General features: G+C 43.4%; 1 protein-coding gene and 3 long non-coding RNA genes across 4 annotated transcripts in view; 3 read left to right on the top strand and 1 right to left on the bottom strand.

Moving 5' to 3' along the window:
* Window positions 1-15,116, top strand: part of LOC107076891 (uncharacterized) — a 26,802-nt gene extending 11,686 nt beyond the window's left edge. The window contains exon 3 of the long non-coding RNA XR_001478022.2: window positions 12,779-15,116. This is a non-coding gene — a long non-coding RNA (uncharacterized lncRNA). The remainder of the gene's footprint in view (window positions 1-12,778) is intronic.
* A 26,620-nt stretch (window positions 15,117-41,736) lies between these two features.
* Window positions 41,737-44,706, top strand: LOC107076893 (uncharacterized). The gene is made up of 3 exons (XR_001478024.2): window positions 41,737-42,543; window positions 42,797-42,992; window positions 43,744-44,706. It is a non-coding gene; the product is annotated as an uncharacterized lncRNA (long non-coding RNA).
* Window positions 44,707-67,743: 23,037 nt separating this feature from the next.
* Window positions 67,744-121,258, bottom strand: uacab (uveal autoantigen with coiled-coil domains and ankyrin repeats b). Its single transcript, XM_069190592.1, is given in 20 exon segments — window positions 67,744-70,670; window positions 70,673-70,706; window positions 71,256-71,321; window positions 73,118-73,270; window positions 74,515-77,229; window positions 77,520-77,569; window positions 77,661-77,691; window positions 77,930-78,022; window positions 78,741-78,773; window positions 79,322-79,429; window positions 80,018-80,074; window positions 81,693-81,730; window positions 82,967-83,148; window positions 84,555-84,661; window positions 84,998-85,068; window positions 87,354-87,411; window positions 88,660-88,724; window positions 90,044-90,132; window positions 96,331-96,461; window positions 121,052-121,258. Coding segments are annotated over 20 exon segments (4,263 nt in total). The 5' UTR covers window positions 121,100-121,258; the 3' UTR covers window positions 67,744-70,536.
* A 5,587-nt stretch (window positions 121,259-126,845) lies between these two features.
* Window positions 126,846-130,181, top strand: LOC138239154 (uncharacterized). Its single transcript, XR_011189580.1, has 3 exons — window positions 126,846-126,969; window positions 128,322-128,445; window positions 129,152-130,181. It is a non-coding gene; the product is annotated as an uncharacterized lncRNA (long non-coding RNA).
* Window positions 130,182-134,414: the final 4,233 nt, after the last annotated feature.

Raw genomic sequence — 134,414 nt, forward strand, 5'->3', positions numbered from 1 at the left:
TCAGAAAAAGTACCAAGAGTGCTTTTTAAATCGCGTTCTTGAGTTACAAGTAAAAGAAGACCGGATTGTATTAGCAAAGCGTTTACCATTTTAATATATATGTGTTAATGATAAGTTCTGTCATTATCATTAAGATGAGAATTGAGCTGGCGGGCAGTCTATATGGCAGCAGCCTGTTTTGGAAAGTGCAATGCATTTGATCTTGTCATTAGCAATCTGCCAAGCAGAAATGACTTTTTGTGCACCTGGGACCTCTGCAGTTTCAAATCAATGCCTCTGGCAGGGGGCTTTAATCAATGAGTGTGTTGTAACTCAGGGCTCATCTGTGAAGAAGCCTCCAGAGAGAGAGAGAGAGACTCATACACTGATGATGACCCTGATAATCACATCGTCCTATAGGGCAAATCCAAATGCACTTTGCCTGAAATAATTGCTCATTAGAAAGCAGGTGAATCTCATCATGCAGGTTTTTTTTTTTGTAGTGAATTATTGTACCCACTAAGGCCTCCCTCTTACGGTTCATGACTTCTCTCTTCTTCCAAACCCACGGTCCTGTGGCACGGGCTGGGTGTTTTATTAATGGTGCAATTGCTCTGCGGTAACTTTGGGGTGAACATTTACGTGGATGTAGGGGGGGTGGGGGTTTTAACCCTGGTACACTATTAACATCCCGCGGAGCAGGGCTGGTGGCGGGGCGAGCCCTGGACGCAGGCGTATTTATCCTTGTAATGATCGCCATCTCAGATGAAGTGGGAGCCCCGGTGGTGGTGACAGTGATGTAGCGCGGTCTGCAGGGAGCGGACAGCCGGAGGTCCCCGTGGTACTCATTAAAGATCCACAGACCGCGCATCTCGCCCCCCACCCCACCCCGCCGCCTTTTATTCACTCAGCAAACACATCGAGGGAGTCGGATGATCGCTGGAACGGGGATATGGCCTCTCCCTCTCCGTCTCGCCCGTGTCCGTTTGTCCTTGAGCGGCCCAGACCGGACCGAGGCGTTGTGAACTGTGAAGAGCCCCTACACCCCCCCCCCCCGGCGTGGGGAACGGGAACGGCCAGCACCAGCCGGCCCTCGTCCCCCCCCCGCCGCCGCCGCCGCCGCCAGACCCGCGAGAGTAAACGCCTCGTTCGGCCCGCAGCCGGGCGCGGGGCCTGCGCGGCTGCCCTTATCGAGGCCGCGCAGGCGGGCTCCCCCGGGGCCCGGAGGAGGGGGGGAGAGGGAGCCTCGCGCTCGCGCCGATTTCACTGAGAACAGAGAAGCGCGCCGGGACGAGGCCCGATATGGATTGCTTTCGATTGAATTAAAAACATTAGCCCCCGGGATGATCGAATGAGTCATGATGGCGGTACCAGGGGAAAATGGAGAAAATGCGTTTTGCTGGAAGGGCCCTGAAAGCCAGGGCTAATGGATTGGAGAGAAAAAAAAAACGGGGAGGGAGGGAGAGACGGAAGCAGAGACCGAGGAAAGGGAGAGCAGAGCGAGCGGGGAGAGAGAGAGAAAATGGATGGAAGGGGGCCAGAAAGCCTCAAATTAAGCATCATTAGAGCTAGCTCTATAAATATTATCCCTGCGGCCAGGAGCGGGAGGAGATGAGGCTTATTTGGGAGAAGGAGAGTAGCGCGCAGGTCAACGGTAAATAACAGCTGCACTCCCGCTGCCAAAAGGGAGCTGAACTGAGCGCAGTTCTAATCCAGGGCTCCCCAGGCCTCCCCAGACCCCATCGCGGGGGCGCCCTCTGCCCCACACGGCAGCCGGGCAGCGCAGTGTGTGTTCTGACCCCTTCTCCTGGAGGGGGGGTCTGCGTCTCGGGGGGCTCAGCTGAGGCTGCGTGCTTCTAACCGTTAGTAGACGGCAAGAGCAGCGCCCGTCTTGCCTTTTGATCTGACACTTTATCTCAGTGTTGAAACGCACAGCGTTCAGCATCGCCTCTTTCGCTGTCTGTGGGGACTGAAGCGCCCCCAACGTTAGATCTTGGCAGAGTCGCTAGTACCCCCAAGCTACCCCAAAGCAAGGACAGCCATCATCGGCCCAGCAGAGAGCACAGGAGAGTCTAGCACAGGTGACAATCGTCCAGGAATCCTTCCTGCACGGACGTGCTGCAAGTTTTTCCAGTTCCAGCAATACTCTGCTCCCGGGATATTTGTGCCGGCACTGGCCAACCCCCGCGCGACTGACTGAAGGAGCGGTCAGGCTGGGAGGGATGGTCCCACCCAGCGTCCGTGGCGAGGAGGCTGACCAAAGTCACACCGGGCACGAGGCGTGGAGTCCCCGGCCGTCTTTAATCTCTTCCGAGACAAGGAAAACCAAAACACCCGGAAAAGACCAAGGTGAATTGCGTGTAATCTAGCGTCAGCAATTAGAATCCTCACGTGGTTACGGCGTCCTCCAAATGAGTAATAACTGGAGGTATGATATTCTTTTTTCAGAACAACGGCCAAAAAAAAAGAAGAAAAAAAACGGAAACGAAACCTCCCCGGTTTTGGATAAACACTTATAATTAGGACCTCGCTGCCGGGATGACAGGAGCTGGAGTTGTGGGTTAGGCTGCGTGCTGGAGCACAATGGCAGCCTGTCAGTGGGACTGCTCTCAGTGTGGAGATGTAGTCAGGTGGCAGTGAGCCCCGTCGGCCTCCTGCTGTGTGTGCAGGCTGCGATCACACAGATAGTCACATCTTTTCGGGCTTGACTGGTCAAGCATTAAGAATGGAAGAAAACAGCAGCGGTTGCTAATAGGACACAACAGCACTGCGAGCGAATGCCGCTTCCTAATGCTTGTCAATGATTATAATGATTTATTATAATTGGCCTTTTTATCCGTATAGGACGTTATTGAACGCGTTCAGAGCAATCACAGTTATTTTTTATGAATATGAATCGGGGAAAGCAGGGTGTAATTAGTGTGACAGCACTGCTCCTGCCTTTCGTTAGGAGCTGGATTCGTTAAGGAAGCCCGCGCTGTTTCTACTCTCTTTTTTAAAAAAATTCTGCAGTCAGGATTTTTTGAAGACTTATTCAGTGTAAGAAAAAAAAAACCTGTTACACGAACCGAAACTAATTAAAGCTGTTTGTGGCAGTAACGTTTTCTTTTACTAGTGCAAGAAGAAATCTTGAATCAGCTGAGCAAATAAATCTCATTTATTTGCACTGACTTAGTGACAAGCGTGGCAGTGCCAAAGCCGTGAGACGCGCAGGAAATGAAAATAAAAATAAATTGCAAACGGCGACGGCCGTGGATTCGCGTCGAGTCTGTTACCCCCCTCCACAAAATTGTTACCCTGCTTCGTTCCGGTTGTTTCTCCTGGATAGTGATGGTTTAAAAAAAAAAAACCTCGCTCAGAAGCTTCATTTGAAAAACAAAAAAGGTTTGATTCTGCTTTTGAAAACTGTCAACCCCGGCACCTGATAATACATCCCCCAGAGCCCTGAAGCATAGCTAATGAAAGATCTCAATCCAACAAGCTGCGATTTGCATAGAAAGTTGGCTCGCAAGTGGCACCGGCCTTGTCAGTTACCTGCTCGATCTGACGCTCACATGCAGTCAGCGATGGAGGGCAAGTGAAAGTCCCCTGCTTGGCTTGCCGTTGTATTTGTGATCGCACTGATGGGGGAGGGGGGGGAGAGAGAGAGAGAGAGAGGGCGACCCGCAGGAAACCAATTACTGTTATATACAGCCCCGAGCGCTCCCGGAGGTGGTGGTGGTGGTGGTGGGGGTTACGCATTCAAATCAGAAAGACGCCGAAAGGAACACCTGGTGCAATCTGTTAAAGAAAGGAGGAGAAAAAAAACCACAAACACCGATCGCCACAAAAGTGTCACGGGATGCGCCAACTGCAGATTCGGTTCTGTTCTGCGGAGCTGTGACGCAGGCCGCGCTCTGGAGACCAGGGCCGAGCAGACGCGCCACTGGAGACTGGCGTGGGCCTTCCTGCTCATCCGACTCTTAATGACCTCCGCCCTCAGCCCTCAGCCGAGGCTCTGCCAGAGTGCCGGCAGTGATCCAGCACCAGAACGATCCCTTCTACGAATCTGAGCTTTTTAATACAAGCTGCTTGCGGTCGCCTTCTGGTCATTGATGACAGCTGTTATAGTAATAATAATACTAATATAGGGTCTATAAGCTCAGCTGGTGCTTGCCGGCGCCAAACCTGAAAGGAACAAGATGAAGTGGAAATTTCAGAAGCTCATTGCTATGCCCCCGAAACAGGTTATCTGCCATTTTCTGTTGTGCGCTCTCGCGTCGGGGGCGGCGGCCGGAGGTCCGGCTGAGGGCTGTGTGTGACGCGGAGGAGTGAGGTCACCGAGGCGGCAGCCGGCCGAAGCCGACCCCGGGGGTTCTCGCGGCGGGGAGGCCGTGACGAGTCATGCGCAGCCCCCGCAGGGGAGGGAGTCTCTCGGCATTTAAAAGAAAAAAAGGCCAGAACGAGAGAGAAAGGTGCTCTTCAGTGAGAAGACTGAGCCCAAGCGTGAGGGAGAGATGCAGCAGCGGGGGCTGGAGTTCATGTGCTGCCCCACTGCACATCAATCTGTTTAATTTTAGCTCGCAGATTGCCACTGTCTCTTTCTGCATGGCCAGCGTGAGGCGCACATCCGTCATCAAGAAGCACGCTCAGAATTAGACAGAGCTGTTAGTACATGGCGGTCGAGCAGATGGTTGGCGCTCCGAAGTGTTGCAGGAGCTTCATTTCTGTTCTACATGAGCGCCTCGCGCTGCAGGCTGGGGCTGATATGGTCATTAAACACACGAAGGCACGCCGCACCGCCTCCACGTCTCAGCTGGCAGACGCGCTGCCTCAGCGCAGGAGGGGAGACAGGCCAGGTCATCAGAGCCAGCCCCCCTGCGCTGGGCCAGACAGACAGACAGGGAACTGGGACCAAGGAGGGGGGTCCGCTTGCAATTTTGGAGTTTCTGGGCCTCCTGTCTCAGCTCGCTGGTGATGGCGTGCCGGGTTTCAACCCGAGATTTCCCTGAAACTCTTAAAACTCCAGCCTCCACAGGCCTCTCCCTCTCCTGCCTGGTCATTCACTCTCGCTCCCTCCCTCCCTTCCTGTCCGTGTTCGTTTCGTGCAGAGGAGGAGCTGTAAATGCGTCTTGCCCACCTGTCTTGACGTCAGCTGTTGAAAATCAGACGTGTTTGCAGAAAATGCTGATAGGGATCAAATGTGGCTGAAATAAATCAGAAGCCCCCCCTCCCGTACGTGTAGGTTTTGTCAAGAGATTTGAATTAAGAAGACCCCACAGATTTTCTCAGAACACACTGAGGGGACAGGTCTGCAGGTGTTGTGCTGCATGCGTGCGTGTTTTTCAAGTGCAGGGGGGACATTGTTGTAGGCGTGGTTTACTCTGGAAAAGAAAGGCGTGAAGTCGCGGGGAACACCCGGCTTGTCCTTCAGGCAGCATGCCTCTCCTCAGCTCAGAGATGACAGCACGCTCCGCTGACAGGCTGAGCTCTCTGACAGGACTGTGGGGGAATGAGGGGGCTCTAAACTAGAGTGGCTGCAAAGCTGTTAGCACCATCTACTGCCTGCTCGCTGCTGCAGCCTCGGCAGCGGCACGGTCCCCTGCAGAACTGGGACACGGAGAGAAAGGAGAGGGCTCTTCATTTACGTGTATATTTGCTTCCTCCCTCTAAAGCTGTGTGGGGTGTTCAGCCAGCTATGCTCGTTATGCAATGCAGAGATCTCTGCTTCACAGTAAAGGAAATGACATTTTTGCAGTGCATTCAAGACTGTATTATAACAGAACCTTCATAATATGGAGATTCTAGTGTCTCAGGCCCTTAAAAATAAATAGAAGTAAACATCTTCCCCTGAAAGTATTTCTCATCCATAGACAGCGACTGTTAACAGTCCCTCGTAATTTGCATTCGAGGACATCTGTGGATCTAATTTCTCCTCTAGCTGGGACCATCCTGAGCTGGAATGTGCCTAGAGTCGTGCCAGTGTAAGGTCTTTCCCATTAACCCCAACTCTGACCACTTGCTTTCTGGCATGAATAGTCTCTGAGGAGGCTTCCATGACTAATAAAGATGAAAGACTAGCACATGGCCAACTAACTTTTAATCCCTCCTGCTGGTTACGGAGGTAGAAACAAGCTCTTTCAAGTGCAGATTCTGCCAGTGGCTTTGTTAGCTCAGCACCGAATTGTGTTTTTGCCGTGAAAGGCTCCTGCGATGGCAGAAATAAACCAAGTTCGTAAAGAGCTGCCTTTCTTCTTCTGCTCCCATGCGTGCAAATCCGTCATTAAGAGGGGGTGTTCTAATTACATTTCAGAGCAACGCGCCCGGGCTACAAGCAGCGGCAGACAGCAGTGAAAGCCATTTGTTTCTGCTTAACGACTGTCTCACTTTTCTGTGGTGCTAATCAGGGGCTGGGCTGTTCTGCTCTGTGCTGTCACAGAAAAAGAGGACTCATTTTGAATCCAGAGATAGCTTATTCCTCATGCTCGAATTGGTTAGGAATTGCTCTCTCCTTTTAGCCTACCAAAAAAAGAAGCACATTACCTGACATTTACTGTACCATTGGCTTGAATTACATCATAGCACACTGTCTTTCGCTGACTGCCCTGAGAACAGTGATTTATTGCATCCAAATGTGCAGCATGTGTCCTATTCATATTGCTCATGTTGAACACTCCTGCCATTCATATGTAGATCTCAAAGATAGACTTTGGCCCAAGCACTGTGTGCTTATAGTACACTGGGTGTATGTTTGTGTGCCTGAAGGCTATTGCCTGATCGATTGCAAAAAAATAATATAAGGTACATGTGAAAATATGTAAATTGCCAAATTGCTGTGATCACCATTTTTATATAAAGAAGTAGAGATTTAATTTGAAAGTTTATTGTGGTGTTTACTGTAATAGGATGTTAGCCTGTGTTCTAGAGATTTTTGCTTCTGATACAAAACCATTTAGTGATCACAGTTCACCAATATACAGAAGAGAATGAAGACTGGTTGTAGCACTGGATGCAGCCAGTTATAAAGGGATATTCAACAGCATTGTTGCTGTAGGCTAGCAGACTGTAATTTGGAAAGGTCACCTACAGTGTAGAGTGTGCGCTGTCCGTGGTACCTCTGCACACTCATTTTGTAACAAGGCTTTGGGGACACAAGTACAAGAAGAACAAATGTTTAAGTGCAGCCTGTTTTATGCACTCTGAAAAGAACAGATTAATGAAGCCTGCAAGTGTTATTTAAAGCTTTATAATTTATCATACCTGTTTATGGTTTTGCTGCTTTTATTACTCATTTTTTAAGTGCATCTTCCAGATCCCTTGTTAATACTTAAAATCAAACTCTCTCTGTGAGGATAGCACAAAGGGTTTTAAAATTGGGGAATATTAAGAGCTGATGTTCACTGAGAGGCTGTCTCATTTGACTCAGCTGAGACTGCTGGGGTTGAGCCCTGTCTTGCAGTTCTGTACTGCCTGTTCTATTGGGCAGGACCACTGCATCTGAGTTTCTCTTCTCATCAAGCATGTGCTGAAGTCACACCCCAGTAGAATTTATTTATAGCGTGTCAAAATACAACATTTTAAAATGATTACCTTAATATACCATTCTATGTCTCTGTCATTTTTGCATAATAGCTTTAATTCTTTTTTTTGCTTGTGGCTTATACAGAACATCATCAGCTGTGAGGCAGATTTGAAATGAGAATAATACATATTATATTATCTCTGAGGGGGTTCATACGGACAGAGTACAGACAGAAAAATTAGGTTCAGTCCTATCCAAGAGCATAGCCTCTCTTTCCTAGATTTTCCGAGATCTGGAGTAATTCTGGATGGGAATCCACTGATTAAAACCACCACAACAAGTACAGGCACACACAAACCTGCCCTTTCCAGTGGGAAGCAAGCAGAATAAATACAAATCTAAATAGCCCTGGTGCAGCTCATAAACTATCCTTTTTTAAAGAGCATTAATAAGCACAAGCAATTTAGAAAAGCTACCTACAAATACAGTAAATTGATAAAGCGTGAACCTAATGAAATTATACAACAATACGATGGCAGAAAGGTTGTATTTATCTTATGCCTCGCTTCTGCCAGACTAACAAACAGGCAGATTTACCTAATTGCTTGGAGTGCAAGGTTAGTACTTGATTCATTATTCCCTGCGCTAGAATAATTTACAAACCGGCTAAGCCCAGCCTGCTTCAAGCAATTAAAAAAAACACAAAACGCTAGGCCTCAGAAGTAATTGAATCCTGGGATTAAAAAGCTATAATTTGCTGACTTCTTATCTTATAGTACGATCCACACATATATTCACAAAACTAAAAACGGAGAAGTTAAAGCTGCAGATCTTTGTTTTAAAAATAGCTGCGGTAATTTGTTTTAGAAAAAGCTGTGGGTGTACCTTATATCCATTATATGGACGAGCGGAATGGCGACTAGATTTGAAGATTAAACTAATGAGCTCCAGTTTCAGCAGGTACAGATGCTATAGCTGACGTGTCTACAGTTGCAGACATCAAATAATAAATACTTGCGAGCGGTTTTATAAAGAATTTGTGAAAATGGAATTGAGAATAGAAGGCTGTGATTTAGCAGGTTGTAGATAGCATTGCACTGTTTTTCTCCCCTCCCACCATACAACACAAAAAAATCCATATATTTCTTTCTGTCCGGCGGGGTTTTTTTTATTTTTCTATCCTGTGTGCTGAGGTGTGAAATTTGGAAGGATGTGAACAGAGAGGCAGCAAGGTGCCTGTGAAACCGCAGTGCCAGTGTCTGCCTGTGACGTCGTGCAGTCTGCAGGATGCTGGACTGACAGTAAATTGCACTTAGTGAAGGAGGGGAGATGGGGTTCATCACCAGGACAGTAATAACCTCTGAGCAAATAGATGTATGGAAGCCAAAGGTAAACAGAGAAAATGACAGAGGGTGACACTTCCCATACAGTTCAGAGACTTCATCCTTTAATTACTTGCCCAGCCTGACACACAGAATTAAAACAGCTTATGTAAAAAAGGCATAGCTCTGAGGGCTGTAAGGAGCCTCCTGTCTCATAACGACAGGCTCAGTCGTACACGACTCATTTCCTAATTATTTCTACTTTCAGAGTATCCAAATTGCCTGGCTTAATATTATATGTTGATCATTGCTTAATGACAGACTAGTGGCTGTTAGATGCAAATAAGCAGCGTGCTTCTGAAGCGTTCATTTCCCTGACACGCATCTCCTTGATTTCGTTTCCAGACCCAGAGATTTGTTGGTCCTGGAAAATTGTGCGATTGCGCCCGGAGACGGTGTGAATGCATCAGGCCAGCGTGACAGTTATTTGAGCTGCATCCATTTGGTGGCAGAGCTTTTGTGCATGCCCCTGTATTTCCTGTAGTGAGAAATCAGAGATTCTAGCAGTGTGATCTGGTGGAGGAGGAGGGGAGGCAGATTGTGTGAATCTGTATGGATGCAATCGGTGTGTGTGTGTGTGGAGAGGGGGGAGAGTTAGAGTCAGTGGCAGGGGCTATTAGAATAAATTATAAATAAATTATTGCACGTCTTTTGGAGACGAGAGGCTTTTAATCATATTTCAGTTGCGGAGCATTTTAATTCAGTCTGTCATTAAGGTGGATGTGGTTTCAATCACTTTCCTGGGAGGTGGCGGGAGAGAGCTGCTCAGCGGTTCTCCAGGGCTCTTCAGCGAGCTCTTCAGCTGGCCTCCCGTCTGAACCAGACGCACACAGCTGAGCGAGGGAGAGGAGGGGGACAACCAGAAAGAGGGTAGAAGTTAGAGGACGGGTGGGGGAAAGGAAGGGGCAAAAAGGGATGCTTAGGTGAGGAAAAGGAGGGAGGGAGCAAGTAAAAGTAATGGACCACAGGAATGTGAGTCCTGGGAAAAGAAGAGCAAGTCATGAGATCCTGTATGTCCGCAGCCTCTCGAGCTTGAAATATCTCTTGAACATTCCTTTTCAAAATAATAGAGAAAAATTAATTAAACTAGCAATGCAGCACCTTGAGATGTGACTTTAATCATATACATATAATAATTAGAGAAATTAATAGCTGTTATGCAGTCTACCATACACGGTCTCCTCAGAGCTTAGACTAATACCTGTTGTTGAATCATCAAAATGAGTTTAAATATATCTGATAATAATTATATTTCCTACTTTTGTAATTTTAATTGCTCAGTAAATGAAAGGATAAGTTCCGTGTTTGATGGATTTTTCAAGGTGTAAAATGTACGGACTAACTGGGTGCAGAATCAGTTTTCAATTTCTCTCTTTCTCTGTATACTGTCTGTATGGTACTTCTTCCCTTGCTTTGAGCTAAACCTAACATTTACATGTTATTACGGTTGTTTAATCTTCCCCTTATAAATTCATTTAATTTGGTGTGGTTAATCTGTCTCGTTAATCTGATTTCATCTTGAATGCGTCTTGTGATGTTGCTGGTGGACTCATTCTGATCAGATGATTTAAGTATATAACAGAGCATTTTATGAGCAGAACAGGGCATCCAGTCGATGGAATTTCACCATTTGCCTGCACAACAAGTGATTCAAGTCTCTTTCTTGAGCTGAATTTTAAAACTCTAATTATTTCACCCACAGTCTCTGCATAAAATGAGAATGAATAATTCTTTAAGTAAAAAAAAAAACGCTTTCTAGTAATGGTGCAGAATCTACTCTGCATTCTACTTGCTGATTAACAGCTGGGGCCCGGCTTGTTTATTCCCATTAAAATTTAAAAGCCTTCAGCAATTTGAACAAATGGTAGCAGGCAGTCTCGTGCTGGTGTCCCTCAGCTCTTTACCCGAGCCCCAGCTCTGCCTCCCTGAGCTGAGCTTTTCTTACGGCACAGCCTCTCTCTGTCAGAAAGGGAAAGAGCTGCAGTCGGTCCCTGGAGGGGAAGACAACCCTTTGGAAAGAGGCACACCCTCCTGCTCTTCCCCTCCAAGGCCAGGCGACCTGGCGTCGCAGCCCGGGACATGGCTCAGGATCGAGGCTCAGGCTCTGAAGATGATGCTATCCTGGAGCTCGTCCTCTTGGGCAGTTGAACTGGACTCCCCCAGAGCCTTTGTCAGCCATGGATGCATGATCACTGAGATTTTGAACAAATTACCATACAGTAGCATATATATATACATAAACAAAACCATGATGCCCATGTACATGATACTTATGACCAAATATGCATATTAGAGATGTGCACAACTAGAAAGCCGCTTAGCCAACAATTCTGAAAAATTGAAATTTCACCTGGATGGAAGTTGCTGATTTTGCCACGGAGATACAATTCCTTACCTCCATCTGTTTGTTTGTTTTAAATACAACATAAAACAGGGAGAAAATAAAGGGCTAATTTATTCTGGGAGGATCCCTTACAACAGTTATCACACAAACACACACATGCACTCCTCTCTCACTTTCAGCCTTGAACAATAATCCCTCAGATTAAAGTGTTTAACTGTTGCCACACGCTCTTTCTTAATTGCTCGTAAATCCTTCTCTGTTCTGTTCTTCGATCCGCTCTCTCCTGTGTCTGCCCAGATCTGTTACGTCCTGCCTGTGCACATGTGACTTGGTCATATGACAAGCCAGCTCTCACCAGATGTCCCGGGTATAGGCCAGATGAGATGTTGCTGTTCGTCCATGGAGAGACATTTCGCAAAACGTTTTGAGAAATGAAATTCCTCAGTTCTGCATCATTTCTAGAGAACACACGGGGAGCCTTTGCCCCATACTGTATTCTGGGGAGTGTTCGTTTTGACGCGACAGATCTCCACACTCTAAAATCAATAATGTTATTATTAAGAACTCCTCTTAATCTGGCAGGACTGCAGCCCCCAGCGAATCTAAGTCTTAACAGTGTTGAAGCGGGACGCTGATATTAGGTCCCCTGCTGCTAATGAGGCTGTTTAGCCAAAGATCGCCAGGCATGGCTGGAAACCTCTTAACGAGTTTGCTGTTAAATGGCATTTATTGTACGAGCATCTCATTTTCACACTTGAGGCTAACATGACCCTCGTGTGCAGGCCTGCCAGCTGCTTTTAAGTTTGACGGACACAGGCAGATTTCTGGGAAGCAGGATCCAGGGACTGGCCCGGCACCAGCCGGTTATTCTCACGGCTGTCGAGGGGTGAAGAGCAGACAGTGATGGATGGGGCCGGGGGTCCTCGGTGTTGAGAAGTAGTCCGTCCACAGGCTTAGAAGGAAGCAGAGCCCCAACTGCATCTATGCAAGCTCTCCAAATATGCTTACATTCACACGGAGTCTGCAATTAAAGGAATGCTAATTAATATGCTGCGCCTTCCAAGTAAATGCGGGTCCCTTCCAGGCAGCGTAACCCAATCCTATATTTTAATCCGGCTCAGCGTCGGGTTATTAATGGGCTGGAACCTTATCCAGACGGCACTTTCTGCTGATGTCTCACATGAACCTGTGATGGGGAGAATGTCAAAACGCCGCTAACACGGGGCCCAGTATCACGTACTGTCAACAGATTTCTGGAAGTGAACGGCTGACATAAAAAAAAAATGTCATGGTCTGTGCGTGTCATGTGCAAAGAGAAAATAGGCATGTTTAGAAGGAAGCAGAATCCTAGGCCAGTTTTCTTCCCAGAGTCCATTCTTTGCAGTTATGCACTAGTTTTAGCAGTTATTTTGCACCGTGGTTCCTTAAATGGCTGACCCTGTGCTCTGACCCCAAGCTTCTCTACCTCTCTGTGTGTCTTATGGAGAGCAAGTTGGGGTATGCGAAAAGACAAATTCCAAATGCAAGAAATTGTATATGGCTAATAAAGTGATCTTATCTTATCTTCTTTAGAGATGATCACCCCATGCTGTCCTGGGACAGGCTGAGCCTGGGGGGTGTACTGTATGACAGTGTGGAGACTAGCATCAGGCCCAGCAGGACAGAGGGGTGGTGGTTGAGCCTGGGATGGTCGTACTCCAGGCCCCGTTCATCGACACCAGCATGAGCTTGTCCTCGCCTCCCTCACAGGACAGAGCTGAGGAGCTGCGGTTGGTGACACCTGTCATCGCGGTGGTCTGGTGTCTGCGGGGACTGTGCTATCTGCTCAGCCCCTCTCCACGCAGCCTGAGGACTGAGTCCAGTTCTGCTGTCCCCCTCCCTGGCTTCCCTTGCCTTTCCAGCACTATGACAGTTACAGATCACAAAAAAACCCCACCAACTCTTCTACTGCCTGACAGCCATTAAACATAGTATGCATTCATGGCCCTGAACAAACATGACAGATCTTGCCCTGCTGATTGCTCAGGGATCCTTCGGAAAATAAGCCTGATGATGATCCTTCCTGCACATAATAAGCAATCATTGGCGCTTCATTTGTAGGGTATTAACAGACTAACTTGCTACTGTATGTGTTGCAACAGTTTTCCGAAACACACGAGGTTAAAGAAAGTCAGTTCGGGCAGTGAGGAAAAGCTGAAAGCCTCTTTCTGATTTAAATCTAAATTTAAAACGCTCGGCTCTGCCCCCGCGCTGAACCAGGGAGGCCGTGGGGACACGAAGACCCATGAGGTTAACACCCTGTCCAGCCAGTCGGTGTCTGGTGTCGAGCTGAATTAAAGCAATGTCAACACATTCATTCTGACGGGATCCATTTCAGTCTCTGACTGTCGGCCTCTGCCAAACCAGGGTCAGCCAGGCTCTGAGCGGTAGCCAGCAGCACAGGCCTGGCACGGACACAGCACTCCAACCTCCAGGAAAAGCGACACAGAGACTGGGACTCAAGTCAGATGTAATGCCAAGGCCTTTTGCTCCAATACAAACTGTAGGTCGAGGGTCTCCAGCTCCAGATAAAATCAAGCTAGCTTTCTACAGTCATTTTGATAAATAGTCGTATAAATGCATTTCATTTCCCAGTCCCGGAACTGCTACCTCTTAACGCCATTTGCAACTTTAAACAGATTGTAGCTGCTTTTGGATCATGAAGAGCATATTTCCCTCAGGAGCAAGAAAGCTTTGGAAATCCATGTGCATGTCGGGGACGTGTGAGCCGTCCTGCGTCGGACACACATCTGTCTGGAGTGAGCAAACACGGAGAATGGGTTGCATTGTTCGGGAACACTTGTAATATAAAGCAAAGAACTGGAAACAGCTAAAATGACGCTAGCTGAGTACACAGCTGAAATGTTCCAGGTTTGTACTCCGTGTTTTACCCCAGATATGAACACGACCTGAATAGCATTACTTTCCCATGACTTCACCTAAGAAAGTTCAACCTTTGTTCATCAAAAGCTCTTCATGTCAAAGCAAATGATTGAAAATGTCAGAAAACAATGTTTGCTGGCAGTGCCGGGTGGCCCGAGGTGCTTTTCTGTGAGTGTTCATTGTTGGTGCAGGTCTTTGTCATGACTTCTCAAAACTTTTTGAGATTTTGAGAGAAGGATTGTGTCTTAACGCTTTATTTTCATAAAATAACCTCTGCAGAAAGTGTAGACGCGCACTAATTTGGCGATATGCATTAGCATGGCAAGCAGGAAAAAAAAGAACAATGTTGATTTTGTCTTGTTTTGTGTTGGTGGTTTGTTGTCTTTTTGTTTCCCCATGAAAAGCACTTTGCAGCTTGTTAGTTCGCAGCAGGAGGTGCAGCACTGAGCCCTAGGGCAGCAGAGCGAAGGTGACATCTATCACTTAGCGATGTGGGTGTGCTATAAATATGATTGTCAGACCCCCCCCTCCGCCCCCGTCTGAGCTCTCCCAGTGACAGCTCTGAGAGGAAACAGCTGAGCTGCAGAGCTTCACTCTGCCACATGCCTGCTATTTCTGCTGTCACTTCCAAAGGAGATCTTAATTATACTGGTGTGGCTGCTCGCTCCTGCCGAAACAACCCTACGCTGTAGCACAGGGCCGCTACATTGATATGCAGGCTGCTGCTGCAAGTGGGTCACATACACATGCAGTCTCACACTGTGTCACTTCCAGTGCTGCTGACACCAGAAGCTAGTTGGCAGCATACCCTGTAAGACACAAGTGTAGAAAGCCCATAGGATAAATGCACTTATAGCTCCAGAAATATGCACATAAGATCCTGTCATTTTAAGAAAAGAGTCAACCTAACAACATTTGGTTTCAGGGTGAGCATCTGCATCAGGCCCTGTGTGAGGGCTGTATGATAAATGAGAATTCTGTAGTTGTAATGGGACCTATGGTAACAAGATGTCTTTGTTTTTCTTTGGTTTAATAAAAGTGCTTTTTTCTGATACAGTATTATGTACATGACTCAACATTGAACACAATACCTCTCGTCGTGTGGGCTTCCAGAAAAGGGACAGTTGTGCTCTTCAGGAGGAGCTGTGTCTGGAACCAAGTCGACCCCTTGTGACATTAACCATAAAAGCAGATAGTGTTCAAGTTTCGCCAACGCCAAGCCTATCGACATTGGCCACTCTTGCTGCTTCAGGACATCATATGGTAACATCTGGTGTTTCTGCTGCGACGTGAAAGTACTGGATCGTCTTCCACATAGCTTGTCAGTCATCCCTCCTCACACCAGTCTGGAGCCTGGAGTAATGGTGTATCTGTGTTTGAGGAGGCAAAACTAAGGAGCCAGTATTTGCACTTTGAGTTTTTTTATCTCCAACCATATAGAAATTAACAGCTTTGACTGTAGAGATAATATACAGCAGTGTCTGGTAGCTTAGCATTGCTTACAATGGCCTGATGTAGGTTGCAGACAGCCTCACAGCCTGTTCAGTCATCACCTCTCAGGTATTGAACCACATAACCCCTTCCAGTGTAATCCTTTGCTTCAAAAGACTGGTCTCCTGCTACACAGTGCTTCAGTCCTGTTCATCATGCTACGAGACCTGTCACAACAGTCTTGCAGAAAGCCAGTAATTATACCAAGCATATGGGACTGTGAGAAAACTGGGCAGTTCCGCTATGCATGGAAATGCTTATCTGAGTGCAGCAGGGCCCTGTGCTTCTCAAATGGTGCAAATGAACCCCTGTGCCGTGAATGACGGCGATCAGCTCCTTCAGCAGGTGCAGCCAGTGAAGCTCTGATGGCTTCTCACATAGTGGTGACATTATTAGGACTCTAATTCCAGGTCTTACATTACAGTAGCGGTCAGGCTAATGTTAGTTCTGGCTGTCAATGTTCACTGTAAAAGCTGAGACAGCTGGCTATCAGATCAGCATTAAACTGTTTCTAGGACACATATACACAGAACATGGCAGTGTTGCCTGTTTTATTTTAGTGACTATATCAAGCCAAGACTAGTATTTTGGTGATGACGTTGAAACTGGACTAAGTTATAAAGGGACTTACAGAACATTAAAAATACTGCCGTCATTGCGAAATGCTTCAAGACTATAAATGAAATTGAGCGACTCATATTGAATGTGAAATCACTTATATGAACATAGAAACTCATGCATATCGTATAAGCCCGAAGTGGCCTGTTTGTGTGATGTTTAATGTCACAATGGTGCTCGAATCCTGCATCTCATCTACCTGTGCAGTTCACACAGTGTGAAGGCACGTCACTGTGCTGCTGACAGACCGAGAAAGAATGCAGGAGTTTTGGCTGACGTGACTTTGTCATGATAACAAGCCTCACTTTAATCCAGTCTGCCTGCCTCGGAAACCACAACGACATGCATTAACAGTCTCGCTAGGAGCTCAGAGGCTGCGGCTAGAAAACATTTATCTGCTGGCAGAAGGTTTCAGGAAAGATCAGATCTTGATACGGATCGCCAAGTGCCCTCAGTGGGCGGCCCACTCCATCTGTGCCTCCTGCTAATGTGGGAAGTCTTTTGTTTGATCAGTTTGCTGTGTTTTTCTACCTGAAGGAGTGCTAATGCTTCTTGTGGTCAGGAGCCTGATGGTTAAGCAGTGCAACAGGAAAGTGCACCGAACGCGCAGTGATTTGCCCTGACAACCTTTGAAAGTCAAGCACCGGGGGAAAATGGTGTACAGTATTTACGTTTTTGCAGAAAAAGCGCATGGGGAAATTAAATTCTTTTTTTTGCGTCGATTAAAAGTCCAAGTTCAACGAATTAACCTTAAAAACGGAGTTGCGTCTTTCCTTCCTGATGGACAACTTCCTCTGAGATTATTATGCTGTATACATCATTCAAAAACCAGTCCACTCCCAGAAACTCAAACAAGCGTGGTCCCCCTGGTCTGCAGGCATGAGGATCACAGCTCACAGCAGGGGCATTGTCTCCGTCACGGGAAGAAAACCACAGAAATTGAGTGACGCTTTATGTCTGAGAGCGTGAAAGGTGGTGTCAGTGCAGCAGAGTCTATAACTCCATCTCTGTAAAGCTATTAGGCACCTTGTTGTTCTCTGGATTTCCCATTAGCTCTGTGCTTTTGAAGTCTGCAGCACTTGCTGGAGGAGATAATGCTGGGTTTTATGGCATTGTGCCTCTCAGTCACCCCTTATCCATCTGTTAACAGGCTGGTTTAAAAAAAAAAGTGTTTTGTTCGGTATGTGCGAACATGCGGATGGCAATTACAGGAAAGAATTCAAGACTGAGCCTTTGTGTTGTCATGATGCTGTAAATCCTTCAGTGGTCTTTTTCTTAGAAAGAGGTGTCTGTTACCTGACCGCAAATACTCGGCACGCCTGAAAATTGAAAGGCTGTGCATGGTTTGGAGTGTCTGAGAGCCTGATGAGTTGTTTCCTGTTCAGCATAATTTTTCACACGCTAGGGGAGGAACCAGGCTTGAGGGGGCTGATGGTGATTCTTACACACGGAAGGGGGGGGGGGGGGGGGTGCATTTTTAAAGAGAACAACAGGGCTCAGTCAGAGACTTTCCCCACAGCAGATTCACCAAATACCATGCTCACTGTCAATAAACCTTCAAAAAAACTTCAAAAAATATTGGAGGGGTTTACAATAGGCAACAAATATGGTCTGGTGTTTTTGCTTCAAGAAATGTTTACAGCAAAATATGGTGTCTTCAGTTGTATTTATTAAATGTTGTCATGATATAGATCTATGCTTTTTTTCATGGGATTTTGCATGATTTTGTTTTGAGTGGTAATTAGCAAAGCAATTAGCAAAGATCTTAACAGCGGAAGAGATGCAGCATCAAAAAGAATTAAGGTTATCAGAAAAGGCAATGAGCAGATATCTTTTTAGTGCATAGAGTTAGATCCCAGCAAAACACTGACGTAGTATTGTTTGAGAGTTGCAGCGAGAGTTTAAAATAGCTGTTTAAATGCATTTACACCCATCCCCCACCATCCTGTGCATCAGCATTTAAAAACATCAAGAGGGTCTTGGTCTCATTATAGCTCAGAAAACAGCGGTTATCAAAGGTAGGCTTTTCTTTTGGTTATTTATGCAGCTCACCAGTAATTGCTGTTGTGGCATTTCGTTGCCATTAGTTGCTATGGCAATTAATAAGTTCTTTTCAAAGACTGTTGTAAGCAAACATTTGAAATAAGTGAAGCCTCAGGGTCTGCACTCTTCACCTCTGCTTCACAAGGGTGGTAAAATAGTAAGAGCACAGGACTAAATCCAGATTAGCCATGCATTTCGAATTATTTTAAGGGGGCATTTGGCACGGCTGTTAGGAGCTTTCTTTAAAAGTTTTGGGATTTTTTTCATTCAATTATGGATTATCACATGGTAATGAATTCAATTTTCTTTCATTATAATGTCTTATGATCACATCGATGAATTCATTGCAACAGAAGGGTCACAAAAATGGAGTTTTGTAACCCACATGAAAGCATCTGTCTTGTTTTAAGAAGGAGGAAGATTTATTAATGCAGTAAATCCCCCTTTGGATGCAGTCCCATTGAGACACTTCAGACAGTGTTTACCAATGGATATTGTATTTTTTGTCTGCTGCATTTTGTTTGAGGTACCACCCACAAGATAGGGCAAACAATGTTGTAGAGAAGTAGTTGTTGTCATGACATTTCTGCCAAAAAAAAAAGAAAGAGAGAACAAAGCACTAGGAATATGACTAACAAAGCACAGCTGACAAAAAAGAAGAGAAAAACAGGCAAACTTTAATTTATGGTTTTGTTTTTCTGTTTTTCTTCACCACAGTGGGTTCTGCTGTAGTCACACCTCAGAACATGCTAGAGCTGTGTGTATGTGGAGACGGGGAGTCTCTGCTGTCAAAGTAAAAGGGGTTAGAATGGGGTCAGAGTGAGACAACCTGCTGTCCCCACTCACACAGCAACTCCTCATTCAAGCAAAAAGCTCACATTTTGTGACTAAACCATCTGACAGTAACTCCAGAGCTGGTCACAAGAGTCATAAGAATAGACAAGACGCAAAAAATAAAGTGCAAATCCTGGGACTATTGACTGAAGTGTCTATTGACTCCTGTGCAAGGAAAATTGCTTACGAAAGAAGCAGACAAAACACACAAAGAACACAGACACATACAGTACTTTTCCAGTGAATTCCCCACTACCCACTAACATTTTTAATGACCAAAGGTATGATACAAACCTGGCTGTGATACAGGTGATACAGCAGGTAACACCAATCAGACAAAGACAGAGATTGTGTGCTACCGTGTGAGTGCCAGGATAAAAACACCAAGCTCCACCCCCAGCCCCTCTTGATAAAGGTAAATCTCTTGATGAGGTAAATCTCTTGATGAGGTAAATCTGTACTGAAACCAGAGGTGAGTCAGGGTCCGTAACCCCACACAGAACGGAGCAGACGGGGGACAGGGACAACACTGGATCCACATCAGGTAGTACACAAACATGATAACCACAATAACACCTAGTACACGAATGAGAATGACAATATTGGCAATAATAATAATAATAATAATAATAATAATAATAATAATAATAATATCCACCTGGATGATGATGCAATGGCAGCCATAGTGTGCACCGTAAACTCATCATATATCAGATATCAGTCAGGAGGAGAACAGAGTAGTAGTAGTAATAATAATCTCCTATGGTTTGTGAATGGTTCGTGATCCCCCCAATGTGCAGCATCCATCTGGATGATGTGACGGCAGCCATAGTGCACCAGAATGCGCTATGTGATATATGAATAAAAATCACAAAAGATCTCTTAAGAGGTCATATGATGAGGGCTTGCAGAAGGCCTTCCTCACACAAACAAACATAGTTTTACAGTTAATGCCCTAACAGTCTGTGTGCTGCTTGCATTGGCCCTTATGTGCACCGAGCCCGGTAATCCAGTGTGTGCGCAGGGAACGTTTATCAGGATCACGGTGCATCATGCTGTCAGTCATGTTACCTGTCTGTCTTGGATTCATGTGTTATTTGGTCAAGGGTTGGGTAGAAGGGAAAGCTGAGGCTGGCCTGAGAGCTGAGGGAGAGCTAGGCAGTTCCAGGACTGTGCCACAGAGGCTGGCAGTGAGTTCAAGAGGATATGGGAACCCCGCAGGTAGAGGCCCAAGGGTCAGGGCACAGCAGGGGGACCCACTGAGAAAAGAGAAGTAATTGAGGGGGAAGAGCCTGGTAAGATAGGAAAGGAGCATGAAAGCTTGTGAAAGAAAACATGTGCTTTTGCTGGTGTCCTTCCCTTTCCATTTTGAATGGTTTTCATTTAGAGTTGCACACATTAGCTACAAGTTCTTTGATATTGATGTCCATCATGTAACTATTACTTGAAGCCCTCGTCTTTGCGACAGTTTGAGTTAATGGAGGTCACAGGCACAAATCTGCAAAACCTTTTTCTGAAGCTAGAATAAGCATCACCTTGCTTGTTTGGAGAACGTGTGGAGCCCAACTTCTGAGACACAGGCAATTTAGGTCTGGGAGTCTGGGAAGATCTGAAATTACAGGCAGATAGTTTCTGTCTATTCCATATGCAAAGTTCCACTAGCTTCACACTCTTGCCTGAACAGAAATCACTCTGTGTGCTTCCTCTATAGGTCCATGACTGCAACACATCTGCAGATCAGGGTGGTTTGTACACCACGAAAAGCAATATACGGTGAAGTTTAATGTTAAGTAAGCAAGGATTCCAGTTTTTGTACAATGGACTCTGTGCTGCCATCTGGTTTTGTGGAAAACATCCGTTTTTTTTTTCTAAAAGCAAACATCCATGTTGGGAACTTGGCCCTGTCAGCACATGGTTCACAAATCCCCCCAGCTTCCACCGCGGTCAGGAGGGAGAGATCGTAATGAGGGAGCTGGTGGAGAGCTTTTTCAATCATCCATCTGGTCCTCAGTCTGCACTGAGAAAGTTAAACACTCAAAGCACACAAACATTGACATTCTGCCTTGAGTTCAGAGGAATGTTTATGATCTTACCCACTGCACGGAGATTTCAAATTGACTTTCAGACCAAAAATAACGACACATATATTTCCAATTATGCACACATACAGAGCAGTAGTTTAAGGCTCAGAGCAGTACCCTGGGCTCTAATGATACAAGCTGCTCTGAGGGTGAATTCCTGGCTAACTCAGAGGTTTATCCCTGCTGTTTTTCTTAGCTGCAAAAATGCAAGGATGCCACCACAGCTCAGAAGCGTGCTCTCTCTCTTTTTCTTCTTTTTTTAAGTTGAAAGCCAAACCCATCATGTTTCTTCAAAAGCTCCGAGACAAACCTGTACCTACATCAGTTTTACACAAGTATACTGCTTCTGGTTCATCCCTAAAGAGCAATAGAATGGAGTAAAGAAAATCTAAAGTAAATATAGGAATAGTTGTAAAAATAGTGAGAGGAAGCACACTAATTTGCAAAATTCAGGCATAGGCTCATGCCATTGAAACTCAGCACCCTGACATACGGATTGTTTTAAGGTCATTGTGCTTCAATTGCTGGAATTAGTGATTACGTGCAGAATATTCAGGGGGACTTTTTAATCTACGGTTTCTTTTATTCCTACTTATCTGACATCTTGGCCTTTCTTAATTAATTTTTGCACACGTGGACGACATTGCAGCGCATTTCAGCATTTAAGGAAATGCAAATGATTCTTCTGTTGGGAGTGTTTTATTATTCTGGTTTCTACTGCACCTACTTTGTATTCCCTATCAGTGCAGGCCAATTTATCTCGCAGCATATCCATTCAGTGTTAAACTGATTAAATGCATAAAAATGATATATTCAGAAGCAGCGCGGGGAGAGTACCTCCAAATAGACGCCTTCTGAGAGCGTGTGCATGTGGGTGTGCAGGCGTGGAAAGACGACTCCTATTGCAAAGCAGTTTGATCCATTTCAGGACTTAAGAGCAGCAGGCTTAAGAGCCAAATTTAGTTCGTGATCAGGTCAAAAAGCAAATCTACAGTCTGTAACTACAATCTGACATTTAAACTAATATTTTAATTCCACACAAATGCTCAGATTAAGTTAAAATCATTGGTCTTCCAGCACCCTGATTGGATATGCTTCAAGCATACTGTGTAATGTTTTTCACTGGGGCTTTTCGACACTGTACTCTGACGATTTCATGGTTTTCTACTGTAAACCTCCAAAAAGAAAAAAACAGGTCTTGGGTACAGTGACACCAGCAGTTCAGAAATAAAGCGCTTTGCAGGCCAGAGCTCTTTCCTCCAGCAGAGGGGCTGGACAAGAGGGAGTGAGTGAATGAATGCAGTGTTCAGCCTTTCCACTTATTTATAGACGTGATAGTCTTTCAAGTTCTCAGTGATTAAACGGTGCATTACACAGTTCCCTGGAAAATGCACTTAGGCTACTCCGCAGCTTAAAGGAGAAACCATTGATTTGCCTTTTTTTTCCCAGAAGCAATTTGCTGTTAAAAAGGCCGCATTAGCTGCCTGCCTGGGCTGTGACGGGAAACAAATCAAAGCCAATGATTTGTACAGTGATCAGATAACAGTCCAGGGCTGCTCTCGTGGTGTCTGAGGTGAATGCAGAGATGAGATGTCAGCAGTGTAAGTCGGGTCCTTTTTCTTGCCATCGGATGATTTCTAAGCAGAGGGATGTGCAGACCCACCATCACCTGTAGCCCCCAGAGCTGGGCAGGAGCTGAGATAGCATCAGGGAGGCGGTGCTTTAGGGAGTGGGCAAGCCCTCCTGTCCCTCCACAGAGATGGAGCAGATGAGCAAGAGGAGCTGGAGGAACGTGTGTCTTGTGGTTATGTGTCTATTCCTTTTTTCGCTTGCTGTTTGAAATATCAGAGGTCTACAATCTTGTCAATAATGCTGTGCATTCTGACACCAGCAGGGTGCACATCCGGCAGAAGAGATAGCTTAGATTGCTCACAGTACACTTCTTGCAGTTCCACACAACATGCAGAATATCAACTGAAATGTCACACCATCTACAAGAACTATTGATTCAACTGCTCCAGTGACCACAGGACTTAGAATAAGACAGCAGTCTAGTCGGGGAGATGCAGCCTGATGGGGGAAAGATGAGCTGGTCTGTTGCTCTGGAGTCTGGGCTGCTAGGGGGATATATGTATAGTAAACACTATTCAAGGTCAGGTTAGACAGAATGTTTTTTCTGTACTCTGCTACTTTCTATTAACCTGTGTTGAAAGCTGAGATATGGTGTGTCGGTTTTACAGAGGAATTGCTGCTATGTGGGCCAAATGCTACGCTGTGCACAGACACCACCAGAGTCTGCAGGGCCAGCACTGGCAGGAGCACAGCGATCCTGAGCCCAGGTGGGCATTGCGGTGGGGCTGGATTGCCCCAAGCTCTTGTCTACCGCCCGCAGTCCTGGCCGGCCATCTAGCCCATGCTGGGCACAGCATGCCAAGGTCACTGCATGGGCATGCTGCCATTACCGATTTCCGAGGGGGTCTTCCCTTAACACATAACTCATTTGTATTTTTTCTGAACTTTCAAAACTGTGGGTGAACCTTCAGGTTTTTTAATAGTTAAGCCTGTCTGAAAAACAGACTGAACTTGTTGATAATAAGTTCCTGTTTTGATATTATTCGGGAAGCGAGAGGTTTCTAGCTGTAGCTCTTGGTGTCTCATCATAGAGAAACAGACAGAAAGAGTGAACTGTGCATCTGGCTCAGATCCTGATTCCCTCCCACAGACCACACTGATAAAATGCATTTGATCAGCTTTTTGACCCTCCTGCCCCAGTCTTATTGTCCTTTAATGCGAAACCCTTACAGAAGGTTTTTCCTGTATGCTCTTCCAGCAGAGCAGAACCCCAACAGGGTCTGTCCCTCTCCCTTTTCGGTACATCTCACGGCCATGCTTCCATGTGCGTGTGTGCAGGTCATAAAACACCAGACTCTGATCAGGTTATCAGCAGAGGACAGCTGTCAAGAGGCTGAGTGCTTCCTTGTGTTCCACATAGGGTGACCCCTGATTTTCTGCCTTCAGCACAGGCTGCTCACCAGCTCAGCTGTTGCATTGACTCCTCTGTCCTGTGTATGTTGTGCACTTTGTAAACTGCTACACGTTTCACTGCATAACTCATTTAGATTCCTCAGCTCCACAGAATCAAACATCCACATGTAAAGCATCTGTATTGATAAGTATGCATCCTCATAAGTCTACCTGAATAAAAATGATGGTCAATAATCTTAACAACAGTAATAACAGTAATCATTCCAACATTCTTATCATACCAGGGTTGACCATGTGAGCTGTGCCTGAGGAGAAGAACTGAGGAATCTGGGAGATCCCAGTAACTATGGACCGTCCTGTACAGAAGGAACATTAACCTTAGCTGGAAGAATTTCAGGCCATGCTTTGTACAGACGCAGGGTAAGCCTGAGCTCACATGCACAGGGACTAGAACTGCCGAGTGCTGTAATGACTCTCAAGGTGACTACAGCCCCTGCAGCGATGCCTGCAGATCAACAGCCTGGCCCTGTTGATGTGCGTCATGATTGATGGAGCATGAGACTGGCAGATGACAGGTTTGAAATCCTGAGATGCCCATTATATTGTGCAGATAAGACTGGGCATGATGCGTATGCTCACTTGAAATTGAAAAGAACTACTCCACTGTTTTTAATTCTTGTTTTGATGGAAGAAGGTGGAAAAAGCAGTCAGATGGTATCGCTTTCCTAATTTAAAGCAAAGTTAACAGTGTGGCTTATTTATGTTACTTAAGCAGGGATTCCAATTGTTATGATAAAATAGGAAATTGAAGCGATCTTAACTTAAATTACTTCATATGACACTCAAGAAAGTAATTTTCTTTTTGTAGGTTGCATCTATGCTTCAGGGATCAAACTAGAAGCAAAAGATTGTGTTAGGACTGGGGCTATGTTTGAGGTCCATGTTTCTAAGATCATATTCATATATTTTTCTTACATAGAGGTTTTTTGGATGATCTTTCTTCAGGTCTACAAACCCCGCGTCCGCACACAGGAGAGATTGAGGTCCTTCACTCTCAAGCGATTTGTCTCTTCACACATCTCAGGCAGTACAGCCCCCTGCTGGAGGTTCAGCGCCGATTGGGGGAGAGGTGTGTCTTGCTCCAACAGCACTACAATGACAGCAGGCTCCTGGGAGCTCATCTCGCCCTCCCCTTGGCAGTGCTCAGTGACAAGGCGAGCACTTTCACTAGTTGAGCCAATCAGGAGAACATGTCTGGCTCTGCTGGTGCAGGTTTCCTTAAGCAATAGGGTTGGGACTACTGTGTGGCTGAGGGGAAGGGTTGGATCTTGGGATAAGGGCAATGCTAAGGCAGAGGCTAGGATAGGGTCAGACATATATTAGGGGTTGGGCTGAAGCTCTGGTATTTAGAGGAGAGATGTTGGTGTGCTGCTGGAATAAGACAGTCCCTTCTCAGTGTTCTTGTGGTAGCATCCATGCATCCATCTGTTTTCTGACCGCTTTATCCAATTCAGGGTGGCAGTGGAGCCAGGGCCTATCATGGCAAAGCAAAGGGTATGAGGCGGGGTACGCCCTGAATGGCACACTAGTCGATCGGAGGGCACAAAGGCACAGATTTGCACACACTCACACCAGGACTTATTTTTCTAGAAATCAGTTAACCTACCAGCATGTATTTGTGAGAGCAAACGCAGGCAAACATGCAGATAGCACCCCAGGAATTGAACTAATGGCCCCAGTGCTGAGAGGCAGCGATTGTGGTGGCATGTTTCTGCACATGTGTACCACGGAAATAAGCCTCTGATGCTGTACGAAGCTCTATCACAGTGATCAGCCGCAGGCCCTAGACATGGCCCCGCCACCAATTAGCTCCTACCGGCTCTCACATTCTCCGCAAGCCCTCATGTGGAACAGTGTTTAAAAAAGGAAAAAGAAAATAGAGTAGCAGCTGGCTGTCAGACATGAAAGGGGAGCTGCTCTGTAAATCTCTCTTTTACACAAACATTTCCTAAACGGCTTCCTCCACACAGCCCGGCCTGCTGTGGCTCTAATCGCTCGTCACTGACTCGACTGAGTGAGCTCAGACCAAACTCCCCGGCTTCTCTGGGGACTCTGGGAGGTGGGGGGGGGCAGTTTTCCCCCTGCTGGTGTCTCCTCTGTCTCTCTCGGAGAGTGTGGGCTGCTGTCAGTGGTGGAGAGGCAGCACGCGATCGGGAGCCGTTTGAAGAGCTGCACGACAGCTGAAGGAGAAGCAGGATGCCAGCTTTCACTCCTCTGGGCACTGTTCTGTTTCATCCTTCTGTGCGTGTGCGTGTTCGTGTTCGTGTGTGGTTTGTGCCGCTTTCTGAATGCTCCAAAAATCCTCTCTCCTTCCTGGTGTTTCACATGGCCCATTGTGTGCATGTGTGATCTTGGGAGGGAGGTGACCTATAAGCAGGACATTCTGCTTGCCATCTGGCTGGAAGCTCACCATGGTGGTGTAGCCAAGACAGGTGTCCCACACCCACACACCCCACCCTCTCTTCGACACGCCTCCACCCACACCTCAGGGCTGTGTGATCTTTGGCCATCGGGCTCCGCGAGATGCTGTTGTAAGCCATCTATTTGGTACTTGGAGTTGAGTAATATCTATAATCCACTCCCGTCAAGCCTTTTATACATGATAAAAACACACACAATGTAGAGAGACATTTTCCTCCGAAAAGATCCTCTTCTTTTGCCATCTTCAAAATGAAGGAAGTTATGTGTGAGAAAATTCCTCATTGCGTGTTCAGACTCCCACACAGATGCATAACAAAGATGTTGAATCATTTATTTTCCTGTTTCCGGGGCTGTTTTTTTCCCTGCGGTTTCCAGTTTCAAGGAATAAGATCTGCGCAGCATGTGTGAGAGTTGTGTCCTCACAGGTCAATATGCGGCAAGTGTCTTCAAGCACACTTTTCCTGTGTCATGTTCAGTGCATAATGTGTTCAGTTTTTCCCCTGCGCCATTCTTGGCAATTCACAACAGTTACCTACAGATAAGGTAGATCACATATTCTATGAGATGATTTGGAAAGGAAGACATTGTTCCTGTGTATCACACTGGAACATGTTGAGCCATTTATCACAGGAAATTGATAGGGTTATTTTTATTTTGTTGGTGACTAAAATAGATAGGACAGAATGTGTGTATTTTCCTGCCTGTAATAAGCAACCAAGAGTGAACCGGTTTCGTGGTGTTTCCTGTGGACTTTAGAACTGCAGAAACAGGGGCCTCAGCCTCATGCTTGTGATAGAGAGTAGCCCATTCTGCCAAGCAAGATTCAGGCAGCATACAGTGTGATTTCACTGTGACTGAGCTACGGATGGCTACAGATCAGCCAAGCTTGCAGGAGGCTGGGGTGGTTGGTGTGCTCTCAAGAGGGCACAGCGCTTACAGCTATTGGCAGGGCTTGTGAGAGAATCTCTAATTCTGGAACAGCAGCAATTCAAAGAGCCCACCAGATTTACAATTCAAAAAAGACTGAGGTGTCTTGGGGTGTAAAGTTGGAGTTCTCCTTTTTGTTATTTCTTTTTATTATAGTTTTCAAAGCATGATCGCATAAACAGAACTTATGATGGAAAATTCACAGAATATGTTAAGCATAGTTCCTGTGTCCCCATCTCTTAGATTTTTTTGTCCTCAGCAAAATAATGATTCAGAAAGTATGTATGCATTTAAAACTGCTGGTTACACTTCTTCCTGTTTGTTTCAGACCACAGATACTTCAGAGTCAATAGATCTCGGATTTCAGGAGAAGCTTTAGAGCCTCAGTTGACTTTTTACAAGTGTTACACATCAGACTGATCATGATAAACCAGAGATATACAAGTCTGAAATGCAACTGCTGTGACAGCTTTTTCCCCCCACTATTAAGTGATCTCTTATCCAAGTGGATTATCTGTGAGGGGTTTAGTTTAGTTTTCTCCACGCTGTCAAGAGATCAAGAGATTTGCGTGTCTGGGGACAAAAAAAAAGCCCCAAGTTATCTCGGCTGACGAGTGATGCGCATTCCGGGCTCTCTGAGAATTTAGTCTGTGTTCCCTGTCACCTGAGAGCCCGTGTGCGTCTGCCTGCTTGCAGTCGGGTTATTCCGAGGCTCAATGGGGATAATTCTGGACCTACAGCAATGACAGCAATGTGCGCCCGACAAACAGTTCCCCCTGCCCATAGCACTGCTCTTCCTTCTGGCAACACTCAGGCTGGAGAGGAAGACTTTACAGAGGGCTAGGCAACTCTTTGTTTCTATGCATTGTCATATTCTTTTTTCAGACTTCAAAAGCTTTAGTGAATGAATCCCTCTGATGCACGTCAGAGTATTAATTTACTCATGCTGTGCTGTTGCCTGGTCTGTTGCCTGACGTCTTGTACCACTCTGCATCATTACTTCCATGACCCACTGGTCTCGTGACCCAGGCTCTGGCACTTCGAAGCACGTCTTGCCATTCCTTTACATCCCTCCCCGGAGCTCACAATCACAGGCTGTGCTGTGGCCATTCCATAATGGTGCAAGTTATTCCAGAAGAGGAAATGCTATGTAGACGTGCATCCAGGGCCAAACAGTAGCTGTAGCTCTTCAACATGTGTGTCATTGTGAGCCGACATGAGCAAAGGAGAGCAGAGGGCAAAAGTGTGTTGGCACAGTGAGAGGTTCAGTGACCCTGTCCCAGTTCCAGAGATAGCAGGCTGGCATAGAGCTGCTGCTGTGATCCTTTCAAAGGCCTTTCTGACAAACTGATGTACTCTTGGTATTTATAATAATTGCCTTTTCTTCATGGGGAATAGTTCCATGAAGATGTTTACTACAGTACACTGTCCTGTGTACTGTATTTATTTGAAACATGATAAAATATCTGTGCCATTAAAGGTTAATGTCTTTCATTTCAGTTATTTCACTTAAAAAGCAGTTGACTGCGAAGGACAATTTGCACAGAAGATCATGCAAACAGACAAAAATGATTCTCTGCTTCATATGTTAAGATCCCGTACAGCTGTCTGTAAAGATTTTCACAGGAATCTTTTGCAAGACTTATTTTTCCCAGCAGGATCTGCCCCACATCCCATAACGTAGAATGTGGGGATCAGTCTCCATGAGTGTGTCACCCTGCGTGTGTGTGTGTGTGTGTGTGTGTGTGTGTGTGTGAGTGAGTGTGAGTGAGTGTGTGTGTTTCCACTCCCTCTCTGCAAAGCCCTCTCTGTCTCTGATAACTGCTGTTTTGGCAGCTGACTCTCTGTAATGGAAGCTTCGGCTGTCAGGCAAATTTGTAGCTTGTCTGCTTTGCAGAGGTTCTTCATTCCAATCAGCAACTGTCAGCTCTGCCTGTCTGGTTATTAATGATAGGCTCTAACTGCCCAGCACATTCTCCACATACATTGGGAGCCAGCAGAAAAAAAAAAGGTGATGCTCTCTCTCTCTTACCGCAGAGCTGCAGACTAATAGTGATATTTCTAAATCAGAAAGGGGGACAAAATCTGCCACGGCTTATCTAGGAGAATATCTTAATGCAGGACGCCAGAACTGTCCTTTCCCCTGCCAGATTTAAATTAGACCTCAAGTGAATGCACTGTTCTGTAACAGTCAGCAGCAGAATAAGGCAGGTCACAGCCTGTATTATGCTTGAATACAATATGCAGATTTTATATCCTCAGAGAGAATGCATGTGTATGGGAGAGACTGTCATAAAATATTCATTGGGGGTGTCAGCATAAAAAATCTCTGTGATAGAAAAAGCAACAGGCATGTGTCTTTGCCATCAAGGCCGAATATTTTTAAAACACCCCTCCTTCCTCCACCTAACCCCCGCTGCTCACAGATGCAGACACACACACACAGCTTGAGAATTCATTCACCTTTTAAAAACTCCAGCACAGTGTGAACAGAAAACCATCGCTGGGTTAAGACCATGGTAACAAATATTCACACTCACGTTGGGCTGCACTCCATTAGTCTCTGCAGGAAGGGAGCACTGGCAGGACAGGAGCGCTGAGTCAGCACACACTGACAGAGTCAGCACACCCCTGATGGGGCGCCCCCTGTGGCATGTGGAAGAGACATCAATCTTTCCTCTGCTGTCTTCTTGCCTCCCTAGGCAAGGTTTTAGCTCAAGCCATCATTTTTAAATTGCTGTAAACTCTCAGAATCATAATCCCATCCGCAGTTCATCCAATTCCAATCATTACTGAGTGCCCTGCCTGTTCCCAGACCCTTAATTCTTCTGTCGATTTCTTTTAATTATTTGGTAATTCGTATTTCTGTGTGCTCCAGGTCTTTCAGAGTGAATTATACGTATTACAGTGAAATTAAGAATCATGCCCACAGCCATTCAGCTGGCTCATAAAACAAGAACATTCCTTTTGTTTGACAGGCAGTTATTATCCACTTTAGAAGTGTAATAAGTGATGCTCTTTAAGTAGAGCTCCAGCACAGTTGGGTCTCCAGCTCGGAATACCTCAGGGGACGAAACGGGAGCTCTCTGCAGGGCTGGGGAGCATCCCCAATGAGAGGTCATCGGGTCATCCGGCACTATTGGAAAAGCCAAGTATTCCCTTGAACCCCTCCCTGTTTGTATCGTGTAGCGTTCTCCCTGGTCCTGTTTGTGTCCGTGGTGGGGAGTAGCTTCGTGCAGCTGTGTGGGCTGCTGAACAAAGACATTGTTTTTCTGAAACATTCTCTTGGCTTTGGTGAAGATGCCGGTAGCTGTTGACAGAATTGTGTGTTGCTTTCTCTCGCTTCATTAAATTGACTCTGTAGGAGGGTGTTTGTGCTGTAGATCAGCGGCTTCTGTCTGTAAATCATTTTCAGCCTCAACAGAAAATGGATAAGAAAAGAGCACTCTGTTTTTCCTAAAAAGAAATGTTGCTCTTAGTCCGACGGAGGGGCATCCAGTTTGGAGGCACACTCAGCACAAGAGTGTCACGATCTGCTGCCTCTTCTAGTCCTGTTTTGCATGATGGGAAACAGGAGAGATTGTTGTGCAATGCAAGCTTTTTTCCACAACGTTAGTTGTGTGGTAAGTGCTCTAAATTCATCATGTATGGTGATCATCCTCTATCCATGGCATTGTGGCTCCAATAGGGAAGCCTATTTACTTCATGTGCTATATTTACAAGGACAACTGCAGTAAATCCGCCATTCCTCAGACACAGTGTTCAAACCTGAGGTTTTCACTTCGCCAACGCACCTCTACAGTGCAGGAATTCACACCCCTGGCTGCAAGAGAATTGGCACGCTGCCCAGCAGCTAACGTAACGTGTTCCAGTTTGTGAAACATATGGCAGGGGCACCTGTTGCTGAATTCTGCCATGTCAAAATAACGGACTCCAGGGCTCGTTCTTCCTTCACCTTGCTCTCCCACGGCTTCCCTTCTTTAACTGCGTCGTTGCTGGAGTTTCATCTGTTATTGTCCCACCTGGCAACATCCATGGGAACTCAGCCCTGCACAAGACTACTTCTTAAATATCTCATTGCATTGTGGACAAGAGAACAGATCCTCTGTAGCTTGGAATAGAAATTGATGCCTCTGACACATGCTGCTGGCTGGGCGCTATCAGGTCATTGCTCTCATCACCAGCCGCGGAGTATGTGTTGAATATTTGGGCTTTCTCATGTGCATCACGATCACTTGCCAGGTCCTAATGCATCTTTGTTCTCCACTCAAAGCCTTTCATTTTTGTTGAAACTGTCATTGTTACTTGTGCCTTCGTTTGGTTCTCTTTCATAATATTGTGCTTGTATGGTAAGCAATGAGTGTCTTTCTCCAGAACAGCAAATGTCTGAAAATTATAGTTGTGCAACTATCACAAACAGCTTCTGCAGTAAAATATGCATGTATGTAAATACCGTATGTGGTTGGAAACCTCAGTTTTTGACCTATTAATACTCTCTAGCTGATTGCCAGCAACTGTTCAGGTTAAAGTATTAGATTGTGCATTTCTTATAAAATTGGAAACTACAAAAATTGCATATAAAATGTGTACTAATGTTATAATCACATTAAAAAATGTGAGATCTATTATGCATTTGAATTTACATTGAGACTGTGAAACAAAATTTGAGATCCGTGATATTTTTGTAAATATATTATTACTGCAGTGGCTGTGGCCATTGATCCTAAAGGCATTTCTTCTTAATCTTTTTCTTTAAAGCACAATGCCAATAAAACCTAATTGCATAATGTGTTCTACTGTTGTCGCTGAAAATTGCATTTAAAGTGTGGACAGGGTCATTATATTGCATAATGATATTTCCAATATATGCTCTATGGTATTTAAATAACTGCATTAGGCATAATGTAGTATATTTGTACCTCAAGAATCTTTGCATATACACAAGTAAGGGGTTAGTTACTTGCATCTAAATCTACCAGAATTACATTTTTCTTTAATTAAAATGTCAGAGGAAATTGATGCTCCATCTCATATTACTGTAAGCTTTAGAGGGGCCAAAGCTCTAGAGGGGCTGTGTTGGGCCTCCAGGCTGTGAGTTTGAGAGTCATACTCTGGATGTAATTCAAAAAGCTGCATTAACGACATGGAGACAATGCAGAGCTCTGCCCATAACCTGGAAGGCCCGGAATCTCACTCCTGTGTGAAATTTATGCTGACAATATTTCTGTAGTTTGTAAAGATCAATAAAGAAATATCATTAGATTTTCCCTGCGGAGTTAGTTGCATGCTGACAAAAGGATGTTGAAACTTCCTGTGGTATCAGTTCTGTTATTGATTGGTCCGTAGATAGGCAAAACTGCAAGTCACTCTTTGCCTTTTACATACTGTACATAACTCAGGATGTCTCTGTCATGAACAAATGCAAGGGTATTAAGACACGGAAGACAAGAGACATCCACGTGTTATCCATGTTGCTAGATTGGCTACAGAAAACAGTGCCCCTTTGTGTGTGGACATAAACACAAAATACCTGTTTCAGAAACTTCATCAGGAATTCCTGGGGTCACGGTCCTTATCACTACAAACATCCTCAGCCACTGAAATGTTTATACCAACACCAGTCTGACATGGAATGTCTCAGGGTCTCAGTGAAAGACCTTATGGGAGAATGCGTGGGCTGGCCCTTGCACTGGGCCAACTGATCAGATGAAAGATAGCAGGGATCTGTTTTGGCAACAGCTAGCGTACCTGCCGAAAACAAACTCTCCCCTAAAGGAAGAGTAAATAAGCAAAAGGAGTGCAGATGACAATCTGGTGTGTGCTGGAGCACAAGGTGCATTTCAGATCCTCTCTGAACATGAAAAGGTTCTTTGTTTCCATCGTACCGAGTCTATCAACAGCTGCCCACATACCAGCACGCTTTGTGGTTACGTTTATTTTTGAGAAGGAATAAGTGATTTTTATAAGAGCAAAAATAATCTCCAGGAGAGAAATATGAAAGGTGGGACATCACACAATGGACAAAAAGGGGACAAATGAAGGGTGTAGAAAGTAAAAGGTTTCTATCCATGCTGTCACAGTTCTTGGGTTGACCTGAACTCAACCCATCAGCAACCTCCATCAACTAGCATGCAAACACACACGATTTTCTGCATAGACTGAACGGTTGCCTTTAACTCCTGCACAAAATTTCACCGAGCTCAGACTTACTTGATCTTAGCCTAGTCTGTACCGGTTTCAAATGCATAGAGATGTGACCAGAATTCTTGTGAAACAACCTGCTTGGAGATAAAGTGTACACAAATCCTGTCCTTGGGCACCACCCAAAATATTTTGTTTTGATCTTAGTGCAAGCACCCCACAGAGGCATTTAGCATATTCTTAGCAGAGCTGCCTTGTCATGTGTGTTAAGATTTATTCCCCGACACTGAAGTTTTTAAATTTTAAATTTACATTGTGTAGAGTGGTTAAGATTGGTTACCTTTTCTGCGTTAATGTACTGGAACTTACATTTTTATTTTCCTTCCAAACCTTTTGTTTTGTAGGTTTGTAGTTTGTAACAGTGAGATCCACTTTGTTTGTTTAAATTTTGTAGTTAAGAATACCAGAAAAAAAAAACATTTTTTAAGTTTACCTTCAAATACCTAGGTTTGATGAAACAAAGCAGTTGTACTTATGTGCCTTGGTTTACTTTCTAAAAGAACCTGGCATGTCTCACACATCCCCCCCCCCAGAAAGGGCACCTTGCACCCCAGGTTAAAAACAACTGGACTACTCTGGAGACATAAGTCTGTGGAGGAGAGTCATGGAGAGCTTCCCATGCCAGAGTGTCTTTTATATTCAGTTGGATGGGTTTCTGCCAGACAGATTGCTGATAAAACTGGAAGTGCCCACAAAAACAAGAGTCGGCGCTCACACACAAACAGGCACATGCCTTCAGATAATGGCTGAGGGCAAGATCAGTGCAGAGTCGAACCTCCAGCTGTAGTTCAAATCAGGGAATTCAATCCTTATCTTCTCTCCCGTCCTTGTACGGGAAATGTAGCACTCTATTTGCAGGTGTTGTTTTGCTTGCAGTCTTTAATTGCTGTTAATCCCAGCACAGCTACTTATCCTTATAAGGAAATTGAAAGTAAATCAAAGCTTTTGAAAACTCATGCCAAGTATTTGGTATTTTAGTGCTTCAAACCCTCTCTCTGGTGTGTTTTTATGTTTCCTCATTGTATACTCTAACATGGTGCCATATTTATCTCATCTCGTGTGACAGCCTACCTGCTTTTGTGGTACCTGTTGTCTCCTCTTGGGTATTTCTATCTGACGATAGAACATGAAGGATCCTCAGATTCAGGAATCTCACAAAATTTGAACAGAAAGCCAGGGGGGCTCTGAAATTTCCACTCCCAGAGGAACCCCTGAAGTAGAATGCAGATACAATAAACTTTTAAACAAAAACAGGAACTGTAGCACTTTCAGAGAAAAGGAAGGTTTGAAACTGAGCAGGTGTGAAGAAAAGCCTGAACAAGGAGAACAAAACAAAATTAAGTTATGAATTTGTGCGGCTGAATTGTACTTGGCAACAAAACACTACCTGTGACAATGCTACCTAGAAAACCATCTCCCAAGCAACAGATACGTTTTGATGTTCTGGGCCAATCAGCTCCTTGATATGGCCAGCAGCCATATCACCCTGCAACTCACAACGTGCAGCCCACTGAAGCTCAGCAGGTGTGAGCCTGGTCAGTACCTGGATGAAGGGCCTCCTGGGAAAAACTTAGATTGCTGCTGGAAGAGGTGTTAGTGGGGACAGCAGGGGGCGCTCACCCTGCAGTCCATGTGGGTCCTAATGCCCCAGTGTAGTGACGGGGACACTATACTGTAAACAGGCGCCGTCCTTCCGATGAGACGTAAAACCGAGGTCCTGTTTCTCGAAAAGAGTAGGGTGTAACCCTGGTGTCCTGGCCATATTTCCCACTGGCCCTTACCAATCATGGCCTCCAAATAATCCCCATCTATGAATTGGCTTCATTACTCTGCTCTCCTCCCCACTGATAGCTAATATGTGGTGAGTGTTCTGGCGCACTATGGCTGCCGTCGCATCAGCCAGGTGGGCCTGCACACTGGTGGTGGTGGAGGGGAGTCCCCATTACCTGTAAAGCGCTTTGAGTGGAGTGTCCAGAAAAGCGCTATATAAGTGTAAGCAATTATTATTATTATTTTTTATATTATTATTATTATTATTATTGTCATTCTCGGCCTCATTCAAGCTGTGAGAGCTTGCAGACTCCTTCCTTACAGCACAGCACAAAAGTGTCTCGTCTTCCGGAGACGTTCATGTGTTCACTTCACATTTCTCCACAGCCCTTGCATGGAAGACTCTGCTCCCCCTGCAGGGAAAACGGGCTGGAGACAATAGTCCCTGTAACTCCATTTAGACTCCGTGAATATCAACCGGGTTTCTTATAGATCTCTTTCGTCTCCTCCTGGGGATGCTGTGAGTGTCAGAGTCCTGGTACAATTATTGCAAGGAATTCTGCTTACGTGCTTGTCAAGTATTCAGAGCTGAGCACCATTGTCAATTCACAGCCTCATCCTCGTCCTCCCCTTCACCCACCCACCCACCACCACCACCGCTGTGATTGATGTACGGTCTATTTGTTTTGTAACATAGCGTGTTCCACCTGAGCAGCCACTAAGAGGCCGAGACAAATTCCATCATTTTTCTCTGGAATGTGGGCGACCCGGGGACTCTGTATCCCCAAGCCCTTTCAGTCCTCGGACACAGCAGTACAAGACCCCCCCCCTCCTCCCCTCAAAGACCCACCCGCCCCTGGCTGCCTAGGGAAAGCTCCCCCTAGGGAAAGCCTCTCCAGACGAGCCCAGGAAGAGTTCACCGCTCACAGGCTTCTACACAAAGCGGGTGTGGGAGCCTGCCTTGTGTAACTTGTGGTTTTCAAAACATGTCGACGTGACGGAACAGAACGCACCAATCTCAACAGCTGTATCGCCACATCATTACTGCGGTATGTAATCTCGCATTTCATCAGGCTGCCTACCTGCTTCCCAAACCAAACCGCTCCCTCTCACGGTTTTGTTCCTCTTTCGCAACGAACCATAAATTACATGCTGACGGCTTTAATTTGTACAAAGTATGCCTGGTTGCCTCTGGCAGAAGCAGCCAGCTGCTATAATAAGGTCAATATATATTCATTGTAGCATCACTTGATGTACCAGATAGTGCAAAAATGCAGAGCAACAGTAATTTCTGTGGGGCTGTAAAGTGGAAATGATGGACAGTGTCTCATCAAGGCGGTTCAGTCCAGGGCCTCATCACTTATGCATGGTATGAGCAACACTATGATTTAACTAATCATCATCATTATTTTATCCACTGTTTGTCTGGGGACCCTGCAAGCACTTTCATTGCTTGCCAGTTCTGGATAATTAATGATCCTCTGTCTTCCAACTCTTGATTTTTTTTCTACCTTCCTAAATGTTAATAGATATGCTCTGCGGTTTCTGTCCAAATGTCATTTTTGTATTTTAAAGTGGCTGCAATAATTCCAGCACTTCCTTTTTTCTTTTCCTCTGGCGCAGGAGGAGCCTGATTCTCTTGCAGGTAGTTTGAAGCTGTGGCCAGGAGGCAGAGAGCTGCTCACATACCGAATATACACACACACACTGCAACTGTGGTTCTCCAGTGCCGCAGGCTAGATCACTCCTGTGCACTCAATATTTTGTGCCCACATTATAAACAATTCCTTCATTATTTTTAATGCACTTTACAAAATTGTGTGTAATTATTGTAAAGATATTACATGCATATTAAATGCATTTAATGTTAAATTTCATGTGCTGTGCACATCAATTCTAAAAATGCCTGTTGATTATCTATTTCTCACACAAATGGCAAATATGCACTGAAGGAAGACAAGAAATTCCATGTAATAACATTGTAATTACATCTCTATGTGTGTAGTTATTACATGTAGTGATTGCATTTTGAATGCAATGTGAATGGGTAGAGAGAGCTGTGTTGTCTAACCATCTGTGTTTGCTCTTGGATGAGGCTCTGCAGCTCCCTGCTTCTGGACAGTTAGAAGGTCACGAAATGTAGCGTGGATACTGTTTGCTTGTGCAGTTTGGAACCAGAACAGGTGTAGGCCCTTTTTATATTTTCAGAATTATCACTATACACCATTGTAAATAAAAGCAATGCTTATTGCATTTTGGCAGTTTTTGCAAGTACAGTTTGTCCTAATATTAGAAGTCAGGCAATCAGCAATCCCGGTGCCAGGCAGTGTTGTGGTTTCCCACAGGGAAGTGTTTGTGAATCTGGCTGTTCCAGCTGGCAAAACAGAGAAACTCTGAGGAGGAAAACAGTCTGTTCAGCCCATCAGATCTCACCTTTCTCCTGTGTAATAAGGAGTACACCGATTCTCACTGGCCAGCTGAGTTTTAAGAGATTGCAGCATACACTCCTCTGCAGCATGGCTTGAGAGCTCAGTCAGTGCCTTGATAATGTCGGGGGGGTAAACAAGAAGAATTGACTGCTACAACTACACAGTCTGCTTCCTATGTTTCCATTTCTGTCTTCAGTGCACACATACAGGGCTCTCAGGGCCAGATCCTCTTTATTTTTATGACAGGAGAGTGGTTTCCAGTCCAGGCAGTCAATTAGCAACCTAATGGTGATTAGTATGACAAAGAAATGAAGGAGACACCACAGGCACTAATGATCCACAGGAGACAACAGCTCTGTTCAAATGTCAGCAGAGGCAATCAGGAGCAATAAAGACATATTATATGACAAAGAAAGCGGTGAGCTGGGGGAAATGGTAGAAAACACTGAGCATAACAGCATGACAGCATTAACGAAGGCACTGGGCAGCAGGAAACAAATCGCCTCCAAAGACATATGAATTATTAAGTGATTTTTATTGACAACACAATAATGGGTAGTGCATTTTAATCTGGTATTTCAGGGTGGATAATAGTTTTATACAATTAAATTGCGATGACAATGGCCGTGCTTGTTCCCATAGCTGCTGTGTAAATGATTAAGATTGGGTTAAAGTCTTTCACAGACATAAAGCTTGAGATCATCACAGTTTCTGAAGCGTTAAGCAAACAGAGAGTACAAAAAGTGGCAGAACGGTCCCACAATGATAAAGTCCCAGCTGGGCTGACTAAATCAACTGGTAAATTTTTGCACACTGGGGAGATGAACCTACCTGCCCTGGTCATTGATTTAGAGCCACAACCCTGTACCCCTTATTTAAATTATTTTAATTGGGCTGAACATTACATGCAAATCGGTGAGCAACACCCAGCCTCCAACTCCCACCCTTCAATCCCCCAGCCGCCACCTCTCTAGCCTTCAACCTGCAGCCTCCACACCCCAGTCTCCAACCCCTTCATCCTCCAGTCTTCAACAACCAACCTTCACAACCCATTCTCCAAGCCCTCCCATCATCCCAAGGCCTCTACCCTCTGGCCTTCATCCCCCAGCCTCTACACCCCAGTCTCTAACCCCTAGCCTCCACTACCCAACCCTCACACCCCAGTCTCCACCCCCTTTATCACAGTTTCTTTACTAGTTCATCACAGTGCACACATAGACACTCACGCCAGAGCCAGTGTTCCCAGAAGCCAAGTAACCTGCTAGTATGTCTTTGGTCTATGGGCCAGATCACCTGCAGGAAACCCACACAATCACAGGGAGTACAAACTCCAAGCAGATTGTACCCCTAGGAATTCAATCCAGGGCCCCGGCTCTGCAAGTCAGTACTGCTAATCAATGCACCCCCCCATGCTTCCAAAAACAAAAAGCATCATTTCTGCTTTGTTCTCTTGGAGGTTGTGCATGGAAAATCAAATCACAGTGAAGAAATTATATTGAGATTTTGTTTATTTGTTTCAAATTTACAGGGAACTGCAGTGATTCTAGGTGACCCATTCATTGGGTTTGAAATTGACTGTTACAAAATGAACAGCAGTCCAGGGCTGCTATGTGGAATTAAACAGGACGTCTGAATAGTGAAGCCAGTCGAAATCTCCTTTCCCCACAGGCCTGTAGGGATGTGGGCATCACTCACAGGAGCTCTTAAAATGGAAATGTGTGAGAGATTTAAACAGGCAACAAGAGAGATCAAGGGAGGGAGGAATAGAGAGAACGCAGAAACAAATTACAAAAAGGTTAGTTTTGGCAGGGATTCCTGTGGACTGAAAGTAATTAAGAAGCAATAAAAATTCATTTGTTAACTTCGCCTCAAAGCTGCTCATGATTAATGGGAGGTAATTTCATGGTTGGAGCTTCAATTTCCCCCCCAAATTAGATCTATTCCCAAGCGTGCCATTTTAAAAAATATATCCATTTTGGCAAACTTTCATGAACTTTGCACATCATTTTTCTAACTATACCATAGTTGCTATATCAAGCCGAATCTGTCTCATTTATTCCAGGTATAAACCACAGGCTAAATAAGGCCCTGAGTTCAGATGCTCCATTTGTGAAAATTGCAGACCTTTCTCATAACAGCTATATTTAATACACGTTGGAAGATCCCTCTAGCAGTCCTTGTAGAGTCAGTACACTGATTAATCATAGCTTGTCTCAGAAATACAGTTGGTCGCCACAGAACAACCACAATTGATTGGACCATTTCAAGTTAAAATGCACAGATACAAAGCCTCTGTGTGATTCTAATGATCACACAAATCGCGATCGCAATAATTAACGCTTCCTCCCGGCGTGAGAGCGGCCATCTTAATGCAGGAACTGACATGATAAGCTTTCCCAAAGAAAAAAAAAAAGCACAATTAAAACTTTATTTAAAAATTAACACTTTGAATGGCCAACACAAAAAAAAAACCCTCCAGGGTCCTATTCTTTAAATACACAGAGATATGAGTTTTTCTAGACGAACCTTAGCCAGATTGTGTGACCATTCCCAGGCCTCTCTTTTTTCACTTTAGGGACAGGGTTGAACATGAGGTAAATCGAACAGGACGTTGCGTTGCCTCTGAACTGCCTTCCTGCTGCATTTTGTGCAAGGAGCGAAAGAGGAGACTCCAGGGCAGCCTCCTGCTTCTCGTTCTGATCCTTCTCGCCCTCTGCGCCCCACTGAGCGGTAGCCAGGTGACATCTACACCCTCGCGCCACTGCTGGGGGGCCGCGCCGTCACCTCGAGTTCAACACCAGCGCAAGAAAGCCCAGAAAATGTGCTTTTGGCTCGGGCTAGCTCGGGGAACAAAATCATACTCCACTCTAGCATATCACGTCTCCGAACACATGTTAGCAAAAGCAAATCCTGATAGTTCTGACCCTGAGTGACCCTCTCTCCCCCTCCTGCTCCCCGCTGTGTCGGTAGTACAGCTCTCCTGTTGCTCTCAGTGTTTTTCCCATAACCGCCAGCTCTATTTCACTTCGCTGCAGCTCTGCCTTCGCTATTATGAGCAAGTCCAAGATATTTCAAGCTTGTGTTTTGCTGTCTTCCAGTCACGCCTGTGAAATTGATATCATTCACTCTGAGCCGTAATGAGGCAGGAAACCCAAACTTGTCTTCACACGCCTTCATTCTGCGTACCTAGTGTATACCAGCAGTGCCGTATCGGTACTAATCTCTCTCACATGATAAATATAAAAGCAGTTCCCTAATTCACTTTTGTATCACGCGTTTTAAATGTGCTTGGTGACACTTACGCACTGGGGTAAAGGTCACTTGTCCATTCAGCCGCCAAATTTGAGATCTTGGGCCAAGTTCCCATTGGAGGAAAAAAAAATCATCTTGCCGAGGCTGAAGTGCTCTTGAAATGCGAGTAAATGAATTGTAGGGAGGGACCTGTTGAATGGTAAAACCCACACAGTTGGAGGGAGCCTGTCAGCGGGCTGGCGCTGCGGAGGAGACAAGGAGGCCAGGCTGTGCCATCCTCTGGCTAAAGCGAAGCGCTGCAGGAGCCGAGCCCCTGGACAAAAGCCTTCCCGCCCAACGCCGCCGAGATGCCTCGGTCTCACAGTTCGCAGGAATGTGGGAGTAGCTTTCAAAGCGGTCGGAAGAATGTAAACAGCCAGGAAACAGCCATGGAGGCGGGAGAGCGGTGGGTTAATCTTGGTCTTCCACGCGAAGCGCCGTGTGAGAGTGGCGGAGATTTCCCACACGCCTGCCCGTGAAAGGATGCTTTATCTACCTAGGTTTTTTTTTTTGACCATGCTCCGTGTGTGCTGGCCGGGCTGCCGTTGGCTATAAATCTCTCCCCGTTCCCTAAGCAAGGTTGATCCTTTCATCCACACTTGCCGTGGAAACAGCAGAAGCAGCGGCGCTGCCGCCTCACTGCAGGGAGCCAGCTGTACTGCCTGGGACTGACACGGCACCCAGTCTCCGCCCAGCAGCCCCGCTCGTGACATCGTTCACCGAGTTCTGCTAGGCCAGACAGAAGGTACTTGCTAAGGGGTGTTTGAAACTCAGATGTCTGAGCTATGCAAGGTGGGGTCCTGCTTTGAAAACCACTTTCAAAAACAAGGAACCCCCCTTAATTTAACTCGGCACTTTCACGACACCTCCTCTTCCCAGTTCTCTGGCGGCAAACCGAGAGCTTGTTGGCATGAGAACGTGTTGGCTTGCTTAAAGTGCTTCCTAAATTCTCCTTCTGAAACGCGGCCTGCTCTACGACATGATCTTCATACACCTATTGCTGCATTCGCTTGTTTTTTTTCTCTGCTTCTTCCCAGACCGGCAGGGTTCTGTCTGCTCTGGCTTTGTTGCCATTTTTTATTCCCACAGACAGTTTTCCTGGTTCAGTTTTTTTTTTTCTGCCTGTAAAAGGTCTCAGAAGTACGCGGCTTTGTGCCTCCCTCCTCGCGCTGCCACTGCCACCCTGCCTCCCACTCTCGGCAGGGCCGCTCGGCGTGAAGGAGAGCGTCTTCGATTTCTCCGATGAAAGCAGTCTGCAGGGCAGGTGCGCGGAGAGATTAGGAATTGCGAGGGAGGGGGGGTGCTGCAGATCAGCAGCCAAGAACAGGCACGGCTTTATGACAGAGGCGTAGCGCATCATTTAATGGATAAACATTTGATGGCTGCAATTACCTCTCTGCTTTGACGCCTCACCCAGGGCCAACATGAGAAACAACCCGAGGCCCAGAGCTGCAACGTTTAAACACCCAAATTAAATATGCCTTAAAGAGGTGCTGGGTGTTGTTTTTTTGAAACAGGATACTGTGATCCCTCCACACACAGATGTAATGGATGTGCACTGGAAATTACAGCCTGTCACGACCTGCCAGGTGGACCAGCCCACAGAGAGGGTGCCCCACTCAGCCAGTTGGAGACAGGACTCTGTCCAGGCTTGACGGCGCTGGCCTGCGGGCGATTGGCTTCTCCAGGCAAGCTCCGGGTTCACACACCAGGGTGAGGACTGGGAACGAACGCCGGGGAGGTGCAGAACAGCCCAGATACGTGCTGACGGAGCGCGAGATTCCCCCCACTGCAGCAATATCGCCGCATCTCACCGCTGAGTGTACAGATAACATAATGATCATGGAAATGTGCAATTTTGTGGCTGAGCCATTACCCGCTTTTAGCTGGCAGCCTCTCTGACGGAGCGGCTGGCTTTTACAGGCAGTGCAGCAGTGGCAGCGGCAGCATTACAGCCGAGCTGAAGCGAGAACAGAAACAATACGGCACATTAGAAACGCAGCCAGCTAATGCAAAAAGCAAGACTTCTAATTAGCATTCATTAACGATGTGAAAGGAAAAATTATGGTCTTTAAGTACTGCATTAGCTAATATGGCACTTTTTTAGCGTCAGCATTTCTGCGCGCGGGCCGAGGTGGAGCTGTGCTGCACACGTTGTCAAGTTTGCAGCGTGGAGGGGCTGAATGGTTTTTGATGAGGGTCAGTTTTGGGGATGTGTTTCAGTTGGCCTTGTTTTGTGGAGGAGCAAAGGTTACAACAGGTCGAATATATACTGTATATTTTGTATAAAATGCAAAGATGGACTTTAAAACAAAAGAAAATGCGTAATCCATGCCTATTGCTCTCCTACAGCTGGCTCTTGAATTATTTAATTGATTCGTTTTCCACCCAATTAAATAATTAAGAAGCTGGTCCAGCATGAGGTGGTTTTCAAAGGCCGCGTGTCTGGGCTTGACTGTTTCAGATCAATCTGCACACAGCCAGCGTCCACCCGCAGGAGTCTGCAGCAGCCCGAGTGTTCGGTCTTGATCAGGGAGAGGTTACAGTGGAGCGCCACGTGGAGCTGAGCAGAGCTAGCCGACATAACAGCCGACCTGGCTGATACTTTGGACTGCCAGTGCCTGATAAGCATTCTCCCTGAGCTCTTTGCCTTCAAATGTTTCTTTTACTAGCAGAGCCAGTCATTTAGAAGTCAGATTCACCTAAGTGAGCTTCATTTCATGCCAGTCGGAGAAGATGTGCAGACTGACTGACTGGTGCATTGTTCCAGCAGGTGCACTGTACTATAACCTCCGTCTGTATTTGATTTGCCCTGATTGCAGAAAATATGTTATTGATCCTCCCATTTGTTTCCCTTCTTTGTAATTTGTCTTTTGTTTCAACCTTACTGTCACCAGACAGTAGTTCTGGTCAAATTTGCATTTCTGAACTGCAGGTGTGATTGCATCTTCACGGCAAGAGCACAACTATTAGTGTCCTTTAGCAGATACATGCTAGGAAAATATTTGAGCTTTGCTCATCCAAGTCAAATAATTGGGAAAGGGGTGTGGTTTATCAACACAGTGCAATGACGGTTTACATGGAAAGCAGAGAGAACAGGATGAAAAGCTGGCAACTTCACTGGTACTGAGGCACCACGCAGCCAGCAGGGAACAGCTGCAACAGCTCTCTGCTGGCTGCTTGGGGTAGCAAATGTCACCTGAATTATGCAATGGATAGTTTGAAACTGTGGCAGTGGGCTACTCTGAGCTGGACTGGACTGGTATTGCAGGACCTTCTTCGTTTAACACTGGAGAAAACATATGATGGACTATTCACCAACTGGAGGCTAGGTGTTCACCAAAAAAGAAAACTTTCAATATCAATTTTAAAAGATGCTTTACGAAAACCATGAGTTAAGTCAGATTAGCTAAGGCAGAAATCTACTGTTACAGGGTAAATAAGACAGAATCATTTAAGGAAACAAATAAATACTTCATTTTCAAGCTGAAACACACACATACCTGATTTTCATTAACTTTTAGGGTGGCATTACATAGTTTCAGCTGACGTATGGCCTCGTGAACATGTTGTTCAAATCAGTTTTAATCTTTTTTTTTTTCATTTCCAGACTCAGAATAAAAAATACATTTCTGGGATCTGGATCACAGAAAGCGACCGGCCCTCTCCGATCGTGTGGTTGTGCGCTGTCTGGATGGTGTGAAAGCTGAGCTGGGCTTTTTCCCAGCTCCATGTGTCTTCTCTTAGGATCCCAAGTCACTGGGTTTAACCAGACAACCGTCCTGATTAAATGGAAACTATTCTTTGCCTCATTGCAATAAGTCATCGGAGATCTAGCCGTTTTTTAATCCTCAACTAATTTACTTTCTTGTAAACATCACATTCACCCTGTAATAGGTAGCAGACGCGTGTTGGTTAAAAAAAGAGGATTGATTTCTGTTTTGTTTTGTTCTCTAATTAATAACAAAATTCCTTTAGCCCTATGTAGCACAGTGGGAGTCAGGCAGACAGAAGCACAGTATTGAAATCAGTGTGTGTGCATGGACTGTCAATGTTTGTCTATTTGTTTGTCTGGACAGCCTATAGATTAAGGCGGATTGGTGAGTAAGCCTTATATAAACACTGACACAGAGGGCTGTCACTCGATAGGTTAAACTGTTTGCCTGCTTTTTTCCATTTGTGCAGTCAAACTCTAATTACACATTAGGCAACTGCCTAGCTTTGGTTTGCTTCATCAGAATAATATTTTAATTTCTTTTCTGTCAGAGAAAAATGCAGCTTCCATACAGTTCACCCTCCTCTCCTCCCACTCTTCCTCTCCCTCTCTGTCTCTCCATGCTCATGATCCAAGGATATCAGAAATTAACCCCTGTGAAAATCTGGATACTACCCTGTGGAACACGTGTGGTGAAAGTCAGACGCTGGCGACTAATGACCCAGTGCTAACCAGTATTTAACCAGTCAGTGAGACAGGCATGGGCAGACGAGCAGTGCCCAAGTGTCACATCACAGTTGTTCTGTGTTTTAAAGAAATAAAGTGTCTTTTTTTAGGTGAACCCCAGTACACCTCAGTACAAAGAGCCCCCCCCCCCCTTCCTGCTGTGGACTGTGGACATCTGGGTAAGAGCCCGGGACAATAGATGGAATCTGGGAGTCGCCAAAAAAAAATTAAAAAGCGGAATGGCTTTCTTTGTTCCGCAGAAACCCTCCCGAGGCAAAAGTAATTAAGTTTTTCTTTCCGTTTTTTTATTGTTGTCGTCCCCCCCCCCCCCCTTAGAGAATACACTCCACACAAAGCTACACACATAGCAGCTCCATTCCACTGTGTTTGCTCTGCTAATATTGACTCTCCAGCCTAACACTGCCACTATTGAGTTTGGTCTATTCACAATAATGTTTGACTAGCATTAGAACAACATTGTGATAACAGCTTATGGCAGGGACAGGCCTCTTCCAGGGTTGTTGCCATGATGACGGAGGCAGCAGTGGAATCGCAGAGTGGAATGCCCTGTCCCGACAGGCCAGAGCCTGGACTGCTGGTGAGAGGGGCTTGCTTGTGCTTCCAGTACAGTACGGTTTTCTGAAACGTGTGGTTCTTGAGCTTCATTCACCTTGAACAGTCCATGTGGGAGAGCCCTCAGTGGAGCTAGGCCCTTTTCTGGGGTGGCAGGCACAAGACCTTTTGTCCACTGGGTGGGGGGTTAGAGGTCGTTCTTTAGACTGGCAAAGATTAAGGCCTAACCGAAATAAATCTTTGCTAGTCCGTTCTTTTGGAAAGGAGATGGCCGGAACAGGCTCTTCGGTTAAAGATGATGGGAGATGTTGTTTTCGAGCAAAAGCGGAAGACCCTGTGAAAAAGAAAACAAACCGTCTCCACATAACGACCAAGTACTCGCCTGCTGCCCCGTCTCCGATGTGCAGTAGTGCCATCTTCTGGTAGCAGATGGAAATTGCACTTCAAGATTAGCATGAGGGTAAAAGAAAGTTTTTTGATACCTTTTTAATTTCAATCAATTAAAATCACTCCGTATCAACACTGTCACCAAGTTCATGCTGGGTAGCAGTAATATTTCACTTTCTTTTTAGTCCAAGTACTTTGCTCCTTATTTGGTCTGATTATTAAAATAAAAAAATGATCTACCTTGAATCAAGTGTGTCTTTAAAATCTATAAATGTAAATATGGTCAAAAATACTTTAAAATGTCCCACTAAGACAATGATTACATTAGAAAGGTTTCACATGAGAAGCATTTGGCCCTTCTGGCCTGTCTAGTAGTTAGTAGCATGTTTATCCAAGGAGCTCACCCAGCTGTTTCTCGAAGGAAGCCAGCTTCAACGAGACTGGGTAGCTTGTTCCAGACTCCCATAACCCTGTGTGTAAAGAACTGTGCTATTCTCAGTTTTAGTTGCACTTCCATGTAGTCTCCACTTGTGTCTGGCCAGTATTTCACTGCTGATTTTGAAGATGTCCGCTGTGCTAACCGTCAGTCCACCCTTGAAATGATCTGAGCACTGAGGTTGGGAGGCTAAGCTGACGATACTCAGGCCTGTGAATCTCCAGTGGAATGTGCGGTCTGTGGGGCACTGTGACTGGCCATGCCTGCCAGGCCCCTCTCGGCCCTCCATTTTCCCCGCTGCTGTCTGCAGCAGTTGGTCACATTTCGGCCTCTTGGGGGATCTTATCAGAGGAGATGTTAATATCAAGGCTTCAGCAGGTTACCATCAGCACTGCTGTATCTTTTCACTCACCCTGATCTTTTGGAGGTACCTGCCAGGTACGTACAGTACGTGATCAGAGACTGCCATAGGCCACTGTTCTCTCAGAAGCAGTACGGAAATTGACTCCGATGCAGACTTGGGGGCCTAAATGGGCCGATTAAGCTTTGGTCAGATTGTTCTGCGACTAACGTCCTCAGCAATCATGCGTTCTACACCATGACGGGACTTTGACACTGCCGATTCAATGAGACAATTCTGATTTACAATCGTAGGAGCTGGAAGTGCCAGAATCCAGCAGCAGATAACAACAGAAAAAAAAAACAGAACAGAGAGCCTGTTCTGACTTAACTCAACAGGTCTAAAGCAGGTATTCCTGGAATATTCCCAGAACACACAGGTAAAGTTACCCATAAGAAAGAAATTTGGCAAAATAAGCAATTTAACTTTCTTTTTTTTGTAATAACTATACATCAAATAACTCTTTACTAAATATCGATTATTTGATAAATATGTCACAAACTGCGATCCAAAGATCCTAAATATCCCTCAAAGACGTTCCACAGTAATGCCTAGCAACACATCACAGTAGGACAAGCAAATCTAAGCAATAGTTTCTTTCTTGTGATTATGCTCTTTTTTGTGTAGGTGTCTTGGTCATCTATAAAGTGGATGTCTAGTTTACCAGTGGTGCCTTCAGTTTGTTTTTTATCTAATGATAGGTGTCTCAGTCCCCTGCTCTCCTGTGATTAGACTTGTATTCGTCTACTGTTGGAGCACATGTTGCCATCCAGACCACGCTCCTCTGTCTGAGCTGCAGTATGTCTGCCTTTCTTGTCCTGCACTGCTGTCCTCCTTGTGCACACCCCTGTGTGACACCCTGGGCTCCTCTGGGCGTGTACAGCTGTGTGGTGGCTGCTGTGTCCGTTCTGAGGTCATGTGTTTCTCTGCAGGCAGGAGGAACACTGTTCCCCACCAATCAGCTGCATGAACAGACAATCACCACAGGCGGCCAAGGTTCAAAGAGGACACATCCCTGCCCCCTGGCACAAAGCTGGGACCATTGGAGAACATACCCTGTGAACAGACCCCCCCCCCCCCCAGTGAATGACATCCAATAAAAGCAAACCAATAAAACAATGATTACATTGTTTGTTATCACTCCCCCAGTCAGCTATCATAATTCCCCCACTTGTTTGCACTTGGCAACAAGAGCAAAATATTAGAAGTAACCTTTAGTCTTTTCTTCGTTTTGAGAAATACTGTCCTTTTTTTTAGTGCTTCCAAGAAGTTACAGCCAATAGAATGTTACGTAAATATTAGATTTGGCAGGAATCACTAAACATATCAGAGAAGCCACTGGCATTATTGATTGGCTTATGCATTCAACTGTTTGGAAAAAAAAAAGCCCAAGCTTGTTCTCCAATCCAATCTGCTAGGTGTTTCTGCAAACAGGGCTAATGCTAGGCAAACAGGGTTATTGGAAGAAATTCTAGCCAGTGTTAGTTCAGCAAACGGATTTCTGCGCAAACAGCCTTCAAAGAATGTGGCTACCTCTGCATAACCTTTGATGTACATATTGATCCTTCTGAAGTCTGTGAGACAGTAGAGCAGCAGATACACTGAGTGGGATTACCCATGTATAAGGACTGTGAAATGTAAATGCTATCGGTAAGCTGCTGTTTCTGCTGGGCTCTGACAGCTCATTCCCTTGTGATCTTGGCCATGCCGAGACACAGGCAGATGTAGCCCACACTGGGCAGGTGTAAGAGAAGCACATAACAGCTGTCTCGAACCAGAGGAGGCCTTTTGGCAAAGTTAGCCCATTTTGCAGGTTGTACCTCATTGATCCAAGGATCTTATCCAATTGTTTCTAGAAGGATGCCAGGGTATCAGTAGCTTGTTCCACACTTCCAGAAGCCTTTCGGTACAGATTTTAAGTCCACTTCCATTCCCGCCTATCTCTTCCCTTCCAGTACCTCTCATAGTGTCAGTAGCCTTTGCCTTTGTTTCTGTAGCAGTGGGATTTTTTACAAGCCTCCTCCTTTACCCAGGCTTGTTATCTTGAATGAGACTGCAAGGAGGAGTTTCTAGGTTTGATGTAGTCTGCACAATCCCTTCTTTTTCAACATTGACAATCCTTTCTGACTATTGTTACAGACAAACCACGTACAGGTGTTCCCTGCATTTCGTAAGGTTCACATTATAGTATGTTTCAGGTTTGCAGTGATGGTTAGGGGCAGGGTTTAGGCTGTTATGTGAATAGATATATAGTTAATAGTTATATAGCTGATGTATTTGATGTGTCTTCTGGAGGACTGGTCTGAAAGCTTAAGGAATGTTGTTAGAAATTCCAATGTAGCCTCTAAGTAGCCATTATGGAGATATAAAATGGGGAAAATAAAGCTGAATTCAAGGGAAGCTATACTTCTATACCACTAGGTTTCTTTTCAAGTGCCCACCTGATTTTAGCTTTTGGCGAAGTACAAGTATGAAAGTTCATAGTGCTTGTTCTTTTTGTTTGTTTAGTTGGACGCCCTGACAATCCCACAAGCATGCCGTCTATCTTACCTCAACCCATGAATGTCTCCTGCATCCGAGTGAAGCCGGGGGACTTATAATACGAGACGTGCTTCGCTGGTCACCCTTCAGACGTGCTGAAACTACGTTTGTCGGCAGCTTTGCCCACAGGCTGGGAAATGCTTTGAAAAAATGGAATTGCTGTGGTTTAAGATGGTCAGTTCATCCCGGAGTAATGTTTTGACCAGGCCCCGGCCCTTCGAGAAACCTCAGGACCTCACACTGGCCTCACTGCCATTACTTCCTCTTCACACACACCAGCACTTTCAGCTGACAATACCCACTGCTCCGCAAACCCCAACATCACACATGACTCCCAGTGGTGCACAAAGCACCCTCATAATTGAACTTAATGGCAGCCATTTCCAACAGAAACCAGGCTTTGTCAGAAAATTGAAAAGTTTTAAATTTAATCACGCACACCTAACAGCAGTAAACAAAATTCATGAATTAAATCAAAAGCTCTTGTGCATTGAATTCTAGATTTCTTAGCAACAGTAACCCAGGATGCATTAACCAAAGAGCAGCTTTCATTTCATCTTGTATTTAAAAAAAAAAACTTTTCATTTCAGAGGTAGAGGACCAGAGAGCTTCTATCACAAAAAGCCCTTGAAAATGTCTGCCAGCAGAGAAAGCTCTAAGCGAACCTCTTGCCTGGTAAATAGCATTACTGCATTATCTTAGACCTGGGCTGGTGTGCACACATTAAAAGCCCTAGCAATCTCGGTAAGTGGCACTCTCGCCCCTTCCTGCCTCCCCTGAGCACCTCTCTCCACTGGGTTTCAGGCCCTTTCATTCGGCCTCGAGTGCGGGCCAGCACAGGCCTTTCATTTTGCCCCACACCACGCTCCCCACAGAGCAGCCACTACAGCGCTGTTATTTACAGGACCTGTTTTGGGGTTAACCCTTTCCCCTCCCCTCTCGCACCCTGCCAGCCTCACTGGATTGCCAGCTGCCACATGGAGGAACACTGTCACGCCACGCTGGGAGTGAAAATGAGCTGCAGTCTCTTCCTCAGACTGCTATGACTGGCTTTAAATGCTCTTCCCTTGTTGGGAGGTTTGGATCATTCTAAACCCCTGGGGAAAGCACTGATAGCTCTAGTTGCTGATCCCTGCATGTTTGTCTGTCTGGGTGCCCTGCGATGGACTGGCATCCTGTCCAGGGTATATCCTGTCTTGCTCCTGTTGCTTGCCAGGATAGGCTCCAGCTCCCCCGCAACCCTGTTTCGGACAAAGTGGTTAAACGATAGACGGATGTATTTTGACGGATGTGTTGTAAACAAAATAGGCCATTGGGTCACCATTCACTTTTAGTCTTTCTTATTAGTTTTACACATGCTTCCCGGATTCAGTTAGCGTTGTCCAGTCCACAGTCTGATCACACACCCATTAACACTGCAACAGCCTAACTGTAGAGGCCAACACCCCAACATGATCGAATACTTACTACGGGAGCAGCAAATTAAATTTGTAAATTCACAAAGTCATCATCAGGAAAATGACCATCCCTGGCAGCTGAACTAACATTTTATTGAACAGACCTGACAGGGCTAAATTAATTATGCTGATTAACATTTCTCATCAACAGGGTTAATCAACAGGGAGAACTGCTGTGAACATCACAGTCTAGTTGTACGTATAGCCATCGAAAGCAATAATTGTGCATCTGTAACACAAGGTGCACCAGGTTATAGATCCTATCTTGTTGAATATTTTATAGAGCTTAGACAAGCATGTGTGTCTTTAACAGTCTTTGAGCCCTAGATCCCACATAGCATCCCAACCCATCCAGCAGATGTCCAATGGGGCTCAGATTTGTGAGTAAAGCATTCAAAGCTTAATTGTTAATTTCTCATCTCGCACAAATGCCAGTGTTTCTCAAGCAGCCCCATGGTGTGCATTTGTGCATGTAAAACATTGTCACATCAGGGCTGCAGGTGAAGTCCCAGGGCTTGATCAGTGTACTGCTGTGCGGTCAGGCTGCCATCTGTCACTACAGGTGGAGGTCCGTAGTGGTCAGACACTTCTGGCCAAACCTTCACACTTGGACATTTCCATTGATTGGTCTGGTGTACACAACAACTAGCATATTGTTCATACTTGTTGCCATTCATCAGGGTGGTCTACACAAATCCTTGAGTCACCCTACAAAGGACTTGGCTTCACTGCTAGCAGGTTCAGCTGGGGAGGCTCTGATGTGCTGATGAAACAATGGCTTTTTTCTTGATTGGCAGGCCATCTTGATTCCTTTCTTGTCTCCAAACGTGATATTCTGTAGGTTAAATCACCTCCTTGCCTTTGACCAATCAGCTTTCTCTCTCATGTGATTTAGTGCTCAAGCAAAAGTCACTCAAGTGCATCGTGGTCAGTCACGAATGACCAGTTAGTCAAAATGGTACCAAAATGTGTATATGACTTGACTTGACTTGACTTGAACTTTATTGCCATATGTAACCGGTGCTGGTACAATGGAATTCTTACTTACAGAAAGTCTCTCGATTGTAAAACAAGTGTAAAAAAAACAAAACAAAGTGCAAACAGTGCATCAAGACAATGTACAAACAAACAATAGACAATGTGCACGTAAACATGCAGACAGTTTGAATGTAAACAATACAGACGTGTAAACAATAACTGGAGACGTACAATAAATAAATTACAATGAGGTAGATGGTGATGGTGTAGGTGTGGTCCGAGGGGGATGGCTAAATGTGTTCGCCAGTCTCACTGCTTGTAGATAGAAGCTATTGAAGAATCTAGTGGTAAGTGTCCGTATGCTCTTATATCTCTTGCCTGAGGGCAGTGGGGTGAAGAGCTCATGCCCGGTACTTAATTCTTCTAAAATCACAGATACATACATAAAGTGACAAGTTTATTTTTGTGCTCGGTATAAGAATACAATGCATTTTGTCTATGGTTCTTTAAAACTGTTTTAATCTGCTCTTGTATGATGGAGTCTTCAAGTGGAGCTCCAGGTGGAGGCAGGGGTCATTGACTTCCTATCAAGCAGGACAGGTCAGCTAGCTGGCTCCCATCCATAATGTTCCACCTTGCTTTTCGGCTTTCGGGGTCAACACAGGTCGCTTCACGGTGCAGTGCACCCTTTTATTGTTCATTTGCAGAGGGATCATCTTCCTGTTTCTCTTCTCTGGGGGGGTTGATGCTGAGCAGCACAGTGTCAGGAGCTCGCTCAGCTGGGACTGGGCCCGACATCGTGACAAGAGCAGCAGCTTCAAACCAATTCACTCCTTCTCTGCCTCACCCCCCCACCGCCTGTATTAATAACGGCTCATCAAAACTGAGAAGGGTGCTTCAGTGTTGTTTTCCCAGTGTACAAGGGATTTGGTTAAATATGAATTCAAATAAAAGCAGGCTGCTGGCTCTTCCCTGTCCTGGGAGTGTGAAATCCCAGGCCACAGCCCTTGGAAACGCCAGCTGGGTTTGGATACAAACACAACAAACCTCTCGGCTCCAAGCGGGCTTGGAGGAATGATTATTATTTTTTTAAAAACAAGACGACGTACAGTGATTTAATATAGACATCATGCAGTATTCAGAGAAGAGCAAAGGAAACTAATAGCTAAATAAAACCCAGGCTCAGTGGTGGAAGCTTTTTTTTCTTCTTTTTTCCCCTCTAAATAAAAAAAAAATACTGAAATTGTTGTAGAATCCACGAAATACCCGACTCATCCTTGGTTTGTAGTATTTGTTTTTTTAGGATTTTTTTAAGACAGGCTGGACTTTCAAAATGATTTACCGCAGAACAAAACATGCTGCAGTTTGTCTCGACTGCCTATAAACTCCAGGTAATTTTCCACAACTGTGTTGATGCACAAAGAAGAAATATATTCATTTTTTCCAAGTGTACCTGGAAACCTTTGGAGTGGCTTGCTTTCCCAGGAGCTTGGCTGGTCTCTGGACCATCCCCCAAGTCCCTCGTAGAGGTCAGTCCCCTCTCTCCCCTCTCTCCATGGCTCTCCCACACTGACAGACGCGCACGATATAGACTTTAACAGCCACAATTTGGTGGATACTTCATTCATGAACACTCCTGCTGAAAAGTGAAATGAATAAAGCTGTCATTTTGCAATGACTCTAAAATGATCGAAAATCATATGTGAACACAACTGGGGGGTCTGTTCCTGTACCCGGGCAGCCCATATGCAAGCTGTATATACTGTACCTATCAAGTTATTTGGCTCTTTTATAGCAAATGTGTCATAATGGAGCCTGTTGCCACAATAGATATGGATAAGTCAGGTGTGCACACCAACAAGGCCTTGACCACAAGGAAGGAATGAACTCCACTCTCTGTTATACTTTGACTAAAGAAGCATTAAAACAATGTAATCAAAAGCTATTTAACATCATCATCCTGACTGTAAAGATTATTGGATGCCAAAGCTTGCTTAAGTAAATCATGCGCTACTCTGTAAATGAAAAGGCCAGGGATTATCTCCATGTTCCTTTTTTCTAGTGTAATCAAGCTGTAAAACAGCCACAAAGCTACCCGCCTCCAAGTCAGTTGTGTCATTTATCTCTGGCCAAACACTTACTGTAGGGCTGGAAAAATGATGATTCTCTCTTTTAATGAGATAAATAAGTTACTTATGCGATGATTAAAGCTTTTGAATGGTCATTCACTGGAATTAAAAACAAAGGAGCAAAGTGGACAGTTTACTTTGTCAATATCTTGGGCAAACGACAGGGAATTTCAAATCTGAAAGTTCTGAATGGATGCTTTAATTTTTCACTTCCTCCTAAAATATGATGGCCATTCAAGTAAGTCAACACCCCAATTAGAAGCATACCTTAAACTGGGTGACCTAACTGGGAATTCTGAGCCCCTAATTCTGAATTCTTAAACTCCTAATTACTGTAAAAGCATGATACATTTTAAGTAGGAAAACGGGTTAAATGACTTTTGGATTTTTATCTCTGGCATAATTGAAGATCTCTTTGGAATGTCGTGTGATGAAAAGAGAATAGGAATTTCTGCTGTAAAAAAACACCCAGTTGGTATGTTTGATTGTTTAAGACCAGGCTTTCCAGTGTCAACTCCTGTACCCTCACAGGAATGAGGACTGTCAGACAGACTTACCTGCCAGAGCTATTCGCTGTGTGTCATGATGTGTGTCACCTCGCCTCACAGGAGAGGTCTTACTGACTGGATCACTTGCATACAAGTGCCCGCTGTACCCCAGCAGCGTGTACCCCAATAGCACTCTACCATCTGTTTGCTGCAGCTTGGGGAATTGCATTCACCCTCTGTGCAGAATTCATTTTATATTAATTCATGGGTTAATGTACCATTTCTGTCATGGAGAGGGACTGCATGATGTTTCACGTCAATAAAACAGATTAGTATGGCCGAGCACCAGGCCTTTTCATAGAAAAAAAATGTGACATAATAGAAGTTTCTTTTGGCGTGTTCTTTGAAATGGAACAAAGCTCAGAGGAAATCAATCATACCTGCACAACTCCATTCCAGTGCCACTATAGCCACAGATAATAGTTACCTTCTCAAGATAGACCAGCCCCTCCTTCAGACAATAAGCACACCCCTACACAAAGACCACAGTCCCCCAGAGAGTCCACCCTCTGACACAAACTGTGCCCAGAGAAGACAGCTGTGAAATTTGGGAAGACTTCAAAATAAAGTCCACCACCCGTTGGCTTTAATGACACAACAATGACTTACAATATTTTCTGTGAAAACAGTTCAATGCTTTTATTGCTTTTGGCTGTGCTGAAAAGCCTCACAGACATTAATGAGTAACTAGCTTAACAGCAACAGTTGTGAATTTATTTATCTTTATGGCTCATGATTGCAACTATAACACACATTCGTTTATCTGAGTCAAAGTGCGAGCAGCCATTAGGAACACTAGTGTGAAGGAATACAAGTACCTAGTTGACCTGCCAGGCCTGTTTACCAGCTTAATATCCACAGGCACCCTGCCAAGGAACCTGGAGAGTGTAATGGTTATTCACGGCCCTGTACACTTTTAAACAAGCTGAACATTCCTTGGTGTATGCTACTGTGGAAAAAGGAAGTAGTCTGAGGCTAGAGCAAATAGCAAAAAAAAAACTGCTGTAGCTAAATAAAACTAGGATTTAACTCCTCGTGTAGCCAATTAATCTTCCTTTCAAGAACTAAGGGCAGACTGATAGGTTTTCATGCTGCACATAAGCACCTTTTCAGGTAAAACAACTTAACATACCCATTTTGTTATACTATGTCTACTGTCTGCAGAACCGAAGCATTTGTAGAAACGTCCTTAAAGATCTTAGATCATTTGTATGATCTCCGTAAGTTGTTTGGTTACATTGGAAGGAAACTGAATTATAATTATACTAAGAAGCATTAAAACCACATCAAATGAGTATTGGAATTGGTGGCATTTTTAATGTATCTCATGGGACCTTATAACCACAATGCATTTATATGAGGAAAAGAGCACAATGTTACTTGACCGAAGTCTGGACAAAGTGGATTGTTAAAATCATTTATAAGGTGAGAGAATTGTGCTAATAACTGTTCACGTCCTGAGCTCTTCTCAGAGCATTCCTCCAATAAAACTGCAATGGAAATACAGTGATAAGCGCATGACCTGTTTTAATGTGTTAATAAGAGAGCGTGGCAGTGCGGGTGCTCTTCTCTTTCCATTGAGCAGATAAAGAGACCTTTGGAGAAAAAGATTTGTGGAGTAAAAACCGGATGAATCTGTTAAACTGCCATCGCTCTCCTCCCTGTTAGCTGCTCATGCCCTGAAGACTCATTACGAGGGCGGTGTGGGAGGAGGGGCCTCTGTAATGTGTGAGAACCTTTGATCAGTGGCCTTCTGACTGCTAACAACTGCCAGCCCGGCCTGGATCCCGGCCCAGCTGACCTCTGGCTCTTTGCTAATCCGTGCATTAAATCTCGCAGTGCCGAACCACATTGCCCATTATGTGTGCGCATTCCCAGCAGTCAGTGGGGCCTCCGTCACTGATACCACCACCGGCTGCCAGCGCTGCCTGAAGCCTGCAGGCCCAATCCAGCAATCCAGCTCCCCCGGCAGAGGTCCTGCCAAGGTGTGGCTGCAGGATGAGGGGGGAGGGGGCTTTCTTTTTGTTCGCTGTTAAGGTTAACAATATAGCAGAACAGATGGAGGATAAAACAGCCCGCTGTAGCCTGCCCATCAGCCCATCAGCCCAAGAAAACCAGCGAAGGCAGCCACTTTTATCCCCGCTTTGTCATGCGTCACCCCTTTCCCACCTCGGCCTCGACAGCAGTGACAGATACAGATGAGGGATCAGACTAATTTGTCAGAAGGACTGTCAGCTCTGTCTCCCCTCTGTCATGTCAAAAGTAAGAACACAGTTAACATTCATTGAGGAGCACAACAAGAGGAAAGGCAGGGAGAAAACAGGGCGAGAGGAAATGTTGGAGTGGAGGACACCTCTGTGTGCTGAACGACAATCAGTTCATTCTGAGCATTCTGTCTGCATATTGTTCGCTGCCTCACCCCCAGCCCATTAACTCGCCAAGTGTAACCTTGACATATTGAGACGGAGTGTGGGCACCCCTGCTCTGGGCATCTGAATGTTAGTAATGCACTTTGCTCATGCATTATTTAGAAAGCAGCTTTGCTAATTGAGTTTTAATGTCACAGACCGCTCTCTGGCGTATGTTTGACAAAGCAGCGAAAGTTTCGATTCTGATAGATGAGCTGCAGCCTTCGGAGCTCCTCCAAAGGTCAGCCGCAGCTGTGGGTGAATGGAGCCCAAACCCCTCTCTTAAAGACAACACTCCCACGCAGAGAGAGGAGCCCACCCGCGCCCAATCTGGGCTGAAACTACTGGCACTAGCAATAGAGTGCCGTTATAGAAATAGCCAAAACTGTTGTACGATTAAAAAAAAACTGCACTGTGGCACAGGTTTTGGTGGTAGAATACACTGAAATTGTGACTAAATGCTCACCTAGGAACAGGTAAAGGAAAAGAAAAGAGACACAACATTTTGGCTGTGGAGCCTTCTTCAGGTGTTCAACTGTTTTTTTTTCCTTTCAGCATGGAATAAAACTTCACCTGTTCCTTTGCAGCGAATGCTTGCTGACTCAGCTCCCTACTCGAACTGCTAGCTGCTCACCCTGTTGTGGATCTGCAAATGAAGAGTGAGTATGGGAAAGGGACGAGGCAGTCTAGAAGGTGGCCCCTCAACCTCTCAGTACTGGGTCCTCAGTGTTGCCCTCAGTACTTGGCTCTAGACTTTCTGAATCACACCCTTTGAATCACACAGGGCTCATGAGGGCTGCTCGAATTACACATCTCCCTGTTTTTTACATGGTCAGCGCAGGGTCCACTGACAGAGAGCGAAACACAGCCCTGCAGTGCTGCTGAATTATCACGAGCCACAATCCCCACAGTTTAGAGGGCAATTCAACAGTAGAAAAACAGCACCAGTCTTACATGTGCTTACACACTTCCACATGGATAACATCCAACTGTAGAGACATCCTCTAAAACTTAAAGCAGTTCCTCAGTACATTGAAAGCAGATGGGCTGATTTAAAATATATATATATTTGAAGCCATCTCGATTTAAAGGAATTGTGCAGTAAAGATTACCAAATGTGGGCTTCCGTCCAAAACGAAATGAACACAGATGTAGTTTTTCCACTTTACAGGCTGTTTATGTCTTGCAAATTCCTATCCCTGAGATGAGAGAGAGCATACTTTCATGTTTTTAATTGGATTGTGACTGCAGCCTTGTATAACAAATGAATTTTCCAATCCTAATGATCAACAGTCACTGTGTTCTCAGTTTACTCTGGACCTCGGGCTCAGTGCCTGATGTCTAATTAGGGCTGCCATTACCTTCCACTCCAGGGCCACATTGACACAGACTCGAAACCTCTGGAGCTTTCCCTTCTTTACCAGATGACAGTTTTCACATGAAGAGAATTTATATGCAAAAAACAGAAGTGGGAGAGCAAAGAGAGCTACGGACCTTTTGTTCGATAGTAAAGTACCAACAGTTAATCTTTTCCCTTGCAGAAACAAACGAACGCTGTGGGCTCAAAATGCTTTCAAACATGCTTCATCCCTCGAGCACAGAGACCCTTTGTCCTCAGTTGGGTGTGCAAATTGTTTTTGGGCGATTTCATCCCCAAGCATATGTGGTCCGTGGACGAACTTGCTCTTAGTCAGTTGATTAAATAATAATAGTTCCTTACACTTATACAAAAAAAAGAACGTTAAGTGTACATATGGAACAGGAAGCAATTGGTGTGCAATCAGTGTCTTTAATACCCTCTTCAAAGACATTATGGCTTCATCATCTTGTGCTGTGCCATGTGTTCAGACCTGAGCTATTTGGCTTGTTCATTAGTAAGCAGGACCAGCTGGCAAAGGTAATATCCATCCCTCATAGCATTGCACACAGTCCATTAACACGGCCTTGTGGACACCAACGGCTGTGTTACATCGATGGGACCTTAGATCCATCAAGACTCACCACAGTGCCCACTGGGAGATTTCTTTGCCTTTAAAAGAGATTAAGTCACAAATGATGCAGCAGGACCATTTTGACTCTGTGTACTGAATGTTGCATCACAAGAGGACAGACAAAAAGTAGAACTTCTGGAGAAGGTCCAGAGAATATTATGATGTTATCATTGGGAGAGTAAATGATATACCAGGAAAAATCTGAAGTATATATTTCTTAAGAAACATGTAAAACAAGGGAAACGACAGGTGGTTTGATTTTCACCATTGGCGCATGCCTGAATTTCAGGACAATGGCGCCATCTAGGGGAAATCTGCCATTTTGACAGGAGGAGCCCGGGGTCAGGCTGAATTTTTTGCTGGTCATGGGGGAAAACTTAACAGCTGAGCTCTAAAGCACCAGTGCTAACTGATCTGCCTGCTGATTTAGGCTTTTGATTACTGTTTCTGTGTGTAGCCCAGAGCTCCATATCCTACTTCAAGCATATAATTTCAAACAACTTCAGCCAACAAAACTTAAAGCACCGTCTTCCTCAACATGTGCATCTTTATTTCTTAATGAACAGTTATTGCAAACCTGAATGTGAGGAGTTCTGAAACTCAGAAACTGGCAAAGGAGTGACACCAGTTCCAACTCCCATTCAATGTCTTTATAATCAAAAAGCAAATGATAAAAATGCCGCAAACAGAAACTGAAAGCAATGAACTTGAACTTTATTGCCTATATAACCAGTTCAATGGAATTCTTACTTACAGAAAGTCTCTCGATTGTTAAAACAAGTGCAGACAGTGCATCAAGACAACATACATACAAACAAACAGTAGACAGTGTACAAGTAAACAGTTTGAATGTAGCCTGTGATTAAGAGCTTGGCTGGACTAAAACCCAGTAGGCAGTGAGAGGTTCAATCATCCATCAACTTTCAGTCCACTGGTCCTGTTGTGGATCTTGACACTTAACGGATGCCCACTGCCTTCAGTTAAAATCAGTTATTACTGATCCCTGCATTCTAATGTTATTTTTTTTTATGGCCAGCAGCCATAACACCCTGCAACTCACAACTGGCACCCCACTGGAGCTCAGCAGGTGGGAGCCTGGTCAGTACCTGGATGGGAGACCTCCTGGGAAAAACTAAGGTTGCTGCTGGAAGTGGTGTTTTGGGGCCAGCAGGGGGCGCTCACCCTGCAGTCTCTGTGGGTTCTAATGCCCCAGTATATTGACGGAGACACTATACTGTAAAAAGGCACTGTCCTTTGGATGAGACGTGATACTGACGTCCTGACTCATTGTGGTGTGGTTATAAAAAATCCCAGGGTGTTTCTCAAAAAGAGCAGGGGTGTAACCCTGGTGTCCTGGCCAAGTTTCCCATTGGCCCTTAACAATTATGGCCTCCTAATAATCCCCATCTATGAACTGGCTTCATCACTCTGGTCTCCTCCCCACTGATAGCTGGTGTGTGCTGAGCGTTTTGGGGCACTATGCCATCACATCATCCAGGTGGGGCTACACAGTGGTGGTGGAGGGGAGTCCCCATTACCTGTAAAGTGCTTTGAGTGGAGTGTCCAGAAAAGCGCTTTATAAGTGTAAACAATTATTAATATTAATTTTTATGCTTAATATCGCTGGTCGCTGACCATCAAAAACTATACAGACCTCAATTTGACATCTGGGCCACCTTCTCATGGCAGTGCAGTGAGATCTGGGCCAAGATACCACCCAGGATTTTGTAAACCTTCACAGATACTTGCTTTGTGCAACAGAGTGTCAGACAACAGAAACAGAAATGTTTCAAATCTATTATAATATATTAAGAACCATAAAATGACATTGTTAGAAAATCAGGCACAATAGGATTTCAAATGCTAATCCTGACGAAAGTTTAGAGCTCTCCTTGCTCTGTAATGTGGTGCTACGCACAGGAACAAAAAAAAAATTACAACACTATAGGCAGGTTATGTAAGACACGAGACGTCTCACAGCTGTAGAAGCTGAATTAATTTAGCTTATTTGTATGTTGAACTGAACAAACGCACTTAACAGAAAATCAAAATAATGTATATACATTTTGCAAAATAATAAAAATGCTGAATCCATAGGTAATGATCTTAAGTTATACCTTACAGTAGACTTTGCTGAGCTTTACTACGAAGCACATTAGTGTCAAATCCCAGTTTAATTAATGACTAATAATTCTTAAACATTTGTCTGTCTTCTCTCATGTCCCCACAATTGATACAGTTACCAAATCTGACTTTGTTGTAAAATCAATCATCTCCTTAATATCAACACATTTTTTAGTACCATTATGTGTATACCAGCATCTCAGATATGTAATCTTATGTATCTGTCAAAAGAATTCCTAGATGTTCATCAGCTGCACATATTTAAATAAATCAGTACTCACTCTCCAATAGGAGAATTAGCCCAATGGAGTGAGTTTTTAAACAGACTTCCCCACAGGGGTCAGGTGGAGTACTGCCCACGAACCCCAGTCTACAAATCCTAAAAACCAGAGCACTTGAGCTAAAGGAATCCTATTGGAACACTGTACTCATGTCTCTATTGCAGAGGTAGTCAAATACAGAACCTTCCCATTCCTTCAAATACACAGAAACCTCACTACTGTTTCACTAGTTACCAAATCTAATTATATTCAGCTGCGCAGGAACTAACTGTACCAAGGAACTGGACTGCAATGGCCAAGGGTGCTCTGATGGTCTTAATGAAACTAGAAAATCTCCATATTGGGTTTACTGGCCAGCTCTGTAGAAAGGACCAGTGTAGAGAAGAAAAGCTTAGCTACGCAGAAAGCAATGTGCCCACAAACAGCCCTGTTTGACAGTCACGTCCTCTTCCTTTCAGACTCTCTGGGGGGTGTTGGCAAACAAGCGAGCTCTGTGGGTTGTTGCTTCCTGTCGGGGCTGTCCGTTGACTGCTGGGAGACGCGGAGTTTCAGCACACAGGCGGGCGTACTGTACCTCATTTTACCTCTTCAGACTAAGGCAAAAGTTCAAGTGTGGCAACGACATTGACCTGCGCGTTTGGCGAAACATGTAACGCTATTTCTTTAGCCAGTCAGATTTCATGAGTCACTCGTAACAGCCCCTTAATTAAGATCTGTCAACTGTGCAGGAAAGTAATCGGGCTGGGTTCCTTCACAGGCTGAGGGATTATGACGCAAGCGGGCAGCTGGAGGCGGGTTTCTTCATCTGTTTCTCGGCAGATCTTTCGGGGAGAGAGAGTGGATACACACTGCATTAGCGGTTAACCAAGAGCTAATGAGGGAAAAAGAAAAACACACACAGCTCAGATGAAACCGTTTAGCGTGCGGCGGATTCAATGTCCTTATTGCGTTTCTAGGAATGATACATCTTGCATTAACCCCCACGCGTAATTATGGTAAAGCTCTCTGCCTGTTTTGAGTCAGAGCCAAAAACCACAAACCAAAAACCTCTGTGTGTGTGTAAGAGAGTGAGTGTGCACACATGTGCGCGTTTTATTTCTCCTCAGCTTTTAGTATGCCAAGCTCCTCTCCACAGGCCCAGCTGTATATGTTACACCTAGGTTTCCAGGAGTTCTAAATTGAACACAGGTTCTGTAGTTCCTCCACCCGGCCACATTTAAGGCTCCACAGCGCTGGTTCTGCCTGCTGGGTGCTGGGGTATGATTTGTCTAATCTTTTTCCAACATCCCACTCTTCCAATTAAAGCAAACTCTTGGAAGATGAAAGAGCCACCCCTCGACCCACCCCCTGCTGTCTGGTGGGGTACTCCAGGTGTGTTGGATCGTGGGTCTGCAGTGGACAGAAAGATGTGCCAAACCCATCCAGCCCAAATCTGCACCATGTGTTCTCCAGAGCCTTATTAACCCATAAACTGGCATTTTATTGAGGCAACAGAAGTGTTTCGACTCTGCGGAAACATTAAAGAGCTACAGCGGCCAGAAAAGTCTCAAAGTGTCCCCCCAGGGGACCAAGGAGGAACGGGGCATTTGAAGCAGACGGAGACGTCCTCCATCCCGACTCCCCGCTCCGGGCCCGGTCACTCTGGGAGACGCAGGGAGAGAAAGGTGACCGATCCCCTCTCCCCTTGCCACCTTCCCCCCCGAACAAAGACGGGAGGCGTGAAGCCAAAAGCGAGCAGACAATTTGTATTGCATGTGGACAACTCTGGAAGCCGCAGTGTGTAACAAAGTGCTGCTTTCTGTTCTTAATCAGAGACAGGCCAGAATCAAGAGCCGGGTGGCAGACTACTGAGCGAGGTAACAAACCGCATAAAAGCGAGCAGGAGGGAGGAGGGGTGGGGATTAGAGGCCTTGCTTTTTAAGGGTTTGCTAAATGCTGTTACACTGCTGTGATTTTGTTTTTAAGAGAGATGATTAATGTTTTGCGAAAAACCAAAGAGAGGGGCATCTGTTCCCAGTTACAGGGCTGGAAATCAGATTAAAGGGGGGCAAAAAAACCTCCCCAAACAGATTGAATTGTATTTGCCATAATTGCTGAGAACAGCTTACACAGAGCCGACCGCAAATAACAGAGTAATAAAAATATATATTCGAAAAAAAACAATTTAAAAGTGATGCGTTTTGGATTCATTTCCAATTAAATGCAGGACGAGCCAGATTAATTATAGAGAGGGGTGGGGGCGATACACATTATCACAAAGTACAGGGGGAAGGAAAGGAAAAAGCTGGCCATGTCTGGAAGTTAATATGCTATTGGGTTTCTTTCCTGTAACAAAATACTCGCAATTAAACTCCACCGACAGTGGCGAACATGTGGAACATGACATGGTGCTGTGATTCTACAAGCCTCTTTTTTTTTACTGCTGCATGTTTTAAAAGACTCATAAGCCACAATAAAAAGAATAATAAATTAAGACACTGCACCAAACTAAACAGGAGAGGTTCCGATTTTAATATGCAAAACCTGCCCACCCCCAGGAGAGATTCCACACTCCTCAGCCAAGACTGTGCACCTTTCTGGAGCCTCATCTGGGGAAAAGACTGTTCCCCATCCACGCCTCAATCTACCCTCTTCAACATCGCAACAGAGCTGCCACACAAACATACAGGGCTCCAGGAGCTCCAAACAAGAGCAGGAAAACGTCTTGCAGGACAAAGAGAGAGCTTTGTTCCCACTGGGAGGCACAATCATCCTTTTTGATTGCATTTAAAACCAAACCACATGCAAAGAGCCAACCGTGCAGTGCAGTGCAGAAAGCAGTTGGAAAAGATATCACTCCATACTCTTTGAGGACAGAAGGTTAGATCTCCGGAGGACGTGATTACCATAAAGGTAATATCGTGCAGCAGGGGGAGTATTATTTCCACAAGCAGCTTGCCCAGTCTTTATTGCAATATCATTTGCCAGTAATTGAACCATAATGCCCTCCGCCCTCCTTGAATGAGTTCCATTCTCTTCAGCCTGGGCCTGACAGGCTGCTTGTCATCCAGACTTTGATCATGGCAGAAAGGAGGGCGTGCTCTGTTGAAAGGTGGTGTATAACGTCAGCTGCAGCTCTAGTGAAACAGATTGTTGATAGCAGGTGGATCTAGCTTTCAGTCCATGACTGTAAAGGAAATGCGATGGGAAACCCACTTAACCAGCCAGCGGCACTCTATGGCTGTGGTGAATGGAAAACAATTTCAACACATCTATTCCAGCAGGAGAGGGAGGAAACTCTTGCAGCCTCCAAAGTCCTCCACAGGAGGGCAGCATACTCAAGTATTGCAGGCTGTTTTTTTAAAACTGAAGTCCTGCTGATCGGTTGCTGCTGGGAGAGATGTTAATGGGGCCAGCAGGGGGTGCTCGCCCTGCGGTCTGTCTAGGTCCAAGTGCCTCAGTATAGTGACGCTGTCCTTCAGATGAGATGTAAAACTGAGGCCCTGACTCCCTGTGGTCATTAAAAATGCCAGGGCATACTTCAAAAAGAGTAGGGGTCTTTTTCTGGTGTCCTGACCAAATTTCCCATTGGCCTTTGCCAATCATAGCTTCCTAATAGTCCCTATCAATGAACTGGCTTCATCACTCTGCTCTCCTCCCCACTGATAGCTGGTGTGTGCTGAGCACACTGGTGCACTATGGCTGCTGTTCCATCATCCAGGTGTGGCTACACACTGGTGGTGGTGGAGGGGAGTCCTCATTACCTTTAAAGCAGTTTGAGTGGAGTGCCTTGAAAAGTGCTATATAAGTGTAAGAATTATTATTGATTTAGTAGAATGGAGTTCTTCCAAAAAAGCAGAAGGTAGTCATCTTTGCTTCTAGTCTCGTATGTGATTGCTTTCCTGGCAACAAGTTCCAACTTATTCTGACTTATCACGGTTTCCAATTTGAAGTCTTGTTCTGTCGAACTGAACTTAATGCTTCAGATTTATTATGATTATGGCTGCTTATCTACAGCAGCTGCTGATCTACAGAAATTGTATTCTTTTTCTTATTAATTGATAAGTCTTAATGCCTAAACATATATTAATTGAATTTCACTAGTTTTATACTTAGTATGAAGTATCTTGCAGGAATTTTATATTCATAGATCTAAATGTCTTACAATCTATTAAAAAAACAGTATTTATCAGTCACTCATGATGCTGAACCTGGGCAAGAGAGAACAAGAACATATTTCAAACTCATATTTCCCGTCCTTGACAATGCAGGAGGAACAAGGACTATACAATACTCAAATGGCATTTCAGCCACTAATAGGTGTAAATGTATTATGATTTAAGACTGGGATTCAGAGCATAGCATTATTAATCCCTTGAAAAAATACACCTTTCACCTAATTTTAACAGGCACAAGGGGCATCTGTTATCACAGTGAAAAAACTGAAGTGCATCCTCAACTTTAGAGCTTGCAAATGTGCTGATGAAGACACAGATGCTCATACTTTTTCCTGTAGCTATAACAATGTGTGCTGGCTGCTGTAGTCACTGAGGACATTCAGGGAACATGAAAGTCTTCCTGCAAGACCAAAGTGCATGCGTAGCACAGAAACTACATTAAAGTGAATTCCAGTAAAGATCAATGAGGAACAAATGAGAAAAAACTGTACACATCAGACCAATTTCAGAAAAAAAAGAAGAGAAGCGATTCAGCAGTTAAGGTACTGCAAATGACATTTCTATAACCAACAGGAAGTTAACACTGAATTCTGCATTCTGCATTCTGAATTAATTTAGCTTTGAGCATGAGAACAATCAGAGCTTTATTAATATGCAACTAATGCTCCACAAATTTACTACATGATAAAAATGTAAATACAGACTTTTCAATGGCCAACACTACGTAACTTGTAATTCTCCTTCGTCTATACAATTTCTTGGATAACTACCAAGCTGCAACAATTCACAGCGGAGGCAGCATTACCTATATGCAGGAGGCCATGTTTGCGTGGGCTTCAAATTGGAAATCAAATTCACAGCTTGCTATCTTAAATTAAATAAATTATTCGCTGAATTATGAAGTTAAGAGAATTGATGTGCACATGCCACATGAATCCTTCAGAAAATTATTTATGCAACTGAAGCGGATTTGATATACTGTAAATAAGGTTTTTGATTTTGTACCCAAGTATAAAAACCAATGCCACAGTTAAGTGGCTTAAGCCTGCAGAGTATACTGTTTCACACCTTTCTGCTGAAAATGACAAACCAATAGCTTAGCAGCTGTAGATTCTTATAACTGGTGACTGATTCACAAAATATTATCTGAATAATATTAAATCTGTTTCTAACCTGGTAGGGACCCTAATTAATAATAATGAACACATTTTCATTCTATACAAATGTTTTATAAACAGATACTTCACTTTTAATAACTTTAGAAATTTGCAGCACACAATACCGTGATACCAGCTGACCTTATAAAAAGCCAAGCGGTGTTAATTCTGCTACAAAAAATAAATACAGAACTTATACAAGACTGAGGCAAATTTCCATCAAACTCAACAGACTGCAAAAACAGACAAGCATAAATACTTGCCTCTGTAAATAACTGCATTCCTCATCGTTCTTGGTCTTTCAAGGAGTCTGAAATTAAGAATACGCAGAAACACAAAACCATTCTCTAAAATATATTTTTATTAATGTTGGTACAGTAACACTAATTTGAAAAGGAAAAACATTCAAAGAAAACATTTTAGTAAAAAATAACCATTTGCAATAGGTCAGTAAACGAGATTTTGAAAATGAATTTTATTGGAGAGCAAAGGAAAAAATATGCCTCAAATTAATAAAGTAGCTCAACGTTCAAACCAAGCTAAGGAGATTAAAAAAAAAAAACAATTTCTTAGCAATTAATACAATAGGATAATATTGCAGATAGGTGTTTAGCTATCTTGATTTCTTCATCAACCTCAGTCTAGTACCAGTTATTAGAGTTGTTTCACATCTGGTCAATGAGGGTGACCTGTTTTGCTGGGAATATCGGTATAAATAGGGGACGTACATAATGTTCTCCTTGTGACAAGATAAACGTTGAATAGAACAAGTGTTACACTATTCTGTTCCAGTCCTGCTGAATATCACAATACATAGTGCTTAATCAAAGTATAACAAAGCTATTACTGAAAAAATATATCTGTAAGGCAAAAAAAGGTTTTGTTGGAACTCCAATTTCCTATTTTTAATCACAAATAAAAAGATACAGTTCTTTTATCTAGCTAAATTACAGGGTGACTTGGCCTGCCAAATCACAAGACAGGAGCCAGTTTCGTCCCAGTGGTGTCCATGACAGGACATTGTAAGGCAGCACGGTGGTTGCTGGGATGAAATCTGGCCCACCTTTCTCACTGAAACACACTCCTCAAACATGGCAACCTACACCTAGCACGTAACCTGCAGAACCTGAAGGGAAGAACTGGCTAGACTTCAGAGGACTGTGGGCAGAGCTCCTGGAGGCAGCGCACGATGAAACCCAAACCAGCAGACAAGACATGGAAGACACATACAACCATGGAAGACACACAGGTCTAGCTCAGAACCCTGAGGGCCCGCGCTTCTGTGGGCTTTCCAGACCTATGTAAAGCATCAGAGCTGGGAGAAGCGGCTAGATTGGTCCAGTTAAGCTAATAATGAGCCAAATTAGTTTAAGGGTCAAGATGGAAAGAAGAACTGAAGACGCGAGGGCCCTACAGCATCACAATCGGCCAACCTGATGCAGGATAACTGGTGAAAGCCGCACGGTTTGGGTGTTGCATAGAGCCTGTCACTCATTGCCCCAGTTCAGTGCAATAACATCCCGCAGTCCACAGCCTTTGCCTCTTAATACGTCTGCTGAACACACACAAAGAGGTGTTTATTTGGCTGAAGCATTAGCAGAATTCCTTGAGGAATAGCATTAAACATGCCAATAATAGACGCACCCTGGACTGCATTGTAAAAACAAATTAAGGAGCTCGAGTGGATTTGTAATGTTTCACAGTAGGAAATGCTAGCCATTTCTGACCTTTTTGCTTTGCTTTAAGAATTGACTTCATTCTGACTAGTTTAAAACATAAAACTGCTTTAGGAGTTGATCCCTGGCCTCAGAAATGATCATTTCTATTTCAGTTTATATGGGAAAGCAGAATGTTTTCCATACCGTCCAATTCTATACATTTCTTAGCGAACATTCCACTGCTTTTGCAGAGGAGTGAGAAGGTCAAACACGTTTCAGGAAGGCAATTCCAGGAAAGTAATCTCCAAAGTCAGCGTTGGCTGATTTCACCTAAACTTAAATACTCAGTTTAAATACTCAGTAAACTGAGTATTTAAATAAACCTAAATACTCAGTTTAAATACTTAAACTGAATCAAATCACTTTTACTACCTATATTATATAGTTTCTCAATAAATATATATGAACAGTTAGTTTAAATGCTATAGTTTTTAAAACATATCAACCATGAGCCAGCGTTTTTACTATTTAGGCCATATTGGATTTAATGCTGCGGAAAAGCATCAAGGAATACAATATTATATAAATGGGAATTATTCCATTTCGTAACTGAATTGAGTTTGCCACTGCGTTACCAGTCTGAAACATGTAATGCATATGAAGCCTGACCTGACAAACTGCAATTTAATGTTTTAAAATTAGTTTGGTAAAAAAGACTCCCTCAGGTTTTTTCCAATATGTACATTCAGACAGGACTGCCTTGATGACCATTAATTGGTCATCTTTATTTTTGTAGTTATTATTATGTCAGTTATTATGTCATTTGAACAACAGCTGAAAAAATGTTTTAAAAATATCATTACTAAACCTAGGTTAGAACCGACTTTCTCCACAAATAGCAGCCTCTTTCTGATAATGTACCTTGGTTACTGTTTTACTATTTTCTGCACTGTCCTATGACTGTCACACACTTCGACCTAAAAACTGCATAGTTCAGTATTTATTATTGTCCTTCTAATATTTTGCATACAAGCACAAATGCTGTATTGCATTATGGAGATGAAGTTAATCACACAGCTGGTTTCGTAGGGAGCAAACCAACATCCTAAAAATGGTATTTGGGAAAAAAAATGTCTCTTTAGTCTGGGGAAAAGACATTGCCAACCCTGACACATGTGTGGCCCAGGGTTACAAAAGGTCTTCAAGGAGATGTGAACAATATTGGGAATTACAGCTCTCCCACTGGAGAAGAAGAACCTCCAGGAGGTGCGATGGGCACCTTAGGAGAAGACAATTCACTCTTTCTTTCCCCATAATTTGATCTGCTGTAGAATACATATAATTCCAAGGAACTGCAAGGATGTGAAATTCCACGGGTTTCTGCACAAAGGTTTGCTTTTGATTGGATGTTTCTCAACAGAGGCCCGATGCAAACTCAGCTCCTGTACCTGGGAGACTGGTGACGACGGCATGGGCAAGCCGCTGGGGGCTGGGCTCGAGTTGTTCGCCTGGGTTAGCAGCTGAACCCTACGTCAAGAGCCCCCAAGGGTCCTCCCTTGGCACTGCCATCGAAATCGAAAGTGTTCTTTTCTCATCCAGGAAGAAGAGGCGTGCGAGGGCCGCGGTCACCGACGTCATGGAGGTTCAGCGGCACCAGGGCGCCCGGACTCGCGGGTCTTCGGCTGACGACTAGCACACAAACTCCTGCCTCATTCGGATGATCTGGAGCAGGGCAGCTTGCACGTCCTCGTCCATGTGGCCCTGCAGGAACAACGAAACAGCCTGAAAACAATCTGCCTCACCACACGGCACAACCTGCTATGCAGCCTTGCGGGAGAGGGGAGAGAGCACACAGAAGAGCTGAGGCAACCAAGCAAACACGTTTTTAGACTTTCCTTTAACAGTATACGAGGACATGACCTACTCCTGCTTTTCCTTTTTACATAAGGCATGAGTTGTTTTAGAAACACCAGACCTCAGTGGTGGTTTTTCGCAGATTAAGTTCCTTCACAGTGCTTCAGTTTGCTGTGAGCCACCTACAACAGCTCTCTGCTCACCAACGCGTGGGAAAGCACTTTCAGTTTATAGAAAGAACTGAGAAATATAGGGAAGTGACATATCACCTCCCGTGATGCAATCAAATAGAAAAGTTCTGTAGTGAAAGCATTTTAAAACTATTTCAGAGAATTATAGTAGCACTCTCAGTTTTTACCACTGAAACCTCAGTCTTCAGAAACGTAGTCTGTGCATGACAAGTGCACAAGTTAAAATGCTTCCTTCCTGCAGTGAGAGCTCTGGACCCTACTGTACCTGGGCCGCGCTGAGGAGGTGTGTCCGATAAATAGAAACCACTTCCCTGTGCCGCCTTTCAGCATCCTGCAGGGGAAGATAAGACATGACACCGCGCCGAGTTAGAAAAAGGCTCCAGGCATCCCAAAAACAAGCCTGAAATGTGCTGCCATGAGAAATGCTGCTATAAAAAGATTTTTATTGGCATTTTCTCATCTATTTTCATTTTCCAAAAGCATTAAAGAGGTCATTCACAGACTCAGGTTCAATGACATTATTGTACACACAAATCACATTTTTGACTGTCACATTTTATAAAAGAGGCCTTCCCCTGTGAGGCCTGCTTGATATCCCTATCATCAGGGTGCCCAGGTAGAAGCTTTGAGAGAAGCCAGTCAGCTCTGGCAAAGAGTCCCACAGGAGTACACAGGCATAATCAGTCCCCTGGTACAGACCTTGTGACTGGCAAGCTCTAGACGCAGAACTGTGATTTATTACAGTTTGGCAATTGCCTCGTTTTCAAAATTCAGAGTAGCAATGTACAGTCATGCAAAAGCCTTGCTATAGGGGCCATGGACTCGGTAAACTTGCCCAGATCCAGCAGAGAGCCCAAGGAAGAGCACAGTGAACCTGGATGATGCGGGACCTGCTCACAGAATAGACACACCCAGCGCATCTCACATAGATCAAAACAGGTCTATTGATTTCGGTTTCAGCTTTCTCTCATTACTATAAATGTCCATTTAAACCTCACAAACACCTATTCATGGAAAATTTGAAACTTTCCTTTTAAAATCATAATAGGTTCAGTAGTTCTTGATACCCTGCCAGACTTAATCTTGCCTTATTCGGCATTGCCATCCCTTTCAATTTATTAATGTAGTTGTTGTGGAAGAGTTCATCTATTGCCTGACAGAAATCTGGTTAATATTCATGTAACACCTGGTTTCTATTTTCAAAACCAATATCAAGTCTGACTGCGTTTTACGCATGTTTTAATATTTTCCATGTAACCTGACAGAACACAGAAGTAAATTGAGCCAGTCTGTTATGTGATATCTGTGCTGCCCCATCTGAAAGCCATTTTTTCGCCCCAAGATCTTTTTTTTTTATTTCAGACAGCAAGCAGTAACGACGGGGTGCTTGGAAAATGTACTGACGAAATGAATGTGAAATCCTGAGCAATTTGCATCAGTGACATTATTAGCTTATTTGGTTTCCTTTGCTGTGTTCAGATTTTAAATATTGAATTAAATGTTGTGTGTGGTGATACCTAAAGCTCAGAAAAGTGAAAGTTTTGCTCATTTGTAATCATGCTTTTATTCACACTAGGCCTTTCTGTTGATTCAATTAAAGTAAAGGAAGTGTTAGCACGTCCTCGCTTAAATTCATGAGGCTGTGTAATAATTCCCCTACCTGGTACCAAAGCATGACTGGACTTCAAACCAAGAAAGATTATATTAGACGAACAACTGAATTAGACCAGAAACATTAAAAAAAAAATCAAATCTGTGCATATAGTTTCCCAAGCTCTAAATTAAACTAGGCAAATTCTTCTGTAGGGAAGAAATCTTATTTAGACATTTTGCTGATAAAATTGAAAAACTGAAAGTCTTCTGGTTTAACCGCGCATAAAATGCTTGCATTGTTCGAACCATGTACAAAAAAAACTAAGCACAGATCAAAGCTGGAATGAACAAAAAAAATCCTACAAATCTTCTTCACGAAGACCAGGAAAGTTGCTGCCGGACAAGTCGCTTGTGCAGTCCTGAACATCAAGCTCGTCAATGCATCTTGAAATGTTAAGAAGCTTTTTAGCAATTAACAAGGCAGGCACTTTTGCTGAGCCCTGTCTATTTTCAGTGCCTCAGGGTTGTACTTACAGCCAGCTGTTGCTGTAGGCTTTTGATCTGCGCCTGGAGTGTGTCAACCTGCTGTGTCTGCCTCTTGGTGGGCATGTTGGCGGTGTAGGGCCGCATGGCCAGGCTGTTCAGGGCCTGCTTCAGTCTCTCTGCATCATTCAGCAGCTCCGTGATCTGTCACACAGTGTCAGTGCTCATACACCAATTGCAAAAACCAAACGGCACCTACCATTCCAAGCTGATCAAGACGCAAAGGGATATGACATTTAAATCATACAGCTATTCCAAATGTGCTGCTGTCCTTGTGCATTGAATTAACGCAACACCAAGCATAAAAAGAGCAGACAAGTACATTTGTGTCTGCCCTGACACTGAGGCTTTAGTTTATACCATGGATCAAAGATACACTAATAACCTGGACAATGCCAGGAAGAGGAGTACCAACAAAACAAAAACACACACATTTGGAGACACCATTCCTCTACATAGTGTCTAATTGAGTAATAGGAAAAAAAGTTGGATCCTCCAAAATAATAACACATAAGAATTTTCAACTTCCACAATTCCCATTTGCTATGTTTGTTAAAAGAAAACAAGATGTGAAATAGATGGTATTATGAGTTTCTCAGAACACGGAGAAAATCAGACATTGAGAATGGTTTCATCACTTACTATAGTAAATGTAAAAAACTTAGTAAGCTTGACTTTGTCAGGTTGTTTTACAGCACACTCTGTAAGGGGTTGCACTGATTTACCCAGATCCTCACTTTGGTATCCAATCTCTGATTTAATTGTGCACTGGTGAAGTGAGTGTTTTGTTTACAAAAGCCCCGGGAGAATCATCATTAAGCGTAAAAACAAAGCACTTCTGTCAGTACCACACGGCGTTCTCCCCATCTTATGGAGAAGGGTGCATTTCCCTCTCCCCCGCAGGTCTATTCAGAACAACTTGTGTCCCCAATAGTGGCACCATCATTCCGCAAATTCAGGATTTATCTGTACTGGATGCAGACTGGTTAACCGGATAATTTAATTTTTTTCTTTCTGCAGCCCTTTCATTCCTTTCAATTTACGGGGATCACCATTAATATTTCTCTAACTCTTCTCAAGTGTGTTGTGGCATAAGGCCCAATTCAGTATCCAGGATCGCTCACGCCTGGACTGAGACATAATGCACAGTCATGACGGGGGGTATGTCCGAGTGCCCGACTGCAGAGAAGCCGACCAGCCTGTCCCTAAAGTAGTTTCGCAAGCGGGGGATCCTTAGACATTACTACAAATTAAATCATCAAATAATAAAATGATTTAATCATTGTTAACCCATTCTAAAACTTGAAAAAATTAAACATATGAAGAGTAAGTAGAAAAATATCTGTGAATTTTCTTGATATCAAATATAGGCATTTATGCCCACTTACCTTCTTGTCTTTGGCTTCTGTCTGCTCTGAGGACGTTTGTATTCTCTTCTGCAGATCTCCAATGGTGGACAAAGACTTGTCATACCTCTCCTTCAGCTCTTTAATCTCAGTCTCGATGGAGTGCCCTCTCTCCTGGAGCCGCTGGTTCTCGGTCCTTGCGTTTGACTCTGCTTCTTGGGCCCGTGCTGCCTCACGGGACAGCTCCTCGTACTTCTCAGCGAGGCCGGACAAGCGGTGGCCCAGGCTGACGACCTCGGCCTCGAGCCTGCGCTTCTCGGACTGCAGCCCCAGCAGCTCCTCAGACCCCTCTGCTCTGAAGTCCTCCACCGCTTTGGCAGTGTTGAGGAGTCTAACCTGCAGGGAGGCAATTTCCTCCGTGTGTTCCGAGTTCTTCTTTTCCTCCTCTTCCAGAGCTCTTTTCAGTTCGGTCACCTCCCTCTCCAAGGCCTCTTTCACTTGGACGTGCTCTGTGAGAAGCATCGCGTTGGCTCTCTGACTCCGCAGCTCCCTCTCCAGCATGGCGACTTTCTCCAGTTCCTGCCTGTGCGCCTCTTTCGCTCTCGCACACTCTTCCTCAACTTGCCGAATCCTGCTGTTGACCGACTGCTGCATGGCCTCAAACCGCTCCACAAGAATGAAGTCCGTTTCCATTTGCCGCTGCAGTTTCTGAATCTCCAGGTTGCACTGGGCATTCTGCTCTTCCAGCTCTTTCTTTTGTAGCGTCACATCTTTGTACTGCTGTTCAAAATCTCTAAGCTGATGGGTTAGCCCCTGCAGTTTTTCCTTATATGCAAGTTCAATCTCTTGGCATTTCTCACTGGTTACATAGCACGTTTCAACATTCTGCTGCACAGAGACCATCTCTACTTTCAGCTTCTCATTCTCATGTTTAGAGTGTTCTCCTTCCATTTTAGCCTGACTGTACCTTTCCTGCAGCTCTGCTAAATGCTTTTTCATGTCCTTAACTGTTGCATTGAAAGATTTTTCTTTTTCCTCAATGACAGATATTGGAACAAACTTGGAATGAATAGCTTCCTGTATTGTATCTAATTCTTTCTTCTGCTCTTCAAGTTCTTTATGCAGCCTTAACGTTTCCTCCTGGGCAGACTGATAAATACACGCAGCCTCCTTGTTCTTGCACTCAAGTTCAGAAACGGTGCTTTTAAGCGAGTTCTTTATGGCTTCGTGATCTCTGAGGCTAATGTATTCCTTTTCCAACTGTGTCTGAATGACCTGTAGCTTCTCTGTCAACATCACATTTCCTTCTTTCACTTGCTTTAATTCCTCTTGAGCATCTTTGCATTCCTTTACCAACCTGGAAATCTCGCCGTTAGCCTTCTCCAATTCACTGCCTAACTTGCTTTTGCTTTCTTCGTACATTCCCTTTGGCACAAACTCCTCCTGCACTCTCCTTTTCATGGACACATTCTCGGACATCATTTTCTCCAGCTGCTGCTCTTTTTCCTGGTATTTCCTCCGAAACTCCTCAAGCTCTTGCGTCAGATTTTTGTTAAGAGACGACAGCATGCTCACTTCCTCCTCAAACTTCTCTGGCGGGACATACCGGGCCTGTAAGTGAGTTATTTTCTCGCACACAGTGTCTTTTTCTATTTGAAGCGTCTGCATTTGTGCTTCAGTCTGCTTGATCTTCCGCTCTGCTCCTGCCAGGCTGTTGCTAAGCTCCTCGACAGTGCAGTCCAGGGACCTCTTCACTTCCTCGTGCGACTTCAGTGGGACGTACTCAGCTTGAATCTTACTGTTTAAATCCTGCACCTGCTCTCTCAGTTGCTCATTCACCTGCTGGCTCTTTTTGATCTCTTTGATCAGCGTCTGGCTCTTTGCAGTGACCTCTGACAGCTTCCTCTCGAGGCTGGCAGTCTGCTCCTCCTGGGCTGCCTTTAGCCTCTCGTGCTCCTCCCGAGGCACACGCCTCGCTGCCTCGGCTCTGTGCACCTCCAGCTCCCTCTGGAGCTCCGCCGCCTCCTCCAGCACTCTCTCGTAGTCCTCTCTTAGCTCCGACGCCTGCTTCTCCTTCTCGTCCACCGCATTCGTCAGGAGGTTCTTCATGTTGTCAAACCTCTCCGCCGGCACGGCCGAGGCCAGCCTGGCCTCCATCTCCTTCATGCGACCTTCCGCGTCCATCAGCCTGACGGCCGCCTCCTCCCTCTCCTTCCTCAACTTGCTCAGCTCCCTCGTCAGCCTCTCCACGTCCTCCGCCAGCCTCCCTTCACTTTGCTTGTACTCCTCCAGGGCCTTCTCGCTCTGCTTCAGGTGGTTCCTGACCCGCCCCACCTCGGCCGAAGCCCCCTCGTACTTCCCCTTCACCTCCTGCAGCTGCCCCCTCAGCTCCTCCACCATCTGGCTACTGAGGTGCTCCCTGACGGCAACCACGTGGGCCTGCAGCTGCTTCACCTTGGCCTCCGAATCCACCATCCTCTTCTGCACGTCACTCAGGGCCTCCTCCATCTCGCGCACCTGTCTGTCCGAGTCCCGCCTGGTGGCCTCGCAGCTCTCCGCCAGCTCCCGGCACTCCAGGCTCTTGCTGGCCAGCTGGCTCTGCAGGCGTGCATTCTCCTCCGCCGCGGCATCGTGCCTCTTCCGCAGCACTTCGATGTCCTTCCTGAGCGCCTCGCTCTCGCTGGAGAACGCCGGCCCCGGCAGAGACAACTCCAGCGGTCTGGACACAGACCGGGACGGAGAGGAAGGCTGCAGGATCTACACAGGTACAGGGAGAAACAAGCGGTGGTCTTACAAGGTTCTTTTCTTATGAGGACAGAAGGGAAGTAGGATAATTTATAAAGATGGCTTGACTCAAGAGGACAGGAAAAGGGCATGGATCACAGTTTGGGATTAGCTCCTCTAAGTCTTAGGATAGGACTATTTCAGGTAAATGAGACGTCTTCAAATGCAGAAAGTTACCCAGTTTGCTAGCATTCATTTTAAACATGTTTGCGAAACAAAAAAAGCTTAGTCCTGCATAAGGATGATTTTGGGAGCAGGATTACCTGTGCAGAATCAAAGCTGTGAGACTGTTTCACAAGCTTGGGATCTTTCCCTGAAACAAATAACAAGCAGCTGCAGTCAGAATGAATACCTTAAACACAACACCAACGTAACAAACAACTGGAAATAAAGACGCTGCCCACCTTTAATGACGGACTGACCAGAATAGTCGCCCTATAAAATAAAAGCAACGATGATCATTTTGAGAGAAAGCGACAGCAGACCTGGTGCTGTTCTTTTGGCACACAGAGCAAATAAATCAGCATCAGACATATCAGTTACAGGGGTTATAGAAACACTATAAGATTCATTGCTTTTATTATTATATTCTCAAGTTTCTGGAAGTTCAGATGGCTGGATGGCACAATTTATTTTTACAAGAAATCATAATAATTAGAGCCTCAAACTTTACCACATTTTTCCACAGCTGGACCTTCACAGTCTCCACGGCCTTCACATTCTCCTCCTTCTCCTTTCCTTTCGCCACCAGCTTCAGTTGTTCCCTCTGAAAGCCAAGCAGAGAAATAGCACTCACAGACTATTCGCCATCCTGATGCAATCTCAGCGCTAGAACATTAGAATCAATACCTTCATCAGGGAACTCAGTGGGAGAGGGCTTGGAAATCTTGCCACTCGTTTTACTAACACCTTGCTCATTATCTTCCAGGAGTTGAAATACAATATTGGCAGAGGGTTTTTAGATATCCCTTTAAGAACCCAGAGTAACATCATAACACGGAAACAATAAGCTGGGAGGGAGATTATTTTTGTGCTGGAGATCAGTGGGTAGAAAGACATTATTAGTTTTAAAAATGTGAAGTGTGTTTTCATAGCTTGTGGGAAGCTGCTGACTGCCCCTGCCTCCCCACCCCCAGTGACAGGCCACCGGGCCAGGCAGCCCGCGGGCTCAGCCTCACGCCCTGCGCTGCACAGCCTGATAATGAGGGGCTTCAGGCGTCCCAGAGCAGCAGACTCATCCATCACAGCAGAAACAATTTCACACTTCGGAATACAGGAGCCGGTTTAAAAAAAGCACAGGCCCCCCTCTTACAAGTTGTAATTAAGACACTTTCTCTGAAATGAAAAAACTGCAAAAGGACAAAGAACCAAGGGGTCACTGCTTCATCTACCTGACCCAAATTCCATAATGCAAAAATGCGGACTTAGCTTCTATATAGAAACTAGAAAAAATGTAACAAGGAGTAAATGATTTTTAGACATACTTCTTTCCAAAGATCTTCCACTGTTTTCTTCTCCTGAAGAAAAAGAATAAGATTTAAGAGTGAAAACATTGTTAAGTCTTGATTTTCCCTCATTATAGCCCTTTTTTTGTGTAACCAATGTAACCTTAACCAGGAGCCCACAAAACCCCACAATTCCAGTTTGAGTCAAACAGCACCACAGGGACTTCAAAAATGACCGACCATTCAAACTTATTTTATCTTATCATATCTGCACAAATAACAGATTTGTGCTTGACTGCACTGGCTAGGAGTATAATGGAAAACTGTTGCTCAAATACTGTTAATGCATAATTTTCTAACTAAAAAAGTGTTTTAAAGATTCAAGAGCATTATTATTATTATACAGTAATAAAGTTATTGTATCAGGTTTTGGAGAACCTGTAAGGCTTTTAGGTTATTTTGTATGTCATATAAGGATATTTTGCTCTTTTTAAACATCAAAGAAAGTACGGAGATCTAGAAATTCTGGATATCATCAGACATACATTTTTCTGGCTCAAACCCAAAAAATAAATGATTGGGAATTCTTAGAAGGGAATAAGTCAGCTACCCCTGTTCACCTGTTCAAGCTGCTGTTGCAGTCCACTGACTTTCTCCAGCAGAGTCTTCTGGTCTTGCTGAAACTTTCTTAATGTGTCCTTTAGGTCTTTCTTTTCCTTCTCCAAGCCCTTAATTAAACCACAAAAGCACTTCTGCTATTAACATTAAACCGGAGATGAACACATTTTGGATCAGCTTTTTAGCTTTAATGAGTCATGATGAGCACCTGTTTTTTGTCTTTTAAAGACCCCATTCTGAGGGTTGTTCACTATCAAAATAGTGTGCTATTAGGTGTTTGAGGCTTATTTTCTGCCATCAGGCTCATTTGAATCCAAAGTCTCTTTAGCAGCTAGAAATTGGAGGCAGGCAATGAATACATACCAAAGCTTTTATACTTTAGAATTCAAAATTCAGCATGAAACAGGTTAGGACTCTTTGTCATTTACTAAAGCATCTAGTTTACTTGATGAATTCTACCCTGTAGTTTATGAAACTACATAATCCCTTCCTCCATACACTTATCCCCTTCCATCAATCATTACACTAATGATACATGTGCAAAGATTCATCTCTGCTTTTTTCCACCGCTGCTGCAACAAAGCTCCACTTAAACAAAAGGATGCCATTTGGCCCATCTAGCACATCTGGTAGCAGGTAATTGACCAGTGTCAATGGATGGCCTACACATGCAGAGATAAGGCACTGGCGCAACTCACTTGAATAATCTGGTCCCGAACATTTACTTCAGCCTCAACAGTCATGTGCTCCACTGACTGCAATAAACAAAAAAGGGTCTGTAAGGAGGACTGGTGAAAACAGGGATTACTAATGAATTCTTATCAGGAGGCAGCAGTTCCGCGTTGACACTAGGTGGCAGCGAAGACCACGCCGGCCAAAGCAGAGCAAGCAACAGCAAAATTTATTCTGTCACATATTAAACGGTCACCTCTCGTTTTTCTGTGGTTTTTAATAATTAATCCGTTTTTCTTTTTTAGAGAATTAAAAATCACATCCATACATATTTGAGATATGAGTAGGTCAAAAATAATAATAATAATAATAATAGCATGCTGTTGACAGTTTTGAGAGCGGAATCACATAAACAGAACTTCACTGGTAGAACTGAAAGGAAATGGCATATTTGCACCAATGTGCACATTTGTCATCTTAGCACATAAATACCAATTCTTGCCTTTGAAATTAAACTTCCCTGAGGAGCAGGTCTCATAATTAATCACATTGCAGTTTTAAATTTGAAATGGATCATCACCCTGAGCTGTACAGGTGATCAGCTCACACATACAGAGTACCTTGTCCTGAAAGGCACTTCCTGAACTCACTCGACATTTACCAAGTTGGCCGATGAGCCCATCATTACTGTGTTGTCTGGCCACGGAACTCATACAACCTAAATTGCTTTTACATAAACTGATCTCAATTGGGTGATCTAATGTTTCCCCTCTGCATACGCAATATATTAAAGTTGTGATGCAATTTGGCTCAATATGTGCTCTCTTCTGCTGACAGCACTAGATTGGAGCTTTCTATCCTCATGTCAATAAAATTCATTTTGCACAGAGAACAAAGGTCAGTGCTGTTAAATATTCATATTCCAGACATCTGTTGAATGCTGGAAATGAGAAATTGGTTTAGGGCATCCAAACGTCCAGTGTATGATGAAATAAATTACCATCAATGACAATTAAGCCCCCTACTGCCCCGTCTTCCTACACTCTTCTGTAAAGCACCTACAGATACTAGCACAAATCACCATGGGCTACATAAATGTCAGAATTACAGCTAACTTTGACAAGGCTGTGCTTCAGTTTAGGTTTATCTCCTCCTGGATAATCAAAATGGAGTTTTTCTCCTATGCAATTTCCACCCCCAGATCAGTTTCAATTTGCATTTCAATTAATTGAATAATCTTCCTGAGGGACACTTTGACCCCACGGAGGAACACTAGTCCTGAGCTTCAGAATCAACACCTAAACTGCCACCATGACACTGCCATCATTAACATCCCCAAGTCACTTCATCCCCGCTTCTCCTGCCCTGACTTTAAAACACACACAGGCGGCCTGAGGACCCGTTTCATACAGAGGTCAAGCAGGATGGCACAATACAGGATGTGACAAACTTTTTTTCAATTAAAAAGGGGAAACTTGGAAATCATTAAAGCAACACTTCCCACTCTTGCTTTTCAGAAGCTCAGTGCCTTCCATTTCTCTTCTATTTAAATGGATCAAATATACCAGAACACCACACACACAATACCAAAGAAACGGGCAAGTTAGTATAACATTCAGGACCAATATTCAAGTATTTTGCTCCAGGATTTGGCTTTTTCAAGAATGAAATATGTCATTCACTGCCAAGACGCAACATTACCTGATGAAACATCTGTTCTATCTTTGCGGCTTCCTTCGCTAAAAAAAAGAAAAAAACAAGTTAGTCGTCACCTTCCAAGTCTATAGATAAGATGTACATATGTGGGTTCAATACCTACATGTTGGAGGACAACAAAAGTTAAGAATCTTTTCATGTTGCATCTTCAAAAAAACACTAATCTTACATGAACTACATGCTACCAAAGCCATGCGGCTATTTTAGTGGGGACATTACATTATTTGGCATTAACTGAGAAATCTACTAATCAAGAATATGACAAATTAAGAAAATATATTTGTCTTTATACTTTTTAAGCCTTTCATGCAATTCTTTATACTTTTATATAATGGTGAAAAGCTTCATACTGTATATATTCTATAATACTCCTAGTTAAATCCATATTGTTTGACTTCAGATAATGGCATTTTCTATGATAACATCTACGGAGTGTGCTCCTGACTGAAAGAGAAAATTGCAAGGGAACAGAATACTTAAAATAATGACAAATCATCATTTTCAGGGCTACGTTCAAGAGAGAAGCCACAGGAATTTAATAGATTCAATCAACAAGCATTTGCACTGACTGGTTTCAATGTAAGTGACAGTGCTTTTTGCAGTACAACTACAGTAATAGATTTTTGTGATTAACAAAAAACAGGCTTTGAATTTCAATTTGAAAACTTCAAATAATATTCAACAGGGTTACCATAGCAATTGCTGTTACAGTCTATGTTGTATACATCCCGGGTGATGTTTATTCCTTTATGCAACCCAGAACTATTGTCATGATGCAAATGCATCAGTCGACAACCAGCACCAAAGACAGACTTTACACCCTCATGAAATAGCACACAGGCAGCTGTTTATTCAGATGGTGGCACAAAAAGCGTAAAAGATGTTGTTTTTGTGGGATGTTCCTAATCATTCCTCCAAGAAGAAAAGTGCAGTAGTGTAATTGTGAAGAGCAACACCGGCACAGTTCGCCACGCTAAAATTACACCAAAGAGAGCGTGTTTCTATGCGTAATTAAGAATCTCAAATGAAACGCATCAAATTTGATCATTTGAAAGAAAATGGAACTGACTCATTAACACTCAGCGGGGAAGAGGCTCCACATCCCTGAGAGCATTCGAATCATCCTTCCCATACAGAAAAGAGGGGCTAGAATAAAAAAGGGTGCAGTAGCTCAAGTACATATAGACGGAGGGGGGTGGGCTGGAGGGCTGGAGGATCTGGTGTGAAAAAGCTCGTTGAGACAGTAAATCCGCCCTCACCTCTAACAACCTTGTCAAGAGCCTCCTTGACGAGAGTCACCAGCTCGGCGTCCTTGCTGAGCCGGGCGTAGTGATAGCTGTCATGCCCGAACACATCGCCGGCGGTCACGTCGGCGCCTCTCTTCAGCAGGACCTCCACCGCGTCCTTGCAGGCGTACTCGCAGCCCAGGATCAGGGCAGTCCTGCGCGGCACAGACAAGGACCAACACCACGGCTGGTTGAACTACACTTTGTTACAGAGGGCGGTCCCAACAACGGGCCCACCTTTATGCAAGAAGCCCCTGTGTGCCTGGATCTAACTCCCCCCCATGAAGTCACAAGCCTGACCGGCTCACTGGGAAACAACTGCATGAGAAGCTACAATTAGAACAGGAACGGGATTAATTAACAAATCAGTCAGATCAAAAGGTGTCCTCTTGTAATTTCAAGTCTCATACTACAATGCAGAACACATTATTTGGACTTAAAAAGATTCCAGTGAAAAAATTATGGTTCCACTATTTTTTTGTATTGAATTTTAGCTGGAGATTTCTTTACAGTCCTATTTTTTTATTATTCCTTTGTGAATATTTTTTTAAATCAGAATTGTTAAGATCAAATTTTAAACAGCTCAGGATCTGCATCCCAGGAGCCTCCCCATCGGCAGGGAAAGGTTTAATCTCAAGCAAGGCAATGCATTTTTCTCTACGCAGGGATGGTAAAATTCTGATTAGCTCAGACGTGCCACAGGCAGCATGTTTCAGAGAAGCAGACCATCTTGCTGTTGATTTTTTTAATACAAAGTCTTTCCAGCAATTTGTGATGAATAGGCTAGTACTGACGAGAGAACAAAGATTTGTTTAATGAAAAATGAGGGCTCCTGAATAAATTAAAACATTTCCTGCTGACTTAAAATCCAACTAAATTTACACATAGATTTAAACTAAAATCTTAGCTGTATAAGAATGAAGATGAAACATTTTTACTTCAAATAAAAAAATCTGGCTTTCAGACATTTCTGTAGTGCCTAATGAGGTGGGTTTCTTTTATGTATTTTCCTTAAAAACTGCCAAATCTGTTCTTCCTCTGCACATGGTCTCGAGAACACCTTGGCTTGCAGACTGTATACATCATGTGGCTTTGATTTTTTAATACTGCAGCATCGTTAGAAATAAACAGAAACATAAACTCTATTGTATTCCAATCTCTACTCATTCTTCTGGGAATGGGACAGTTGTACCAGATTTGTGCCCTGAAGGAAATGAAGTGTAGGGAAATCATCGCCAAAAACAGGAAAAGTGGAAGACGTTAGAAGTTGGAGATGCCCATCAACTGCATTTTTACTATCACTGCTATGAACATACCCTTATTATCAATGCTGTACTATTATAACAAAGGGAATGTGCCCAGAGAGTAAAACTACATAAAATACTCGGGAGATCCTTGAACCTCGTTTTTGCCCTCTTGTTCATTTATAGATGACAAAATTCCAAAATTTCACAAACAAAAACCAACTTTAACAACAATGGCAGCTGACAGGAGATCAGAAACACCCAGGGCGATGAGCGTCGATAATCACACTTCAGCCTGTGTGAACCGAGCTACGCACTTGTTCTGCTTGTCTCGGATGCCGATGTCTGCCCCGCGCTCCAGCAGCAGCTGGCAAATGGAGGGATGGCACATCTGGGTGGCGAGAACGAGAGGTGTCCGGCCGTCCTTAGAGGGAGATGGACAGAGAGAGAGGAAAGTCAGTCAGTCAGTCAGTCACTGGCTGGGCAGCCCTTCGCAACAGCGATCGTGTGAGGTGGAGGAACAGATGACACGCATTTCTAAATGGGCTTGCTCCTACCGATTGTTCCAAGAAGCCTAGAGACATGTCATTGCTTCAGTTCAGTTTCGCTTATAACTGAGAAAAAGTCAGACGCATGTTTTTAGCTGTGCCAAAATGTTTACTCTATCCCTTTACATTTTCATATAACAGACATAAAGGTTCTAACCAGTATGAAAAGTCTATCATTTGTATGCCCATTCAGGTTTAATTGTCATACTTACAAAATCTTTAGCATTTACAGAAGCCCCACTATCACACAGCAGCTTGACACTGGAGGAACAGCCAGCCATCACTGAAACCCAAGATAAACAGCTCTTTAGCATAAAAAAAACAATGTGATGTGGGCAAGCAGTGAAATCAGGCACTTGGTCTTCCACCTGCTCTTGCTGGTCAGCTTGCAGTCATGCTATCTGACCATCTAGGACTTCCCCGGGACTTCCAGCACTCCTTGGGCACGTTATGGCCGTAAATAAAGCCAATCTTAAGCTGTAATTGCACATTAAACTCTTTCTGTTGTGCTGCTGGAGTCAGTCTTTACTTGCAACATAAAAGTAATTGAGGACTCTGAAGCCCTACTTAGGGCAGGACTGTTCTCTTTCGGAAACTACCAGTGAGCAAGGATTAACTGCTCTCAGACCGCTGTGAAACAGACTTCAGCGAAATTTTGGTTACTGGCTGAGATATTCCATTATTTCACCCAAGTGCCCGACTTCATCATCTGCCTATAACATTCACACATTTTCAATTATATATGTTGAATTTACTAATCAGGTAAACATGCTTACTTATAACATTCTTTAGATTATGTTTGGACATAAGTTACATTGCTATTAGTATGTATAAGTGAACACTTACTAATTTGTAATTAATATCATTACCACATAAGTTACATTGCTAGACTGTCAGATTGAAGATGAGCATTTTGTTGCATAATCTGGCAGGGCGTTGTGGCCCCCCTGTGTAGTCTGTGCACATTTGCTTTAACTGAATGTCACTGCACCTCCAATAACCATTGCCCACTGGGTTGGACAGGTTACAGGGACAGCAGTGTGCCATTCTGCTCTTTCTAGAATTTGCAGTGTAAAGGAACAACAGCTCCTGCATTTTAAAAATAAAGATCCTGTATTTTAGCTCTATTTCTGCTTCAGTAATGTGTATGTGTCCACTAGCTTTTTATAGCATGCCAAACATAAAACGTTTAATCAATCAATTAATGATTGTTATTTACGTTCAGGAATAGACCCTTATATGAGCTCCTGCTGAGGTAATCATCTTGTGCAGAAACTGGTGACCATGAGACCCAGTGAAAGGACATGTCAGAGAAGACCAGGCAGCCTGCCCTCCACAATGGGCAGGCCATCACCTGCTCCTCTCTCATTCCGCCTAAAAAGCAATCCAGTGCATTCTCAGTCGATAAGCATTCCCAGGCTCATTTCTTAAAAGAGTATGGAAAGATTTTGATCATTTGCCCCCATCTTGGCAACGTCTGGTGATTGATTGTTTCAATTTAAGAATTAGACGCATCCATTTTTTCCCATTCCCGAGGTAAAGGGAAGACGTCGGTTTAAAACGGAAAATAAAACTCACTCTTCTACAAACAGGTAATATAAAATATCACCTTAGAATTCTGACTTGGTTAACCTTTACTTTCATAATTGATGAGGAAGTGTTTCGTTTGGGACACCTCCCTAACCTTACCCGCCAAGCTTCATTTTTTTTTCCACTAAATCTTATTATGCCAAAGTCATTCAACTGAAAAGATCAAGCCAGGTGAATTATTGCTCCGACAGTCTTTATTACTGTTATTGTTTGTCCTGTCTCTTGTTAAAGCAGATACATTAGGAATGCATTAATGTGCTCTGCTAGTACACATTGCGTGCGTTGATTGCACAAAATTTTATTTTGTTCCAAGAAGTACGTTTGATCATATATTTAGCAAATTAGATATTTTATCATTTGTTAATTGCATGACATGATCCATGACTAAATGGTTTCTATTTCTCCAGAACTAAAATTAATCTATATCGCAGCAGTTTTTTCTTCCCCTACACTCTTTCACTCTCTTCCCCATGAATATAAGATTTCAGCCACTATTTCTGTCTCTGATCATTACTAATATGGGATCTAAATATTGGCAGTGACATTAAAGAACTGCCCCCTACTGAAATAAAGAGATGTTACTGAAAATAGTTTTTAAAAAAAGCTTTCGAAATGGCTCAAAGGCAAAGGTGGTAATCAATGATAGCATTATTATTTGATAGCTAAATCACTAGTGTGGAATAGCGATAAGAGCTCTCAACTTGTAACTTGCAGATGTGGGTTCAAATCCCAGGTGTGTGAATGCACTGATGTAGTTCCATTGAGCAATGGAGTTCACACTGATTGCTCCTGTAAAAGCCCAGCAGTACAAATGGATACAGATGTACCCGTCTCTTCACTTTAAACATAATGTAAGAGCCAGTCACACAGAGTCACTAGCAGCACCACTAAACCAGTTATATCCTAAGGCCACAGAGTGGTAAAAAGGAAATACAGGTCTCCTTTCGGGTATGAGAGGGTACGGAGTTCAGGGCTCACCTGCATCATGCAAAGCTGTCCTCCCCTGGAGGTCCACATTCTCGACTGGGCAATTGTGCTGCAACAAGAAAAATGTCAGTGACTATTAACATATGCAGTTCATGATAACGGGTCAACGCTTCTATGAAGGTACAGCACAACACAATAATGACATTCTAACATCCAACTTCTGTAATCCTTAATTTTTTATGATTTTACACACAGCAGGAGTATTCTGAGCTGAGCTGAGTACTGTGATCAGTGCGGGTAACAACCAGTGAATTGAACTCCAAGTCAGGTTTAGCAGAAACCTTGATTGTTTAAATGAGATCTTAACGGAGATGGAGGACAAAAGGGAAAAATACCTTTTGAATTTGCCTTGGAAAAATGGCAGAATGAATCTCCTTCTCAAAGAGTGCAATTTAAATGCAACGTCTCCAGTATCTAATGTGAAAGACCATTTGGCTCAAAGAGATTGTTCCTGAATGGGCTGTGTTAAAATTGATTTGCCACTTGTAGAATTTCAGGAGCTGTAAGTAGGTCAGCAAGGAAGATTGGGCTTCTGAAGAACTCAAGCCAGCTGACAGTACACGGACAGTCTAGTGAAGTGCAATTGATCTCAGGCTTCTGGTGCCCCTGAGTCCCGCTGGCCCACCCCATCTGGTCTATAAAAACCCTTCTCTCTACAGCAACAAGGGTACCAAATGAGAACGGCACTCGGATGACCAGTGATGCTAACCAGAGACGCAGAAACCCAAAACCTTGGGACAGACAGCAGGATTTAGACAGGACACAGCGCCAACATGCTATCTACGGTACGATTATGGCACAAACATCAGGCATCTGATTGCAGGGCAGCAATGTCAACACTGGCTTAATCCCAATAAATCCACTTCTCTACAGAACAACACAAATCATTCCCTAATTCTACGCCTCCTCAATATACCTACTGTATGCACAAAACACTCACTGTTATTTACTGTACAATACATACGCAGGTAACGCAATATATCCTATGCAAATAACACGTGATATTAATTACAGGAGAGGCAGTCACCATGTACATTATATAACTGCAGCCAAAATAAGGACAGCAGGACAGATGTCACACCCTTCACTTTGGGGACGTGATGGCAGGTGTGTCATCTTACCTCAGTGGAGACAAAGGCGCAGCTCTGACAAGTACTCACCCTGTTTTTCCATAACAGATCATTATACCCAAAATAACGCCCTGCTGCTCCTCTCACAAAAGGGAGATTATAGTGAAGGACAAATATGTATAGACGATATTGAATTAGTCTCTTGCAATGACAATTGGTTTTGTTACCTGCAGCAGTTTCTGTACACACAATGAGTGCCCATTTCTTGCAGCCAGATGTAAGGCATTTTTACCTGCAAGGCAGAACACAGTGGAAGAGTGAACAAACATCCTAAACCAATGATATTTGAACAATATAAAACACAAAACCAGAACTGCAGACTTCCGCGGATCTTTAATAAACCACACAAAACTCTTGTCTTTGTCTTAGGGAGCTTTAATAATAAACTGCAAAATCTCAAGTATTTTCATTTCAGCTGCACTTTGCAGAACCACTAGGGATGTGTCACACTCGGGTGTTTCTAATATTTAATATTTAATCCTTCACTAGTGGCTCTAACCAGTTTGGTTTTAGCAGCTGTAAAATACATACAGGTATGTAGATTCTAAGGCGATGGAACAAAGCACTAAATTTAAGAATCACTGAGTCTGATTAAAGCAGAATAATGGATTTCTCTGCTAATTCCAATTACAGCTTCTGAAAAAGATTACAGAACTGCAAGAGCCACTCGTTATGCAAGTGGTGGTGAGCTAGAAATGTATCCACCGTCTTCCCCACTTCCAACATCAACCTGATAAGAAAAAGAAGCTCATCATCATCCCCCAGCAGACTTGCCCCTTTACAGTAAGCAATTTATCCAATACCTTAACCGCAGAAACTACGATCTTGAGCCCAGCTGTGATGTACTTAATAGACTTAATAGCTAGAGCTCTGACTCAATCTCTTATCTTGCTCTAAAGCAGGATTCTACTTCTTTTTAGAACCAAGGAACTACCTATCAATGCAAAATAAATAGCAGGCGAGAGTGCAAAACCATTGCCCCAGTGTGAGGAAACTGCAGTGTTCGATGCCCTCTCAGGATCTCGATTTAATATCTCCACTGTTAGACATTGAAGCTCCTAATGCACTCTTTCTAAGAGTAGTGGTGTCACCCCCAGTGTTTACCTTGAATTCCACTTTTAGCATAATCTAACTTCCTTAAAACTTTCCTCTTACTTCAAAAGATTCAGCTTCTCACTTCTCTCCAATTTGATCAATGGTGAGGTCACTGCTATCAAGCCAGACATCTTTCAGGTTTACTACTCTATGTGACCTCTTTGCTAAAAAGCTTCTCCTGCTTTTGTTTTTAAATAACCGCCTCAAGAAGCGGCTCTCTCTTTCAGTTACTGTAAAAATCAGCTGAGAGAAACTAATCATGTTCAAGAGATTTTAGACCAAGAAAGCCTAAAGATATCTATATAGGCCTTAGAGAGCAGAAATAGCACCATGATGCGAGGTCACGCCACTTGCTGATGGGTCAGTGAACGGGGCCTGTTTGACTCCGAGCAGCAGGCTTCAGAAAGCCCTTACCACCTGACTACATGCTCCGGTCCCTAGGACTGGCGAACATACCTGTGGCATCAGCTGCAGTGATGTCAAGACTGTGGCCCAAAAGGAGATTCAGACAATCCAGGTACCCCTTGGAGGCAGCGAGATGGAACCTGAAGAGCAACAGAAAGATGTGGATGGATCGGTGCGCCAAGCCATTAGCCATACAAAGGCCCCCTGTGTACATCGGTCCCCCCACCAGAACTCGGTGTGCTTTGTTCCATCCAGCTCCAGACAGAGAAGGACCTGGTGTTTGATGTCGCCGCCGAATCATCAAGAAAAGAGTGGTTATAATAAGCCAGTGAGAGCAGTAACTTTACCACAGAATAAATGCTGCTAGTCTAAAATGTCTTAGGCTACCCTTTTTCACTTATGGGACACCTGTGGCTACTTAGCCCTTTTGATACAAGTTTAACTGTCCCTTTTAGTTAAAAAAAAAAACCCTCAATACGAATGTGTAGTTAGTTATTTCTTTGGTCAATCTATATGCGTTACGCGGTACTGAGAGTGCATATTGCTGGTCTGAACAATAAAAGTGCACGCTCTAATGTATTTTTGTCATTGGTTATACACCATGTCAAATGATAAATGAAAGTGTTTGCTGTTACGCGGTCAGTACCATCCTGACTTAGGGGAGCCCAAAGACCACATCTGCTCCAGCCCGGAGCTGGATTGAAACAGAGTGCAGAATTGTGACGGCAGCACACCTTGGCATCTATTCTACTAACACAGCGGAGCAGACTCTCTCCCCCGTCCTGCTCATGACTGTGGCCCGCTGTTCCCCAAAGATGAGTTTCTTAGGTTTATTTTAAGCCTCAGCACAATGAGACCGTCCTGTTACAGCTCTTTAAATATCCTAGCAATTACAGAAAGTGCATTTGTAAAGGCTTTGCTGTGAGCTCAGTGGGGAAAGAGCTGGACTGGACCCTGTCCACAAGGGAGAGGATGTGTGACATGGCGGTCACTAGGGTGAGGGATAGCCAGTGGAATCGATCAGAAAGCTCATCAGGCACAGAGGCCCTTGATGAACAAAAAAAAAAGAGGGGTTGTGGTTTGTCAGACCCTCTTTGTAGATTCGCAGAAACAGAGAACAAAAAATAATCACGACAACACATTTCAGATAATATCAGAAATCTACAGTAGAATATTACAACCATTTCCTTGTCCAGAATAACGATTTGCAATTAAAAAAAAAACATTTTGGATAAAGTAATTTCTTTAATGACACTGCAATTGACTTAAGAAAAAAAATAAATCTTACTACAAACTTTATTCGATAGGCTTCAATTCTTAACCTGTTTCTTTCAATTTCACATTTCTATGCTTTTGATAAAATAGATTTTCTCTTCACTGTACTTTTTATATATAGAATTTTCCTATTGAGTCTCATTACACTTTAGGAAATGAATAATATACATTATAACACCATGATGAAAATGTAAGATATAATTAAATAACAGAGGTGACAAGAAGACTTCAGTACAATAGCCAATAACTGCGATAAAGGTTCTTGGTAAAGAGAAGTGATGTAGATGTGGAAAAAAAAAAATTCACCACAGAAGCGGGGTTATTGGAAATTGTAGAAGTAAGGGAAGAAGTATTTATTACAGGAGTGGAATGGTCAGTGGCTTTTTGTGTGATCTCAATACATTCCTCCAATTTAATTTGATATGAGCCTTGATTCTGTGCTCGTTGCCATTAAGCCAATACAACACAGGAGATGGACCCACAATGCCCTGAGGCTTGGCATCTTCCCTTGGCACACAGAGCTCGAGTGCCCTTCAAGAATACAGTCCTTGAAAAGCAAACTGAGAACTTATTAAAAATATTCAGCTTTGTAAGCAGTAAGACAGGGTATAATCAACTGTTTGAAGAGACCTGATGAATGCATTCATGCATCATTATTGGCTCCTAATATAAAAAGCGGTTTAAGGGAGAATATGGTTTATAACGGAAGGTAAAAACCACTCTAGACAATGACTGGCCTGCCTTATGACAAGCTTTTCTAGATCAGTTTACTGAAGATGTCTGAACATATACCCCATTTCTAAAAACTGCTGCAGGACTTCCTGAACTGTATACCAGGTGGTTATTTATAACCTCCAACTGCTGCATCACACAGACTGCGTGGCAGACTTAAAAGAATGGGAGATACAGGCCTAGCGCTGAAAAAGGGAAGTGTGAATATGTAAAATTTGACAAACAGAAAAATGAATTCTGGATTACAGGGGAGAATGAACAGCCAAGATAGCTCACAGTGTCATTAAAAATATCACTTTTAAAATGGTTAAACTTAAAATTGGTTCGTCTTGTAAGCTATCCATTAATGCTAATGTTAGACACTGCTTCACCACCCCGGTCCTACTCCTGGTTTGAGTTATTGATGCATTATTCACAATTCTACTACCCAATTATAAAACAACTCAAATCAAGATCTGACATGAGAGTTGGAAGACAATAACTCGATTAAGATGTGTTAAGCTCTTCCACTCATCTGAGAGGGTATTCAAGTTTGAAGGGTATGCCATGTCTTACACCTTGTCTTCTTGATATAAGAATGTTCTGCCACCTGATTTTGTCTTTTCAACCACATTTAGCCGAAAATCCTCAGAAACAGTTCAACTTGAAAAGCGAATTGAGCTGAACATGAAACGCAGCAGAATGCTTCCTATTATACTACAGAACTGGCTCTAACACTGTAAGGCTGTAGCTCATGTTTCATACATAATGCTATTTGACTCCTAATACCCAAATAAAGAGTAAGAAGCACAGAAGATATTGTTTAAATGAAACTAGGTGTGGTGGACATAATTAAACAGACAAATCTCACCAGCCTTTTCAAAAGGTACACCTTGTAAAGTCTGTATTGTCAAGATGACAAAGATAATGTAATGCATTTTCATGTAAAGACTGACATCAAACTGGGCTGTTCGAGGAGAAGAAACATGTACTCAACATGGAATGAGACTTTTATTCTGTATGAATGTTAATAGAACATGCAGAGAAATGTAAAAAGCACTTGGATCAAACTAATTTTAAAACAATGATGCAATGTCTATAAGAGGTATGGGGAAAAGTCTGCAGAACATGTTTTACTGTAATACTGTACAATGCTTGGAAATGAAAAGACAGTTCAGAATGTATAGTTCTACTGCAGTTTAACAACTATTTTTTTATCTTTGCCATGTTAGTGCAAATTATGCTATAGGCATGCTCTCTTTTAGATAATTATATCGATAAAGCACATGCTACAGTATATATTTTAGAACACTGGCCATTAGCTGTTAATTAGCTTATTTTATCAGGTTTATCTATCCAAAGCAGGTGAGCAATTTAAAACTTGTTCCTCATCTTTTCAATGAAATGACACATCTGCAAGGCATTAAACTTGCAATCTCTTTTATTAAACACAAACTTTACCAACCTACATTACTTCCTTCACTTTTCCCCAAAAAGCTGCATCTATACAACTGCGACTAAGACATGTGCTTTGAGGCAGTCTTAAGTCGAGGAATAACACAAGACAAACAGATACGGATGAGGAGTAAGTGTCAATGTCGACTTAAACACTGAAAATCCTCCATCTATCCTTCCATCCATTCTCGCACTGCTTCATCCAATTCAGGGTCAAGGAGCCGGAACCCAACCCAACAAGCAACGAGAGCAAGACAGGATACGTCTTGGGCAGGAGGCCACTCCAACACAGGGCACACAGTCACCAGTACGGACATGCGCACACTCACTCTGGGACCACTTTTCCTCCACCGAGCTCACCTGCCAGCACGTCTTTGGACTGCGGGAGGAAACTGGAGGAAACCCACGCGAACACGGGGAGAACATACAAACTCCACGCAGACAGCACCCCGGCTCCCGATTTGAACCCCAGGTCCCCAGCACTGCACAGCGGCAATGCTCACCACTGTGCCACCCACTGCAAATCATTTCAGGAACAAAATGTAAAAGACGCACTCAACCATTTACAGACCCCGACTCCTGCAACAGGGTGAAACTATATCATAAGGCCAGTCTCGCAGAGGAAAGCAGTGACCACCAGCTTGCAATCAGAATAACGGCCAATAAGATATTAGTTTTAGCTTGTTCACACGAAGGTCTTCTCAGAACTGGTTCCAGTGTCTTAATCCTCCTACAATCATCTACACGGCGTTTTACAAGCTGGTGCAGTGCTTTACACTGCGTTCTCTGGATGTGTCAATTATAGTGCTGCTGGGGGCTCCGGGTGATACTAATTCAGAGGGATGTGTGTGCAGCTGCTGCAAATGAAAGTGCTTTTCTTATCACAAACAGGCATCACAATCCTGGGGATTGACGAGCGTCCGCTCAAGTCCGATTCTTCATGGAAAACCAGCATGTGGACCACAATTAAGATGCCTAGTTAAAGGCAAACCATCCAAAGATTTACCTGAAGCACAATTGTTTACTTCAACAATCAAGTGCTTGGCTCTACATAGGCTTTTGCATAATTTTGGTTTACTCCAAAAATTCTACACAACACATTTAGGTTTATAAATATCTTTTTGTTTTCCTTTTAATAACTTGATTGCCCCCTTTTTATGCAGCATACTACAACTGTGCCTCTTACACATTGTAAAGGCTGCACTTTTAGTAATTACTGACAATACTGCATCAGCCTTTTACCTAATCTGTCAAGACGTTGAGAGCAAACTCTGTGAATCAGTTTAATGTGGATATGGTTGTATCTTTATCCAGCACTACTAGCTGGCAGATCCTCCACCTGGTTCTGCAGTGAGCTGCTCTTTTCCCACAGCAGAGTCCAGGCCACTGACCGCTCACAGAGTCCGAATCCACTGGGGACCAGTGGACCCAATCTGGATACAAGCTTATGAACCACGAAACTATAATGAAATCCATACAATGAAACAAATGTTTTAAAACCTAAATCGTTGGGTTTTTTTTTTAGTACAGAAAACAGATCAGTCCAAAGGTCACAGAGATGCAAGGCTTTGTAGAAAGACTGTGGTCAGATTTATTGTACAAGTAATGAGCTACAGAGCCACAAATCTACTAACATCAGAGCAATTCCCTTACTTTCACTTCACATCATTACCTATTTCAGAACTGTAGCTATTTCTGTGAACTGTAATGAGTCCAATTTGACGTCACAGATGCATTTCGTTTAGCTCTGAGAAATTCCATCACTTTATGATGAGACATGACTCCTGATGTGTCCTGTGCCAACTCACAGAAACATTTCCCACCGGGCTGCAAAGCCATAATAAGAGGTCTCCTGCTTCACATAATTAAAGCCAAGACACTGCAACAACAGTCAAAACAGGGCTGCTAACTGGAAGCTTATGATTAGTGTGCTATTTAGATTATACGGACAAAAAAATATAAAAATGATTGGTCACTAATTGTAAAATATTAAAGGAACAGATAAGAACGGACTGAATTTTCCATGTGTGATGTACATGGGCAAATTTGAATTATAAAAGGATTGGTGGATAATGTTATCTGTATTTAAAATGGTATTCTCGGCTCTCTAAAATAAAAAAAATAAAAAAAAGATCGGTTACATAAAACACGATCAGATTAGATGAGAATCTGGACACAAAAGCAATACTTTAAAATTAAAGAGCAAAATCTGCAAAAATACCAATCTCAATATATCATTACTGAGAAAACGTCTGAATATAGCCCAGGTCCTGTTCATTTGAAAAATATCAGCCATCCTCATCTTAAAGATTAAACAATAAAATAAAGCACAAAATCACTACAATATCTGTTCTGGAATTAAAATTGGCTTAAACTCTAATTTTTGTTACGTTGAACAACATTGCATTCATCCAGTTTTACAGCCTTACATAACCAGAAAAATACTTTAGGCGACACTGGTCATGTATGACCCTGAGATAGTTTGGTATTATAACTTATATCATTTCGTGAAAGCTGAGACTTTTTGCAGTGTCAAAGAAAACTCAGAATATAACTTAATGAAGGCTGATACACATTCCAACAGCTGCTTCTTGGACCTTCAAATAAAACCAGCTTAAAGGTGGCATTCAAGAAGAAAACATCATCTTCCTCAAAGAAATGAACAGTAGACAGAATGGGCTGCATTTAAAAAAAACAACAAATGAAACAAATCATTTTATGTTAACTTCTCGCTGAAAGTCCAGAAACCAAAAGGAGCATATTTTTCCATTCTTGTCCTTAAAAACCAGTTCAACCGGAGCGCTTCCAGACATTTTAAATGCTTTGCAGTGCGAGAATGGGAGTGGTCTCAGGGTCTCGGACCTGTGGGGGGGGGGGGAGGGGTTTGGGGTACTCACGCGGATCGGCCCTCCACATCCAGCTTGGTGGGAACGATCCCCTTCTTGCCGAGCGCGGACGAGACCTTGTCTGCTTCGCCCCGCTCCACGGCCTTCATCAGCCGGTCATCATACTTGTTCCAGTCAGTGTTCTGCAGAGAGAGCGCCACCGTCAGGCCAACAGGCACAGCCAGGAGCCCCCTCACAGCCCGCATTCGGCACACCCGACAATACCCCCCCCCCCCTCGCGCCGCGCCGGGAAGGCACAAGCTCATGCGAAGGCTCGTGCAAAAACCAACTTGATGCGTCCGAAAGCAGAGAGAACGTCTGGATTCCGCACTTGGTGAAAAAAAGTGATGTTAAAAAATGACGTTACTATGAACTAATCCACATTGTGCATTTTTTAAAACAAAAAGACCTTTCAAAGAGGAGATCAGTAGAGCCAAACCATTTGCAGAGAAATTGTTATAATTGTTATAAAAAGTTATAGCAGAAATTAAGCAGCCAGTGAAAACCGTCTCTCACTTTGCCAAGAGGAGTGTCCGAAAACCACTCAATTATAACATGGCTCTAGCTCCACAGCGTTCAAGTTATAAATAGTCTGTTTTGCAAAGCTACTATTTTGACTTTCCCACTAAAGTACACAGTGAACTATCTAGCCCGATAATCTGAAATCCCCCAAACACTGCTTATCTTTTCCTCGCAAGCACACCTGCATCAAGACTACAGAGGCACGGTACCTATATTCACCCCAGAAAACCCCGGCCAGGGTGCTTTAGACCGCAAGCTAAAAATATGCAGAACATGTAAACAATCCGATTTCACAAGTGAGCACAAGTTATCTTCCAAGCCCATCAGATTTCTCAAAAGTAACCGCAGTGCCTTTTGTGGAACAACAGTCTTTTTTCGATTTTTAGTTTCATAGTTTCTACAAAAACAAACACCATGCAGTAAAACCATCCCACTTCCAGTATCTCATTTGTAAAGGAACAGAAAACGAAACTGACAGTTTTTCTACACCAGTACAGTAGATTCCTCACTACAGAAAACAAAACCCTGTTAAGCCATCAAATGAACACCAAAATACCCACAAGGTACGCAGAGGTGCAGGCAAGCCATCGACTCATCTTGCTGGGTGAAACGGTTCCTAGCAGAGGCGACTATGCTTCTAAACTTTCCTGGGTTCTGCACAGCAGGCGCCCAGCCAGCCAGCGCACTGAACAGCAAAAGCAGCAGCTCCTGCAGTCTGCTCAGAACCCCCTCCCAGCTCCGCGAGCTTCCAGGCCCGCTCGGCTCGCGAAACAGCAAGTGGAGGCGTCTCCCCGTGCTCCCCGGCTCAGCGCGTCTTCCCGGGACTTCATATCTCCACCGCGCTCCGCGAGCTAGTGCCGGTGCCCCGCGAGCCGGAGAGGGAGGCCGGCCCTGGGCCAGCCCAGGCGAGGGTACAGCGGCTCCTCCTCTGTGCTGGGGCAGTCTGCCCCCAGGCTGTCCCTTCCCTGCAAGCAGCGCTCACTCGCCCACGCCCGCCACTCGAGGAGCGCCCTGCTCAGCGCTCCCTTGTCTTGTTGTGACACCAACTGGCGGGATGGTCAACCCCGTCATTAAATACGTGTCCTCCCGCGGGTTTAAAATACCCCAGTAAACAGCGTGCAGACAGCCTCTCAGACTGGTCACCTCCTTATTTACTGACCCTTCAACCTTTCTGCGATGAATGATAGGAGGACAGGTCCAAGAATAAATCCGGAGCATGTTCCATCCATGAGTAACTGCATATCAGCGGCTATTGACAGCAAAAGAAGCCAGGCCGAGGAGGAACCTTGCTAGCGCTGGTATGCACCGAGCGTCTAGAAATATGCACCTATGGGGATTACAGTGTCAAATTTAAGCAGCCCCTGGCTAACCCCCCAAGAGGACCCAAGAGTCTGTTTGCTATTAATGTGAATGGAAGCAGAGCTGATGATCCCCCTGCACGGTAGCTGGATTAAGTGTCAGCTTTTACAATCAGCTGTCTAGGGGCGGGCTGGGCCCAGCAGTACCTTCGTGGTAAACATTACACATGGGTTCTATTTCCAAAGGGAGACGTCAGCTTTTTATTTGGAGGTGAAAAATATAGAGGGGGGGGGGGGGGGGCACTAGGGGAGAAAACACTTAATTTACACACACTGCAGCCCCAGCCCTGCGTCAGCTAGGTCTCATTTTACAGCTGTTGCCAGTCTGGCGAGGGGCGTGTTAAATGAGGAGTTACTGCGATACTGTAAAAACATGTGAAAAGGCCTTCAGAATGATTTATGATATTAAAGGCTAGGTGTCTTCTTTCACACTGCTTCATTCAACAGAAATCGTAACAAACACGATTTGCAACATTTGTATCTATTCATTTCTAAAGCAACCAAACTGTAGCACATTTCATTGGCTTTCTGCAAATTACCGTCCGCTATCCAAGCGCATGAATGGAACCATCTAAGACGGTAACTTCAACACTTAGATCACTAACAGGATATGTAGTGCTGGAGCACACCTTATTCAAGAAAATTCACATTCTATTGCTCCAGAACAAGAAAATGAGACTGACCAGGTGCGGATGGCATTACAGAAACACGGTTCTTGACATTCATAAAACTTTGCATTATACGAAATTAAAATGCATGAGTGATTGTAAAAAAGCCTTCTCATTAACACACAAAATGTTGCCAGACTGAGTCTAGTTTCATTCCATGACATTTATGGTCATCTGAGCAAATCTGAAATTTGAGCAGTGAACCCCTGGTAGTTTATGATAGATGACCATTTATACAGTACCTAGGGTAGTGCCACTTCATTTCCACATAAAAGAAACATGCAGGTTTCAAAATGCGATAATGTCTGAAGCAAGTATGATCCAGACAAAGTTTCACCAATGGAAAAAACATTGTACATTTATTATAACGGCTTCGTCATCACAAATTTACCGTATATGCGTGTCAAATAAGCAGAAAAAAGCAGAAAAAAGTGGCGTGGACCATATCAAGCTAAGATTGACACACGTAACAGTCACAACACTGATCTAACCTTGGACAGAATTTAATTGTGGTATCTTTTTTCGGTTCCCAAGATATGCGATTATATGGAAAGCTTTGTTTCTGTTTTCCTGAATTAAAAAGGGGGTAAATAGGGTCTGGGTCTAAACAGTCATTTGACAAAACTATTCAAAATTGCAGGCTCAAATTCACGATCGTTACAGAAATCTGAGAAGGATGGTAATTAACTTGACACAGAGTGACCTCTAGATACGCGTGTTAACAGAAATTGTAACGAGTTCATTTACTGTTTGAAGCCCTTTGCTTTCTTGACAGGAATACAAAGAGTGGAAGTGCAGGCTGACAGAAGTGGGGATAAATTGTACAACACAAACCTTCCAACTACGCACAGAAACAGATTCCCTATATTATATTCACAAAGCCCTCGGAGAACCGAGACACCCATCACTACACATTTTACACATCAGAACTCATGTGTTTTTCATATGCTCATGGATTTTGTTAAATAGATTTCGGCGATATCTTATTTGTGCATATTAAGATAAGTACTGTAGCAGAATCCATCACTCAAGCGTCTGAACTGGCAGTGTGGCTTAGCAAACAGAGCCTAATTAATGGGCTCTTTCCTGACAGCCAGCTATCCGGCCAGCCCGAGAGATGAGCTCTCCCAGCCCTGCTAGTGGCTAATGAGGGTTTATTTTGACAGATGAAATCATAGGCAATAAATACACTGCCCGATATTTCAGCACCACTGTGACTTAACCCAGCGCAGTACAGGAAGTCAGGACATGTGAAACACTTGTCTTTCTCATGAAGCAACACTAGCGGGGGTAGACTAGGAGAATACCAGCAAAGTTAAAATGTCACTGCAGCACATTCTGATGGCACCGATTAGACATTTAACAACTAATATAACACTGAAAATCTGACGACCTCCAGAGTCCCAGCTACCTTCAAAGCAAGCCTGTCTGTAAGAAATTAAAGAGTATTAAGCTTAAAAGAGGTTAGCTAGCCGGGGCATCACAGACACAACCCTGCAGGAGTTTTCCTGCAGTCTCATCTGCTGATCATAGACCTCACCAGGAGGGTAAAAATGCCTAATTATGCACATTTCAGTAATTAAGAATGTAGGGGGACCAGATTCATAACATTGACACCAGAGGTTTTCAATAAGCATTTTATCATGATCCTTCATGACCAGCTGCAGCCCAGATTCCTTTCTGAAAGAGGACAACAATAAGCCTTTACCAAGGGCCCAAAAGAAAATAAAACTGTGGACAATTAACTAAATGTACAACAATTGGAGCCACAGCTCTTGTAAACCCTTAAAACCGAAAATGTCTCACATTCGCACATCATTCGAACACTTGCAAGGTGTCGTAAAAAATGAATAAATGCCGATGCTAATGCAGTTGAAATAAATGCTAAAGGCGCTTCAAGTACAATGGGTCAGCCTTGTAAAGACATTGGTCTCATACACCTATTTGTCCTAAAGTCTGTTCTAGGTCCAGAACAGCTGCATTGCGCTTTAAAAACGAAAAAGGGCGAAAATGACAGAGTAAAAAGGAAAATTAGGCGAAATAAGGACCTGATGTGTAGGAATTAACAACAAGAAGCTCCAGGCATTAAGACAGCAACTGGCTAAAGATGCTGGCAAAGAGACGCTTTAATTAGCAAGAAATCCTTGGGCTCAGGAATGCTGCTGATCTTTGACAAGTGTCCAGAAAGCCGACTGCTCCTCGCTATGCAAACCTGCTAAAGAAAGGCTAGACCGGCAGCAGGCTGTCTCCACCACACAAGTGGTGCCAATCCCAGAGACAGAGCGCCCGACAAATTTACTGCTCTACCATCGCTACAACTGCCGAGCCGCATAAAAAGGTAAAAAATAGAATAAAGCATGTGATTTTTTAGAGGCATTCAATTCTAAATGCAAGTCCTACCAAACCCTTTAAACTGTTCAAATATTTCCAACTAATCAAAAGTGGGAGTGTTTCCTTTACAATCCAGGACAGAAATCTAGTTTTCTATGATGAAAGTCTGTTCCTGAACAATTTATGTGGAGGTTCCTACTGTTACCTCGAAAATGCCATGACCCACCCTGTGTAAAAACCCCACTAAATACAAGAGGCTGTCGAATGTCAATGTCAGCTTTAGGAGGTAACTGAGTTTGTCATTCCCACAAAGGCTTTTAACATAGAAAAAGTTGAGGCTTGGTTTATGCCTCCACAACTGCAATCCAAGGAGGCTACACCAGTTGCAAGCAAGTGCAAAAATCATTACTGCTGCTTGAAAATATGTCACAGTAAGTGAGGCACATTAGCTGGATATTGCCCCATCCAAATTAATATAATAAATGCTTTCAAATAGAGGTTCCATTTTCTTTATCGAAAACAGGGTCACGAGGGAAGGGGGGAGCAGAAGCCTGCCCCAGTAAGTAACAAATGTGAGCTGGACAGGACCCCTGTCCACTGCAGGGCAGATACAAGCATGCCCACACTCCCAGCAGGGACAATTTCCCCAGAAGCCAATTGCCCAACCTGTGTGTTTTTGGACTATGGGAGGAAACATTCAGCACCTGAAGAAATCCACACAAACTAGGAGTGAACATGAACTCCACACACACGGCGCCCCTGGAATTGAACCCAGGGCCCCAGTGCTGTAAGGCAGCGATCTTCACCACTGCACCACTATGCTGCCCATCTTTTTAAAAATTTTCATCTCAACTGCCTCACAACAGCTAGAATCCAAATGAACCCAATGTTATTCAAAATCCATTCTCAACATTATTAATTACAATATTATTTGGGTTATTAACATCATGTATTCTGTAAAAAAACATAGGTGTTTTGCATCAATTACAACTGACTAGTCTGCTAGTCTAGCAAATCCCCTGCAAAACAGAAATAATGAATTATAATCTTTTATGAGAAGTACTGTAGCCAAGATGGTGGTTGTGAACTCTGTACGGTAAACATTTGGGAAGTTTCCACATGACTGATTTCTGATTTATAACTTTTTAACTAAAACAGAAGAACAAATTCCTAACTAGAAAGTAAAACACTGAGAAACCCAAGTTCATTTTTGAACAGGCTCTGTATTTTGAATCTGCTCTAAATCCACTCCTAGAGATCCACTGCTAGAGATGTTCTGCTTCTCGATTACTAAAAACAGGGGAAAAAACATGGAAATTTGTTGACTAAGTTTCTAATCAGGCCAATAATCTAATAGCACAAATGAGATGAAAAACAGAAAATCCTTGAAGATCAGCCATCCGGGAATTACAGTGCCTCTCATGTTAAAAGAATATTTCTTCCGACACACACTGTGCACTGCACTTGATATACACAGACTGAAGAGTGCACCATTGTGCCCTACACTGGAAATGAGCATGGGTGCTTCAGTTAAGGGGTGATTTGTTTGAACTGCTGTAATCCAGATAGTGAAGAGCCCTGAGAAGCAGCCTGCTTGATAAGCACATGGAGCAGCACAGCCCTCCCCCTCTGCCACAAGCTCACCACAAGACTCCCCAGACAGCTGGGCCCCTGCTGCACACTTTCAGAATGGGAATGTGTGACCCCTTGCCCTGGGGTCCCTCCTCCCCGCTTCCAAGTACAGGGTGAAGGGCAACCGCCTTCTGACCTCTGAATTCTCTCCTAAGATGTTCCAGGTTTCAGGGTCTTGGTAAGCAAAAGGGCACAGTCTTTCAGACGAATTCAAGCCACTTGGTGATCTTCACAGGTATAAAAGGGTACAATTCCCCCCGCTCTGAAACATCTATACGTGCTGGAGTTCCCCCACTGCTGATGCATGTGTTGCAGTAACAGTGCCTGGGATAAGAGAGGAGGTCAAGAGAAAAGACTGAGCTCTCTAGACATTTATATGCTGAAACCAGGGAACGGAGCGCAGAAAAAAGGCACAAGAAGAATTGGGAAGCACTGCCGATTACAGGGGCAGCTGAGATAAAACCAGCAGACAGTTTGCTTCCCTAGGACATGACTGAGAACACCCGATCTAGATATTGGTTAAAGATGACCCAAAACTCCAGGTCTCTGGTTCCTCTGCTACAACCTATGCATTAACATGACTTCCTGCAACACCCCCATGCCTTTAAAGAGCTGTTTAATGCCAGTTTAGTCCTGCCTTCACTTTATTCTTTAGTTCTGTATTGCAGGTACAATAAGTATGCTGCTTTTCAATGGCAATTCCTTTAAGGTACGTTAAAAGTGTGTGAATCTAAAATCATATATCATATACATTTAATGAAATTGTTTAGAACACTCCTGCAACCAGGCACGCCCAATAGTTTATGCAATATTTAGTCTTGTGCATACCCTAAAATAGAAAGTTGTATTTGCCAATAAGCCTCAAACTAGGGTTAGCATTCCTATTAAAGTAGGCATTCTTTTGGACCACAATTGCAGTATTCCAGGGTCTTTAAACAGGTATATAAACAGTTAATGTCAAAGACATACTGTAATACAGTATAAAGCACAACTGTAACTCATCTCTATGTACATATGATAACACCGCAATATATCTAACATGAATTTAACTGCCAGCCTAAGTATCAGCTCCGTATTTAGCTATGCAATGCAATAAATTAATGTCATGGTAGCAAAACGGGATTGTGAGCATACTTCGATGCTATTTTTCCTGGAAACTGACCAGTGACATCTGAAGAGCTCTTTTAGCAAAGGTTGAGAGTTTCATGTGCTTTCACTAATAATTTTAGAAAAAACACTACCTCACATACACTCTGATATTTCACATATATTAAAAAAATCAACTGGTAAGAGACCCTTAAAAACTAAAGGCAGAAAATACATTCCTGCCAGTGTAGTTCCACACAAAATCTGCTGATGCAAGACTTGAAAGGAGTATGTTCATACTTGATGACGAATGTCTGGTTACTTGACTTGGTGCTATGGGCAAAATTAACTTCAAAAGGCTTTCTAGATGGTGCAAAGTTCCCTGGAATCTTCCGCTTAATATGCTCCTGAAACCCAAGGGCAAAACACCATCAATAATCTTCTTTGGAGGGAAGATCTTTAAACCAAGAAGAAAAGGAGACTGGGTTTTAATCCAGAAATGTTATTTCCTGTGCTGGGAGGAACCTGTCAGTTTCTGAATACCTACCCTCTGCCCTCAAGGCTATGGCAATCTTTGCATGTCCAGATGATTTACATGAGCTCCACACCGATACAAAGGACAGGGCTAGTATCAACAAGGTCATGACAAACCCATCACTGTCGGGGAGCTTTCTCATTTTCCTCTAGACTGCTAGGAATCACTTTCTGTTCAGGTAGGATGCAGAAGTGCAGCATACGAGAAAAAGTACTGGGCCTTTTACTTCACAGACTAGTTCTCACTGGGTTATTTTGAAAGTCATGTCACGTTACTGAATAATGCCCACAATAAAAAGGGAGAAGATTGCTCCTATAAAATACAGATAAGAGAGATTTATTCCATCTCCCTTTCAATTAATCTTGTTTTAATCTTAAAAAGATCGACCACCCTTGAATGCAAATTTAAAAATAGGAAACAACCACATTAGGGGAGAAGAAAAATTCCAGTCAAGTTAATGTTGTGGTTGGGTCATCTCAGACTGGCTCTGCTGCTGGGGTCTGTAATCGCAGTGGGGGTGGAAGCAGGGAGATAAAGCTCTTAAATAAAAATAAATAAATTGAAGCATGGTATATACCTAGAAGAAATAAATCTGAGCCCAAATGTGTAAATTCAGCCAATACCAAAGCATGCTGAAGGAAAGTATCTTCTGATTGTTGTTTTGGTTTGCTCTGCATTCTTTTGGCAAAGATAAATAAATTCCTCAGATATCTGGGAGGCCTCTGTAACCTCAGTGGGTCCAATGTTTTGCTCATTTTCATGTACAGAGCCTTAAGGAGACAACAATTTCCTCCAACACATTTTCATTACAGACACTGCAATAGCAATGTCCATCTTTCAGAAATAAAACAAACAGAGCTGCTTATTTTGTTTGGCCAGCAGTGTCCCCTTCTGTTCCAAGCTTTTAGATGACATCCAGATGGGAAGGCAGATAGCTTGTTTATGCTGCCCCTGAATGCCTGCTTACCTACAACTGGAGCCTTGGCTGTTTCACTGAATCAAGATATTTATGCAACTTATTTTGGAGGCAAAGTGCACTAAAAAAACTAGTCAGTTAATTCCAGTTGTTCAAAAAACTGCAGTAAATTAATGCTAGTTATTTAAAAATCATTTGAATCAGCTTTATGGATGAGATAAGTTAAGTTCACTTTATTGGCCATATACAATTTCTTGCATTAGGAATTTGTCTTTTCACATACCCCAACTTGCTCTTCATGAGACACACAGGCAGGGAGAGAAGCTTGGGGTCAGAGCGCAGGGTCAGCCATTTATACGGCGCCCCTGGAGCAACTGGGGTGAATGGCCTTGCTCAGGGGCCCCACAGAGTAGGATTCCTCTGCTGGCCGCAGGATACGAACCGGCAACCTTCCAGCCACAGGCGCAGATCCTTAGCCACAGAGCCATCACACCGCCCACTTTTTTTCCTTCTGTGTTGACTTTAAACCATCCATCTTAGGCGAGGATTTTAAATTTCTTAGTGTACATGACAAAATGTAGAGAGTTGTTGTTCCAAATGGACAACGTTTTCCATTTATATTTACTTTTCCTTGCCATTTCTATACTTTGTTAACAAATCTCCCAAACTCGCTCACTTCTTCCTAGGCCCTGTACCAGCAGTTCCAAGAGTGAAACCCAACTTCTCTCTATAGTCTTTCAGTGCTCCATGAACAATGAAGGGATGAAGATTTTCATAAATGGATCAAAGAAATCTTTTTCAGGCTTCTAAATGCTGTTCTGCTAACAAAGTCTGAAAGATCCCCACTTCTAAAAGTGCTGCCCTGTTAGTGACGATAGTTTGCTGGGCTATATCAACCTCAGAATGCTAGTATTCTCACAACAACAAAGTGGTGGTAGACCTTAATTACACACCTGTGTGTTCCACTGAGGTAGCTCCTATGATACATGTCATTAATGATCAGTTCGAGAAAAAGGACAGTATTCAATGAAACAATGCTATATTTGCCCAAAATGCATGGTTCCCTATTGTCCAACAACAAACACTGCAACATACTGTATAGCACTCACAAACACATAAAACCCTCAGCTAAGGCTGATCAAAAACCAGTCCTATTCAGATGGATTTGGTTCCCATGGAGGGACAGAGTTTCCTGAACAATAGCAGAGCTGTTCTGATAAATGTAAGGATTTTTTTTTTTTAGTTTGGCTGCAGCAAAAGTGTGACGGAGGGAAAAAAAAAGTCTCAAGTCTCAATTCACTGCATATGGCATTGCCAAGACCTCTGGTAACGTTGCTCAACGCAGCGCAAGCATCCAGAGTATTTAAACATGTTTCACACTGTACAGGCTCAGCACCCACAGCTTCAGAGTCAAACCAGCTGCCTCAGCAGTGCGCCCCAGAGACAGGGTGATGAGCAGGATTAACAGACCATTGTACAGCTCACTACACTTACAACAGCAGTCAGGCATGCAGGCCCCAACGGTACTGGAAGCTATTTAGTATTCAAAGCAAAAGGACAATTTAAGAAGGGGTAGTTAAAAAAAAAGAAGCGAATTGGTCAATTTTTAAAGTGTTAATTATAAGGGGATTATCTCACTACAGAAAATAAATCGAAACTAATTTTCAATGCATCTGACAAATAAAAAGATCATCTTCCAGATTAGTGTCAACAAGTGATTTCTTATGCCTCCATTTTTTCTAGAGGGCAGTACTACATACTTTGCCAGGGCTGCTGAGCAGACATTACCCTAAAGTTTCAGAAACTATAGAATCAATTAAGCTTTCACTTCACAACTGTATGGGATTTTAATTTATCACAGTATACTTTAAAATTACATTCTGTTAAACTTCACAACGGATGTTCAGTTCCGCAGCACAATTCAGAAAAACATTCTGACTGGACAAATGGCTTTGCGTTTTTGTTCTCATCAGCAGATTAGCGTCTGCGTGCTTGTGGAGCTACACCAGGCTGTGTGTGCAGCTCAGCTGGAACAAAGCAGACACATAATCTGCGGTCCCCCCAACTCAGCAGAGAGCCCTAGCATGGTAATCTCTCCCCCATGGTGGCTGTGGCAGCGCTGGGAAAGTGCAGATATCCTTACATTTGTCTCTACCTGAAAAGCAAGAGTGATTGGTGGCAAAATAGTGAAACAACAATGCAATGACCTCATTCTGCCTGACATGTCTAAGAATTATTTTTAATGAAAAAAGATATTAACATATGAAGGGTCAAGTCACTTAAATGTAAGATCTTTACTTTGGATCTTGCAAAACTAATTTTAATGCAACATTTACATCACTCTGAGTTTTTACAAGGGGAACAATACAGCAAAAAACAACTGAGCAGATTTTCAGCTATAAATCCTCTTAAATACCAAATTTAGCGCCTACTTTTTTTTTTACTTTTGACTATACTTTCTTACCCTTATTTAAGTCTTCCCTTTTTACTTTGAAGGATTGATTTTTTTTTACTTCCCTGTAGTCAGCATTGTGTAAATCTTCCTCAGAAAGGAATTACACTAACTGCGAGTTCAGGGGGGAAATTTATATGAACATTCATTTCTACGTCTGTATATAATTGCTCCATGTGCTTCAGACTCTTTGACTTCTATTAGCAATTTGCTATTTTAAGTTAAAATCAGAAATGTTCGTCCAGATTGAGGTGACCAGTTGAAGACATTAATTTCGTGTGCAGTTAACCAATCCATTGTGAATTTGGATCGTTATCATGACAGAATGTCCATTTCTGGCCAAGCTTAAGCTTATTGGCAAAAAGAACCAGCTGACCAAAACAAAACCCCAAAAATTCCCATATCTTGACAAGGGCTTTAAGACCTGGAGATGCAAAACAACCTCAAAACATACCAGAACCCCACAATATCTGGTTGTGGGAATTCTCATTTTATGTGACAATATGATACCGTTTCAATTCTTGACAATCTCAATTGTCCTTCAAATGTCTGGTAGGGTTGAGTTACCTCTTTTTGTGGTCTGCCCTTAGGCCTCACAACTCTACTATAAATGCTACACTGTGACTGTGAGATCTGTGACTGCTGCTTCGCATGTATGGTTGCCTCCAAAACCCATTCCTTCACAGCCCATGGGGGCAAGAAACAATTATACCCTCTCCAGCTAGCGTGGCCATTATACCACTGGCCTTAAGTTTCTTACAGCAGACACTCCAGCAGAAAAGTGTCTGATTCGGCTTTTTATGGATTATTCAAAAAAGGGGGATTTTTGTAGATACACATACAGTATAAGTTCGATTGTCATGGTACTTATAGGCCAATGACAATTTTGCATTCATCGCAGAGCTCCTCAACCTTAACCAAGATCACACATGCCACTACTGAAGGCTGTCCATGTACTGTACTACTGCCATTTATAGCCCAAGGAAACAGAAGCTCTATAGTTACAGTGGCTTCCATTGCACTTCCAAAGAGCAGAATATTACTGTTGATCTGTTGTAATTTGTCTTAAAGGAATACACAGAGAAGTGAATAAATAAGACTCCTGCTTTCTCCAGGTCAAGTAATTTATGGCAAATACGCCCTGTGCCCTGTGATGGACTGGCACCCCTTCGGGAATGTATCCTGCCTGGCGCCCGCTGCTTGCCAGGATAAGCTCAGCTCCCCTGTGACCCTGAACTGGAAAAAGCAGTTCGAAAACGGATGGCTGGCTTGGCTCTCCCTGTACAATACTATTATGATTACAGTATCACATGAGAATTTTAAGCAAGACATTATCCAACCTGTAAGCGATTCTGCTATGCGATGTTTTTTGTTCCCATTTCATGTTGGAAATAAATTAATCTAGAGGGCACTGTAATGTATTAACAAGAAGCCTTTTTACACTTCAGTGCATGTTCCTCTTGTCCTGACTAAATTAGGACTGCCCTTGTGGGCTTCATTTATGCTTTAGAAACCCACAAGGCCACCTTCCTTTAGGTGAATAGAAACTCCTACTCCTTTCTCTATGCATCTTAAAGCAGATACATCTCCCCAGCATCACCTAGCTACTGCAAATGTTTCTTTTTTTGTTTCACTGTGAAATCAAGTGACAGCAGTACCCTGCACTATCTAGATCCTGAGTGAGAGAGACCAGTCACACCTATCACTGCAACAAAACCTGTCTTTCCTCCTATTACTGAATCCGTGCAGTAGAAAATAATATCCATGATGCCAGGTGTAAATCAACACTGAAGGAGGGAAATGCTTACTGTGCAGTGCCTCTAGTGTGGCAATAAGCAGTCATGGGGAGGGGGGAGGGAGTTACCTTCATTGTTTTTTACCTTTCTGACATTTAAATGGATAAAAAAAGTTGTTTTTTTTTTTTAAGAGCTGCTGCTCTCCATGTACACCGTAAATTAAATAGCAGCTCACAGCAGGAGCCAGTGCAGCTCATCTTTCATCAGAAACACAAATGAAGCCGGTGAACATTCAACACTGGTTTTAAAAGGCTTCACTGACAGACTGTGAAGATCCAGCACCGCAATGCCCTGTAAGGGTGCATCAGTGTATATCATAGTGTACCGTATCTATATAAAAGAAGGTGCTATCCTTCAGATGAGACATAAAACCAAGCTCCTGACTCTCTGTGATCATGAAAAATCCCAGGGCGTTTCTAAAAAAAGTGTAGGTGGCGTTACCCTGGCATCCTGGCCAAATTTCTCACTGGCCGTTACCAATCATGGGCTCCTAATTAATTCACATCAATGAACTGTCTTCATTACTCTGCTCTCCCCCACTGATTGCTGATGTGTGCTGAGCATTCTGGCACACTATGGCTGCTATAAAGCGCTTTATAAATGTAAGAAACTGATAAGAAAATTCTTATTACATTAAGCCTACCATGAGGATTCTTAATTCATTACAAAACAAAGCTTTCCTCCCATAAAGAGACAAACTCCACATGTTCTGATAAAAGGCCTGGAGGAAATGGGCCATGATGTGGCAGCACACCTCCTGTGCCTCTCCAGAATCCTTCTACATCTGAGCACATCTTTTAAAACACATGGTCTTCTTCTGCTGCTGTGTGGCTACGTCGTGCACTTCAAAGTCAGACAGCAGAGCTCAGTCAGCTTTCATAGAACCCATGAAAATGAGATGCAGTCCCGGGAGGTGAAAATATGCAATGTGGAATAAAAGACTTCTTGCAACATTCGACCGCTGCCTCGAAGAAAAACACTTTATAACGTGTTTCTTTATACTTTCTACTATTTTTAAACTTATCTGGAGTAGGTTCTTGGAGCAACAGTGAAAGAGTGAGGTTAAGACAAGAGTACAAGTCAAGCATTAAGTGTTCCTGTACTTGCAATCTGTCGTACAACAATAAATCTGGCTGTCCTGGCTGGTGCTCAGTTTCGCATTCCATAAAACAAAAAATCCCGCCTGAAGAACGAAATGTAGGAAATGGAAAGCTTTCGCCAATGAATCAGCACTGAAAAAAGAGCAACAGAGACAGAATGATGAAAAAAACTTCAATAACACTAAATCCCCAGAAACTCTAGGCCTCTTATTAGCCATAGGCTGGGCACAAAGGATTGCAGGCTCCCACTGCTTATATAGTACAGTATCTTCAGAATTCATTCTAGTTACAAATTACAATTTATATCCAACCCATAAGACGGACGGCTGATGACATTTGAGGAAACTGAAAAGGGCCTATTGCTAAAAATGTCTTATTTTCTGTATGTCATCTCATAATGTACCCTGCTCTCCCTTGAATTACATCTACATTACACTAACTTTTTTTTGTTTCCTGCTAATAAAACTATTAAGATGACATCCATCTGCACTCTTTATACAACAGATGGTGATTTACTCAGGGAACAGAAGAGTAAACAAGATCCCCAGAAACAATAAGACAAGCACAGGACTCCTGTGACAGGACTCCTTATTTTTCCCTTTGATCATACTGTTTTACCCAAGTATTTAACTCCCTACTATATCTGTGACAAATGTTTCTCAGCCTAATAAGTCACAAATCCATTCCATGGCTTCACACACAACAAATAATAGAATAAGGTCATTTCTATGTTGTTAACAAAAAAAACTAATCCACCATGAAGTAAATGTGTCATTTTCATAGTAAGTCAAGAATGATGGACTCTCAAGAGCTTTCAGATTCTCTTACAATGCAATTACATTCAGCCTCTCACTGCCTATTGATCCAAGAAATTCATTATATTCTTATTAGATTGTGGTAGGTTTCTTTCATCATATATACAATTGCAAGTTATCTAGTGAAGGACACCGTCTACAGTACAACATTCAGCACTTTAATGTAGCTAAGCAACAGGCAACGAACACAAAGCTGTTCTAAACAGCGACCAATTTCCAGCGTTCAAGTCACGTTGATCTAGAACAGATAACACAATATAGTAATTATACTGGACTGAATTTTTAAGACAGAAATCGTAATCACCAAATTCCCTTCCCATAACAAAAGGTTTAAACCTCTCCTGAGTAAGTGCACTGTAGAACAAAACTCTTAAAGCCTTTATAAAATCTTGACTTTCAACTTAGGCTTAATTTATGTTATTGTAAAACCGGTCTGAGGAGCATTGCAGGCGTCAATCCAGTGAAAAAAGTTTTAAGGATCCAGTGTACACAGCACATCTCAAGAAGTGTTTTAAGTGCGGAGTGTTTAAAGACTCGCATACACGGTGTGCTAGTGCTAAGACAACATGCGCTACTGTGCGTCACTGGTCCACGAGTCTGTATTCGGAGACAGTACGCTGAACAGCACAGAGGAAGACTGCTCTGAGGGTCGATACAGGGAGTTTAAGTTCTGCCACAGCACGGGCTGGGACACAGGGCCTCATGGGCCGCCAGCTGTGGGTGAGCACCAAGGAGGCAGATTCGGTCATCCTGAAGAGGCAGGGCCTCTGGACAAGGGCAGCTGTGTGATCATTTTCAGAGACGGCCACTGCCATCCCCTTAAAACAGGTTTCGCAGCTCTTCCTGAAGACAGACATAACGAGTTATTCTTGAGGCAGGAAAATCACCCAAAGCAACCCAACGGCAGATCTGGGAGAGAAAACATTCCTCTCCTGTTGTTCTTTTTAATTTTTAGCACTTCCTCTGGCTTTTTTAAAGGCTTTTTGCAACGAGATGGAAGAGCCTTAGAGCCGGAGTGGAGTGGCAGGTGCAGGGTGTGATTCGGTCCGTTAAGGCTCCAGCTCGCAGGCCTTTGCTCCGATCGCTGCCCACAATAACATGGCTGAACCGTATGAAGAATTCAGAAAATACATTCTCTCCTTCTGTTTTGGGATAATGCTGGAAATCACGGTTAAAATCAAGAGGTTTCACCCATTTCTGCACGAGCCTTCTTTTTGAGGGTTGGAATTCATTTGCTCATTTTTTTTTTCCATATGCAAATCAAAACGTATGAAAAGAAGTGCTGAAAATTCTCCCCGTCTCCCGGGACAGACTTTTCAACACTGGCACTTTAAAGGTATTGCTGCCCTCTCAATGGATGAATCATTTATTTTCCTTCTTTCATGTAAAAAAAAAAAAAGAAGTGGTGTACCAGTTCCTGAATTGATTTTCTGGCAGGAGGACCGAGGCGCCGCTTCCTGTGGCGTCCACAGGGGGTACGCCCTTCTTTTTCACAGCGCACGCGGGCTGCTGGCAGGCCTCAGGTTTCTTCAGTTCAGTCCAAGACTGCATGCGGTGGGAATGTCTAGAGGATTTTTATTCCTTCGCTTTAGGCCATTCTAATTAAAAACCTGGGAAAAATCGAACATGAGAAGAATTTGGAAGTTGCTGTTTTTAAAAAAAACGATCAATAATAAAACTCCCAAATAAGAGCAAGCATCCCCTTTTCACCTCTGTACACAATCTTACCACGTTATGGGAAAGCTGAACCTCTTTAGTATTAAAACCGGGACAATACAAGAGTATCTAGTACAAGAATCCAAAATTCTTTTACAGTATGCTTCAGATTCAACATAAAAAAAACCCCCACAGGACATGAAGGGGCAAAAAGATGTAATTTATTCCAGAAACTTTACATCTGTGCGGCTGAAAAATCTTTTCCTGCATTTGGTAACTGACTGGATTTAATTCTTCTGTCATTTTAAATTCAAATAAGCAAGATTCGAAGCTCTCATTTTGTATGTATCGATCTTTAAACATTAACTGGTCTAAAATCAGTATTTGAAATGAAGCATCTAGCAAAATCTGATTGTGAATGTCTTTTGTGAAAGCACATTTAGAAAACAAGACCAGGAAAGAAAAAAAAAACATTTCACAGGTCCTTTTGAGGCACATCTAAGGGATAACGCTGGTCTCTTGAGGTTGTTGAGCAAAACTGCAAAGACACTGCGTGAAAGATAAGCTCTTAATAAAACAAGAAAGGGCTCAGTGACAGCACATGAAACATTGTGGGGCAAAAGGATTCAAAGATGAAGAAACTGAATACGATGAATTGTTTTTTGACCGCTTAAGGAACACTGTGCAGTTTTCAGAGCGCGTGTCAATTAATACCACAGAATTAAAAAGGCTTTGATTTTACAGACATTAAGAGATGTAATCTGCTAGCAATCATATTGTAGAACACACACTACTGATGTACTGGGTAGCCCTGCAGTTCCAGCATCCCAGCAAGAGAGCTCTCTCTCCCACAGTCCCTACCTCTGCCTGAGCCCCCACACCCCCTCACCCATACACCCACTCCCCATTCAGGCCTGAGCCTGCCTAAAGCAACACTGACAAATTCAGAAGAATTCTTCTGCTGTGGCTCAACCAAACAGCCCTTTAAAGTCTTGGTCTCTTTTCCTTTTCTCCTCGTCCAGTAACCCTGAAAACACAGGCGCTCCTCATTCAGACAAACTGCTGACAGCTCCACCACTCCGCTTGGTAACAGACACCGAGCAAACTGCCTGGGCGAGGCGCTTCCCAGCTCTTCCGGTCCTGGAATGGAGCACTCGAGGGAAGACGGAGGCGGAGTGTGTTTCTTTGGCTGCAAAGTTTGGGAGGGGAGAGAAAAAACACCACTAATATCTGCAGTGATTTACACCCAGATATTGCACAACTCCCTAACACTCCCAGGGTCAAGAGAGAACGTGTTTTAACAGGCAGTCCCCAAACTGCTGATCCTGTCCTGGCTTCTTCATTGCCAGATAACCTTGAGCCTCTTGACCCTCTTCACTGTAACCTCCACACTCCCCACGGAGACGGCCCCTCACAGGAACACACACACTCGGAGATACTGCTTTCCTTAGAAATCCCTACAGGAAAATACATAGACATGATTTAAGAGGAGGATTGCACATAAGGACTCAGTTTTCCAGTCCAGGTCTTTAAATTCAAGCACTTAAGAGTCAAATATACAGCCAATGACATAATTCACAACTCCAACATGATGGGATTCCAGCACTTGACAGGACTGAAGATGTAGTTTGACATGTACAAAGTACACAAGGTCAAGAAGAAAGTTTATAAAACAAAAGAAAAAATGCACACTAGGGCCAATGTCTGTGGACCAAAAGGGACAAAATTCCAAAGCAATTGGCAAAGAAGCCCAGAACAACCCTCACAATCACACAGCAGTATTAAGAGAGGTTAGAGGTTTGCAAGTCAAGTCCAGCCTCAACTTCCACAACTGGCATGTGGCACTATGACTTTTCACTTAATTTAACTGAAGGATTTTTTTCCTCAGTTCTCCACCAGACCTGCAAAGCATCATCCAGGTAGTTTACGGGTGGGTGAAGTGGCTCTTCTTCTGTATGCAAAGCTTTTGGGATCCAACGGGATGACAATGCTTTACAAATGCAGGCCACCCTTATTTTTACGACAGTTGTAAAACAATTAATTGTAAAGAAAACCTATCCCCGCCCCCCACCTCTTCAAGTACAAGCAAATATTATATTTAACAAAATCGCCTGTCTAGAGGCAGCCTTTAAATGCACAAGGGATTTGAGCTGCTCTACCCATATAACAAAAGCACAGCCCTGACCAGAGTGAATTCTGACCTCTCGCTCCAGCTCAGTGCAGGAAGCTTTCAAGGAGCTCACTGCTCATTGCTGGAAATTCTTCAGGGTTTACTCATGCTAAGATAAGCTTGGATTCACATCACAGCTCATGGAGGCCCAAGTTCTGTGCTTTTCAAGACCGTAATTCTCATGTAAAAAAAAAAAACAGAGGAGTATTCACAACCTTCGCTTGTAAGGGACCATTTTAACACTCGGCCATGGTGATTCATGAACAGGACATGGAGGATTGTGTATGTTGTGACATTCATAGATTAAAATGTAGGCCTAATCAGTGGTTTCAGCTGGCTTCAATTACCTTCTGTCATCGTTATGACAGTAAAAAGATACTATGGTAAGCTTTAGAAACTAGCAAGAATTGACCTTTTGCACACATGGGTAGTCAGGGCCAAACAGATCAGTAAGTGCAATCACCTGAGAACAGACCTAGGTCATCTACGAACACCTCGCATGGCAGGCATAAAGAAATGACTCACGACATTATTCCATTTTCATGTTAGCACCATTTTGGAGATGAAGGCTGTTTACAGAAAGTACCTAGTTATTCATGATTCTCAAGTCACTTTAACCTTAACCAGCAGGAGCAGTTTATGCAGAAAACAGGTGAAAAGCTGCTCTTTGCAATTACTTGCTTACAAACATTCTTGAACAGGGAGTGGCACCACAGAAAGGCAGTTGTACAATGCATTTGTGAATAAACATCGCCTTCTCTTTTGTTTACTACAGGCTTGAAGAGAAGCCTTTCACTTCAGCTTGCTCAGGCCTTCTCTTACATGTCCAAACACCCCCAACACCATATCTATCAGTGTCAGGGCCTCCCTAATGCTTGAAAAGCAATCTATATACTGATCAATCGCACGCGCTCCAGATTCAGCGAAGAGACGCCAACAAACAAGCTTGGGCTGGCTCAAGATTGCTCAAGACCACATCATCACAGAAGCATGGCTTGACTGTTCACCATTGGAACTGGAGTCCTCAAAAGAGAAGCGGTTGAGAATTCAAGCAATTTGCTTTCCAAAGGCAGACACTGTTCCGTTCATTAAATGTTCCTCACTTTAGGCTGGGGTGCTGTGGGAATGCTGAAATTGAAATGATCCCACTGGTTGGCTGTTGCTGTTTACATGTCCAAGAACGGATGATTCTATGTATCCCTGCAAATTGCTTGAGATCACAAAACGTGAAAACTCCCCAGTTGTTTCAGATGTCTGTTTAAAACCAGAGGGCAATCAAACTGCCTACTTGCTGCACACGATCCTAAATGTAACCTTCAGATCTCATCTTACAGTTTAAAAGAAGACAAGATTTCTGTACAAGAATGCTTCGTGTAATTCTGTACACAGTTTTTTGGAGAAAGCATGGAAAACCAACAAATAAACAAGTTTCTACTGTAGAACTGGTTTAATAATAAGCAGCTGTGATTATTTTGTCCCCCGTGACACAAAGCTCAAATGTGAGCATTTTCTCTGTAATCTCTTGAGAAAAAAAAGATTTGGATTTTGTGATTCAACCTTATGGAATTTGGACCTGTTATAAAAAATATTAAATTTCCAGCTCTTTGCGGGTTTCCTAGGATGGAACCTGCCATGTGGTTTGGATGGGCATCAAACGGGCATGGCTTTGCTGTTCTTTCCGTTCACTGTTACCGGCTGTTGGGTAACTCATAAATCAGTCACAGTTGTTCTGTGCATTAGGATATATTGATTGTTACGCATTCACTTGCCAGGGGACGAATCCAGGAACAGGAAACCAAAGAGAGAAGCAGGTGCATCTCCAACACGCACAGTGAACAGCATTTGGACGTGTTAAAACCAATAAACATCACCCACGGGAGATTCTAAATTAGCACAGAAAAGTGCAAGGGAGGTTAACTGCTGTACAAGGGAATAATATTCTTTTAAATTAGACATTTTGAGTTTTATCAGGAAAAAAACGTAAAAATTGAACAAAGAAGCTTTTTAATTGAAACTGCACCTGGGGATGCAACAATTTGAGAACTTGAGGCTCACACGTGAATATGGCAGTCTCTTCTGGTAATGCGTGGACATGTGAGGAACAATGGAGCATCAGTGAAACTGCTTTCAGTGTCAAAATGTTTCAACTGTGTCAGTTTTCACAACCTCTAACCACCAAGGGCACAATTGTCATTGGAACTGTGCACTGCAGATGAATACCAGTGTTTGTCTAACCAGACTCCCATTTCACAAAGTTCCTGAAAAGACCATTTGTCTTACAACTGGCTAACAAACAACACATTCTACCCCAGGCAACGGGGCTTTGGACATTAATTGCTGCAAAATGCACACGCTTGTTCAATGGAACTGCCACAGTGTGGGTTCAGCTGAGCAGAATTCCAACGACACTGTGAGAAAAGCGATGCCAGTGATGTTTTAATCCTGGGAGCTGGCATGAATGACACCTGGACAGGCAGGTACACCGTAATTCCTGGTTCTAGAAATCTGCTCCATCCATCCTGCTCCCAGCCTCTCAGTTTGATCAACCGTGAGGCAGAATGTCAGGTGCTCTGAAAAGAACATTCAAGCACAGGTCTGCCTTCAACAAAGGAAGGATCAAAATGACTAGACAGAATAGCTGGCGATTTACATAAGGCACCTTGGAGAAAAAAAAATCAATTCCATTTGAAGTTATAATTGAAATGGAAGTAATCTTGAAAGACATTCTCTACCACACCTCAGTGTGGGTGGCTGCATCCATTTCAGAGAAAGTACAAATTTTATCTGCAAGTTAAAACGCAAATAATATCTTCCCTTTGTCTGCTGCAGTACAAATGTCACCTTGTTAAAAAGGAGATGACACTTGTCAAGGGAGCACAGAGAAATGGTGACAGTGTCGCATGTAAACACTGCAAATCAAAAATATCAGAGCACCCTTTACCTGCACAGCCCATTGTTATGCTGTTTGAAATACAAATAAAAAAACAGGTCCTCCAGCCCTAATGTTTTCAACAAAAAAACTGTTGTACAGATCATCCCAGAACCCAACTGAGTGAAAGACAACAGTCAACATAATAAATCAAATCTCCATTGCAGCACAAAGCTGACTGCAGGTTAGAGCTCACATTCAGATTTATAAAGGCCAAATGCAAATAATACCTTTCAGCTTCAGATTGCAAGTCCACGAGGGACTGTTACCACTAGGGGTACAAGATTAGTTCACTCCTTCAGACATTTCTTTGTGCTTTTAAAGGTCAGGATCCTAATATAAGATTGGAAACTTACAAGCAGACAACATCACTCCTTATAAGATTACAACAAGGATTTTAAATTAGAAATATACTCGAGCCTATACATGGCTGAAATACAGTAACTTGGTAGTAAAAAAGGGTCAACTGTACATTTTCAAGATTCAAGCGCTCTCTTTATTCCTAGAATGGGTGCAAGTTGGGTTGTAAGTAGGGCTTGTGTAAAAACAATACTTAACCCACTTCCTCACAAAGGTCACAATAATCAAATTTACACTTGAGATGGCTCTGGAACTGCTCCAACTCCAGTTACACTAATTCCTAATAACATATTCACAGACACATTTTGATCAGAACATCACTCTCATGAGCCAGTTGTACTATACAAACAAAAGCTGCAGTTTTTTTTTTTTCTGGAGGAACATCATGTTGACACTATGCACACTGGAAGTGTTAAGAGACAGATTACACAGCCCAAAATCAGATCATGTTTTCTGATGTAGTCCAACACCAAGTTTCAAACAATTTGTTCAGAATTGCTTTTTTAAATTCCCCATGAGCAAGGAGATGTGTGTATACAGTATATAAATAAATAATTGGTGGGTCTACAAATACCCCACCTGATGTCTCACCTTATCCTTGTAAGAGTTAATCAGATGCTGAAATTCTAGGCATTAGAATTAATGTTGACTGAAATAAACGGTCTACATCTAAAGGCTAGCAAACAATGCTAAACATCTCCTTGAATCTTCTCTCAATTCCTAACATGGTGAAACACTCCTGCATAACAGCAAATGGAAATCAAGATGAATTAAAATAACACCAGCCTTCAAAACAGCTCATGTAAAAACATGCCAGGCTCATTTTTCATTTATGCTCCAGTTTGGGAGAAAAGACGCAGTCAGCAGTCCCGATAAGGCTTAAATAAAGTCTTTGGCATTTGTAGATGCACACTCAACAGACAATGTGGACGTGCAAAGTCTGGTAGTGAGGACTGCAGGGGAGAGTACGCAGAACCGCACACGGATGCAGAGAACCAGCCAGGGTGTGGACAGTGGGTGTTGGCGGGCTCATCGGTTACTCTACCAGACCACTTGAATCTCTCCCGAAGCACAGACCACGCCTGCATGACTGCTCGTGGCAGAGTCTTAGGACTTTAACACGCATAACTAGCTCAAATATCTCAACAGTAGGCCTAAACTACATCAAGACCTCATCAGCCATAATTTCCAACCATCCCAGAGACAGCACAAGCTGAGAGGCTGAACGGAAGATTCACAAAGTGTCTCACGTGCTCCCGGAGTAACTGTTGGATCAGGGAAACTGCCCCTTATCAGGTGTGAAAGTACTTACTGACTGTACAGTAGTTGCATAGTTTCTACAGCCCTTTACTGAAACTCCAAGTGGGCTTTGATGATTTGTATTCCCTGACTAATCTGATAAATTGTACACAAATAAATTCCTCAGTATACAGTCATTTTATATGGCACTGAAAGATCAGTTGGAAAACAAAACATCTTGCAGGGAAAGTGTCATTTACGTTACACTGACTCCTATGGGATATGGGGAAACGACAGCAAAAAAAAAAACCTAGAATAGAAGAAAACTCGGCAACACCACAGTCTCCTGCCACTGGCTCAGCAACTCGAGCTAAATTCGATTAAACTTTAAAAATTAATTCCTTCATCAATCGACTGTAATGAGGTTTAACAGCAGATTGGCACTGGTAATGCACTGTACCGATTTTCATTCATCTCCAGCAAGGTGACTAGACAAGTGCACCCATTAACTACTTTATTTCCGAAATTTAGAAGAATACGCTACACTAGACATGTGCCTTTTGTTTAGTAGCCTATATACTGTACACTTCTACCTTATTAGAATGTGCGTGCTCCACTCCACGGACAATACGTTTACACGGACAAAAAATTCACGTCTGATAAAAGGCATGCTTGTTTCACATACTTATTTTTTAATGTACCAGACGGACAAAAAGCGCACGTTTCTGGTTTCCTAAAGAGGGAATCGAGATAAGAAAACTAACTCCCACTGACAGAGGAACTGGAAAGAGGACCGGTTTCAGAAACGATCAGCCACGAGTGTTTAATATGCCAGTAAAGGTTCGTGAAAGTCGAAGCCATGTACATATTAAAACAACAGGCAAAACGACACCCGGGTACAATACAAATACGTTTCTTTTACAAAATTAAAAATAGCATAGAAAAAAATGGCACACCGTCTGCAAAAAGGCAATTTCCTTTACTGTCAAAATTCAGCTTTTTGTGGGGGGGTTTATTTAATACCTATATATGTCTAGTCACACGAGATTGTCTTGTTCCAAGTCAGTTGCTTCCTTCCCAAACAAACTCTAAAGTCAATTTTCAGCGCAGCTACAACCCTCAGGTATGTTCAGACAGGATCTGAGCGGAGAACTGAGAATGAACTTACAGAGATTGTAACTTCTTGCTTCTTCAATCGATTCTTCAGGCTCTTCATTTTCACAGAAAGTTTTGGACAGCACCCCCGCTTCTCTTGCAGAATCGACTACGACGAAAGGAAGAAGAGGAATTTCCCAAAACAGCTCGATTTCCCCTTTCCTTTGAATTCACTCCACTTTTCTCCCAAACACAAACCTTTTCCACCTGACGCCCCCCAGTACCGAGCAGTGACCTGCTCCTAAACAGACATTTATCCTAGCCAATAGTGAGGAGAACTGCTATCCCATGTTCAAACCTTAACCAATCAAGCCAGTTATTAAGGTGGGACTTCCTCGGAAACTGGGATACTACCTTGGCTCTGGAGACGTCTGGCGCAACCTGGGCGGTTATTTCGCGACGTCATTGTTACCTGGGGAATGGTTGATTCCTTGATTCACCTGAGCGCCAGTTGGAGGGTTTCTAGCCTCCCGTACATTTACAGCAAAATGTTTTAGGCAAAACTGCGAGGTTATAGATTTTTTTTAACTTCACAAAGGAAATGTTTCTTTTTGCTGCTAATTTAAAAACAAGCGTAGGAGACTTGTGGAAAAGTATGTGAACGCTTAAAAAGACGAACAGAGTTCCGTAGAACGGACACTTCGAGGGGCTGCACGGCGACCTCGTGAAAATATGTAAAATCTTTCGTACTATATTAAAACTGTATTATGTATAGTAAAAACTTGCAATTTGTTACTCGTTAAAACAAATGAATTAATACAGTTTTGAAGTGAGTGATGCACCGGGAATATTCTTTGTCTTTGTTCGTGAGGATTGTCCTCCCGCATTCCACAGACACGCCGCCCCTGGTGAACTGGTGTCTCTCACTTGCCACCCCTACACCTACTGTATGTGAATGAATGTTTGGGCCCTGAGATGGACTGCTGCTCCAGGGAGTAGTCCTCCTACTTTGCAGGTTAGGCTCTGGCTCAATGTGACCCCCTAAAAATGTGGTTGACGGTGAAGCTGGATGGATCCTGTCAGCCTGTCATTTCAACACAGCTGGTGATGCTGGGAGTGTTGTTAAACCAGAACGGGACCATGACAGTTGATAGTGGCTTGGTCAGATCCTTTCATGCAAGGTGTCTTCATAAGCAACCATTTACACTGCTGGGTATTTTATTGGTGCAATATGAGTGAAGAGTCTTGCACAAGGGCACAACAGCAATGTCTGACCTGGGATTTGGAAACAATCTTCCAGTTGTACTGTACGTCAAGAAACAATCCTGCTCAAATATGTGGTCAGCCTTTTTCCATACCAAATGAGCTCCTTTGCTGGGGCAACAGGGTGAAAATAGCTTAGTTAGTAAGGTTAGGGCTCTAGACTCCCGCCTGGACTCTGGGCACAGGGCCGTGGGGTGAAGTTCATGGTAGGGCTCTGTTATTGTACCCTTCAGCAAGGTAATATGAGGGAATCTGGTACAATTTCTGTATCCATTACCCTGATAGGCATCAAAAGTCAACCCAGTACATTTCTTCAGATGCAGCAGTGAAAAAGAAACCAGCCGACACAAGTGGAAATGACATTGAAGTGCCTTTTAAACTGAGAACAGTTTCGATCTCTATTTCTTCTTAACTGAAAGGGTTGTAGAAGTCTGGATTCTTTCAAGAAACAGCTGGATGAGATTCTCAGATAAATCTGGTACTATAGTAACTAACAGATGGGCTAGATGGGTTGAATGGCCTCTCATTTCTAACTTTTCTTATGTTCTAATTTACTCATATTGCTCCAGTACACACTGCTGCCTGAATAGGTACTCTCCAGCTTATCATGTTAATAACTTTTTTTTCTCCATTTACTCAACTGGTTGAATCAAGGATAAAATTAAAAATTAAAAATATATAATATATTCCATGCTGCAGGACTGGTAAAATGTTTGGTTGCAGTTTCCTAAACTACAAGTATTAGAATGTTCAAATGCAAAAAAATCAGAAATATTTCATGATCATGTAGTCCCCAGTCTTGGTAGCAGTTGTATAGTACATAAATAGTAAACTGTGAAATATTGCAAAATTTTATTACATCAGTATGGTTCTTTCTATAAATGGGGCTGCTAAGCCTTTATTAATTCCTTCTTTATAGGACAAAAGCAATTCAGCCAAAGGGGAGATGTTGTTATTTTTTTCAAGACCATTCAAAGCCTGGGTATTCTCCGATCTGCTCTTTAGAAATCTGTCAGCCTTTAGAAAAGGTTTTATATTGCCAACCCTAAATTACATTTAGGATTGTATGCCTCATCAGTATGTACTGGAACAGCATGTGGAATCCTGTGCTGGCTCTGTTTCTGTTCTTAACTACAGACAGAGCTGCAGCCAGATTTTCAGGTTGCTTTGGGAGCCATGCAGTGGCATCATTATCCATCCATTCATTCATTCATTCATTCATTCATTCATTCATTCATTTTTAGCCACTTTGTCCAGTGCAGGGTCCCTGGGGAGCTGGAGGGTAACCTGGCAAACAAGGGGCTCAAGGCAGGATACAGCCTGGATTGGACACCAGTCCATCACATGCCACACACAGACATAAACACGCACACACTTGCATCAGGGCCAGTTTTCCCAGAAGCCTATTAACCGACCGATATGTGTTTGGAAAGTGGGAGGAAACTCACGCTACAGACAAACTGAAGATACAGTAGGTGTTTAATTCAGTGAAATGAAGGGAGACAGAGATCGCACACTTAAGAGAGTTTGGAAATGAGAAATGGCTCTCCTGCCTTTCTGGCTCGATTGCTCTTTAGGAGCTAATTGATCTGACGACCTCATCCAGACGTGTCTTGAAATATTATGTTGTCAAGCTTGTTATGTCTCCAATACACTCTCTACATGATCTAATCTCATCTACAAATGATTTAGAGTGAGTAGCATACGGAAAAGGTAGGATAATCCTGTTTTAATTATACAGGATGTGTTATAAATTTCACTGTGATAAAATATCTAATGCCATAGCATATTTCATGTTCAATTAGGAATATAAAGCTCTTAAGACTAAGACAACTCCAAACTCCAAACAAAAAATATATTTGAAATAACACTAAGATTATTAACTATTCCAAATCCAATCTCAAAAGCTGAAGAGACACGGTATTTATATATTGTTTTCAGAGAAAAAAAGAGAAACACAATGTTTTGCCATCTCAGTTTTGGTAAGAAAACTACATTTAAAGATAAAAAATAAGATGAAATTATTAACTTCTTAGATATATGACAATATGCTGTAAAATATTTGTCCTCCTTGACTTCCTTCGACATTAAAGGGTAAAATTCAGTGAAAAGAAGCATGCTTCCTAGCCTCAATACGATGAAGCTACATGTATTCTTTCCCAAAAAAGGTGCGACTGCCTAGTCAGGCATGCAGTTCAGAGCTGTGAGCCAAAGGAAAGAGCAATAGCTGTAGAAGTGTCCCCACTGTGCTTACAGCTCATGTTTATTACAATCTGTTTAATGTACAGTTAATACAGTGTGCTGGGCCCATTAGATATATTGCCTTGTGTTCATTACCTCCATTGCTCACTGTACCGAAGGGAACTCTGCTCTATTTGAAACAGTTTATTTTATCTTGTACTGACAAGGATCTCTATGGCTACAACATGCTATCTTCCGGTAATACATTGTGTACAAGGTTTAATTTAAATGCTCTGACACCTGCCCACAAAGTTTGCATGTTGATTCATTTCTAAACCACTAGGAATCAAATTGCATCTAAATTTCTATGTCACAAAGGATCAAAGCTGAAAATCTTGTGTGCTAGAATGTAGGCAAAATGGGAGTATTCAATTGCTTTAATCTGTGTAATATGTTTGTGTGGAGGTGAGGCTCAGTCGCCTAACCTCTGTCTGTTTGGGGTATGAGATTTCATGGAGTTTCAGGCTGTGTCTACAGGAAAGTCAAGGGGCAGAATGTCTCACTGTGACTAAATGGTTTAGCCTTGCCTGTACCTTGTCTCAGCAAGACTATAGAGTTTGACCCTGTTTGGCCCATCTTTTGTATCAGTGAGACTATAGGGTATGACTTTGTCTGTCCCCTGTCTCCGGTATTAGTTATAAATAAGGCATGTGGCCTTGTCTGTTCCCTGTTTCCTGTCTCCTGTCTTAGTGAGACAAAAGGGTGTCTCCTGCCTACAGTTCCTGTATTCAAATACAGGTTGTAGAATTACAGCTATAGCATGTTAAACATGATGCTTGCCACGTCACAAACATGTCTGTAAACTCCTCCACTGGTAACTCAGGGAAGTGAAAAGAGGCATTCATGGCTATTCGTGCACAGAGCTTTTGCCTTTTTTTAAAGAAAAGAGCACATAGGTATCAACAAGTCAGGAGGCAGTACAAGGGAGAATGTGAGGTAATCTTTCTCAGTGCTTTACTGACAGTGACCCTTCTCGACTCTGACTTGCAAGAAACAACCAATTGTTTCACCAACTCCGTTGTCAGAAGTGAACCATTAGTGCAATCAAAGTCTTGCAATATTTTACCCTGTGAAGAATAATGCCAAGACCAGAACAGCCTATTAGAAACTGAATAGCTGAGTACAGGATTTCAGCATGCCCCTCCAGGAAAAGTGGACTGCTCATGGATGGATGGAGTATGGGTTTCTAACGCAGACAATTCAAGAAACAGATCACATTTTTTAGAGGTAAAAATTCAATGTATAGATGAATGGCTGTATAGAAAAGGACATTTTAATGCTTTAGAGAATTCACAGAACCAATTTTCTATTCGCAAGACAGAATATACTGTCACAGATGTTCTAACTCTTAATTACTTCTCTCATTCAAACCCATTTCATGTTATTCCCATCATGTGTCAAGGAGAAAGAAAATACAATGTGTACTGTAGAGGAAATAAGCAGAGAATTTTTAAATCCAGCATCGGCCCCAGAGATGTGCTCACTGTGGGGACAAAGTCATAATCTCTCCCCCTTTTGTAGCTCAATATTTTACACTGGGGAAAAAGATCAGATGCTGGCAAGCGAGCGGATGGTCAATGAGGCATTTGTTTTCTTGCTTGCCTCTACAGTCCAGCTGGCAGGAAAAAAAAATATTCTAGGAACAGCGTGTCATTGGAGCTGTTCTCAGGACTTGACCCTACAAACCCGTTCAGGGATTAGAACTATGAAACTTTCAACACAACCATACCAAAACCTGACTTGCCTTCTGCAGAAGAAAAAATGCACGGATAACCTGTTTGTTAACTACCGCCCCCATTCCTAAAGGCACGTATGGCAATGTTCCTGATAAAGCGAGATCAATGTCTTCTCAGAAACAAAGACACGAAGAAGCACCAGCACTGTATAGATCTACTCCCCATGCTTCACTGCTTATAGGTATGGCTCAGTCCCTTATCAGACTCAAGGCCTGATGTTTCCCCCAGTTTAATTGCTATCAGTGCACCCATTTATTACAACTTTTTAGGGCTTTGGTTTTAGTTCCATTTCAGTTTAGAACTTTAGATTTGCCTTTTCTTTAATACAGAACATGCATGTGTCCATTACAACAGATGCCAGGACTACTAAGGTTAATTCTAGAATCAGTAGAAGTGTTCCTAGCCAAGTGTCAAGCCGCCACTCATCATCGATAATGCAAGAATTCTCTAATCATAGGAAAGCTTCAGCAGTTTCCTAGCCAGATAGCAAGCCATTCCCCATCATCATCATCATCATCATCAATAATGAAAATAAAAATAATTTTCCAGATGAACTCAACAGGCTGCCCCATACTGAGGGAAGCGGACAAGGAACACGGATTTGTGCTACACAGTGTTAACGCCCTGCCCAGCCGCCTCGCTGAAGCTGCTCCCTCCTGCTTCAGAGTCTGGAGAGCAATGCGACGGAATTGATGATGTTCCTTGGCCGGTCTGACCGAGCCTGCGCTTCCAGGCGCCTGTAAATACCAAGGTGAGTTCTTTTTACTGCTGAAAAATGGAGCCGTGGATAATCATGACGCAACCGAGCAAGAAACGTTCTCTTGGTTTGCTGGTTTTTGGTTCAGTAAGCAAATGCAAGAACTAATGATTTACCACCGAAAAGGGAAAGTAAAAAATAAACCTGAGCTGCACTCCAGCTGGGGTGTTGGATTCCGGGTGATCTCTTCCTGGGCTATTCACACTCGGATCTTTAAAAGGAAGAAGTGAAAACCGAGCAGGGCATAAAAGCTTGGAAACAAATCCTCCCACTTTTCTTTGACAGAGCAGTGTATTAAAGGATGGTTCGCTCCCTAACGCTGGTCACAGGCATCCAGTCTTAGGCACTGAACCGCCCTGAGAAGATGAGGCAGTAAAATCTGAGGGTGTTGCAAGGTGAATATGGGGGTGCAGATGACAAGCCTGTGGTGCCAGAAAATATATAGTGGGGCTGTAGCCCTTCCAAGAAGTGCCAGGCAAACACAGCAAAGACAGGACAGAAATCTGTCTGGGGAGCAACCCACAGCAAGCCCATGGCCTAGAGAAGGATCATACAACACAGGCCTGTGCAGCTGAACTCCGTGACCACCATAAGAGTCTCCAAACTGGCATAACAGGAATCAAAGTAGGGGATCAAAATAGAACAAGATAAATGTGTCCATTCTAAAAGAAAAACAACATGTATACCATATATAAAAAATAATCTAGATACACCAATTCAAGAAGGTTAGTTGTGGTCACAGAGATTTTTTTTTAAATTACATTTTTCAATATTGCTGTGGAATAAAGTACTTTTGGGACAAAATCAAAAGCACTAATGCTTTCTTTCCTGCGTAAGTCTTAAAAAAGATTTGGATGTCCCATCCAAGGTGTACTTTGCCTTGTCTGAAGAGCTTAGAAAATGGCTGATCTATTCATTTCTGGAAAATAGTAAGCAGTCTAGAGAACATATGCAACAGTTCACAACAAAGCAGGGAAATTACACTTAAACAGCTTTGCATATACATTGAACTGAGCGCACTGACAAACACAATATATGGTAAATTTAGTTTTCTTTAGCTTTTTAAAACATTAACCATTCCCAGTTCTGGTGCAATTTAAGCTTCCTGTTTTTCCTGTTTTTCTTTGTTTCCCGTTTCACGCTGTTCTCAAGTCCCAGGGAGGGAGCCAATAATGCACTTGGTAAATTAATTCTTCCTGCAAGCCAACTGAAAATTATACTTCGAGCACAACATATTCAAAGTTTGACTCCACCCTGACTCTGTACAGAGGACGAAAAACTCAAAATACACGTTGATGACAAAGAAATTTGACTTTTTGTTAATATTTTCGTCGTCATGCAAACAGGTTTCGCATTCTGATATGGAAAACCAGACACCTGTGAAGCGCAGGGGATGTTCCTGTAAGAAGCAGAGAATGACCGGGGCACTCATGACCGGGGCGCTCGCCCAACGCGTTTTTCATCAACATGGTAACATAACGTAATTCGAAAAATGCATCTTTAAATAATTTTTGGCTGCCCTTATTTAAAATAATTGTATGTTTCCTTCTGAATACCAATCTGTGCTGACCACCCAAATTAAATATTAAAAGTGAGCAGCTGTTCTCTGTCAAATCGTGACCGAACCTTGGTTCCCGGAAGGCGGCCGGCATTATTAATATTATGCGTTACAATATAACTGATGGAAGAAATAAAAATACTGAGAAATGTGCCTCGGTAGTGATTTATTACTTTTTTTTTATTTACTTAATTTGTTGTCAGGATGCTTCGAAGTAATTACTGATAATTTTAATAAAGGTTCAGTTAACTGCTGATCCGTAAACGAATGAGATCCTGGATCGCGAAAAACATACGACGGTACAGTCGTTCTTTTTTTGCTTATTGACTGTTTTCGGATTAACAGGTAACTTGTTTAATAGCTATATACAGTACGTATAGTTGTTTTTAAACAGGCAGGATGAAAATTACTCCACGTTTTCGGTTGACTAATTGTGAATACAGTTTGTCCAGTAGACGGTTGACGGATTCTGGGAAATTAATCTTATGCGAATTAGAACCGTGATCATTACTCAAACTTTTATGCCCGACGAACCAGGTTAGTGGGATTTTTTCGCTTCCAAAGCATCTCTCGATGAAGTCAGACCAGATGTATGCGGATCTTTTTTTTTTTTTTCAGATGGAGCAGGAAAAGAAAAAGGCAAAGGGCCATCCCTGGCAACCTCAGACTAATGAACGTCACCGGCCCCCTGTCCAGGCTGGGACTTTCCTTCATAATGAGCGATACTGTATATTCTTTTAGCGTCCAATCAGAAGCTAAACATTCTTATTTTTGCATGTATGTTTCTGTTTTTAACTGGATTGAAAGAAGAAAGTAAATCTTCGCAGCTCGCAGTCACGCTTCATCTGCACTCCTCTTGTCTGGTACTTTTTCCTTCCCAGCATTTTTTTCAAGCTGCAGCAGAAAGGCCGTTTTATTCTATATTGACGGCGGCTGTATCAAAGTCTGAACGGAGCGCAGTTCAACAGTAAACTGAAAACCAGAATGCCAACTATAATTAACAAGACGATACAACAGAGCGCACAGCGAAGTGTTAGTGTCGCTGACTGGAAACTGTACAAGTTTAAATTAAATGTAAAGGACAAATGTGAAAATGTGTCCATGTTCCCACATGAACAGGGGGAGAACATGCAAACTCCACACAGATACCAACCTTCTGAACTGATTTGAACCCGGGGCCCCAGCAGTTTGAGGCTGCAGTGCTCAGGACTGCACCATCATGCTGCCCCATCTGCACCACTAGAACAGATTTCTCTGCAGGGAACCTATTCTGAAGCTCAGCAGGTGTGAGCCCGGCCAGTACGTCAATGGGAGACCTCCTGGGAAAGCTAAGGTTGCTCCTGGTGTTAGTGGGGCCAGTAGGGGGCGCTCACCCTGTGACGGTCCTAATGCTGCAGTATTGTGATGGGGACACTATACTGTAAAAAGGCACTGTCCCTTTCGGATGTGATGTAAAACTGATAACCTGACTCTCTGTGGTCATTAAATCTCCCAGGGCATTTCTTGAAAAGAGTAGGGTTGCTGCCCTGGTATTGGGGAACAACAATTAGAACAATGGACTATATTACTCAGAATGGATCTTAAGGTCTTTTAGGTGAAGCAGGTGAAATATTCCTTTCATTAAGGTACATGTGTCTATAAAATGCCTAAAATGCCTTAGAGTGAGGTAAGATGTATTAGAGTTACAGTATACAGTTAATTACCAACTATGTACTGTATCTACAGATCAGATGGATCAAAAGACTTTAGGCCGACCTGGATTTTAGTCTGATACCCCTGCACCAAGCTATTAAGGCTACAAGGAGCTTCTGCACATGGGATTCATCAATCTGCTGTCTCTGGTAGAGAGTCAGTGGAGTGATTGGAATGCTGTGGAGCACTGTGGGATGTGAACAATCCTCCGTGTTTGATAGATTCAGTGAGGAACAGAATAGTTGAGTGCAATATTACTTTGCTTCTGCATAAAATAGGAGAGATGACAGATGAAATGTTTGTATTATGCATACATTGTTGAAAAGCACTCATAAAAAATATACATTATTTAGCAGATAACCATTAACTTGCATCATTTCCTCACATGTCAACAGAGAACAGGACCAACAATTATGTGGATGTTTGTGCAGTATTGCCCTTCATGCACTCCAGATTTCAAGAAATCATGACATAAAGTGACATTATTATTCGTTAACCATGACATGAATCTTCCCCAAGGCATCTCAACTGAAAAAAGAGCATGGTGGCCCCCTTCTGGTCAAAATACAAACAGCAGCAGAAACGGCTGTAGGGCTGTCTCCAGAGCTCCTAGGCACTTCAAGGAAACTCCAGTTTCTTTTTTCTCACATAGAACGCAAGGGAGGCTTTATTATTACACCCAGCAGAATGTCACAGCAGAGAATCAAGACAAATATGCGGCAACAGTAAATATTTAAATATCATTAGGTTTTTACTCCACACTTAATGTGGCTCATCATTGCAATAATACAAGGCACTGGCTGTTCGAAATACCTGTCTGAATCGTCACTATGAATACATAACAATAAATAGACTCATGACAAAAAGAATACCTCTATCAAGCCTAGTCAATAGATTAGATAGCAATTGCTAAAATTAAACAAAAACACGGTCCAAAAATAACCCTTCTTAAAATCTTAATGGAGTTGAAAACCCACAGACATTTGCAGCTGCTCAAATCAAAGACAAAAGATTGTAAAACTGCAGGAGGACATAATGGAGGTGAATTAGAAAGAAAGAACGCAGCTCCCCACTCGAACCCCTGACTTAGAACATGGTGTTATATCCAAACTCACTTGAGCTCCTTACTTGAGCGCCAAATTGTTGTGGGAAATCCTTCATCCAAGGAGCAGGACACAGTCTTTGTGGATTCAGTTGTTTTATTGAGCTCAATAATGACATCAACGCGCGTTGGGTCTGCCCCGCAGGACAGCTGCTGGAAGAGGCGTTAGTGGGGCCAGCAGGGGGCGCTTACCCTGCGGCTCATGTGGGTCCTAATGCCCCACTATAGTGACGGGGACACTATACTGTAAACAGGCGCCGTCCTTCGGATGAGACGTAAAACCGAGGTCCTGACTCTCTGTGATCATTAAAAATCCCAGGGTGTTTCTCGAAAAGAGTAGGGGTGTACCCCGGCGTCCTGGCCAAATTTCCCATCGGCTTTTATCAATCATGGCCTCCTAACAATCCCCCTCTATAAATTGGTTTAATTACTCTGCTCTCCTCCCCACTGATTGCTGATGTGTGGTGAGCGGTCTGGCACACTATGGCTGCCGTCGCATCATCCGGGTGGGGCTGCACATTGGTGGTGGTGGAGGGGAGTCCCCATTGCCTGTAAAGCGCTTTGAGTGGAGTGTCCAGAAAAGCGCTATGTAAGTTTAAGCAATTATTATTTATTATTATTATTATTATTATTATTATTATTATTATTATTACCTGACTCGGAACCGGGAGATAGTCACCCACCACACCTGGTGTACAGTGTGGCCATTCTGGTCTTGTTTTCATTTCTGTTTTTAGCTTACTTTTAACACCAAAACACGTTCAGCAGTGGGGTATTTAAGCACAAACCCCAGAGTGTATGAGTTAAAAGAAGAATAGTGTTGGTGCTAACAGTGGGAACTCGCATGAACATGAGACTGACACACTGTTCACCCAAGGGTGTGTGTGAGTGTGTACGTGCTGGCGCTCTTGGCCTGAAATGACTCTAGCGGTGAATGTTTCACACTCAGTATGTCTCCACAGTGTAATGCACAGAAGTCTAGTCATAGCTCTTAGCAGTTTTCATTCCATTTAATTGTAAGGACCAGTAAGCTATAATGCTGCAACAGAACAGCCTTCCTGCCTCTGATTTTATCTGGCCTGTTAAAAGCAGCTTGATTTGCTGACTGCGTGCTAACTGAACTGTGTCTAGCTGTCTCTATGAGCTGAACATTTTAAACTACCGCTTCAAATGTCAAGAAACAGAAGTTGCAAATCAGAGTGTGACTGGGGCATAACTTAATTCTTGCCATTTTTCTTACCTTTTACTTTGTTTATATATACTGTACATATACCGTGTATTTACGGTGCTGGATGCAGTTTCATAATTACTCTTCAGTTAAAGGATTGGTCAGTGTGATATACCAGAATGGGGCCACACTGGGAGATGATAATGTGGCGTCACCGTTAATGATGTGCAATGAAGAAGGTATACAGCTCATATTTTTCTGTTTCCTCTGAACCCAGGTCAGCCTCTGTACAATTGCCTCCCTGGACTCATGTAATGAGAGATGCCATTTCAGGCTACTATGAGTGCAGTGCTGAGTATCCATGGTAACACTGTTGCCATGGATTCTAATATCACATCACTGCAATGTGCACAGGCTACTGCAGATAAACGGAGCACGGTCTGTCACAAGAGTGGCTGAGGTGATTGCTTACATTATCCCTGTAGTCATCTGTATAGCACAACAATCTCCTGAATCAATTTGAAGACAATGCTTAATAGTTATTAAACCCAAACGAGTGATCACTTCAGGCTTTTAATACCTGATCCTTATTTTTGACTTCTGCTATTATTTAAAAATATAAAAAAAACACTAGACTACGGCAAACAGACCTCCATTTTTTTACCAAGAAGAGAACAAATGACTCCAAATTAATAGTATAGCTAAGTATAGCAGGCTACATAAAAAGCATTTTGAAAAACTCAAAAACCTATAACAACTATTTAATAATAGCTTCAAATGATAATTTAGGAATATCCACTTTAACTGATTATCTATAGACCTTTAGGGAATATACATCTTACTCTTGGTAATCGTATATTTCATAGTGCAATGAAATGCCTCTTGTTAAGCATGGATAGCAGTTATTGAGGTAGTGCGGGACTGGTTGTGATATTTTTATCACAGCACATGTGTTAAAAAATAAAATAAAAAAGTGAATCATAATATGAAAAAGGCTTTGGAAACACACTAGGATTCAATCCCTGAAACCTGAAGCAGATGCAGGTCTTTCTCAGACTGTCTGTCTCAGCCCTGGAGACCATGACCTTTTCCAACATCCCCTGCACCTCTGCTTTGAGGCTCACTTCCAACATCAGCCCCCCCAACTCCGAAATCTGTCATTCATACAGCTGTCCCACCCCGTCAGGTTTCAGCCAGCATTCGAATGGAACCTGAAACACCCAAGCTCACAATATTGTACGTTTGTCCTCCGCATTCAGGTAAACGAACAGCAGTACATTAACACCCATCTATTCTGACTCATGACATAGTGTGCCGAAAACTCAAGAGTACTGCCCACTTGCAGTTTAATGTTCCTGCTTCATAGTGCACAAACCATCCTTAGGCCTCTCTGTGGGTTCTCCATGTTCCCTCTGTGTTTGTGTGCTTTACTCCTGGTACTTCAGTTTCCACCCCTGAGGGACACCCAGGGTGTCATGCCAGGCTACATTAAATTTTCAGAAGTCAGCCACAAGAGGCCCATTTGGCACAGGCTAAAAAATGTGGCATCATGTGCTTCACACACTCTGATTATGACGCAGTAAAGTGTGGAAGAAATCTGTTCTCTAGTGGTGTTGGGAAAAAGCAACAATTTCACATTTTCCCTCATCTTTCCTATTTGTCTTTTTATGCCTACATGAGCTACCAGATATGTTGCATTGACATGTGCCAAGATGCAATGAAATGCTGTCCTTTATTCCCCGCACAAAACAAAGCCTTTTTAGAAGGTGTGAGTTGCAGCTAAACAAGAGTGTCAAGCTACACTAGTTCCCAACGGGACCTCAGCTGTCATGAAAGGTGAGTGATGATCGCAGAATAATGAAGCAGGCCTACTCGAAGGTGTTAGCCCCCACTGTGTCAGCCTGCTGTTGGGTAACCCT

The sequence above is a fragment of the Lepisosteus oculatus genome, chromosome 5, assembly GCF_040954835.1.
Source record: "Lepisosteus oculatus isolate fLepOcu1 chromosome 5, fLepOcu1.hap2, whole genome shotgun sequence".
Classification (NCBI taxonomy): Eukaryota; Metazoa; Chordata; class Actinopteri; order Semionotiformes; family Lepisosteidae; genus Lepisosteus; species Lepisosteus oculatus.